The following is a 121,896-nucleotide window of genomic DNA, read 5'->3' as shown; positions in this document are numbered from 1 at the left end:
GTATGACGCTACAAGCTTGGTACACCTGTATTTCGGGAGTTTCTCCCATTCTTCTCTGCAGATCCTCTCAAGCTCTGTCAAGTTGGATGGGGAGCGTTACTGCACAGCTATTTTCAGGTCTCTCCAGAGATGTTCGATCAGGTTCAAGTCCGGGCTCTGGCTGGGCCACTCAAGGACATTAAGAGACTTGTCCCGAAGCCACTCCAGAGTTGTCTTGGCTGTGTGCTTAGGGTCGTTGTCCTGTTGGAAGGTGAACCTTCGCCCCAGTCTGAGGTCCTGAGCACTCTGGAGCAGGTTTTCATCAAGGATCTCTCTGTACTTTTCTCTGTTTATCTTTGCCTCGATCCCGACTAGTCTCCCAGTCCCTACCGCTGAAAAACATTCCCACAGCATGATGCTGCCACCATCACCATGCTTCACCGTAGGGATGGTGCCAGTTTTCCTCCAGATGTGATGCTTGGCATTCAGGCCAAAGAGTTCAATCTTGGTTTCATCAGATCAGAGAATCTTGTTTCTCATGGTCTGAGAGTCTTTAGGTGACTTTTGGCAAACTCCAAGCGGGCTGTCATGTTGCTTTACTGAGGAGTGGCTTCTGCCTGGCCACTCTACCATAAAGGCCTGATTGGTGGAGTGCTGCAGAGATGGTTGTCCTTCTGGAAGGTTCTCCAATCTACAGAGGAACTCTGAAGCTCTGTCAGAGTGACCATCGGGTTCTTGGTCACCTCCCTGACCAAGGCCCGTCTCCCCCGATTGCTCAGTTTGGCTGTGTGGCCAGCTCTAGGAAGAGTCTTGGTGGTTCCAAACTTCTTCCATTTAAGAATGATGGAGGCCACTGTGTTCTTGGGGACCTTCAATGCTGCATAATGTTTTTGGTACCCTTCCCCAGATCTGTGTCTTGACACATTCCTGTCTCGGGGCTCTGCGGACATTCCTACGACCTCATGGCCTGTTTTTTTCTCTGACATGCACTGTCACTGGTCCACTTACACGCACACCGGAGCGACAGTGCCTCTTCCCCCTCAGGAAGTTGAAAAGGTTTGGCATGGGCCATCAAATCCTCAAAATGTTCTACAGTTGCACCATTGAGAACATCTTGACTGGCTGCATCACAGCTTGGTATGGCAACAGCACCCCCTTGATCGCATAGCACTACAGAGGGTGTTGCGGACAGCCCAGTACATCACTGGGGCTGAGCTCCCTGTCATCCAGGACCTCTATATCAGGTGGTGTGATAGGAAAGCCAAGAAAATTGTTAGACTCCAGCCACCCAAGCCATGGACTATTCTCTCTGCTTCCGCACGGCAAGCAGTATCGGTGCATCAAGACAACAACAGACTCCTGAACAATTTGTATCTCCAAGCCTTAAGAATGCTAAATAGCTAACAGAATGGCTACACAGACTACATATATTTTTTTGCTCTGTCTCTATGCACACTCACAGGACTCTACACACTCACGCACACTGACACGCCAACACACACATAACATGCACACACATTTATACTGACTACAGACACGCACACATACTCACATAGAATCATCATTTACGCTGCTGCTACGCTGTTTATCACATGCGCCGAATACAAGTGTAGACTTTACTGTGAAATGCTTACTTACAAGCCCTTAACCAACAGTGCAGTTCAAGAAGATATTTATAAAAAAATATTTATAAAGTAGGCTAAAATAAAAAGTAATAATAAAAAGTAACACAATAAGAATAACAATAACGAGGCTATATACAGGGGGCATCGGTATCCTGATGTCTAGTCACCTACCCTATATATATACTGAACAGAAATATAAACGCAACATGTAAAGTGTTGGTCCCATGTTTCATGAGCTGTAATAAAAGTTAATACACACAAAAAGCTTATTTCTCTCAAATGTTGTGCACAAATTTGTTTACATCCCTGTCAGTTGCACTTCTCCTTTGCCAAGATAATCCATCCACCTGACAGTTGTGGCATATCAAGAAGCTGATTAAACAGCATGATCATTACACAGGTGCACCTTGTGCTGGGGACAATAAATGGCCACTCTAAAATGTACAGTTTTGTTGCACTGATGAAACTGAGGAGTATTTCTGTATGTAAAAGCCCTTTTTGGGAAAAAAAAACGAATTCTGATTGGCTGGGCCTGGCTCCCCAGTGGGTGGGCCTATGTCCTCCCAGACCCACCCATGGCTGCAACCCTTCCCAGTCATGTAAAATCCATAGATTAGGTTCCTCAGGAATTTATTTCAATTGACTGATTTCCTTATGTGAACTGTAACTCAGTAAAATCATTGAAATTGTTGCGTTTATATTTTTGTTCAGTATATACACACACACACACACACACACACACCTCTATCACTCCAGTATCCCTGCACATTGTAAATATGATATTGGAACTGACCCTGTTTATAGCTTCTTACTTTCTCATGTTCTTATTTTTATTTCTTGTGTGTTTTTTTTCTACCTTATGTTATTTTTAGTGCTACATTGATATTGATTACTGCATTGATGGGTTTGGAGCTTGCAAGGAAGGCATTTAATTGCATGTGACATTAAAACTTGAAACTAATGGATACATGGATTCTCTCTTTAGCCATGTTGTGATGGAACTTGTTTTTGAAGTAACCTGAAACATATCACAGTTAACTACTCAGCTTCTGAAACTCAGATTCTCATGTCAAGTAGTGAACACTGGTTCATACTACAGAGAGGATGCCTTTACAATGTACTGAACAGAGCCCGGTTTCCCGAAAGCATCTTAAGGCAAAGCTAATCATGAAGATGCTTTTGGGAAACAGGGCTAAGTCAACGCTAAGGCCATCAGTTTATATATATATATATATATATATATACACACACACACACACTAGATGATGTCAGGGCTGTCAGGGCTACATTGACGGGACAGTAGTGGAGAGGGTGGAGAGTTTTAAGTTCCTCGGCGTACACATCACAGACAAACTGAAATGGTCCACCCACACAGACAGCGTGGTGAAGAAGGCGCAGCAGCGCCTCTTCAACCTCAGGAGGCTGAAGAAATTCGGCTTGTCACCAAAAACACTCACAAATCTTTACAGATGCACAATCAAGAGCATCCTGTCGGGCTGTATCACCGCCTGGTACGGCAACTGCTCCGCCCACAACCGTAAGGCTCTCCAGAGGGTAGTGAGGTCTGCACAACGCATCACCGGGTGCAAACTACCTGCCCTTCGGGACACCTACACCACCCGATGTCACAGGAAGGCCAAAAAGATCATCAAGGACAGCAACCACGAGGCCAGTACAGGTGCATCAAAGCTGGAACCGAGAGACTGAAAAACAGCTTCTATCTCAAGGCCATCAGCTTGTTAAACAGCCATCACTAACATTGAGTGGCTGCTGCCAACATACTGACTCAACTCAAGCCACTTTAATAATGGGAAAATTGATGTAATCAATTTATCACTTGCCACTTTATATTATTTATATTAGATAATGTTTACATAACCTACATTATTCATCTCATATGTATATACTGTACGCCATACCATCTACTGCATCTTGCCATCTTGATTTAATTAGATGTATCACTAGCCACTTTAAACAATGCCACTTTATATGTTTTCATAACCTACATTACTCATCTCATATGTATATACTGTACTCTATACCATCTATTACATCTTGCCTATGCCGTTCGGCCATCACTCATTTATATATTTTTATGTACATATTCGTATTCATTCTTTTACACTTGTGTGTACAAGGTAGTTGTTGTGGAATTACTTGTTAGATTACATGTTAGATATTACTGCATGGTCGGAACTAGAAGCACAAGCATTTCGTTACGCTTGCATTAACACCTGCTAACCATGTGTATGTGAGAAATACATTTGATTTGGCTGTTTTGATGCCACCTTGCCTCCATCTTGGCACTCCCCCAATGGAGTAAAAATATTTTGGAAGCTATAGAAATGCATTTATTAAAAGTCTACATTTGTTTTTACCACGTTTATTATATTACAGACACCTTCATTCTCCTCTACTGATATAAGAAGGACACGTTGATGGTCATGCATATTCATGAAATTAGGCTAGTAGCGTAGTATCTCTCTCCATTGAATACAGGCGGTTGACGTCAACAAACCTCATCGAATATTCAAAACGGGATTACAATAATGCTATGTATCCACCAATCCAAAGAAAGGATAGGCGGAAGCTAGACAGCCCGCCGTTCCACAACAATCATGGCGGCGCTGTTTGTCTGCCTTCGGATTCAGAAAACGGAGAGAGCCGAACCATCTTCGTTCCTAGGAAAATCTTGTATGTAAACAAGGTCAGTCATACTGCAGCATACAGTCAACTTGTTCTCCAGTAGAATTACTCCTGTGTATAGAAGACACCAATCGGCTTACATTACAACATTGTGACAGGTATGTCTAACAAGTTTGTACGACTCAACTGCATGATTGTGTCAAATTTTCCATAAAATATAATACATTAATTTCGATTGCATGAAAGTCCACAGACGTCACATAACAGCATGGCATTGTTTAGTGTCGCAAAAATAAATGAACCATCATGCATAGTGCAAAATTCGACATGTTGCAATGTCAACCAAGGATATATAGGATCAAGCTCTCTGGCAGTGCCGCAAAGTCACACGACCCTGCTCATTACTTTGTGCGCAGACTGCGTGTGTCTTGACTGGTCTGTAACTGGGTCACTGTCAATCAAACAAAAGATGCAATACACATAGGCCTACTCTGAATACCTGAACAATGTTTCCTGTTTTTGTTTTCATGATTTAATTTGCCTACTCACATTTTTGTTGCATTGTATTCCATTTCCTTCCATTGTATTTATTTGTATTCTATTACTAAAGGTTGACATGAGTTTACCATGAATTTTATAACAAATGCCACCTTGTTTTGCTCTCCACAATGTGTGCTGATGAATATGCATTTCATTTAGCAATATCAGTCATTATTATTTGGTCTATATTGTGCTTGCCATTCTCTATCTATTTGTGCTTGGCTGTATCAGGACCTTAAACCCTGTTTGGAAGTCCTCCTAGGTAATCTGTTAAGGGCTTCAGTGGCACACTGACCTAACTCACGTGCCACATTTACCCTGCTGCTGACAGCAGACTTACTGGCTTAGCCCACAAGGTGTGTTTGTGTGTGTCTGTGTTATGGAAAAACAAAGGCCAAACACATTACTGCTGGCAGATGAGACAGCAGCAAAGAGCATGCAGGGCCAGTCACGTTACAGAGGGCCAAGTAACCTCTGCTCTGACTCATCACTGATCCTAACCAAGTTACTGATCAGTTGATGCCCCAGGCTCTATAAGTGGGTAGGACCCCCTGCTTACCTCACAATGATAATATGACTTGAATAACATCCACACAATAACTAGGTCAGAGTATCAATAAAAATTCCAAAGGGGAGGTATCCTTCATGTTATGATGACCACAGAGGTGTTGCTGTTATGATTTGGTCCAGTACGATTAGCCATATGTTGCCTGTCCTCTGCCCTATGATTAACGATTTAAAGCAATCTTAACAGTGGAGCTGCGTTATTCCTTTTAACTTGACTCGGGACAGAATATAGGGCAGTAGGGTGTAACAGCTGACACATTTCTAATGAAAGTAGGGCAGGGGTAGTTTTAGATTTCAAACCATTTGAGCCCCCTTAGAGAATGTAGGTGGTCCTGCTACCACGGAATCAGATCAGTGGTGTGGTTTTAGTTCAGCAGTAGCACCTGTCAATCTGAAATCCTTACACGGGTAGTGTATATTCTGTCAAGTAGAGGTTCCCTGTCTGTCAAGGTACTTTTATAATGCTATTTTATCTGTCTTTTTCTTTGTAGAGGCTCAGCACAGTTTCCAAGATGATGCAGTGTTTCCACTTTATAGTCGAGCCGGTCAAGAGCATCACAGTCAAGCTTAAGGTACAGTAGGTCACACTCCTGTAATGCATTAAAATCCTCCAAACAACAAAAACCCCATTTACATGTTTTTTTTGTTAAAATCTTTTTTGCTACGGTCAGAGATTTTATCATAAAGGAAAGTGACCTTGAAACGGCTGTGTAGGGGTTGTCATGGTAGCGTCACCAGTCACATGCTTACTCAAGTAGATAGGTTTTAATTGTTTCTGTAGTTTGATTTATATTTAAAACAAATCAAATCAAAGTTGACATGTGTGTGAGTGGTATGGAAAACCCCAGGGAAAACAGATTACTGCTGGCAGGTGAGACAGCAGCAGTGAAGGGCCAAGAACCTGCACGGACTGTTGATTTGATTTAGTTTAATTTGATTGTCTGAACAAGTAAATGAGGGTATTGTTGGGTAGATAATAGATGCTGTCAGGGGGGTTATGGGAGAGAGGAGATCTCTTTCTTTCCTGCTGACAGGAGAAGAGCATGGTGTGCATTTTGATAAGACCAAGAAGGTCCTTTTCTGGGTTGACCTTATTACTTTCTAAAGCACTAGTAAAACACAAATTTCTGTCCTAAATCCGTTTCCTTTCCTCATTTCCTAATATTTATATTTCATTGTTACTTTATGTGCTCTATGGCTAACTCTTTTCACTATTTTTTTTTGTCTGTCAGGAATCTCGCAAGAGGGCGAAGAATGAGAAGAGAGAGCCACTGGAAGAGAATCAGCTGTTTATAGTGGAGCTGGCTAGAGATCTCAATCGAGTGTGCCAGGTACACTGAAATATATACACACCTTTTGTAACATCCATTATTCAAGTATCCATTGTCAGGCCTAGTTTGGAGGATAAACAAGTCTACTAAATCCCCCACTTGTCTATGCCCTCTCTGCAGAGGTCTGAGGTGCTGGGGAACATTTGGAAACTAGAGGACATCTGGCCCACTCCTCTTTGCAGGGCCTTCATCCTGGAGTGGGCGTCTCTGCTGGAGAGCAAGGTATGGAGAGCAGGAGCCAATATACTGTAACAGCTATTAATATATACTGTATAGCTTGCAGGTGACTTTCTCCAAACACGTGTTGAATGAGTCTTCACCTGTTGTCAGCAGAAGAGGCCAATGCAGTCGGATGGCTGGCCAGAGGAGAGCGAGTGGAGGGAGCAGGACCTGTTCAGTGAGAATGAGATGGAGAACGCTAAGAGGACCATCATCAACTGGACCAAGGACCTGAGAGCCCAACCTGAGCAAAGTGTGTGGCCTGGGGAGGCTGTGGCTCAAGTTCTGGAGGACCTCCAGGCTGCATGGAGGAGTCGCCACATGCCCAACCTCCTGACAGCCATGGAACTGCTCATGTGGGTCTTACTGACACAGGGCCTGGACAAGGTGGGGGCCTCCTTAAATATCAATTGTCCCCCTTTAAAATAAATTAATGTATATTCATGTTAACAGCTCTGATATTTACCAAAGCCGCTTTTTTCCCTCTCCATCTTTGTGTTTGCAGGAAGCCATCCCTCAACAGTGGCTCATATGGAAGCAGAGGACTCAGAAGATAGGTGCTGCCCGCTACATTCCTCACTCAGGTATGTGATGCCTTGGACAGGCATTGACAGAGCCAGATGTGATGTTCACAGAACGTATTGTTTATTTGACTAATATTTGTTACTAATCTGTTATGTATATTCCAGTATGGGACTGGATCTCTAATGCAGCAGTGGAGATTTCCCTTGACCTGGACACGGCCAACCCTGACCTGCTGATCTCCAACGACGAGAAGAAGATGCGCTGCGGTTTCGAGAGAAAGGATGTGCCAAACTACCACCAGCGCTTCGATGGCTGGTGGTGCGCCACAGGGGTGGAGGGTTTCAACTCTGGCCGCCACTACTGGGAGGTGGAGGTGGGGGAGCGGGACTTTCGGCTGGGTGTGGCCAAGGAGTCAGCCCTGAGGAAGGGCTTCAAGTCCCTGAACACAGACACGGGCTACCTGACCCTGCGCCTGGAGAGGGGCACAGAGCTCAAGGCTCTGACTGTGCCCTTCACTGCCCTGCCGCCTGGTCTCATCCCCCGCAAGGTGGCCGTCTACCTGGACTACGACCAGGGCCAGCTGTCCTTCTACGACGTAGACAGCCGCTCCCACATCTACACCTACAATGAGAGCTTCAATGAGAAGCTGTTCCCTCTGTTCGGCACGACGGAGATCATTAAGGACCTGGTGATCAAGTCCCCTGGGAGCAAGGCCTTTTGCCTCTGTCCCTCCCTGTGCCTGTGGGGCTGAACTTTCCCTCTTAACACCATCCCTCCACCCTATGGTTACCCTTTCACCACTCCTGTAGAGTAATCAGAACCTTCGTTACTGTAAAGAACTAGACCATCATGATATTGGATAGCTATGTGACCACTGATGCTGCTGCTTCTATGTGATTCTTTCTGCCTCTTCCTTACTTGAGTTATGCTATGCGCTCACATGCTCTGTATTTTCATACATTTGAAAGAATACCGTAGTATTATTGTAATCTATTGTGAAATATTAATCCTGCAATAACAATGCACTTTCCGTGATGAATAAATATACGAAACTCAAAAGGTTCTACTTTTTGTGCTGTGTTTTATTGAAGTCCTTCAATTTTGATCATGTTATTGAAGACCACTGTGATCTGAAATAAAAACACAATAACTATTTCATACTGAACTGTACAATGTCATAAGGGATCAAAATAGGTAATCCTGTTATGAAGCTTAGAAGTTCTAGATTTGTTTACTTACCAAGTGGGGGTGTTGATGAGAAGACCTCCTCCTCCTCCTCCTCATAGACCACTATGACAGCACAAAAATACCAGGTATCATTTGAATTTAACTTAAAGCCAAATAAAGAACTGAGTCCCATTTTCCATCATTTTCTCTTAACTCAATTACTTACATGTCAAATGCTGTCCAGAAATGAAGAGGGGGCCCTGCCCAGAGCGAAGGTTGAAGATGACAGGTGGCATGAGCTCAAACCCACTGAAACTGACCATAGGTTGGCACATAGGGTGAAGAGTGGCAATGGGCACTGGCTTGCAGTATTCCCCAACTCTGTCCTGTACCTCCACTACATGCATCTCCTTACTGGCCCCTGCACTCAGACACATCTATACACAAGGGGAGCAGAGAATAGGGGTTGGGCTGTCATTGGACTATGTTTATTTTTGTGTCACTGACTAAGTCAAAGTGATCTCTGCTAATGGGGTGTGTGGAGAGGGCTGGAGGTGGACTAAAGACTTGAACAGACTGACCGTTCGGATAAAGAACTGATGCTCCAACAAATCCTCTGCTATTTCAAACACTGCGTTTCTCTGGGTGTCATTCAGCTCACAGCCTAGTCAGAGGAGAGAGGAGACCCTGGGTTTACAATACATTGTTGTGCATCTAGGTCACCAATTTCAAACCATGTCAAAGTGGCATTAACCTCAGTACATACCCCAGAGCACACAGACAGTGTCAGAAACAGAGGGTGAAAGGGAAAGATCCATGGAGATGAAGTGGAATTATCCTCCTTTTAATATTCTGCAATCCTATGCCTCTTCTCTCTCTGCTTTAGTGATAAATAAATCAAGGTTTTTGATTGTGTCAGTGTTTTTGGTTTGGGTGTTGATAAAGTGGTCTATGGAGGTCACCAAATTCAACCAGAACTCAAACGTAAACGGAGACTCACCTCACCGATCGAGACAACAACAAAATAATCTAGCATTAAAATCTGTCCTGGCCTGGGTTGTGCTAATCAAGTGCTAATCACAGCGCATTCGATTCTCATTGGCCAGGAAAACAAAGACGTGTACCCATCGATGATGAATCCAATCAGAGTTGTGTGTGTTTGATGTTTTTTGCACAAAACATAAACAGATCTGTTTCGGTCATTTGACATTAAATAAAATGTATATTTAAAAGAGAACCGTAGATAAAATATGTTTAAAGAGATTCACTGGTTAAAATATGGCTTTCTTTATTATGCGCAGACTGGCATGATGTCATCGATACGCGACGACGAGAGAATGAAGTTTGTTGTCAAGTTGGACGTTTTTCTGGATAAGAGATGACTTCCATTAAAAAGGCGTTAAAAACCCATTTTGGGTTCGATAAGTTCCGATCCCAGAAGCAGGAGGACGTTGTTAAAGCAGTTGTTAAAGGTGAGGACCACAATAGACATGTTGGACTTACAATAACTTACCTAGGAACGGCTCTTCTAGTTTTAGCTAATCTTAGCCAGCCGCGGGCTATCTAACTAGCTAAGTAGCTAATTAGCCAATTCTTCAAACAGTTCATTGACTGTTACCTACTACTAGCTAGCATGATCAGTTATTGTCATTAAACATATCTGAGTAATGCCGTTGCCCAAATCGGACTGTCGATGGAATATTGTAAATTACTGCCGCTTTTGTGTGCAGGTGACAGGGATGTTTTTGTGTGCATGCCCACCGGGGCAGGGAAGTCCCTCTGCTACCAGCTTCCTGCAGTGTTGGCTAAGGGTATTACCTTGGTCATATCCCCTCTTATCGCTCTCATCCAGGTCAGTCTCTCTTCTTTAGTATTTTATTCTGTTGTGTAATTTGTCCTGATTACGTGATTGATTCTGATATAGACTGAGGTATCCTTAACTGCATAGCTAGCTGTGTATTTAGGTTTCTTCAATGATGATCCCTTTCTCTGTATCCACCATAACAGGACCAAGTGGACCACCTAAGGGACCTGAACATTCCTGCATGCTCCATCAACTCCAAGCTCCCTGCAGGGGAGCGCCGTCTGATCCTGGCCGATCTGGAGAGTGAGAGCCCCAGGTTGAAGCTGCTTTACATCACCCCAGAGATGGTGGCCTCTCCTGCCTTCCAGCCCTGCCTTACAGGCCTGCTCTCCCGGAGCCTCCTGTCCTACCTGGCTGTGGACGAGGCTCACTGTGTCTCCCAGTGGGGGCATGACTTCAGACCAGACTACCTCAAACTGGGCAGTCTGCGTGCCCGTCTGCCCGGGGTACCCTGCGTGGCGCTGACGGCCACGGCAACCCAGAAGGTGCAGGAGGACATAGCAAAGTCCCTGAGGCTGCGATCACCGCTGTCCTTTGCCACACCTGTGTTTCGCAGTAACCTGCATTATGAGGTGGTGTACAGGGAGCTACTGGAGGACCCCTACAAGCACCTGCATGCCTTCATCAGAGAGGCCCTGACCCTGGGGGAAGGCCCCAAAGGACAGGTTGGTGGACTAGATTCCCCTCTGACTCTCTCTTATATGCAGTATCTCTTCCTACTGTACCCTATATCTAAGGGATGGTGTAATCAGGTAGGGCTGGGCGATATGTCCTAAAAATCACAAGTATTTTTTTATTATGGGTGATTCACGATATATATCTAGATTTAAAGGTCAAATACACCGCATTTCAAACAGTCAGCAATAATCTAATGAATTCAGGGCTTGTGAAATTATACCTAGGGTAAATATAAGCCTTCCACAACCATAAAACCCACTAATAATGTAATTATTTTATCAAAATAGTTTAACCTGCTTTTTTGCAATATTCACTGATCTGGCTGAAAATGCCGTTTTGCAACAAAACTGAACATAAATTTACCAGAATCAGTATTCATTGATTATCTGGTTTTAGTAGTCTGCTCTGCATGCAATTTGAGGAGTTGAAAGGCTAACTTCTTCTCCTCTATTACAGTAAAATCATGGATGGTGTAATCAGAGTAATGTCTTTCGGTGTCCCTATGACCGATTCTGTTGGAACAAACCTTAAATGCAAGTAGCGAGTTGAAACCACTTATCAGGGAGGAAGTGGTGTGTGTGTGTGTGTGTGGTGTGTGTGTGTGTGTGTGTGTGTGTGTGTGTGTGTGTGTGTGTGTGTGTGTGTGAGAGAGAGAATGGGAAGGTGCAAAGGAGACCAAAAATATATGAGAAAAAGCAGACATAAACGGTCATAAAATACAAAAAGTGATTGTTGCGATACAGGCATTTGGAATATTGCGCTAAAACATTAATTCAATATGTCATCCAGCCTTATAATCAGTGCATGGTACTTAGCTTGGGATATTTATCTGTATGTCTTTCTTCAGGGTTGTGGAATTGTGTATTGTCGGACCAGAGAAGGTTGTGAGACGGTGGCTTACCAACTGACTAAGCTGGGAGTCCTGGCCAAGCCTTACCATGCAGGTGAGACATTCCTCAAGGGCTTACAAACATTGTGGGGTAGGATAGTAAATGTTAAAGTTTAATAAAGACAAGAATCAAGCAGATTATTTTATTGATGGTGAGACGAGACATAAAGTGGGCGGCATTACTCTTGACCTTTAACTCCTGCTTGTGTAGGGTTGAAGGCAGGAGATCGCACAGAGGCTCAGACTGATTGGATGCAGGGTAAGGTGCTTGTCATTGTGGCCACTATCAGCTTTGGCATGGGGGTGGACAAATCTAATGTCAGGTTTGTGGCCCACTGGAACCTTGCCAAGTCACTAGCCAGTTACTACCAGGAATCTGGGCGTGCGGGGCGAGATGGGCTGCCCTCTTCCTGCAGGACATACTACTCCCCCAAGGACAGGGAGCAGTTGAACTTCCTCATTCGCAAGGAGGTGGCTCGCAAACAGGTTACGTCTAACTACACTGTCAACCTGCCTCACAGGCTTGTTAGTAGTATAGCAATATGATGGTGCTGTAAATGCATGGGGATTGCAATTGGTGTGTACAGTATTCAAATATTTGTATGTTTGTTTATTTAACTTTGAGCGAATGATTGTGTAACTTCTCTGCAGGCAAAGCGTGGCTCCGAGAAAGATCAGGACAAGGCTTCCATCACAGACTTCGAGGCCATGGTGTCATTCTGTGAGCAAGAGGGGTGAGTGTTATATAACACAGGGGTTCCCAAACTATTTCACTCAGGCCCCCCCTTCCAGCATTGGGGAACATCCCTGCGCTCGCATGTCTATTTCTGTGGGCACAAGCACTGTTCATGACACACCGCTCTTGTTGGAGCAGAGAAGATTTTGCAGGTTTAAAAGCTTATAATATTTCCTGCAAATCTACACATTTTGTCATGGTGTGCGGAGAAACTTTTGCAGTTTTAAAGGACATTTTCTTGCAATTCTATGTTTTGTCATGTGATATTTGAGTGACTCAAACATTACAAAAAAATCAACAGGCTAGTGGATCTGGACATTTCTGACAAGTTATAAATGGCTCTCTAAGGTCTCAATGACTGAGAAACTGATGATACACTACATCATTTTGAAATTGCAACTTGTGCATTCTATTATTTAAATGTTCAAGAGTGTGTGGGGGGGGGGGGGAGAGCACCGTTTGGGAACCACTGATATAACTCACCACAATCATCTGCATTTTTGTTTTATTTCATGCAAGAGAGATACAAAAGCGTATTGCACTATTTTAGGCAGGCTAAGAAAATGCTTTTTCAGAAGGAAGAGATGCCCTTTTTAACCTATGCAACAACTATACGGAAATGACAGCATTACTCTTTCTGTTTTTGTGTATAACTGTGAAGCATATTACAAGGCTTCCACACTACCTCAGTTCCATGTTTGTACAGCAGAGGGCAGGCATGGTCCTCTGAATCCCCTGAGGAATGAGATAATGGCTTGTTTTTGCTGAACTAATGCTGCGTTCATGTGCTACTCGGAACTAGGAAACAAACTTTTTTTGACTTGCTAACTGGTTGTAGTTATACACGTGCCGCGTTCAACCAGTTAGCAAGTCGGACATTTCTGAGTTTCCTAGTTCCATCTAGCACTTGAACAAGGCAATAAAGCAAAGGAAGTCCTTTAGATCGAAGACATATGGCAACACTCTCACAACGGGTTTGGCAAGATTCCTCCATTTAAATGAGTTGTTGATGGGATCTGCAGAGGGCTCTTTCTTAGTCTCTGAGCCAGTGGCAGAGGTTGAGTTGACACTCATACAGCCTAGAACTGACAGACATTCATCTCCCCAAGCAATCTCCTGTGATTCTGTTGGGATCTTTTTGTTACATGTATAGTTGTGTGTGTGTGTGTGTGTGTGTGTGTGTGTGATTCCATGCTCCTGTGTTCCTTGTGTCCTTGTGTTGTGTGGCTCCGTTGAAGCCGTCCTAGAGGTCTAGTCTTGTCCATCTGTCACGTCAAAGACTGCTTTATTAGCCAGCAGAGCCCAGGGATGCCCCATGGAATGTTGATACTCCTGAAAGCCTGGAAGCCAGGCCTGTTTGGCTGCTTCTCAGGGAGGCTCTGTATGTGTTTTCTATGGAGGTGTGTTGTTCAAGGGCCGGGCTCCTTTATAGATGGGCTCCACACCCTCCCCACGGAACCTCCTCATTCCTCCGGGGTTAAGAGGCCCATAGAGTGCCTCTCCAGAATGTCTCTCCTGGTGATACAGTAGTGACAGAGGGTTTTCAGTTCACACCACTCTGCATGGGTCCTCATTCTGCTGGGGTTTAGAGGGCCATAGAGTGCCTGTTTGTTATAATGTCTCTCCTCATTATTGGGGGAAGTGGGGATTGGCTCAGGTTAGCTGACTATGTGGCCCCTTGGTTCTGGTCCTGTGACAGCAGCAGCACGTCAAACAGGTCATCAGCAGCATGAGCAGGAAGACCACTAGGAAAGAACACACGATTGACAACACCTTTTTATAGTAGCAAGCCTACATATTTGAATTATGTCTAGGCTCTGTCCAGACAGTGTGAAATCAATCATCCTATCTAAAGTGATATTAAAGATGTTGGAGTTTCATCTTTTGCAAGACATGTTCTGAAGGACATGGTTAGGTGTATGGAGTATATCTCCACTGAGAGGTGTGTGTGTGTATATATATATATATGAGAGAGGTGTAGCTTACCGATAAAGATGACGAGGACAGCGAAGGCCCCCATCTCCAGAGGGCTGGCGGTGGGGAGATCCTGCAGTTTGGCCCAGAGCTTCTGTAGCAGGGTCAGCATCTCCTCCCTGGCATCCATCATGTCACTCACACTGAGGGTGGGTGCAACTCTGTAGTATCTGGGTGCAGGTTGGGTGATGTGACCACTTTGCTGAAATAAAAGGATGAAAGATGGATTATTAATTAATAATGGATTATTATTACAATATATTGTTAGAATTATTAGAATCTAGGCATTTGTTTCATTCCTTATTCTTCACCCATAATGGACTGTGAGTCTAGAAGTCAGAGATGCTGTATGTTACTGTCTAACTATGTAGATGACCTGCCACCAATGGAATGTTGACAAACCATTGTGTTCATCCTTGAATATATAGGCTAGCTGCTAGTGCATGTGTTTCTGATGAGTAGGTAGGACAGAGTGAAATCAACTGATTCCAGCTCCTCCTATAAGAAAGAGTGGGATCTAGAAAGTGTGTTATAATCTGGTAATATGTCGGTGTGTAAAGGACTTAGTTTTTCTGGGCCAGTGGGATTGTCTCTGTTCCAGGCTTACTAGAGTAATTCTAGGGCTCTCCCAGCAGCATGGCTGTGGACACACCAGTTATCACAACAGTCATGAGACCGAGAGGAGGGTCCCACTGGCTGACTGTATAAAGGGAGAACTTTTATCTATGTTATTTCAAGGGCAGACACCAATGTTTGCCTTGTTGTGTGTTAAAATATATTCTGTCTAAGTTTCTGTCTATTCTTTATGCACATATGAGTAGGTCATATGTTGCTGTTGCTATGGGAAAGTATGTTCCTATAAACTGTAAATAGCAGTTGGGTGTGACAATTGATGCCAAGACAGGATCCTGCTCATATGAATTATCTCATGATCATCACTCCACAGTTCTCCTCCTCATCACACTCTTTATCTTCTTCTCTGTAGCTGTGCAGCTACGCCACAGTGTTACTACTCCTCTCCCAACCCTCATCACACTGTAGGCTACTTGATTACATTACATGTCTGTTCTCTTCATCACAACACTAGATTGACTTGGATTAGGATAGATTTGAATGTATTGATTCTATTAAAGGGGAAGTCTTTAGAAAAATAGAATAGTGCTTCAATTCATTTGACAGTAAAATGCTTTATTGACTATAGGTGTGGCATGTAAAACAGATGCCAGACTGTTGGCTCAGTCTCTTTGTCCTGCTGTCTGTGTCCCTTTAAAGAGTTTCTGTTCCTGTTGTGTTGCTGGACCTGCCTGAGTCCATCGTGGTGGAATGTGTTCTGTCCAATGTATTTTGTATGAATTTCGCTGACAATAGTTTTTACTTTAGTTCCGTTTCCACAGCTGCTCTGTCTCTCTCCCAGGTAGACTCCCACCAGCTGGTGTAGTGATAGATCCCAGTCAGACTGGGCTTTCACCAGTCTCAGGTTTCATGGCTCGGCTGGGGGGTATGGGAGCAAGTCTTCCCACAGTAGTAAAGTGTAGCTAAATATTCAGCTGTTAGAAATGTCATTATGGTAATGACATACAGGAAGAGAGCTCTCCTTCTAGAGCTGTTCCAACTCTGGTCCACACTGTGTTCACATGTAAATAGCCTCCCTATTAATACACAGCTGGAATACACTGATCACAGCTAAATTACACTCTTCACATTCTTTTGGTTAGGCTATAAAGTATGCTAACACTGTTATTCTGGCCTGTATTTGTATGTATATAGGCCACATGTACACACTCACAACCAGCATACACTCACCTGAACTGTATGGGTAGTAAATAAAGGTGCTAAACTGTGCTTGTCTAACGAAGCGAATCAGTTAGTGATGTAACACAAGAACCAACACCTACCTGAGTGAGTGTGGAGAGCGATTTCCCTGTGTGATGCTGGGTGAGTTGGAGCCAGCAGTGAGACAGAGGTGGTGACCTCGCCTCTTCGACCCAGCGGTTTTGTCAGGATTAGGGTTAGCAGAGATAAGTCCTCAAGTAGCGATTAGCATCGAAGCCAAGAGATGACCGAAAGCCCATCCGCTGCACTGCTGTCCTCTGTACAGTCTGTTCTGGGTTTCAGAAAGGAATCAAATCGGGCTGGAAGTGAGCTTTCTCCAGCTGTCATTGGTTTGCTTTCCACTGTCTCTCGCTCCACTCTTACTCTCTCCTTTTATTCTTGCTTCTCTCCCAGTTAGTAGTAGCTGTTGTCGTCTCTTGGTGCCAGTGGAAAAGGCAGCGGTTGTGCAATAGCAACACTGTTTATCTCCACTTACAAAGGACTCGTGCTGTGTTTTTGTGCTCTCTGCCTGTTGTATTAATATAGGCTAGTTCATCTCCTCCTTCTGCTGTGGGTCATTATCTTTCCTTCACTCCTCCTCTGGAAAGACTCTGTTGCTTCATGAGCTCTGTCTCTTTCTCGCTCTCTGTCTCTCTCAATCCTCTCTCTGTCTGTCTGTCTCTCTCTCTCTCTCTCTTACTCTCCCCTCCTCCCTTGGTGAGACTGCCTCTTTCCCCCCTCTTTGAAAACTGTGGAGACTGGGTTTCCATCCGAGGTAGTCTTGCTTTGTGTGTTATGGAGGTGGCTTGACTAGTATTCCTCCGAGACACTAGCCTGTTTGTGTGTGTGTGTGTGTGTGTGTGTGTGTGTGTGTGTGTGTGTGTGTGTGTGTGTGTGTGTGTGTGTGTGTGTGTGTGTGTGTGTGTGTGTGTGTGGTGTGTGTGTGTGTGTGTGTGTGTGTGTACATGACATAATATTGTGTATTGAGTGAAAGAGCAAGCTGTTATACAAAGAAGCGGAACAGCCATACCTAAAGAGTGATTAGACATTCAGATGTTGAAATCTATTTAAAAGTCATTTAGAACAGTAATGGCCAATCTCACTCGCCTACAAGTCTCGTTAAAGTAGATCATTTTGGTTTGCTATTCAGACTAGACTCTAGGGAAGCAGTTATTTTATAGAACCTCGTGTCTGTTTCACATTATTCACACAGGAGTCATTCCACAGCCACAACCTCTTTTTCTCCTCATCATTCGAGTTTGTCAGAATAGAAGGGAGTGGTGTGTCTATGAGTGAGCAGAAACCGCATCCAGTTCACAGACGTATTGTTAAACTGGTGTTCTTTTACTGGAGAATACACTTCACACTCCTGCAGAGTCACTGCATTTGATTTCCATAACTGTTTGACCGCATCCCTTTTGATTTGAATGAAACTTCCATACATATTTGCCCATGGTAGAAGTGGTCAGAAAGTGTCTTTTTTCTTTGGACCTGAATGCCAAAACATTCTAGCTCAAAGTTGACCCATTGCTCAAAGTGGACCAGTTTTGCATACCCCACATTTCCATGAGACATCCATGTCTTCATCACTGGAAAAGATAAACAGTTCAGTTTTAAATCATTTAAAAGCTTACAAAAAGGGTTGTCAAAATATTTGATCAATTCTTTCGGTTGAGACACAACATGCTCTTGAATACAGGGTGGGTGTCATTTCAGTCATAGAAATATAATTCATAGAATGGACCTATCCCTTCAGACCCCTGCAATTAAGCTGATACACCATTGACATTTTAAATGTAATTAAAATGTTTACTTCCAATTACTACCATAAAGATGGCTGCTGGTCCACCCACAATTGAATGTCTATTCTATAATCTATATTTCTTTGATTTCAATAGGTTTCCTATGGAAGATTGACAGTGTTATTTAAAGAAACTGATATTCCCATTCAAGTCAACATTCTCTGATGTGTGGACCTCCAACCATCTCTGTGGTACCATTTAAAAGTTGACATTTTTATTTTAGTCACATTTTAGTAAATTTATCAGCCAAAACATGACAACTACCCTGTATTCAAGAGTATGCTGTGTCTCAACCGATGGCAGGCACAACACAAAAACCTCAGATGATGGAAATAGGGTCTACGCTACAACATACGGGAAAATTAGTTTTTGTTGTTGAGTTTGCACGTTTTTAGATGATTGACATCAAAGGTAAAAAATGTTTTGGGAAGAAATGATGAAATAGTTTGACAACCCTTTTTGTACGTTTTTAAATGATATCAAACTCAATTGTTTATCTTTTCCAGTGATTTAAGACATTGATGTCTCATGTTATGGTGGGGTATGCAAAATAAGTCAACTTGAGCACCTATATCGCCTAAATGTTTTGGCATTCAGGTTTCAAAAAGCAGTGGTGTAAAGTACTTAAGTAAAAATACTTTAAAGTACTACTTAAGTAGTTTTTTTTTCTTTGGTATCTGTACTTTACTTTACTATTTTATATTTTCGACAACTTTTACTTCACTACATTCCTAAAGAAAATTATGTACTTTTTAATCTTTACATTTTCTCTGACATCCGAAAGTACTCCTTACATTTTGAATGCTTAGCAAGACAGGAAAATTGTCCAATTCACGCATTAATCAAGAGAACATCCCTGGTCATCCCTACTGCCTCTTATCTGGTGGACTCACGAAACACAAATGCTTAGTTTGTAAATTTTGTCTGAGTGTTGGAGCATGTTCCTGGCTATCCGTAAATGTAAAAAAAAAATATAATTGTGCTGTCTGGTTTGCTTAATCTAAGGAATTTAAGATCATTTTGACTTTTGATACTTAAGTATATTTTAGCAATTGTATTTACTTTTGATACTTAAGTATATTTAAAACCAAATACTTTTACTCAAGTAGTATTTTACTGGGTGACTTTTACTTGAGTCATTTTCTATTAAGGTATCTTTTACTTTTACTCAAGTATGACAATTGGGTACTTTTTCCATCACTGCCAAAATGTCACTTTCTGACCACTTCTATCATGGGCAAATATGTATGGTAAGTTTTGTTCAAATCAAAAGGGGTGTGGTCAAAAACGCATTCAAATCAAATAGAACGACCCCTCTCTGCACAAGTGGGATTAACATCTGGTGATAGCGAGTCGGGTCAAAGCCTTATTTGGCCACATGATGGCCAGTTGAGTGTGACCTTGTTTGATCACACAGTATGCGCACACACACACACACACACACACACACACACACACACACACACACACACACACACACACACACACACACACACACACACACATCGATCATAGACAGAAATGGGGAATCTGTTACACAGTGGTAGCTATTGATCAATGACGATCCTCTTCGTCATTTCTCCATGACACAATCATTGTATAATTCCTCCAATCAGCAGCATTAGCTACCTTTCTGATATCATACTGTGTCATGTGCACTTTTCTGTATTGTGAGTCTTAATGAGGCATGCACAATATCTTGGCTCTGAGCATTTTGAGACACTGTGGGCTCCACTGAGCTACTCTGTGAATGCAAGGCCTCCTAGGGGTTTGACCTCTAGCATGTCTGTGCAATATGTTTGTTTGTCTCTCTCACACCCGTATTTCTGGGCTCTCTCAGGTGCCGCCATGCCACCATCTCCAAGTTCTTTGGGGACCAGAAGCCGGACTGTGCTGGGGCCTGTGACTACTGTCGTGACCCCAAGGCTGTGCGGGCCCAGCTGGAGAAGGGGGCCACTTTGTGCACCAAGACTGGAGCAGCTCGGAGCACACAGCCCAGGGGCCCGTTTGGGTTTGACCGTGACCTCTACGCCGGGGGGAGGAAGGGCTACGGCTTTGAGAGGTCAGAAATGCAACGGTCTAGTAGCCTGGAGGCCAGTCTAACTCTGTTGGTTAAAGCAGAAACAGACTGGCATCCAGGCTAACATTTGTTGTAGTTTTTAGATGCTAACAGGGCAAGATGGGGGGGTCTTTCCTTCTGACTTGCTAGTCATGTTTTGGTTGCAGTATTTGGTTGGATTAGGATTATTTTCAAATGTATTGTTGATTTTAAAATGTGTTTTCTAGCTGTCACTCATAGATAGTACAGTAGGAATGCTGAGGTCTGTGGTGATGTCATCTCCTCAGGCATGATGAGGAGGGCTGGGAGAGCGGTGGTGATGATGATGGCTCCGAGCATCGGAGGAAGGAGTTTGGAGATCTCTTCAAGAAACAAATGAACCTGCGCAAGGTGAAACCTCACATTCATGTACTGTGTACATGCTGTACATGGACAGCCCTACTGTTATACACAACATCTGACTCATAAGCATTCCATTGCTTCAGTAAACAAACCTTCATACACTGTAGCAGCTCCCTCTCTCTCCACATCTGTGTTCCAGCTGTGGCCAGCCAGTCAGCCAGGCAAGGAGGCTATGGGGCTAGGGGCCCCTGTAAGGCACCATGTGGTAAATCTCTCCCATATGTGGAGTCAAATCAGCACAACAGGGCTATTCAAATCCATACTATTAATCCTGACAAACAAAAGACGTGTTGAGTTGAGCCATTATTTTCAGACTGTTGGTTTGAGATGCTGCCAGCAACAGCACGGGGCTTGGAACACTGAAACACTAGCAACTAGGTGAGAGAGGCAGCGGTCTAGTGCTGGAGTGAGGGATTTGAGGGGCCCTCTGTAGGTTCTCTGCTCTAACTGACAATAAGTGTGAGGGGGTGTCTTATTTCCCTTTGTTTTCTTCTCTCTTTCCTCTGTAGGTGTCTGAGGGACACAAAGATTCATTTATCCCCCCAGGTGGGTTCTCTATTGTTGTAATATCAGTGTAGACAAGCAAAGTGACTGACTAATAATACTGTTATGTGACTGAATGGGTTTGGATATTGTGTGTCTCTACAGATGATAACTGCCCACTCAGGGAGGCCAGCAGCCAGAAAATCCCCAGGCTCACTGTCAAGGTACAGCTCTACTATGGAAACGTTTCACACACGCGCATGCTCACGTACGTGCAAAGCAATATGTACATTTGCATGTTTTTGATGTTTTTAATGCACATGTCCTTGTGTATTCAGCGTCTCCACCATCATGACCATCATGAGCTTGTTAGAAACTATTTATTTATCCATAATTAAATTCTGCTTTATATCCTTTACCCAACAAGATGCTGGCTTATCCAGGGTCCCAGTCTCAATATGTGATCAAATGCACAGAGCACTAGTGGTTAGAGCGTTGGGCTAGTAACCGAAAGGTTGCCAGTTCGAAAACCCCGAGCTGACAAGGTACAAATCTGTCGTTCTGCTCCTGAACAAGGCAGTTAACCCACTGTTCCTAGGCCGTCATAGTAAATAAGAATTTGTTCTTAACTGACTTGGTGATAAAATTAATAAAAAAATAAATAAACTGAACATCTATGTTTGCAGATTGAGGGAACAGAGGGGATTGTACTACCACTGTGTGGTTCATACATGTATTACAAGAATACCCATTTTCAAGGAAAATATTTAGCCCCATTTGTATTTTTAAAAGTTAAAATAAATGTATGTTAAATGTTGATTTTATTCTGGAGCTGCTACTGACACAGGTACCCATCAATGGCACATTCCTTTTGAATAGAGGATGAAATCAAATGAATACATCTTCACTTGCCTTTAAAACGACGAGAGTGTGCCAAATGTGTGCATCAATTCTAGGCTCGGGAGCACTGTGTGGCCCTGCTACAGGAGGCTCTGAACAACCACCAGGTGGCAGCAGCAGACACACACAGGTACCCGTCACTACTAACCACAGGCACCTAAAATGCCAAATCACTGATGCCACTGGGACAACTGAACTGACACTTGGATTTCTTTCTTTCCCTTTTTCCCCCCGCCCCTCACCCAGCTCTGACACACTCTCCTTGGCAGTGGATATTGAACATGAGGTCTTCAAGATCACCAAGTCTTCCAACCTGTACAAAGCAGCCGTCCTGAAGAGAGTAAGTAGCTCCTGACTACTGTCTGGTTTATTGTACAACTCTAAAGTCACTTTATGTATCGATTCCTATGGAAGATATTCTTTTTAAGTTATTCTTTCACTCATCTAACTTATCTCTTGTTCCTAAAGGTATCAGAGATGAAGAAGGGAGGGGCTGCCTCTGCAGGAGGAGGAAGAGGAGAAGGGACCAGCGGCTCTGGGGAATCCACAGAGATAAAGACCGAATTCAAAGACGAAGCAACCTCCTCCTCTTCCTCCTTAACTGAGGAGCAGCAGGGCTTCACCCCCGCCTCACAGATCTACTCAGTAAGGCCCAACACCACAGCACACAGAGGACTGCTTTTACTTCGCTTTAGAAAATACTGTAGTGCTCCTTTATAAGCAGCAGTAATGACTAAATATGTATCTACTGGCTAATGCATTGAGACTGTCTCAGCCCATTTAGTAACAGGATGCAGTCAGTGTTATTGTGAGTCAGCCTCATACTGGGTTCTATTAGTAACTAAGCATCCTTCCATCTGTGTCTCCTTCTCTCCACCAGCTAAAGCGGAAGAGAATAGGAGCAGGTCTGAGGGGCTCCTCCAACCCCTTCCAGACTGCTAGTGAGCTGCTGAGGGCCTCTAACTGTGAGGGCTCCACTACAGGTCCAGGGGCCAACAGGGGGACAGGGAGCGGGGGCCCTGACTGCCTGGCTGGGTCTGGAGAGTCAGCTGGTGAGAAGGAAAGGGGGAAGAGGAAGGAGACAAAGACTGGAGATACAGCACCAACCATCAGCTCCTCCATCAGAGCTAAAGCCAGTGCAGTCTCTGCCTTCCTGAACAGTCCCACCAAGACAGGAGGCAAGGTCCTGAGCAAGAAGCAGAAGCTAGCGGAGGCTGCTAAGAACTCCCGCAACATTACCCAGTACTTTGGGAAGAAACCGATTGAAAACAGTCAAGAGGTGGAGATAAGAACCAATGATGTGTCGTCTCAGGCCTTTTCAATACCACCCCAGTCACTCCCCACTCAGGAAATCACACCTGCTACTGTCTCCATGGATAGCATCCCTATGGACACTAGTCCCATGGAAATCATCCCCACGGAAACCATCCCCATTGAAACTATCCCTATGGACACCATCCCCACAGAAATCAACAACTTGGATAATGATGATGAGGAGGTTAAAGAGGAAGCTAAACTGGACTTGGACTCTATCATAGTGTAAGATGTCCCTCAGAAGTTGTAGATAAAGTCTTTGACTGGTTTATTCCGTTATGCGCTTCTCTCTCTAAACTCCTTTGTGTTCTTCACAGGCAAAATGCACATGAAAACAAGGCTAAATCGTTGCGAAAACAAAGGGTATGGAGATCAATATTATATTGCCACAACAGTATTATTGTGTCGTCCATGTTTTTTTTAGCAGTATGTAATGATGACATCATTGTTAACATCTACTAGCACATGTTCTCTGTGTGCTTGTCAGCTATGTGAGGACAGTGAAGAGAGGGAGGCCCTCCCCCCAGCCAAGCGCAGCTGCCCCCTACAGGACAGCAGGAAGAAGGTCACCTTTAACCCCAAAGTCCAGGAGACTGTACTGGAGCCAGGGAGCCCAAGCAAAGCCCCCAAGCCTGTGTCTCTGAAGGAGGTGGCTGACATTGTGGTGCGCTGTCTAGACCCCTTCTATACTCAGGGCAAGTTTGCCACCAAGGTGAGGGAGAGAGGGAAGGGGCATAAGCTGGGATGAAGATATTTGGTTCTTCATTTGTCACTTTTTCAAATCGTAGTATTCCAAATCTTCCTTGTTGTAGGAGCTGTTCAAGTCATTTGCCCGCTACTTGTCTCATCTACTAGCAGAGGGGAGGAGTAGGGGAAGAGGTCAAGGTGAGAAAGACAAACATTGTGTGTGCGCACTAGCGCAAGCTGCCTTTTCTAATAAGGAACTATATTTGTGTCCACAGTGAAAATGCAGGCCAAGAATCTGATAAAGAAGTTCTTCAGCGGTGTGAAGCGCTGTGAGAGTGAAGCAGATTGGAAGCACCTGACGGGACCACACAGCACTGAGACCTCTGAACACAGAGGGATGGGAGGAGGCGGGACTATGAACGGAAAGGTGGAGGAGGATAACAACCTGGGGTCTGATCCCTTCATCCACTCTCTTTCTCTCTCTCGCTCGCTCTCCAACTGATTCCCTCACATCTCTCCCAGGCCAAGATACTGAGCCGTTACAGAGATGATATGCTGCTATGCTGTGTGAACTCCAGGCTCATGCTGTCGTGGCGTGTAGAGCCGCTGTAATGGCGGCCATAAAACATGTACTGTATACAGTATGTCTGCTGGTGCTGCTGGGGAACAATTAGTCATCCCTGCTCAACACTGAACAGAGGTGCTTTTTGTTTGATGTTAGCACCATGTGACTAGGACATGGATGCTATGGTTATACCAGGCCAAACCCTGCTGCTACCTGGTCTGTCATTCTGCCTGACAAAAGAGGACAGCCAGCTGGATGTGTAACAACCACACTCTATCCTTGATTGATTTTTAGAGCTGTAATTTAATGTATTTTTCATTGTTAGTTTGTTAGTTAGTAGTTGTTTTCTTGAGATTCGCAATGAGAACTTTTGTTTATGCTTAGGAATCCCCAAAAAATATGAATTTGTTTTTTTCTCTTGTCCTTATGGTTATCTGGTACAAAGTTATCTTGTCTAAAATGATCAGAGCTGGTCAGTCTGCCTGGGATGGTTGGTGACTGCATGGGTGCCATTTCAAACATGATGGAATCCAAAGAGCACTTGATGCACCAATGGGGGAAAAACTCCCAGCCATCACAGAAATGTATCCAAAAAACCCAGCCATCACACACTGTTGCTCCATGTGAGACCTGTTTACAATAAAATCTCTAACACTGAATGTCTAGTGATTGGTACTAAATGGCTCATGGGCTCTATACAATTAGATCAAGTGGAAAGACTGTTTATGGAGCAGCATCTTCCCCTGTATAAGGGAAGGGGGTTGGGGATCGTTGCAGAATGGATCAGGAGAGATATCGGTGCAAAGCACGAGTGAGTGGGGGCTTGTAACAACAGCTGGAGGCCTACGTAAAGCACAATGGTGGGGGGAATTATGCGTGGCATTTGCCAGTGTCACACATTTGTTCAGTGAACGTACACGTCTCAATATTGTACAATTTATTTCGTACGTTATTCTCTATTTTTATTGTAGGCCGACAGTGCTGTCGTTGCGTATAGGGACTTGCTTACATTGTCCAGTTTGTGCGAGCATTTGTCGGCCTTGAGATATTAATTTAGTGTCAGGTGCGGTAAATTGATGCATCTGTCTCATTCGAATGGTTCATTGCATAATGTTGGGGGCAGGTGCGCCCGCGGCTTTCCTACTGAATGATAAAGGTTGCTGAAAGGGTTACGGTTTGGGAGGCTGCGCTGTGCGAGATTTCTTGATCATACGAGGCATGCTTTCGCTTCCGGGCGAGCGGTCAGAGATGTTACAGAGCGCACGGTGAACATCCACAACGATAGACCGAGCATCGATGCTTCGTGCAGGCAGGATGGAAGAGTTTGTTACGGAGGAAGATGAGCCATGGTACGACCAACGGGATTTGGAGCAGGGTGAGTAGACTGACACACCATTTGTTGTTACTTTGTGGTCGTTGTGGTTATGTTTGTTGCAGGTTTTGTTTAGCCTTGTATGCGAATCGTTCCGATACAATAAAAATTGTCCCAGCAGAAAACAGCTGATGCTGGCTACCGACCTCATCGCTGTCATTTAATGCAACAACCTGAAGATGTCTCAAAGGATGCTATTGACCCTTCAAGAAAATAAGACAATATTATTGACATTAATTTTAAGAATTCATGACATGTTCTGCAATTTTGGCTCGATATACAAGCGTGCGTGTCTGGAATGGACTACTGTCTTAATTGTCGATATTATCCTTGATATGATCAAACTGAGATTTTGTGATGGCCCTCATGCACTTTCAAGACAGACCCCCATCACCCAAAGTCCCGTACATTTGAGAACGAGGCGTGGGTTCTATCGAAATTCTGCTGCAGGTTTCACCTGTCAGTCCATGTTACACTCTGTTATTCTCTCCTCTGTGTGTGTTGCTCTCTCTGACACACACAGGCCTACTTCCATTTCTCTCATTTCCACCTCTGTGTATAGGCACTGCTCTAGACTTCCCCTTTATCCATTATTTGCCAATTATTCTGATCTTGTCAGTGACGTGCGTGTTCTCAGAATAACCCTGCTGTTTTGTCTGACTTCACCCTCCATCTCTCACATCATATATGATGAACGGTCACGTGCCAACCCTCTGCCCTCGGTTATTTTCCTCAAGTCACCAAAATGCTGAGTCGTGGTTCTCTCTTGCATGGGGATGTGCCGGTGAGGTATTCGGTGATGGAGCCTGACATCAGGCTGACAGACCGAGAGAGGATTTAAAACAAGTGGGATATTCAGGGAGACAACTGGTTGACATTTGCATTAATCTGTGGAATTTTGAACAAAGATTCTATGCAGTTGCAATCTCTGAGTGAGGGAAATGTCAGTTCTGTCTTTTATAATTTATTACTGGCTAGACTGAAGACACAGGACATTTACTAACCTCATGTCTGTGCTCTGATAAAACATGGGGCTCAACAATGGAGACGCTCCCAAAGAATCTATGTTTCGAGATGCTTGAAAAGGCACATAATACACGCAACCTTTTCCAGTCTGATAATATCCCCCCTATAGAGTGACACACCCCTTTTGTGTATCTTCCTCAATTGTTTGATTTAGTTAACTCAATTGGACCCCATCGTCTGTCTCTTCCTCCACTAATGGCTAGATAGATATAGATGAGGGCCTGTGTAGTCTCTGCTCTCACTCCCTGTGTATTGATCTGGCAGAGCAGTGTCTCCCACCTCTGGTCTTATCCCCATATTTTGAAACAGAACGGGAAAGAAGCAATTGTTTTAGCATTTTAAATGTCCCACAAATTATGATATAGGTCAAAGCTGTATTTTTCCTAGCAATCATTCATTTTAAAGGGTAAGGTTGGTATATTACGATAGTAGGCGGTGTGAGTTCCAGATGGCGTGATGAGGTACAGTTGGAATCGGAAGTTCACATACACTTAGGTTGGAGTCATTAAAACTTGTTTTTCAACCACTCCACAAATGTATTGTTAACAAACTATATAGTTTTGACAAGTCGGTTAGGACATCTACTTTGTGCATGACACAAATAATTTTTTACAACAATTGTTTAGACAGATTATTTCCCTTATAATTCACTGAATTACAATTCCAGTGGGTCAGAAGTTTACATACACTAAATTGACTGTGCCTTTAAACAGCTTGGAAAATTCCAGAAAATTATGTCATGGCTTTAGAAGCTTCTGATAGACTAATTGACATAATTTGAGTCAATTGGAGGTGTACCTGTGGATGTATTTCAAGGCCTACCTTAAAACTCAGTGCCTCTTTGCTTGACATCATGGGGAAATCAGCCAAGACCTAAGAAAACATTTTTTAGTCCTCCACAAGTCTGGTTAATCCTTGGGAACAATTTCCAAACGCCTGAAGGTACCACGTTCATCTGTACAAACAATAGTACGCAAGTATAAACACCATGGGACCACGCAGCCGTCATACCGCTCAGGAAGGAGACGTGTTCTGTCTCCTAGAGATGAACGTACTTTGGTGCGAAAAGTGCAAATCAATCCCAGAACAACAGCAAAGGACCTTGTGAAGATGCTGGAGGAAACAGGCACAAAATGTCTATATCCACAGTAAAACGAGTCCTATATCGACAACCTGAAAGACCGCTCAGCAAGAAAGAAGCCACTGTTCCAAAACCACCACAAAAAAGCCAGACTACGGTTTGCAATTACACATGGGGACAAAGATCGTACTTTTTGGAGAAATGTCCTCTGGTCTGATGAAACAAAAACAGAACTGTTTGGCCATAATGACCATCGTTATGTTTTGAGGAAAAAAGGGGAGGCTTGCAAGCCGAAGAACACCATCCCAACCATGAAGCACGGGGGTGGCAGCATCATGTTGTGGGCGGGCTTTGCTGCAAGACGGACAGGTGCACTTCACAAAATAGATGGCATCATGAGGTAGGAAAAGTATGTGGATATATTGAAGCTCAAGACATCAGTCAGGAAGTTAAAGCTTGGTCGCAAATGGGTCTTCCAAATGGACAATGACCCCAAGCATACTTCCAAAGTTATGGCTTAAGGACAACAAAGTCAAGGTATTGGAGTGGCCATCACAAAGCCCTGACCTCAATCCCATAGAAAATTTGATCCTAACTGACCTAAGACTGGGAATTTTTAGTCTGATTAAATGTCAGGAATTGTGAAACTGAGTTGAAATGTATTTGGCTAAGGTGTATGTAAACTTCCGACTTCAACTGTATGTACAGTGTATGTCCTTCCATAGCCCAGGCCTAGCCTTGTCCTCCACATCACCCCATCGACCGATGACACAGAGAATAAAACAGCTTTGCGTCTCATCAGTGTTTCCCTGGTCAGGGTTTGGGAACCAGGTGGGTCCTGCTGTTCTGCAGCCAGCAGCAGGCTCAATCTCATCTCACAAGCGTTATTGAAAATGGAGAGTTGAAGCATTAAGCCCAGCTGAATGATCTGATTAGGGGGGCCCCCAGACATGGCCTCTCAGGCTTGGATCAGAGATTTCAGCCTGGGGCTAGAGAGATTTGAGGCAGCCCTGCATGTAAAATTGTAATAGTACAGTTTTAGCATGCTGTTCCAACCAAGGTGTCATATTGTATTTGCTATGGTCTATTTCCACTCACTTTCACAGAGTGAATATGTGATTATTATGTAAGTGATCTGTATTCAGGGCTGCTCACCTATTGCCCTCAGTGGTCATAATCATCAGCTCAACATGTGTATCCTGTCTGTCCAGATGGTAGGGTATGATGTCGTAGTTGTAGCAGCTGGTGCAATGTGGTTGTGATGTGCTTCACTAGATGCTATATGAGTTATACACATCCGAGGGCATAAGGATGATGCATAGCCACACGTGCAGAAGGCTGCAGTGCACATGAGCTGTGTGTGCCAAGGTTGCCATGGGGAGATGTCAGTTTGACAGTGTCATTGCTTTGTCCTGTTACAATTCTTATGTTATTCACTTGTATTCAATGAAGTGGGTACATGATTTCTCCTATTTACCGGGATGTCTCTTGCCCTCTCTGCAAATGTAGATTCTCATCTGTTTGCCTGCGCAAACAATTGTTGTGCGGCAGCGTTTTGATAGAGGCACAACCATAAGATTACATAACTTTTAAGCTTCAGACAATGTGTACCAGGCACTTTTGTGTTGGTCACATAGCGTCTGTGTTGTAGTGATTTATTTGGAATGCTTGCTCTATTGTCTCACACACACAAGAGCTGGTACTGTTTATAATACAGACCCTTATCACTCTTCTAGTTCTCTCTGTTATCTGTCCATTGTGTTAAAACAGGAAGATATGGTAGCCTACAGATGAGCTAATTACATTTTTAGGTACAGTACCAGTCAAAGGTTTGGGCACACCTACTCATTCAGGGGTTTTTCTTTATTTTTACTATTTTCTACATTATAGAATAATAGTGAAGACATCAAAACTATGGAATCATATAGCCACTTTGTCTTGACAGCTTCGCACACTTGGCATTCCCTCAACCAGCTTCACCTGGAATGCTTTTCCAACAGTCTTGAAGGAGTTCCCACATCTGCTGAGCACTTGTTGGCTGCTTTTCCTTCACTCTGCGGTCCAACTCATCCCTAACCATCTCAATTGGGTTGAGGTTGGGTAATTGTGGAGGCCAGGTCATCTGATGCAGCACTCCATCACTCTCCTTCTTGGTCACATAGCCCTTACACAGCCTGGAGGTGTTTTGGATCATTGTCCTGTTGAAAAACAAATGATAGTCCCACTAACCGCAAACCAGATGGGATGGCGTATCGCTGTAGTCATGCTGGTTAAGTGTGCCTTGAATTCTAAATAAATCACTGACAGTGTCACCAGCAAAGCACACCCACACCACCTCCTCCTCCATGCTTCATGGTGGGAACCACACATGCGGAGATTATCCGTTCACCTACTCTGCGTCACACAAAGACACAGCGGTTGGAAACAAAAATCTCAAATTTGGACTCATCAGACCAAAGGACAGATTTCCACTGGTCTAATGCTCGTGTTTCTTGGCCCAAGCAAGTTCTCTTATTGGTGTCCTTTAGTAGTGATTTTCTTTGCAGCAATTTGACCATGAAGGCCTGATTTCACGCAGTCTACTCTGAATAGTTGATGTTGAGATGTGTTACTTGAACTCTGAAGCATTTATTTGGGCTGCAATCTGAGGTGCAGTTAACTCTAATGAGCTTATCCTTTGCAGCAGAGGTAACTCTGGGTCTTCCTTTCCTGTGGCAGTCCTCATGAGAGCTAGTTTCATCATATTGCTTGATGGTTTTTGTGACTGCACTTGAAACTTTCAAAGTCCTAGACATTTTCCGGATTGAATGACCTTCATGTCTTAAAGTAATGGACTGTCATTTCTCTTTTCTTATTTGAGCTGTTCTTTCCATAATTTGGACTTAGCCATATTTGGTAAAAGACCATCTTCTGTATACCACCCCTACCTTGTCATAACACAACTGATTGGCTCAAACGCATTAAGAAGGAAAAATTCCACAAATTAACTTTTAACAAGGCACACCTGTTAATTGAAATGCATTCCAGGTGTGTACCTCATGAAGTTGGTTGAGGGAATGCCAAGCGTGTGCAAAGCTGTCATCAAGGGTGGCTACAATAAAGAATATCAAATATAAAATATCTTTTGATTTCTTTAACACTTTTTTTTTTTTTTTTGGTTACTACATGATTCCAAATGTGTTACTTCATAGTATTTGATGTCTTCACTATTATTCTACAATGTAGAACATTGTACAAATAAAGAAAAACCCTTGAATGAGTAGGTGTGTCCAAACTTTTGACTGGTACTGTACGTGTTGAAGAAGGGCCTCTTGTCCTCTGCCTCTGTCCCTTTTTGAATTGTTAGCTCCTGTTGCCGTTCATTGCATTATCTCTGACACACACACACACACACACACACACACACACACAGCTACTGCTCAAGACAGCCATACTATAATTCAACTCATGTTCCTTAGATGTGTACTGTGCAGCAGCAGCATGGTTTTCCCCACTGTTGTGTTCCTGTTAGTGCTGACACCATGCACTTTGTTGATTTAAAATGCTGCATTCATGTTCCGTAATGGAGGTAAATTGTTCTCAGTTTAACACCCCCTCTCCTCCTCCCACTGTACTGTCATGGTCTCTGAGTAGTGGGGCAGGCATGTTGGAGCCAGCACAGCTCCCCTCCTCATCCTTACTCTCAGTCCAAGTAGGCCTCGTCACTGCAGCACCCGATGAATAATGGATCCATCAAGCTGCTGGTGGAAACCAAGTGGCTCCGTGCCCTTAGCCCTCCCAGGTCTAAAATGGGATCTTGTTTGTATGTGTGTTTTATTTGTGGAAATGTCTGTCAAAGCAGATTGAGAGCAAAGAGCATAGATGTGCTGGAGTTGATTGGTTTCTGGAGTTGATTGGTTTCTGGGGAAAATGTTAAACAATCTTGTTGTGACAATAAATATGTTTGTGTAGCAACCAGTGCAGCTAAAACCTTTACGCTTGTATGTACAGACTGTACAGCCGCTCTTCTTTTTTGATTGGGGTTATAAGAAGAGCGATATCTCTGTCATTCTGACCAGGAGTAATAGTAAATGTGTTCTGAGATGACCTGTGTAATCCAGACAGAGCCTGCGCTAACTCGGTTTTCTCCCTTATCCTCCTCCTTTCCCCTGCAGTCAGACTCCATTTTCTTGAGCTCATCTTGGCAGAGATCACAGAAGCTGGTCTTAATCAGAGAAGATGGAGGATTACATTTTTTTTTTTACTCCAGCAGGGGAATTGAATGAGGGGATTTTCTCTCTATTGCTCGTTCTTGTTGAATTTGAAATGAGGGGGCAAAGTCTTAAATTCATCCCTTTTTAAGGAAAGCCAGAAAGCATTGCATTAATGGAGTTAACAGTCTATAATGATCCAATGCAACACTTGAACTGAGCTGGGCTAATGCCGCAACTACCAATATTACTGGCGGATGAAATGTGAATGAAGAGTTAAAATAGTTGATTTATTTTAATTAATTTTTTTCCCCAGACCAGTACTCTCACCACTCTCTCTCGTCCTCCTCTCTGTCCCCTCTCACAGATCTGCACCTGGCAGCTGAGCTGGGGAAGACCCTTTTGGAGCGCAACAAGGAGCTGGAGGACTCCCTACAACAGATGTACATCAACAATGAGGAACAGGTGCAGGAGATCGAGGTATAGCATCATACCACTTTGGCACCACTTTCACTAACTATGTGTGAGCGTGTGTACATGTCATGATTGATGTTGATGTCATGAATGATCCTGCAAAGTGCCCTGGCCATCTTCTGAAAACATCTGAAACCCTACCTCTTCAAACAGTATCTTAAATAATCCTCATCACCTTGACCCCCCCCCGCCCCCCCACTTGACCCCTCCCTCCTTTCTAGCTCTGAGTCTACTGAGAGCTACTTTATTGAGGAAAAATGTACTTTCAATGCCTTTATGTGGTTGTCCCACCTAGCTATCTGAAGATGACTGCACTAACTGTAAGTTGCTCTGGATAAGAGCGTCTGCTAAATGACTAAAATGTAAAAATACAATTAAATGTTGAATTGCTGAGAGGCCATATTGTCAAGCATGGCATCGGACTGGTATGTTAGCTGGAGTGTGTGGGTTTTTAAACTACTGACTGTGCACTTCATGATCCTGCAAAGTGGCTCTTCTCTCTAGGCAAGCACAATTACATTCTCCTTGACGCGCCATCAAGCCAATTAAACCCTGCAGAGCTCTGATAGGAGAGGAGCAGAGTGCAGCTGCATGGGAGAGCGAGAGCGTGTGTGTTCACTTAGTGTGCAGCTGTGCGCTGTGTGGGAGAGGGGACTCCTCTGAGCCAGACCTGCCACCTCATTAGACAAAAGACTGGCTTCCTTATTAGGCAACAACAAAGCTGATGGCTGAATCAACCAATCACACACTTTAATCTTCTGGAGAAGAATAAAGTTGATCCACACTTGTTTGTGTAGACAGGAATTAGGAAACTGTGATGCTATTTTGCTTAACCATCATGGAATCCTGTCATGTCTATGTGACGGATTTAAATGCAAGACACTGTACAGCAGTGTCTGGCATTGGGTGTATCTCAATAGTCTAAAATGGCTTCCTCTCCATCTGCACTGATGTAACATATAGATGTCCAGTTATTTTATATCTGTTTTTAGACTCTTTAAATTGTCTCCCTGTAAGGTCCATGTCTTCATTCACATCTATTCCCCCTGCAGTACCTGTCCAAGCAGCTGGAGATGCTGAGGGAGATGAACGAGCAGCATGCTAAGGTCTACGAGCAGCTAGACGTGACGGCCAGAGAGCTGGAGATCACCAATGAGAAACTGGTTATAGAGAGCAAGGCCTCGCAGCAGAAGATAGACAGGTGAGGGTTGTTCTAGCTGCTATGATCTACAATATGAGTATTCACTCTATGTAAGACTGTACCATGACCTCTTTCTTCATGGTGTTTATACCAAGGATTTCTAAGAAATATTTGGGTTAAGAGTTAACAAGCTTAGTTCTTGAATGGTTCCTACTGTTCAGAGTAAATAAATGTCTCACCGTTTTTGTAACACAGGCTCAGTATAGTCACGGTACATTATGTTGTGATGTAAATAAGATTTAGTCCACTTTCCTGTGTGCGCGCGCTTTCAGGTTGACTGTTACCATGGAGACACTGCAGGCTCAGGTGGATACCATGACAGCTCGTGTGGAGGAACTACGTACACTAGAGGAGCTGAGGGTCCACAGAGAGAAGCGGGAGCGACGCAAGACTGTCCACTCCTTCCCCTGCCTTAAAGAACTCTGCACTGCACCAAAGTACAGTAAAGAGCAATGCTCTATGTAGTCTCACTCAAAAGTCCAAAGTACTGTATGTGAAGTATGCTAATATGCTTAGTACATTTGCCAAATGACCTGAATGTATGGTGTTCAGATTACATAAGAATGTAATCTCCCTGCTGTATCCTTGTGCTCCTCTGTGTGGTGTATCGCTCTTCAGGTATGAGGATGGCTTCCTGGTGGCCAACCCCGGCAGTGTGGACCTGGTGTCTGAGCGTGAGCGCCGGCCCCTGGACGAGGAGAACGAGCGTCTTAAGGGTGTGGTCTCCTCCCTGAGGTCCGCCATGGTGGCAGAACGGGGCCGGAGGGAGGGGGCAGAGAGGGAGTGCACAGCTGTGCTGGAGGAGTTTGAGCTTATGGAACAACGCCTCCTGGGGGCTGAGGGCTGCCAGCTGCGAGTGCAGGAGCTGGAGGCAGAGCTACAGGAGATGCAGCAGCTGAGGAGGTCCCGGGTCTGTCTGTTGGATGAGGGTCTGGAGCAGACCCTACTCAGCAATGCCCCTGAGACCGACACACCCGAGGAGGGACCGGGGCAAAAGGAGGGAGGGGAGGGGACGGGGGAGTCCGGGGGGACAGGAGGAGGAGGGCAGCAGGGAGGCCCCGTGAGGAAGAGCTGCAGCGACACGGCGCTCAACGCCATCTCGGCCTGCGACGCCTCTGGCAGGCGACAGGGCAGCTACGCAATCCACGCCAACGGTGTGCGCAAGCGGGGCATGTCCATCCTGAGGGAAGTGGATGAGCAGTACCACGCCCTGCTGGAGAAATACGAAGAGCTGCTGGGGAAGTGCCGGCGCCACGAGGAGAGCATGTGCCACGCGGGGGTGCAGACGTCACGCCCTGTCTCTAGAGACCCCTCCATGAAGGACTACGGCATGGCCACGCCCGGCCCCTCAGCCATGGCTGCTGCACCCACCACCCCGCCCCAGACCCCCTCCACCCCAGAGGCCCTGGAGGGCATCAGCCGGCAGGTAGACCAGGTGGACAAGAGGCTGGGCCAGAACACCCCAGAGTACAAGGCCCTGTTCAAAGAGATCTTCTCCCGCCTGCAGAAGACCAAGAGTGAAGTGAACTCCACCAAGGGAGTCCCCAAGGGTAGGAAGTCCCCAAGGGTAGGAAGTCCTAAGGGAAAAAAGTCCAAAGACAAATGAGCAGCCTTTGTGATACTACTGAACATGACCTCTCCTGGTACTACTGAACATGACCTCTCCTGGTACTACTGAACATGACCTCTCCTGGTACTACTGAACATGCACTGAAATGGGTACAAAAGCCACAGTTTTCTTTTTCTTAATTTGTTTCTCTTTGTTTGACCGTGTTTGTTCAAAGTGGTCACTTGATGTCTTAATGACAGGTTACCTGTACTTCTGCACTGGGGAACTGATAGTCTACGGTGGATGATCCCCTCCGCTGTTATATCCATCTCTCTGGATACTGCCACGTTTTATCCATCTCTCTGGATACTGCCACGTTTTATCCATATCTCTGGATACTGCCACATTTCACCCATCCCAATATGAATGAATTGTACATCTGACGACATTCATCATCTGGGTAGATGAAATGCCTTGATTCTTGACCTAACTTAAGATCATTTATGACAACCTAGTCGTGCACTAAAACCTGTTTGGCCCGTCTTTGGTCAAGACAATCCAGTACAATGTTTAAATGACTGAGCGTGTATACTGAGACTGCACTAATTCTATTTAAAATGTATAAATAATTGCCATGTAATGTTTTTGATGGCGGACAATGAATAACATGTGCAGAGCTATTCATAAAATGTGTTTTAAAAAAACAATCTAGTTAAATATTCCTGATGTTCTCAATGAATAACACTGTTGCCTTAACATCGTAGGCTTCACATATGCATCTATCCAACATATACATTGGTTTTGAAATCAGTAGACTTCAATTGAGGGAGACCATGGTACTCAAGGAAGTAGTAACTTGTTCTAAAATACTGTAAAACTATATCAGTGTATTGGTGAATTTACCTTTTGTAAAAGGATTCTCAAGATGGATATGATAATGTTGTCTAAGCTAGAGAACTGAGGACCTCCTGATGATGCACTGTGTAGAAATTGAACTCTCAACCACACTTGACTAAGCTACTGTAACTATGTGCTCTCTAAGCACTGACTCAGACCATGGGTACATCTCCATGACTGCTTATTTCAAGTACACAAGGGGCTCTAGCTGCCCTCTTATCAGTACTTTGGTTTTTCATTTTAATATTTTCCTTGTTCTTTTCTGCTCTTCATTGTGTACAAACTTCATGTGATCTGGTCTTCTATACATTGGTAGAAGACCATCTAAATGTCTAACATTGTGTCTGTTCAATGAGAAAGGTTGCTGGTGTGTTAGATGGAGCATGCATGATAGACGGGTAAAGATGCTTTACAGAACGTTGTACTTTAGAGCTGGATCAATAAGAGAACACTGTAAAAAGTAACATGACTTTATTGATTAAAGACCATGACCTCCAGTCTGAAGACTTTGACAGGTGAACAGTATTCTCCAGGTGGCACAGAGGGTTACAAAGAATCAAAACCATACTGAAACAATGATCCAGTGAAACCATACAAAGCCTGAGCCCAACATCCCAAGTTATGACGTTGAAAAATGGAGTGTAGAAAAATAACATGGTTTTGTAGTAGGTCTTGGCTGTTCTTGTTGAAACTCTGGGTCTGTGCACAAGTTAGACCTGACCTAAAACATCAGGGCCAACGTTCAAATAACTATTTGATGTTGAGCTCCCATTCTGAAAGTCAGACCTTAGCAGAGAGCAGCTGGTGGTTGTAAAGGCTAGAGGGACAGCCAGTTTTGGTAATCCTGGAGTTGATTCATCCTGGAGTTGATTCATACTCGAGGTGAGCGGATTAACAAGCCTTGTGTGACATTCCTCTCTGCTCACAAGGGCCACCAGCAAGGCCCCATATCTGAGACGCTACAGTAATGGAGTTAGTGACTGGAAGAAGGTCTGCTTAGAGGGCATTTGACATAGAGCTAATTTCTTAGTTGTCAACAAAACCAGGTTCTTTATATCAACGTAAACACATTCACATCAGGATCAGCACTAAAGGTGGTCCACGTTGAGACCACCTGATGTGGTGAGAAGGGAAGGGAGCAGCGATGGCTGCTGTTCACTTTCATGGTCTACTTCTACTGGCTAATCTGGAAAGGTAGTACAAGCATCTCAATGGTCTGTCTGAGCATCTGTTAGCACCTGCACTCAGCCTATAACTCAAACCCTGTAGGAGGCTCTCGTAACAATCTGACAGTTCTGTTCTGAAGGCAAATGGCTCTTTGTGATCATTTCTTTCATCGTTAGTTCTACAGGAATCCTCTTTAAGGCCACATGGCGGCTGAATGAACTAGGTAGGGAGGTGAAAACCCTGATCAGGAAGAGGCACACTTGCACCTTCAGCAGGTGGTCAGAGTGCCTCTGGTGGACTGCCGGTAAGTGCTGTTCATGCCACCTCTTAACGGTTAGGAATTCACACTAGTTCCAGAATAAACTAATTGTGTGGACTGGTACATATAATCTGCTCAAAGGCTTTCCACTGACAGAGGGCAACATCCCCAACAAAGAGTACAGAGTGTGGACCTACCACAGCCTTTAACACACAGCAACACCTTTACAAGGCAGATCATGGTTGTATAAAACAATCAGCAGGAAGGGGGGTAAAAAGGAGTGTAAGAGATGAAGGGGAAAGGATGGAATTCACACAGTTGATTATGACATCCATATCAAGAGCATTAACAAATCAATCTTTCATTTAAAAAAAACAAACATTTATATACAAACTAACCAAAACAAATTCATGATTGTGCACATGATTTGCTTTCTCCACATATTCAATACTCAGCATCACAAGGAGTGTGTGTGAGGGGGGGGTGAATGGCATGTCAATGTAATTGGAATGAAACTACTGCAGGGATTGGCGTGGACGAGAGAGCAATTTGCCTTATCACTTATCACATAATTATGAATTCAAAATAATGGAGGGGGAATAAGAAGAGGGGGATGGGGAAGAATTAAGTCGACAGGGACTCAGTCTTTCCACTCTTTCTTGATGTTAAGGTTCCACTCCCAGGAGAGGTGGTCGTGCTTATCGTCATCAGTGAACTTGGACTTGATGTTGTAGGTGCCGCGGGCCAGCATGCCTTTAGGGGCCTCCTCCAGAGGGGTCAGGAACTCGTACTCTGCCGGCCGCGGCCCGTAGCTCCCCACCATGTAGTCTGACTTGTCAACTACACAGAGAGACAGGAAAGAGAGAAGGGGCTTAGATTTATTTTCCAAAGTTGCCTCTTGACAAAAACAGGCCACTTCTCTGTGTCATCAAATACAAATACTATGGCCACTCCGGAACTATTAACAAGTCATTTAATGACCGTCTAGGAATGCCAATGTAAATACCTCATCTACTAACTTGACCTAATTACTGTGTGCACAGGCAAATAGTCACCGGAGTTGACCAAGCCACTCCCAACATCGGATACATCCCTAACCCCTGTCTCCAATGCACTTGTTGTGGATATCTGAGATAATTGGATAAGTATAAGCAATATGGTCATATCCCCATGTTGTCCTCTAGATGGAAGGTACACTATATTGCTTAACCTTATCTGGCCTTCTCAAATCCTCACAGTAGACAGAGCAAGAAAATGAAACAGCAGAACTTACCCTTGACTCCTTTCCTGTAGGTCTGCTGGGCATACTTCAGTCCTGACACAATCTCCTTGTTGACCTGCAGACAGAGACAACAGTCAGTGATGAGGTCACATCCTCTTTCCACATCCACCATTCGGATAAGACAGCAGCCCTTTCATGATAGGACATGGTGTGTATTCAGCTTACAATTGAATTTCAATGTCCAAAATAGCTTGATAGCGGCCAAGCTGACACTGGTCATGTTAGTTGGATTGGATAAACAGCCATAACACATTGTTGAAAAAGGCCAGGCTCATTCACCTTGAAGCTGATCTTTATCTTGTACTCCACGCCTTCCTTCAGGACAAAGGACTGTTTCTTAAAGGACTCCAGGTCTCCTGAGGCGGTCGAGCAGAGAGAAAGAGGCGGCCAGACCACAGAAAGAGAATGTCAGAGACCCTCAGGCAGAGTGAATGCAGGAGGAGTCTATAATTTTGTTCCAATATATGCAATGTGCAAAGTTCTCCCCTGGAAGTAATCTTGTTAGACTGGATAGGTGAAAGGTGTTAGATCAATCTTTAAAATGCAAGCACAAAAGCAGGATTTCCTAAGCATTCCAACAGGGTTGTAGCCTGCTATTATAGTGTCCACTAGATGGCGCTTCCCTGTATGTGAGCATCTCTATGTTCCTGGTTTCTTCCCTGTAGGTGGCAGAAGAGTCTCAAACCAGCAGAAGAAATGCCTCATTAACTCGAATAATAAAACCAATCCATTAGGAATGGCCCATGGAATTTGCCTGATATGTCTACTGGAAAACGTATGTTTGTAAACCATAGGTGGCCAGGTGTTGCAGCTGCTATGAGGCAATGTCTTTTGTCCCCCCAATGGTAAGCTTTAGTTCCACCCTCACACATTCATATGGAAAATATTACATGTGCTCACTACAAAGGCTTCTTTTCACACTAAAACACATTAGAAGTCTTTCAATATGGAGCCTTTTCTCAAAAAGTGCACCTCAGCGATTCATAAACACACCCTCCAAATACCAGTACAACCACTGTGCTGCTCTACTCACCCTGTAGGTCAAGGGTCAGGGGCAGCGGCGCCGTCTCACACATCAGGGTCAAGCGTGTCACCTGGACATTGGGAGCGTTGGGGTCTAGAAAAAATAAAACAAAGCAAAGTACAAAAATGTAAAAATAGTTAATGGTAAGCACAAAAAACATTGACTATTATAAGCAGTGCATGTTTAATTATTTAGAGTCTAAGACATTGGGGGGTTAAGATGCTCATACTATGGATCATTTAGCTATTTGATTTAGAATTTTAGGACCCCTAATTTTTTTAAATAAAATATTGATTTTGGCCTTTAATACTATAGCCCATAGAAACGCATTGAATAACACATTCATGAATGGAAAAAAAGGTCAGTCAAAAACAAAATCCTAAGAAATAAGGTTTTAAAGTCCTAGATCTAGGAGATATAAAAACTCTGGAAATATTTTTTTTTACATATTTAACCACTTTTTTGGGTAGGCACAAAACTACCATACTTCCATTTGTTTTTAAAACCAGTGACACAAAATGGAGAATCTCCCCTTTCAATGGCTCCCGAGTGGCGCAGCGGTCTAAGGCACTGCATCTCAGTGCTAGAGGCATCACTACAGACCTTGGTTTGATTCCAGGCTGTATCACAACCGGCCGTGATTGGGAGTCCCATAGGGCGGTGCACAATTGGCCCAGCGTCGTCTGGGTTTGGCCGGGGTAGGCCATCATTGTAAATAAGAATTTGTTCTTAACTGACTTGCCTAGTTAAAAAATAAACAAATAAATAGAGTGGTCATAATAGTTTCTAGGTCAAACCGTTCCGACACTACAGATATTTAACGTGAGAAGACCAATTTTCAGGATGTCTCATGGTCTGACAAACACTGTTCTAGCTGTGCCAACTTTCAGATGCGGAAGTACGACATCGGAGGATGTGGTGGATTGAGATGCATACAAATGCAAAAAAAATAACTTGTCTCTAGGTTAATTTGACTGATTTTGATGGGGATTTTTTTGTTATGCAACTTAGATTGGTGCACCGGTGCGTCAATAAACTCAAGGGGGTTAAGTCAATAGGCTGAAGTAGAGAACTACTGCAGTTCATAAAGAACAGTTCAACTGTGAATAATGACATTTGCAACAGATGGAAGTGAGTATCAGACATAAAACAATGTGAAACTATTTCTACCAGCGATCAGTGGTTCATCACAGTCTTTGATACCGCAGCTCTAACTAAAGCCCAGTTAGTTGGCCTCCTTTCCAGTCAGCAGCCTGTATCTTGCCAGCATGCATCTTGCCAACCTGTATCTTGCCAGCCTGTATCTAGCTCACAGACTGTTGCAGGTGTTACCCCCCCCATCTGAGGGGGGAGGGGTAATTGTCACTGCTGTACCCACTGAGCACCAAGACTGCCAGCCTGTTGCCCTCTCCCACCCTCTCTTATGGTATTTGCAAACTCATTCAATTAAATCCCTGAAAAGAAATCCTGCTGAAGGACTTGAAAGTAGGAGGGGATTATAAGAAAATAAACAGAGATGGTTGTACGAGATGTGCATTGTGGATGTGGGTTTGTTTGTTAATCAGGTCGAGAGGGAGAGAGAGAAACAGTCTGCAGGGCTGGTGTGTCCAAATTGCATGAGTGTGTCTGCAGTGTGTATGTGTCTCTACAATGTGTGTAGTTGGAGCAGCAACACAAACCTGCAGCCGCGGCGGCGTTCCCCAGCAGGGCCTCCTTGTACTTGCGCAGGCTCTCGTCGTCCTTGTCCAGCTCCTGGATCTCCTGCAGACTCTTCTGAGCGGGGGGCTTGTAGTTGACCCCACCCTCCGCTTGCTCGTTGGCCGCGGCGATGGCCGCCAGCTGTTCCGGGGTGGGATCCTGCTCTGCCATAGTCTACTGAGAGCGAGAGAGATATACACAGGTCAGGAGGTTTGGTCCAATACGTTGAAAATAGATCAATAAACTGCAAGGCAAAACACTGAAAAACACTGCTGTTGCGTAGTGAGCACAAAACACTTAAAAACCCTCCAAGGCAATGTCTTACCGAAAAATGTTAAATCCTTGATTTAGTTACATCGCAGGTGGACTAGATTAAAAACAGCACCCTTGAGCGTACTCCCTGAATACCTTGTCAGGGTGAAAAATGTGTCCTCCCTACAGTACCTCAACTTGAGGTAAACCACTGGTCTGAAATGACTGAATTGGTAAAATGTGTGTAGTAGAGACCTCACATGCTACCAACTGATGAATCTAATGATTGGTTACTTTTACAAGGGAGGGAGCAGGTAAGGATGTTGTATTTCCAAACTATTCAAGCAGGGCCAGAGTTTGAATGATGGTAGCAGCAAAGATGGTTTAGTATGAACCAATAGGAATCCCAGATCACGCTTGTAGGCGATGTCATGGCGACGTTGGCTAGCTGAGCTCATGTGCAGAAATACATCATCAGGTCTAGCGGTCGTCTCACGCCGAACTGCAGGCCGTCAAATCAAAGGCACTCCTTTCATTTAAAGTTGTTTTTGACAATAATGAAAACGTGTCACTTTGTTGAGTAATAACATGTTTCTCGAAAATAAACAACTAAGGAATCAATTTTGCACTTCTCAAACTCTGGTCTGGCCTCCAGTCTGCTTCGCATGGGTTCCCGGAAGTCTTGCGATATTGGGCATCTGGGTTTAGAAACTCTGTGGCAGTCAACACGCCACTTCCCAGATGCTCATTAGGATCCTTTAAATACATCTGATTTGCATGCAGTGTGAGGCAGGCACCAGGTTAATAGTGTCCTGGTAGATGATTATGGATTTACATCCTTCTCTCATTGCACTTTGACCTCAGCAGCCTCCTTGCTGCTCTGAAACAATACCCAATCACACACACAGAGCCAGGGCATGTGACTGAGCCTAACCAGAGCCTTCTATTGCGATAAAGATCTCTGGGGGTGACTCACACGTCCTGGCTTGGACTACATTGGACACAGTCCCAGTATGGAGGTAAGACCAGAGGGGCCAGCGCTGTACACGCGGGGGGGAACCACGGAGGGCTGGTTGGTCAAAAAGCAGAGCTTTATCTCAACTCAAACCCTCTCCCTCCCTCCTCTACCACGATGTAGTGAGCTACAGTCAAGCTTCTGTGGATCAAGCAGATAACAACATGCTAATGTGGGGAGCAGCACCCAGCTGCACTGCATTACCAGTCAACATCAATTAGGGTCTGGGGAGAGTGATGCTACGCAGGAATCAGGACAATGATATTAGGGGAAGGGTCCTCTTGCCAGAGAGGTGGGTGTCGTGAGGAGAGAGCTGCGAGTGTTGAAATCAACCTTTCCCCCCAGATAGGGAGGGGATACCTAGTCACTTGCAAAACAGAATGCATTCAACTGAAATGTGACTTCCGCATTTAACCCAACCCCTCTTAATCAGAGAGGTGCGGGGGGGCTGCCTTAATCAACATCCCTGTCATCGGCGTCCAGGAGCAGTTGTTGTTGGGGGTTAACTGCCTTGCTCAAGGGCAGAAAAGCAGATTTGTCCACCTTGCCAGCGACATTTCGGTTACTGGCCCAAAGCTCTTAACCTCTAGGCCAGGGGCTCACTTTTTTACTCAGGCCCCCTTCCAACATTGGGGGACATTCTACACATTTTGTCATGGGGTACATAAATGTTGTTGCAGTTTTAAAGCTAATGTTCTTGCAATTCTATACATTTTGCCATATCTAATGTTTATTCATGTGTTATTTGAGTGACTCAAACATTGCAACAAAATCTATGTGCTATAAAATCTTTAGCCGACATGGCCTAGTTGATCTTCGGACATTTCTGACAAGTTATAAATAGCTCTCTAAGGTCTACAATGACTGAGGAAAACTGATGATACACTAATCAATTTCAAAAATCGCACCTTGTGCATTCTACTATTACAGCTTTCAAAAAGCCGGACAGAGTTTTTCTTTGGGGGGGGGGGTGTGTGTCCTTGCCCCACAGTTTGGGAACCACCGCGCTAGAGGCCTACGTCTACCCTACATGTCTAAATGTATATGTCTAGCTGGTGTAATACCTCTGCTATACTGCTACACCAAGGTGATTTCATAACACTGATGCTCTATGCTTTCTGTCTTCCTTCATGAAGACTGTCCTCCTTGTTCCTTGTGGTATTGTGAGTGATTGGCACAGAACGCCTCTCTGTATCCGTGTGCACACCAAGGTGATTTCATAACACTGATGCTCTATGCTTTCTGTCTTCCTTCATGAAGACTGTCCTCCTTGTTCCTTGTGGTATTGTGAGTGATTGGCACAGAACGCCTCTCTGTATCCGTGTGCACACCACAGACAGTCAGCAGTGCAGTCTTCAGTGGTAGCAGTTCAGCGTGATGGCGCCAACGCCACGCTGCATTTTCTACCGATGCATTAGTGATTTACTGCAGTACTGCATCTAATACTTTAAAAGGTTCACTTTACCACAGACTAATATTTTTTCCCCCACAGCAATAAATGACAGGCCTATTCCTTCTCTGGGTAAAAATCTTAAACTCTCCACCGACAGGGCAGGTCAAGGCTACTTCTAGTGCTTTTATCAGCTTACTGTACTTTGTTAAGTGGAATTTCAACTGAGAGACTGTAAATCCATTGACTCTATGTGTTACTGGGGAACTGACACAAGCTGGCCCCAATTACATTGCAACAAAGCAAATCAACTCGGAGAAAAAGCTAATCAACTTGGCCTGTGCTGTAGCACTGTGTAATTACACCGTAATACACAATTGTGTATTAGTGTAATACAATCAATTAACTGAGCAACATTGAGTATCTCTGACGAATTGTAAAACAGAAAATGGCAAGAGCAAGAATACTACTTTGACAAAGGGCACTGGCAGACCTCCACTGACACCACAGAACAATGCCAGTATGTTTGTGGATGTCAGTCAGTTCACAGGAAACCACCTAACCAACAATGAGACAGGAAGCCTAGACTATGCTATATATCACACACTGTCATGCTCATGCAGCAGTCGAGTTTGAAACATACTTGTTCAAGGACCGTAGTAGCTCACACATTCCAATATAACGAGAGAAACCTTAGGCCCATAACAATAGTAGAACAACATTCCATAACAAAACAGGCTTGTGCTCTAAAAAGCCACGTGGAACACCTCGAGGGAAGAGCAATGTGTGAAATATGTTATTATTGGGCTACACACAAACATGCACTGCAAAGAGAGAAAAAAACAAGTTCAACATTGATGTTGTGCCATGAGCAAGGCTCCAGATGTTGAACACAGATGCCGGTATTACCTTGGTGACATAACACACCATAAAATCACAGCTCAACATGCAATCCCAGCAATAGTACATTAAAATCACACCACTGCAAACAAGGGCTCCTGCCTGGCTCTCAAACCTCTCACCACACTAACCAGTTCCACCCCCCTCCTCGCTCTGTAATCCTCTCCCTCCCTCTGCTTTGCATAGCGCCTGACATACACAGCTGGACCTGCACCAAGCAGGAAAAGGGAGCACATTGTACCCTTTTCCCCCCCAAACAGGGCCTCTCCACGTTCTCATTAAAGCAGAAATTCCTGTTCTGTTAGCAGAATGTGTATTTTGGTAGCTCAGCTGTGCAAATGTGTGCGAAGTTGGCGAAATAGTGAGAAGGACTTGTTGTTAGGAGTGGGAGGATGGGACCAGATTCAAGGATATTGTGCCATCTTTCTCACGTCATCTCTATTCATTTGGCAGTCGCTCCTCCTCATGTGCTAGCCTAGATCCAGACCTGAGCCTTGGTGGACTGCCGCTACATACCGAGCTGTCCCCCAGGATTGGTGTGGTGATAAATGAGAGGGACATACTTTAGGAGTGCTATATTTCTCTACTGCTAACGCACACCACAACACAGCCCCTCATGACTGGCCTACTGTTGGGTCAAGCGGCTACAGCTGGAGGAGATGTGTGCTTCAGAATAAGTGGATCGATAAAAAGAGGGGGTGAGGTGGGGGACATCAGGAAATAGTGACAAACAAGAGGGTGAAAAACAAAAAGCATACTGTTGAGAGTACTAGGATGGGAGTCAGGGTGGCTAGAGTTTTAAAAAAAATTATCATGACAACCTTAAAGAAATACATATTTTAGTAGAAAGTTACAACGGATGTGAGGCAGGCACCCTCCGAGCAGTGACCCACTTCAGTCTCACACGTTTATCAGTGTGGCCATTGCTTGGCATGACTGCCTAATGCCCATAGGTAAATAAGTAGACTATAAACCCTGTTCAGTAGTTGGCAGCCATCTCATTCTCAACACAGTTTGGCTTCCATAGAATAAGGTATTGGAGCACATTCAGTTTCTGGCTTGACCTACCACGTCAAGATAATGATTCATATGTGATCTTCACTAAGCACGAAATGGATGATTGGGTCAATTATAGGTCCATTGAGCTCAATGAAATAGATTAGGCCAAGTTTCAACAATAACATAAGTCCCAATACACATTTTTCCACCAGCTGACATGGCACAAATACTGACTGACTACAGAAATAAATAGGCCTTGTTCACTCGTCACTGCTAAGTGACATGTTTTGGTATAACTGAGGTATAAATTCAGGTAGTGATCGGCTTATGTGTCAACATTGAACCCCTCACACTGGTTCTTACCATTGGCAGCTAAATAAATACCACTAGCTTTAATTGGAGGATTATCCCCATTTGATCAGGTTCAGGAATAGTCATCCAAGCACTCTGGTTTCTAGAGTAGCTGACACCCAGATTAGGGCTGTTCCTTAGTAACAATTCGAGCAGTAAGATTATTGGGACAGAGATTACTGCTAATAAGGCATTGGGGAATAGCAAAGGGGAAGTGTTTGGTGGTGTCAGTGGTGACACATCAAGAGGATTCCACTGACAAACCTCTTTGGTGTCCTCTAGCGATTCAAGGGTCTTCATTACCAAATTGAACAAGGGCGAGACGCCTCCTGAGTTGATGAAAATTAGAGGTTGACCGATTATGATTTTTCAACGCTGATACCGATTATTTGAGGGCCAACAGCCGATGCCGATTAATCAGCCGATTTTTTTAAACATTTTATTATTTTACAATTACAACAATACTGAATGAACACTTATTTTAACTTAATATAATACATCAATAAAATCAATTTAGCCTCAAATAAATAATGAAACATGTTCAATTTGGTTTAAATAATGCAAAACAAAGTGTTGGAGAAGAAAGTAAAAGTGCAATATGTGCCATGTAAGAAAGCTAACGTTTAAGTGCCTTGCTCAGAACATGAGAACATATGAAAGCTGGTGGTTCCTTTTAACATGAGTCTTCAATATTCCCAGGTAAGAAGTTTTAGGTTGTAGTTATTATAGGACTATTTCTCTCTATACGATTTGTATTTCATATAGCTTTGACTATTGGATGTTCTTATAGGCACTTTAGTATTGCCAGTGTAACAGTATAGCTTCCGTCTCTCTCCTCGCTCCTACCTGGGCTCGAACCAGGAACACATCGACAACAGCCACCCTCGAAGCAGCGTTACCCATGTAGAGGAAGGGGAACAACTACGCCAAGTCTCAGAGCGAGTGACGTTTGAAACGCTATTAGCGCGCACCTGATAACTAGCTACCCATTTCACATCGGTTACACCAGCCTCCTCTTGGGAGTTGATAGGCTTGAATTCATAAACAGCGCAATGCTTGAAGCACAGCGAAGGGCTGCTGGCAAAACGCATGAAAGTGCTGTTTGAATGAATGCTTATGAGCCTGCTGGTGCCTACCACCGCTCAGTCAGACTGCTCTATCAAATCATAGACTTAATTATAATATAATTAACACACAGAAATACGAGCCTTAGGTCATTAATATGGTCGAATCCGGAAACTATCATCTCGAAAACAAAACGTTTTTTTTTTCTTTCAGTGAAATACGGAACCGTTCCGTATTTTATCTAACGGGTGGCATCCCTAAGTCTAAATATTCCTGTTACATTGCACAACCTTCAATGTTATGTCATAATTACGTAAAATTCTGCCAAATTAGTTCGCAATGAGCCAGGAGGCCCAAACTGTTGCATATACCCTGACTCTGCGTGCAATGAACGCTAGAGATGTGACACAATTTCATGTTAGCAGGCAATATTAACTAAATATGCAGATTTAAAAATATATACTTGTGTATTGATTTTTAAAAAAGGCATTGATGTTTATGGTTAGGTACATTGGTGCAACGACAGTGCTTTTTTCGCAAATGCGCTGGTTAAATCGTCACCCGTTTGTCGAAGTAGACTGTGATTCAATGAGAAATTAACAGGCACCGCATCGATTATATGCAACGCAGGACATGTTAGATAAACTAGTAATATCATCAACCATGTGTAGTTAACTAGTGATTATGTTAAGATTGATATCTTATAAAAAACTACGTTTAATGCTAGCTAGCAACTTACCTTGGCTTCTTGCTGCCCTCGCGTAACAGGTAGTCAGCCTGCCATGCAGGCTCCTCGTAGAGTGCAATGTAAGGTAGGTGGTTAGAGCGTTGGACTAGTAACCAAGGTTGCAAAAACGAATCCCCCCTGAACAAGGCAGTTAACCCCCGTTCCTAGGCCGTCATTGAAAATAAGAATGTGTTCTTAATCTGACTTGCCTAGTTAAATAAAGGTATAAAAAATAATTATAATAATAATAAATAAATAGGCTAATCGATTGTTATGAAAACTTGAAATCGGCCCTAATTAATTGGCCATTCCGATTAATCGGTCGACCTCTAATGAAAATGGCTAAAGACATTGTGGTTGATGGAGGAGGCTTTCTGTAAGCAGGACACAAACATAAAGAAGTTCAGCACAGGTCAGAGTTGGAGGGGAAAGTGATAGGAACTCAAAGAACTCAAAGGAACCTTAAGTTCCTCTTTTCCTTCAAAGTTAGTTCAGTTTAATTTTTAAATCCTTTTTACTCTGACTCCTAATGTCACACACAAAACATCTATGGCTAGTTTGATCCTCTCTGTTCTGTCTCCCTTCCTGTCATAGACCTAGCTGTGAGAGTGAACTTTAGCATTTCTCCCTTTCCTCCCCACAGGATGCCCTGTTTCATGTGTCCTTGTGATGTAGCTTTGTGACGCCCTTCTAGACTTATGTGCCATTCACCAGAGTGCTTGACTTCCTTATGCTCTGCAGCACTTTTGTCAACTATGATTGCACGTTTCCTTCGTGTTCTGCCGACAACATGACTCACATCCGCCAGTTAGAGAAGAGAACTGTGTTTAACCACATAATGTTGGACTGCACTTAAACACACATAGTAATGCAAAAGGCTTCTAAATGATCCCCTTGACTTCCCCTGTAAGCCTTTCTCCACCTGACGTAAACCCCATTGCAGTCTTGATTTGTTAACAGGTATTCAGGTAAGCAACGCTGGCTTGATGTTATGTCAACAGACACACGCTGGGCTGCTGCACAAAGCAGAGGATGCAGCACTAAATGCAGAACAGTGCCTTCAGGAAGGAGGATTGTGCCTGGCAGCGCTGATGCAATGCAGGAAGCACTCATTTCCACAGAGTGAGACATGAATAAACAGAGCAGAGAGGACTCAAAATTGAGGAAGTAGCAGACGAAAGAGAAAAATATATTCTACCTCAAGGGGGAAAACTAGAACAAATATGGTCTGAGCATTAAAAATAGCCGGTCTGAGAAATCACTCTGTATAGACACAGCAGGAAGCTGAGAGTGAATGGAAGTGCCAAGGTGCCAGCTGAAAGGTCAGGGCTCTCTCCCTGCACGGTGGGGGGGCTTAGCGAGTAGCGACACATGCCCAGATTATGTCTGCCTCCCTTGGTAACAACAAGGCAACAGCATCCACTATGGACAGTAATAAGCCCACTGTTGTATGGTGGCTCCATTCAGTTGGGATTTTTAATGTGGTGTCATTGACAGAGCAATGACCTGATGATGGGTGGTAAACTTGATGGCAGTAGTCATGTGGTCTGAGGAACATCTCAACATCCGCAACAAGAAACAGAAAAGTATGCACAGTGTAACGTTTGCCCTCTGGTAGATGATAGCAATGACTAAATAAGGACATATCCAGCATGAAGGGAAGCCATTTCCTTTTGAATGAGGTGTATGTGAAGGCTGATATCCCCTGGGGGACATTTGGGGGTTGTGTGCTCTGTTGTTCAGTCTAAGCCACAGTACAATGAGGAGGAACAGCAGAAGAGAAGAGCTAATCTTTAACACTGCTGTATGTGTAGAGATGCTGGACAGTGTCCTTGTTTCTAGTCCCTTGCGAGTTACAGCAAAAACAGAAGGGACTGATGTGCCACTTAAAGGCAGAAACAGGACAGATAGCCAACTGGCTCTGAGAGAAAAGGAGTCACCATCAGGCCTGGTTCTTGTCATGACAGGCTATAGGAGGGGGTGGAATGTGTGGGAGGCGTCATTAAATGCCTCCATACCTCCATTGTGGCGAGTTGTCTTTATGTACACTGTGTGCTACATATTGTAGGCCATCAGATGGTGCTGTGCTCAGCCCTGAATTTAATCTCCTTTGGTTTGCTACAATTTCCCCAGCCAGATCCCCTCCCTTAATGCAGAGTGACAGGGAAGTAGAGACAAGGAGAGAGAAGCGTAGTGATTACCCACAGCCATGTAGCTTATCCTGTAATGGAGGTTAGAAATCAGCTTGGAGAGAGATGGACGCTTGCTCACTTTTAAGAAGAAATATAGCTGTGCATCTTGATCAAAAATCAGGTTAAGATTAGTTCCTGGAATCATGTGGAGTAATGTCCAAGGCATGTGGTTGTCAAATGAGAAGTTAACAGTTACATATCAATCCAAAGGCAGGAAAATTCTCTAAAAAGTGCTATTAAATAACATAGCATAGAAAACATGAAGCCAATTATAGTTGAATGGGGTGTACTGAAAAACATCACATCAGAGATTTCAAATCTCTAGTCCTACTCAAAACAAAAAAAGCCTGTAGAAAAACAGCATTCCGGATGAGAAAGCTATGGTGGTTGCAGTGGTGAGCTACCATTGATTGGATAGTGGTAAAGGGGACAGATGCCCAAAGTATCCCTATGAATCAATACCCCCTCCCCTCTCTCCATTGCCACAAACTGACAGGGAAATACAAAATGTCACATGAACTGAATAACAGACTAGTGAAGCCCTAAGGCTGAAAATATGAAGACGCTATTTGGCTTGAAGTGTATACGAATTAAGTCAACATTACATGTCCCTGGTCCTCTGGAAAGATAAATATTAATATGTAGAGTTATTGTTTTATTCCTGTTGCATAGAACATTGTAAGCTTGTTGAGTTAACAATAACAAGGCTAGGGGACCTTTGAGCTGCTGAACATCCAGCAGATACTATAGTGTTCTTATGTAGGTCGATATGCGCAACAATTGGAGTAGTCTGGCTGTTGAACTTTTAGTATGTTTGCTTTACTTTACAGATACTAGAAATCGTTTTACTTACAGTGAGTGAACTGCCTGTAAATGGATAATACTAGGAGGAAAGAGTTAAGTTTGGTGAAGACCTAAGACTCGCCCTGGCCTACTCTCCAACAGAAGGAACTAGAACTCTACCGCGCCATTCGTCAGAAACAGGAAGGAAAGGGAGGCTTCACGTTCGGGAAAAAGCCAGCCCTCGTAGTTTTGCAAGCATGTCACCGCCAGTCTATCGGGTTACTGGGCCTAATGATTTTCAGAAAAGATGCACACGTTTGTATGCCACAAAAACACGTCGTAACAGATAGGCTGACTGGGTTTAAAAGTTGCATTATTTGAAGTGTGCCCTCCTGGATCCGTCTGTCAAATCCGAATTTCACTAGGCCTATTTTAAATACACATCTGTAAGAAACTCACTTTCAGAGAGGGTATATAAATAATATTTGTAGCAATTTACAGGATTCGCTCATTCCCTTCAATCAAGTTTAAGAAAAACATGTTCAATTATGAATCACCGCGGGAAATGAACTTGCATTCCAGGAAGTGTCAACTGCTGACAGAACGTGAGCAACTTTCATGAGATGAAAAGTTAGCCTATACATACCCATTCATTGGGTCTGATCAAACAAGTAACTTTTTTCCCCTTGAATAGTGTTGTTTTGAAATTCATTTAATGACTTGCTTTGAAATTCATTTAATGACTTGTTTAGTCAACAGGATCTAATCACAGATCAATTTAGTGGATATTCACAAGGATAGCCTACCCCAATGGAAAGAGAAATTATCACTGTATAATTAAACTGGCAGTAACCACAGAGCAAACATCAGTGATAACAGTTCCTGGTCTGCGTCACATTTAAAATGAGTAATCTACGCTAGTCGAATGAACCTAGACATCATGAAGTTGCTAGTTAACATGTAACAAGTTGCACGAATAACCAGAGCTTGCGACTTTGTACTACCAAAAATGAACATACAAATGAGCTATCCGCGTTTTAGCTTAAATGTATAGACAAATGTTTGAAAAGTTGATCAAATATTTTCTCGGACCTTACCGTTATGCTGCTGCTACGCTGGAGTACGCGCCACTGAATGGCGAGGAGGGAGCAGCTAAAATCAAACGCACAGCACGCTTCCGGGAATATTGACTCACTACAAAAGCTGTCCGAACGTAGGCGGGCGCTCAGCAACAAGCCTGGTGTAAAGTGCACTAGTCAGGTTAATGCTCGTTACTATAAACTCGCAAATGTATTTGTAGACTAGAATACACGTATAGTAAATTAGCGCAATTACCTTAATACAGTATGAATATTCGCAGTCAATCACGTCATTTGAGAGCCCAGACGGGACAGGAATGACCTTATCAAGTACACAGAGTACAGACCAACATGTTTTTAAACATCAGTAATGGACAGACCGCAAACTTCACAAAGTAGCCATAGCAAAGCAATGTTTACACTCAATGGACTACGCGGCCATCTAGTGGTTTAGCCTAGGTAATGCAGTCACTCATACAGCCTTTGGATCTGGGCGACATGCAGCAGCTTTCAAATCAAATGGGTCTCAGTTGCGTCAAAGTTTGCGTAATTCTAGTAAAACGACATGATATTTTACGTCACCAAATATGACAAATCTTTAGTTTCCCATGTCCTAGTGCACCGTTGGGTGCAGTGTATTTCAGCTAAGATGTGCATGACAACCACAGTACTGTGTTACACAATGTTTGGAACCAGGAAGATATTTGGCACTGCAAAACTATTTGGCAGAGCCCTCAAAGCCATAAGAACGCAGAATAGCTAAGATGACCGCACTGACCATCTTCCTTGCCCCTTTTATTTTTTGCTCCATGCACACTACTTGCTCACACTGACCCAAAACGCACTTCTGCTGCTGTTTATCATATACCCTGATGCCTAATCACCTTCACTCTACCCCTAATATCCCATTCCCTGCACATTGTAAATATGGTATTGGCACTAACCCTGTAGAAAGCTTGCCTTTGTTGCGTTTCTTGTACTTTATAGTACCAATATTGATCACTGCATTGTTGGGAATGAGAAATCAAATCACATTTTAATTGTCACTTGCTTTGTAAACAGGTGTAGACTGAAACCCTTACTTGTGCACTTGACAATAAAAACAAAGCAGTCAGAGTATGGTTAATATGTACTGTAGGGTTTATTACAATGATCTACCGGGAAAGGAATCAGAGCAACAGGGAAAGCCCCACCCACCCCCTTAAACCTACAGTCAAAACCAAGATTTTTTTCTTCCAAAAAACAAAAATTGGTAAAAAAAACACATCGGAGCATTTAAAAGGATTGATAAACAAATATAAATCACATCAGAAGACATCCAAGTGTAAAATGTCCTGCATCTTCAACGCTGTAACAACTGCGACTGTCCTCATGTTCAGCCTGGAGTGTAATGCAGCCTGGAGGATTCACCTAGGCTCTTAGCTTGTTTCCATCTGGGGTGGGTGGAGGAAAGGCATCAAATAAGACGCATGCTAACATAGGCCTGTCCCATCATTAATTTCCAACGTTACATACATGTAGGCAGACAAATGTTTTTTTCTTCCCTATAACACTACATAACCTTTTTCTCATATTCAAACCAAGACTCACCCTGGCATTGTAGGCATCTAGCTGGGCATCCAGCTCTTCAGCGGAAAGTGGCTTAGTGCTTCCCCCACGGCCACCTCGGCCCCTGCCTCCTCCACGACCTGCTCCACGTCCTCTCTGCATCCCTCTAAACCCACCACCACGAGCCCTGTTCATGCCACCGCCTCGGTTCATACTGTAGAACATCAGCACATTCCATTCATGATACTCATCATTGGCTCATGTTGTTTTGGTAAACAGGTCAATCTTAACACTTACCCCTGCATGGGTGGTCGTCTTTGTGTGTCGATCTGTGATGTGACGAGTTGTATGTTCATGGGACGCCCTGCAAGAGAAAGTATTCAGGTTATCACCAGCAAGAGTAGTGTGCTGAAGAAAGAAAAACATGCGTAAGGCGCTGTAGTTCTTTGCATCAGTGTCGACTCCAGAGGTGTGGTTATTTGTTTACATTTTTCTTTAAAAGCCACGAGTTGGCTTTGATGAGTTAAACGTCCATTTTCTGAAAGAGAACTAGCAAAACAGGCTAACTACCTGGCATGAACATGGATGGCAACCAACTGAGCACCCAACTTGAAGGTTGGATGAATATACAGTGTCAGCATGGTGAAAGACACCTCAGCAGCACAAAACAATTGTTTCAGCAAGGTACAAATGAGATGATTATATGTGCGGCAACTATCAAGCCACTTGAGAAACCTACCATCAAGTGGTACACCGTTGTACTGTTTCATAGCTTTTAGAGCATCTGCTTTCCTCTCAAAGTGGACGTCTGCAGTGCCTAAGCTCCTGCCCGACCGGTCATAGTGGACAGCTGCCTTCTTCAGTGTACCAAACTCCGCAAAGAGCTCCTGCAGTGAGAGAAACCATGTATTATGACTAAGTGATTTCAAGTGCCATTTTGGAAATGCTAAGCCAAGGTCAATACCCAATTTCTAAAGAGTCAACCAAGTCAAAAAGAAAATAAGATGTACCTGAATATCTGCGTCTGAAACACCAAAGTCGAGATTGGAGACAAGAAGCTTCCCTCCGGTTTCCACACCAGCGCCACCCCCAACACTGGCATTGAAGCCATGATTGCCGTACATGTCGTGTTGCCATTTATCAGGAAGCTGCTTGGGCTGCAACAGATGAAAGAGAACGAACCTGCTGACTTCAGGCTCCCCTGTCTCTGCCAATCACAGAGTCCAGTCCACACAGCTGGGTAGGTGCTGGGGAGACCAGGGACTACACAGCCAACAGGGCCAGGTGGTTGGCACACTGCTACCCCATTGAGATTCCCAGCATTCCGTGCCCACCCCATTACTACAAGCAAGTAAACCAGTGCAAAAACAGGACACATGGCAACATATCAATTCTAGACACTAGACCGAGTTAACAGGCCATAAAGCATTTAGCTAAAACTGATGGGCCCTACTTGTAAAAAATGAAACATTCCCATAATAGAATGAAGAAATGTATGCATTGACATCTGTTGAGGCTATTTTGATCAACATTTAGCAGTAAACAAGTTATTAATAACAGTACACCTTTACTTGCTACCATCTGCACTCCGCTCCCACCCCCTTGTTGGCTAACTAGGCTAGCAATGTTGCCCACTGTTCTCTTGCCATCTGCTCCTCCACCAAAGGCTCTCCAGGCGGCCATCCCCAGCGAGAGTAGTATGCTGAAGACATCCATCCGTATGGCGCTGTAGTACTTTGCATCAGTGTCGACTCCAGCTGTGGTTATTTGCTTAAATTGTTCTTTAAAAGCCATGAGTTGGCTTTGATGAGTTAAGTGTCCATTTTCTGAAAGAGACAACTAGCAAAATAAAGTAGGCCAACTACCTGGCCTTAACATGGATGGCAACCATCTGAGCGTCCATTTTGAAACCACGCCATTTTGATTGAGTTGTGACTAACATTACTAGAAATGTGGAGATAAAAATATGTATGTAATAAGAGGGGAAAGTCCACTGCCCCATCCATAAAGGACACCATTCTGTGTTGATATGGTGCTGCTCAAAGGGGATTGTGTTAACCCGCCAGCCACTCCCAAACAAAAGGATAGGAGTGCAGGATGAAACTCCCCAAAAGTTGCCTCTGCTACAAAAATCATCCAAATGCAACGATATTCTTCGATGCAGTGCCGTTCGGTGGTCCAACAAGTGACTTTCTGGGACGAAAGATACTGCGACAGACCATGAAATAAATATTTCATTGATTGAAGATGCTGAATTCAAAATGGCGCCGTCTGGGCCTTGTAGGTTAGCAGCTATTCCAGTGTTAGCAACTAGCTAACCTGCTCCAAAAGCTTATTCTCAAAAAGTGGTAACACATGGGTTTGGGTGGACAAGGACATATGTGCATTATATTTCCATATCAACCGCAATTTAAAGGGTTTCCCTTCGTTAATTCGAGAGAAATTCGATTTGCTAGCTAAGTGCCTCTCGACTAGCAAGTTAGCCATTGATTGCATTGGGAGCAGTTAACAAGCCTGAAGATTAGAGGACGTCGCGCAGGCATTTTCAGGTTACGAGGCGTTTTCCTTTTTCTCAGCCCATTCCTCTAAATTTCTCATACCCTGCTGTATGGCGTAGGTCTTGCTCTGCCACGGCTCAGGTTCGGTCGGTTCCTCATGGGGCCCGATCCTCCACCTCGGCCCCCAAAGCCTCCAGCTGCTCCACGGCCAACACCACCACCTCGGCCCCCGCCAGAGCCTCCCCGGCCACGTCCTCTTCCACCACCACGGCCTCCTGCGCCCCCTCTCTGCTGCCTGTTCTGCTTGATGATGTCGTCTAGAGACATATCCATCTTATCGGCCATTATGAAGTTTCAATAACGCTAAGAACTGTTAGCGAACTAAAAACTAGCCTGACTGATCCCTGCCTTAAATAAAAAACCTTGGTAATAACCCGGCGGTAGTACTCAGCTGCGTGAGAAAAAAAAACACTAAAATAGAGCGCAAGCTGTCTTTATAGTCACGAGCCCTCGTTACGTGATGACGGATGACGCTGTCAGTGTCCGCTTGCTGTGCACCGCCCCTTCCACAGTTTTACTCAGGTTATGCTGTCAAATCAAGATGGGACGATTTGAAGAACCCCCTCTGCAGTTTAGAAAATGCTGTCATAATGCTGTGCTGATAAACATTTACAATACATGCTGTCATAATGCTGTGCTGATAAACATTTACAATACATGTTTAACGTTCTTATTCCTTGAGTCATATCACTACAAAGACCTGTGCTACTATTATCAGTGCAGCAGCTTAATGGTCTCGAATTTACTGTAGTGCTGGTTATACAAAAATAGATAGATCTGACATATTCCTTGATAGTTGGTGCAATTCGGCTTGGCCCCTCAGCCATCCGAGACATGGCCTGGTCACCCCTCTACCATCTAGAAGGCCGAGACAGTACAGGTGCATCAAAGCCGGGACCGAGAGACTTTAAAACAGCTTCTATCTCCAAGCCATCAGACTGTTAAATAGTCACCACTAGCCAGCTTCCCCCAGTACACTGCCCTGAACTTAGGGCACTTTTACTAGCCAGCTACCTTAGGGACTGCTGCCCTATGTACATAGTCATTGAACACTGGTCACTTTAATAACGTTTACCCACTTCATATGGATATACTGTATTCTAGTCCAGAATCATCCTATAACTACCGCTGTACACACTGTTCCTGTTCATACAGTATACTAGCCATACTGTCTATGCACACCATTATATTACACAATAAGACACGGAGGGGGGGGGGGGGGGTGCCACAAACCCCTGAGGTACCTCATTGCTATTATAAACTGGTTACCAACTTATAGTAAAAGTAAATGTTTTGTCATACCTATGGGATATAAGGTCTGATATACCATGGCTGTCAGCCAATCGGCATTCAGGGCTCGAACCACCCAGTTTATAATTGCTATTATAAACTGGTTACCAACATAATTAGAGCAGTAAAAATACATGTTTTGTCATACCCGTGGTATATAAGGTCTGATATACCACGGCTGTCAGCCAATCAGTATTCAGGGATCGAACATCCCAGTTTATAAATATATATATATCCCAGACTCTGACATTGCTCGTTCTGATATTTCTGAATTTCATTATTTTTAGGATTTGTGTGTATCGTTAGGTATACTGCAATGTTGAAACTAGAAACATAAGCATTTAGCTGCACTTGCGATTTTATTTATTTAACCTTTATTTTACCAGCATGCGATAACATCTGCAAAATGTGTACGCGACCAATAACATTTTATTTAATATAAGATTCCTGAGACAAAGGTGTAAATAAATGTGTTGCGTTAATACCATGGCCTACACCAACTGTATCCACATGTGAACTTTGTCAACACAGATGCATCAACACCTACATTTGAGTGCAGATTCACATAGACCAAAATATCGTTAAAATATATCATGCCGCCATGATTGTATCTTCTTGTACTTGTTTGCACTACTAATAGGTTTACCATTATGGAGTAATTCTCTCTTTGCTAACTTTTGTGAATACTGGCTGAGCCCTGTTGTTATAACTACTTTCAGACCATAACCGAGCACTTCATGATTCCCTCTGTGATATGAAGGAACTAGATCAGAGAAAGAAATATGGCTGACTATACATACAATGAAAATAAACGCAACATGTAAAGTGTTGGTCCCATGTTTTCCATATGCACAAAAAGCTTATTTCTCTCAAATTTTGTGCACAAATTTGTTTACATCCCTGTTAGTGAGCATTTCTCTACATCCCTGTTAGTGAGCATTTCTCCTTTGCCAGGATAATCCATCCACCTGACAGGTGTGGCATATCAAGAAGCTTAAACAGCATGATCATTACACGTGCGCCTTGTGTTAGGGACAATAAAAGGCCACTAATTTGTCACACAACACAATGCCTCAAGTTTTGAGGGAGTGTGCAATAGTCATGCTGACTGCAGGAATGTCCACCAGAGCTGTTGCCTGATAATTTTATGTTAATTTATCTACCACAAGGTGCCTCGAACATTGTTTTAGAGAATGCGGCAGTACTTCCAACTGGCCTCACATCCGCAGACCACGTGTAACCACGCCAGCCCAGGACCTCAACATCCGGCTTCTTCACCTGCGGGATCGTACGAGGGGGGTGTGGAGGGGTTGCTGAGGAGTATTTCTGTCTGTAATAAAAGCCCTTTTGTGGGGAAAAACTCAGTGGGTGGGCCTATGCCCTCCAAGGCCCACCCATGGTTGCATTCCTGCCCAGTCATGTGAAATCCATAGATTAGGGGCTAATTAATGCATTTAAATTGACTGATTTCCTTATATGAACTGCATTCAGTAAAATCTTTGAATTGTTGCATATTGCAATTATATTTTTGTTCAGTAGCCTATTACACTGTTTTCAGTAACAATGCACAAACAAAACAAAGAGCATGAGACAACAATTTACCATCCTACTGTAGGTTCTGTGATGTTTGTACATACATCATTGGGGAGTATATAGGCAACACACCCAAAAAGAAAATTTAGGTCAGAACATCTATGACCAATGCATTGAGAGTTAAATATTGTAAAAGTATTTTATTTAATATTTTTTTTCAAGGCTGGGAAGTCAATGTGGAGTTGTCCATTTTAGGGGCATGAATTTATATGAAAAATGTTGGCATTTATCCTAAACAATTTTTGGTTTCCAAAACTCGCCCGTACAATCGGATTCCATTCCAATATATCTACAATTCAACTATCTTCCAAAAAAAGAATGTCAGCCCTTCAGCATTATCCTTTGTAGATTGAAAAGAAAACAGTTTATATTTAAGACTGCAGTCCTTTAAAGTGTCCCATTAAGAATTTGTACACAGTCTGTACTTCGGCATCAGGATGTCAGCATATTTCATTGAAACTCTGCATCAGACCCATTCACATAAAAAAAAGAGTGAAAATGAAAAATTCATGGCTGTAAAACCAAGAACCGGAAGAGAGAATCCCTGGAAATCAAATGCCAGCTTTCTTGCATTCCACGTCAACCAGATGGGAGGTAGGGTAAGAAAATATTGAGCCTGGACAGAGAAAGAGAGGGGGGGGGGACTCCAAAAATGTTGTGGTTGTTAGGACATCAGCCCACTGCTGTTGAATGGGCAGACTGTTAGTCCAGGTGGGCAGAAATAGGACCGGCATTCTGGGCAGGACTGGCCAAAAGGTTGACTTGCTGGCTGACAGAGGAAGAGAAAGTTCTCAAGGATAATTGGTGCAGAAAAAAAGCTGTTGACTATAAAGAGAAAGACTAGGACTTCTTGGAGTCCTGTGTGTTGCGTTTCTTGAGGTCACTCAGGTCAACTGGTGTGAAAGCTGCAAGAAAGAGTAGTAATGTTATTTTGATCCTGTCTTTTTGACAAATCTAGTAAATAGCCTGTTTAAATGACAAACATACTCAGATCCATCAAGTCACTTACAATTTAAGTTGGGATTTGGGTTCTTTTCCACATACTCCTGTGGTCCACGGTCTTTGCGTTCGCTGCTCTGTGGTGACCGGATGTCTCTGAGCACACACTGCCAGGCTGTAAAGAAGCATACACATGCCAGCTTTCAACCATCTCCTTACATACAACATTCCATCCAAATGGCTCATCTGAGCTCAGTGGTACAGGGGCTCTGTAAGGAGCTTCTTACAGTGGATCATGTTGATCGCCAACATATAAGCCTACTCAGGTGAGAGACGTTAAGGGCTAGTCTTAGTAAGATATCGGCCTTCTGAGGCAGACTCACTGTCGTGGATGAAGCGCACATTCTCCTCATGCGCTGGAGTGAAGAGCTCCCCACTGTTCGTAGGAGACCGAGGGCTGGAAGTACGCTTGTAGTTGTTCACCATCCTGGGAGCAGATGAGCTATAAAGCAGCAAAGATACAAATAAAAAACAAACAAAACAAACAGCAAAACAGCAAGAAAGAATGAAAACACAGGACACAGGCTGGAAAACAGAACATATGTTTTTCTGGCATGCATGCAGTATACCTGATTCTACAAGATACAGCTTGATATACAGTCAGCACACAACAACCATAACAGGTAAACAACTCTCTTCCAACCTCATTCTGTGTGCAGTCTGTCTCTTGCTCCTTTCTAATGAATAGTTGGGGGGTTGAGAGAATATGAACCTTCTTTAGCCTCTGTTGGATAGCTAGTGGAGGAAACAAGGCGTGACATGATGAATTCTAAATAAAGACACCAATCACAAACAATAGAGGAATGTTGACATTTGAAAGCTAGCTAGCTAAAACAGACTGCGAAATACAGTTACTTAACTATACAGCCAGAAAGCTACATTGGACGCCACACTATCGGCATTAGCTTGCTTATTGATGTTAGTTATGCTTCAATGTTTACATGTTTGTATCTGACACTTAACGTTACACAAGCGAGATAGCTAACGCAGCTAACAATAGCTAGCAAGAAATTATACTAGCCAACTCATATTGACCAGCGACTCGTAAAATATAAAACACCTAGCTTGCTAACTAACGTTACCCAATAACGTATATTTTAAATTGACATTTTTGTTGGTTAGAAATTAGCTTGCGGTTGAAGTAGTGGCTGACAGATAAAGGATAACGTTAACTAAGTAGCAAGCTAACGTTAGATTATTCGGTACCATAACGTTAGCTATCCAGCGAATGTTTGCTACATGTTATCAACATCTAATATTATTAACTAAGCCATTTAACTTTATCTAGCTGAATATATCCAGACAATAGTACAAATTAAATGTTTCCAACAGCAGTGGCATATTAATTAATAACGCTATACCTAGCTTGAAATAATCCGAAAATTACCAAGATGTAAACTATGTTTACAAACCCGTATTTAGATCCGGCTTCCTTTCGCTTTCTTTACTCAGCCAACAAGATGTAACTAGCGTTAGCTAACTAGGCCTCCCGTCGGCTAAAACGGTTGCCAATGCCAACCAATCATTTCTGGGCAAGTAATTTAAAACGGAAGTCAACAAAACTTAATAGGTTTGTTGGTTCAAAATAATGTTAAAATCCCAAAGGAATGCTCGGGTCTTTTTGGTACCTGTCGAAGTTAGAAAAAGTATTGGCTAAAAATACCCTTACCTGAGTTTATAGGCCCTAACAAAATGCACCCTAGCAATTAAAAAACATCATCATAATGCACCATAGTTATTAAAAATATTACCAAGCCCTAGTCAGACCATTACTGTTCCAGCTGGCTTATAGGCGTTATTAGGTAGGTAATGTTAAGTGTTGCACAGATCATTTTCGACACACTTGACGATGTTCCCGACTTGGAAGAACGCATTTCTTCTAAATGTCCATGTCTAGTTGCAGTGGGGTTCGTTTGAATTTAGAAATTGCTCCAATATTAAATTAAATACTTTCTTGGGGCTTCATGAAGTAATCAAAAAAATGTGTACACCAGCATCTTGTCTGTTTAAAATATATTCTCATTGATTGAGAAAGGTGTGTTGCTTTCTTTTTCTTCTTCGTGTGGTTTTCCGGCAGACTAGACACTTTGTTGCGTATTGCTGCCTTTCACAGTTTGGAAAGTGCATTGCAAATTTGTTCACAATAAAAGGAAACTGAACCGCCATGTAACCCTATATTACCCCTGTAGTGGCCTACTACTCAAATCAAATATGATTTGTCACATGCTTCGTAGACTAACAGTGAAATGCTTAGTTATGGGTCCTTTTCCAACAATGAAGAGTTAACGATAACAAGTAAAAATAGCATGGCTATATAGAGCCCCACGGAGGCGCTGGAAGATGGCGGCGAGTGTAGACGAGATTTCAGCTTGCTCCGAGTAACCTTAACTTTTATCCCTCTCAAACTTACTTAAATGTAACGGAACTTGGCTTATAGTAAACACAATAGAGAACAACACTTAGTTGACCGATAATTTGATTCATAACTTTGAGAAATGGAAGGAAAAAATGTGCGAAAGAGCAAAGGGAGGAGAAGGCAGTTGCTAGCTGAGCACTCATACGTTGGAGAAAAACCGCCACCTGACTCATCAGGAGAAGAAATGGAGGATTCTGGACATTCGGTTGATTCTGAAAATGCAGTCAATAGTCCTGCACCCAAAAAGACACAGAAATAATTGTCTTTGCGCGAATTACAGGTCAACATAATCAATGCTGTCTCTGCAAAGATAAACGAAAGAGCCGACGGTCTGGAGAAAATGATACGCGAAAACACATCAAAAATAGTTGACCTCGAGACCTCTCTGAATCATGCATACAAGAGTATCGAAGAGCTTAAACTTGCAAACACTGCTACGTCTGAGAAATGCATTGCTCAGGAGAAGACCATCGCAGACATGCAAGAGCGCTTATCGGAAGCAGAGCGATACCGGAGAAGGTGGGGGCTACGGCTTTACGGTGTCCCCGAGAACCAGGATGAGAATGTGAAGCGCTTAGTAAGAGACATCTGTAACCGTGTGGCACCGGACTTTCCCGATGGATATATGGATATGGCTGTGGATGTCGCTCATCGTATTGGAAAGAAACAAGATGCCATCGTCAGCCGATCGATCATCATCCAGTTTGCTTTTCGCACAGCGAGAGATGCAGTTTGGAAGAAAGCAAAGGAAAGCGCCTTTCTGAAAGAAAGAAAACTTAGATTCGGTGAGGACTTGACTGCAGCAGACAAGGCAGCAAAGGCAAAATTGTGGCCTCTCGTACAACAGGCCCGAAATCAAGGAAACGGTGGATACTACAGGGGAATCAGAGCTTTTTTCGCCAACGGTAAAGAAATACGACCGGGGTGATTTGATTTGTTCTGTCGGTAGGTTTACAAGGTAGTTCCTTCCCCAGTGCAAACTGAACGTTCTACTTTTGAAACATGGTGTTACTATTTTACAAGTTAAGAATTCTGTTAATGCATATATGAAGCAACTTTTTATAGGTAAAGTTGAGATTGCATAGGATTTTTCTTTCTATTCTATAGATATGGACTTGAAGTTTATGTCAATCAATGCCAGGGGGATACGTAACATGTTGAAGAGAAAAGCTTTTTTTTTGTTTTGTAAGGACTGCAACGCAGATCTTGTATTCGTTCAAGAAACACATTCATGCAAAGAGGACTATAATTATTGGAAAAATCAGTGGGGCAGTGAAATTTTTTTGGCCCACGGGACAAATTATTCAGCTGGGGTTGCAATTGTAGCACACAATTTCAAAGGGAAATTTTTGTTTACTCAAATGGACTCCAATGGACATTGGCTAGTAGCGGTCATCAACCACATGGACAGATTATTTGTGTTGTGTAATGTATATGGATACTGTTCTAGTCCTCCAAATAACTTACTTCTAGAGGAAATTGAAGAAATTCTTAAAAATCTTCTGAGAAAATATCCATCCAGTCAGATAATAGTTGGTGGAGATTTTAATATGGTTTATTCTAATGAGACTGATAGATTGCCTCATAGGCCTAACATTGGTGTGAACAAGTTGGTGAATTTCTGCCAAAGCCTGGACTTAATTGACATATGGAGAGTAAAAAACCCTGGAGAGATACAATACACATGGAGTAATAGAGATCGTTCCTTACAATCAAGAATTGATTTGTGGGTGATAACCTCTAGTCTTGTGCCCAACACTGTAGAGGTGAAAATACTGCCTGCAGTCCTGACAGATCATAAAGTCATATGGTTGACTGTAAGAATATGCAGTAATGATGGTAAGAAATACTCTGGTGGTTACTGGAAACTAAATAACTCATTGTTATTGCATGATGATTTAAAAAATGTGATAAAGAATCTAATTTCTGTTTACTGGAGTTTAGCTACATCTAATGCAGAATATGGGAAATATTGGGAACTGCTGAAATTTAAAATCCGCTCAGCCTGTATTACTTATGGAAAACGGCTTGCTTTAAGAAGGAGATGTGAGGTAGCTGAACTCTAAGACAATTGCCGATATCACAGATATTGAGCATCTTGATCTTAATGAGAAAGCTAAATTGAATGATTTACAGAATCAACTAGATACATTGTATGAGGAAAAGGCTAGAGGAGCTTTCATAAGATCTAGAAAACAATGGCTTGAAAAAGGAGAAAAGAACGGTAGATACTTTTTTAATTTGGAGAAGAGGAGAGGGGAACTCAACACACTTCGGAAACTTAAAATTAATGGGGTTACCACTGAGGATAGAGAGTTGATATCAGAATTTACCACTAAATTTTATGAGAATCTTTACTCCTTAGATAACAATTTGAGTGACTCTAAGGATCTCCTTGATTCTATAGAGAATGTTAATTCGATTAGTGAAGAACTCAATCAGTCTTGTTGCCAAGATTTATCCATTATGGACATCCAGTACGGGGTTGCTCAGTTAAAAAAGAACAAATCTCCAGGTTGTGATGGATTAACCTCTGAATTTTACAAAACCTTCTTTGAAGAAATAGCACCTTTTTTACTTGAAACCTTTAAGGAGGCTATAAAGAAGGGAGAACTACCTGCCTCTCTGAAGCAAGGGGTTATTACTCTTATACCTAAACCACACAAGGATCTCCTAAGTATTGATAATTGGCGTCCAATCACACTCCTAAATAACGACTACAAAATTATAGCCTTAATCTTTGCAAAAAGGTTAAAGTCTTGCTTAAATGATCTGATTGATGAATGTCAATCAGGGTTTATGAAAGGGCGCCATATATCTAATAATCTGAGGCTGATATTAGACTTGGTTGAGTATCGTGATCTATTAGATGACTTCCCTGTTATCCTATTTCTGGATTTTCAGAAAGCATTTGATACGGTAAGTCACAATTTTATCTTTGATTGTCTTAAGCATTTGAAATTTGGTCGTTTCTTTGTTGATGCTATTAGAACTCTGTATAATGGTGGCAATAGCTGTATCAAACTCTGTCATGGAACATCCTCAAGATTTAACATTTACAAAGGAATACGACAAGGTTGTCCAATTTCACCTTTTTTATTTTTGTTAGTTTCTCAAATGTTATGCTCATTAGTTCATAAAAGTCCATTTGAAGGCATTACATTCCAGTCCAGAGAGATCAAGATATCCCAACTGGCGGATGACACCTCACTTTTTTTGAAAAATGTATCTCAAGCTAGATTAGCATTGGATATCGTGAAGCAGTTCTCCAAAATCTCAGGCTTGACTTTAAATCTTTCCAAATGTGAGTTGTTTGTTGTGAAAGGAGCTGTCAACCCAGCAGATTGTAACATCTCTGAAAAAGATACTGTAACCTACCTCGGTGTAAAGATCACCAAAAATCTTAAGGCTATGAATGATCTTAATTTGAACCCTGTAACTGAATCTGTCAAAAAAAAATTATCCTCATGGTTAGGGAGGGATTTAAGTCTTCAAGGAAGGGTGCTTTTATCCAAAGCTGAGGGGCTATCTCGTGCATCCTATCTTTTTTCATCTATTGACATTCCCAAATCCACTTGCTGTACCTTAGATAGGCTTTTGTACAACTTCATATGGAAAAACAAGCCACATAAGATAAAAAGAGATGTTATCACCAACAGGGTTTGTGATGGCGGTCTAAATGTCTTAGATTTCACTCTCTTCAATCAGATATCAAAGGTCAACTGGATTAAAAGGTACATAAAAAATCCTCATAGCTTCTGGAATATTATACCTCATTTTGTTTTTCAGAAGTTCGGCGGGCTTAATTTTTTACTACAATGTCCATATATTGTGGGTAAAATTCCTGTGAAACTGGCGGTTTTTCACAAGCAGGCTTTAATGTGCTGGGCTTTGTTGTATAAACACAACTTTTCACCTCATAAATGTTTTATTTGGAACAATGGGTCAATATTACATAGAAATAAGATGTTATTTAACCATAAATGGTTCTCGAAAAACATTGTTCTTGTCAGCCAATTGGTTAATAACAGTGGGAATCTATTTACACAGAGAGAATTTATGGAAATATACAACTTTGAGGTTTCAAGCAAGGAATATGACACTGTTATTAAAGCTATACCTAGTGGGATAAAAACTTTACTTCAGAATAATGCATATTTTGGAATATCTCCGATTGTAAGCGATATTCAGGTGAATGGCATTGGTCTACTAGATACGAAATTCAACAATCGTTTAATAAGGGATATTTTCTACAGGAAGTCTATTCCCTCTGCGATATTTTGTTGGGCTTCATCGTTTGATGTAAACTGGCGCCGTGCTTGGCTCACTCCACACAGATTTATGGTGACCAATAAAGTAAAGGAGATCTCCTTTAAGATAATCCATAGATGCTATCCGTGTAATAGCTTGATTTCTAAATATATATTTGACGTTACCAGTGAATGCAGTTTTTGTGAACTAGAAACTGAATCTATTGAACACTTATTCTGTAATTGTTTATATAGTGAAGTGTTTTGGACTGATGTAAAACTATATCTTAGCCGCAAATTGCATACAACCATTGATATTACTAAGTTTGACATATTATTTTACTACACTGATTCCACAATTGAACGTGAGTATGTCATAAATCTCTTTATTTTATTAGGAAAATCTTTTATCCATAAATCAAAATTTATGAAGAAAAAGCCCCTTTTCTTAATTTTTTTATCTGATTTGGAACAGTACGTAGAATCTTTAAAACGTATACAAAACAATATGTCAAAAAAATGTATTCGATATATGTCTGTATTTGATTTGATATAATAGTTTTTTTTTTTTTCTCTAATTTCTTTGGATTCCCTCTGGCTGTTATGTTATGTTATGTTTATGTTTTGCATGTTACTGTTATTTACAGCAAGTTAAATAAAGATTTGTGCAAACTTAAAAAAATTAAAAAATTAAAAAATATATATAGAGCCCCACACCATTTCCCTGTTTGACCGCTAGGTTTTATGGGTATTATGACACCACTGTGGGGCTCTAAGCAGTGTTGCCAACTTAGCGACGTTGTCGCTATATTTAGCGAGTATTCAGACCCCTCTAGCGACACATTTTTTGGAGACTCTGACGTGAAAGCACGTATCGTTCTTACTCTTCTCAACGAGCAGCGGGTGCTGCCGTGGGCCCCACCCCGTCCCAAAGCACTCACAGGCGGCCCAGTCCTCGCGCAGCAGTCCCTCCCAGCTGCAGTCAGACCAGGAGATCTTCACCCCTCTGCGTCCAGACTTCAAATGAATAGTGCATGCGGGAAGCCGCCGCTGACTGATCCCGTCAAGGCTTACATTCAGGGCGGGATGTAAATGTAAAAAAATAAATAAATAAGTAACTCCGCCAGAGTGTCACTTTTGCCAGTCCCAAGCCCGGATAAAGAAGGAGGGTTGGAATTGTGACATTAAAAAAAACAAGAATCGAGAGAAGAAAGTTCATTTCTAGTTCTAAACATATTTAGGGTGTTTTTTACTCACTTTTTGACTCTCCCAAGACGTTATTCCTCTCTCCTACAGCATCCATCACAATTACATGCACACGGCCAATCATGCAAATTACGCGATGTCATTTAGCGACTTCTAGAGACTTTTAGGACAGCTAATAGCTACTTTCCTTACTGAGGAGTTAGCAACACTGAAAGGGAGTACCAGTACCTAGTAGATGTGTAAAGGTATGAGGTAGCTACAGTTGAAGTCGGATGTTTACATACACCTTACATGCTGACCAGACCTGACACCTCGCGAGCGTTGCAAAATAAATGTAGAAATCCATGTTATTCAATTATTGCACCCACACTGCTTGCGCGCACCAACGAGCATCTGCGTTGCCAAGGGCTAAAATTGAAGTCATTCCTATTTCTGACGCAGATCGCGCTGCAAGTCCTGCCTCTCCCATAGGACAAATTAGCTAGCAAGTATAGGCTAACTAGCTAAATTGCCATACATGTTTAATGCTTTTTGACCTGTCCCCAAATTAATGTCATTGGTTCAGAGTTTGTTTTGATATTTTAACCTGCGTGTCGTGATCACGTTTGGTGTAGTTGGACAAAATAAATGTATGCACGATGCGCCGGGCACACGCACAGCCGGTTTGGGTTCCGTGTTAGCCAAATACATTTAAACTCACTTTTTCACAATTCTTGACATTTAATCCTAGTAAACATTCCCTGTCTTGGGTCAGTTAAGATCACCACTTTATTTTAAGAATGTGAAATGTCAGAATAATAGTAGAGATAAGGATTTATTTCAGCTTTTATTTCTTTCATCACATTCCCAGAAGTTAACATACATCAATTAGTATTTGGATACCTGAAACAAACGTTTCAGGTAGCCTTCCACAAGCTTTCCACAATAAGTTGGCCGAATTTTGGCCTATTCCTCCTGACAGAGCTGGTGTAACTGAGTCAGGTTTGTAGGCCTCCTTGCTCATGCACGCTTTTTCAGTTCTGCCCACAAATGTTCTATAGGATTGAGGTCAGGGCTTTGTGATGGCCACTCCAATACCTTGACTTTGTTGTCCTTAAGCCATTTTGCCACAACTTTGGAAGTATGCTTAGGGTCATTGTCCATTTGGAAGGCCCATTTGCGACCAAGCTTTAACTTCCTGACGGATGTCTTGAGATGTTGCTTCAATATATATCCACATAATTTTCCTCCCTCATGATGCCATCTATTTTGTGAGGTGCACCAGGCCCTCCTGCAGCAAAGCACCCCCACAACATGATGCTCGTCGGATAGGCTCGTGTCAATGGACAGCTCACAGCTGGGTTTCCCTTTGTAATCCGTGATCGTTTGCAAGCCCTGCCACATCTGCCGAGCATCAGAGCTGCTGTAGTAGGATTCGATCTTAGTCCTTTATTGACACTTTGCCTGTTTGATGGTTTGTCGGAGAGCGTACGGGTTAGTGTGCCACTCCTTGAAAGTGCCAGCTCTGGCCTTTAGCTCAGTGCGGATGTTGTCTGTAATCCATGGCTTCTGGTTGGGATATGTACGTACAGTTACTGTGGGGACGCCGTCGTCGATGCACTTATTAATGAAGCCGTTTACTGATGTGGTAAAACTCCACAATGCCATGAATCCAATAACATATTCCATTTCAGGTGATGTCAATTATTTTGCCCTCTAGTTGCACAGGTGACATGCTGGTAGAAATTAAGTAAAACAGATTTCAGTTTTCCCGCATTAAAATCACGGCCAGTAGGAGCGGTGCCTCTGGATGAGCTATTTCTTGTTGGCTTATGGTCCTATATAGCTCGTTGAGTGCGTTCTTAGTGCCAGCATCGGTTTGTGGTAATAAATAAATAGGATCCTCTCAGGCTCCCTCACACTTTGCCCATCAACCTCTACTTTCCTTACTGTCTCAGCATATGACACTTTCTGCACTGCTCTCACCCTGGAAACTTCAATCTGTCTCACTTGCACAGGACATTTCTGATTCCCAGCAACATGGCCACCCCCACAATTGAAACACTCCCCCAGCCCACACCCACATGCACACTTCTCACATTTAGGAATCTCCCTCCTACATACTGCTGCAACATGACCATAAACTTGGCACCTGAAACACCATAGTGGGTTCGGAACAAACGCTCTCAACCAGAAAATGTATATACCCTAGCATGACTTTATCCGGCAAACACTCTAGTCTGCGCAGCACTAAACAACGTATGTCACAAACATCGGGGATCCCCAACTTCAGTTCATCCACTCAACCCCACCTCAGTTATCACTCCTGTCAGCGGCGGTCTGCTCCGGAGATCAAAGCAGGACATTGCTTTTGTCTGAGCAGCAGACACACAAAAAAATCAATACCAGTCCATCTCTGGTACTTTGACCGAATTGACAGAACCCCACTCCTTCACCCAGTTTGATACCACAAACGGATTGGCCAAAAGGCATGGATCCACTTTCTCCATGAATCGTACTCCCACTGGGCCAGAGTCATCTCATGCATTTTCCTGATCATTGGGGTGAGGCTTGGAAGTCTTCACTTCACCTGACGACGCAGGTTCTTTCTCCTCACTTTTGTCAGGATCAATTTCAAGTTCATCATCCGTCGACTGCTCAGGATCTTCAGGTGCGTAACATGCATTTTTCTCTCCTGTACTTGACCCAAAGGAGAAAGTACTCAGCTTGTATTTCACCGTCAGTTCAGGTTTGCACCTCGCACCCTTCTTTCTGCCTCGCTTCTTCTCGCCATCCATCCTCTTGCTCACCAAGTCCTCCGACAAAGGTGTGCTACCGTGTTCAAAACTTCTTCTTCTTCATGTGGTTTTCCAGCAGAGTAGACGCTGTGTTGTGTATTGCTGCCTTTCGCAGGTCGGAGTGCAGATTGCACATTTTGGTCACAAACAAAAAAGGGAAAAGTGAATGGGAAAATCTTAAATTGCACCACCATCTAAACCTGCACCTATACACTATCCCCAAAAACCCACCACCCCATCCGACTACTTTGACCCTAAGCGAAATAAATGTTTTCTCATTGGAAGAAACATGATGGAATTTTGTCATTAAAATTGTATGCTTGTATTATTATATACCTGTGTAATTGCATCATTCAAGTCACGAGTGTGTCCCGAAGTCGATGGGTTTATTTGGTCCCCTCGCCACTTTTGCAGTCACCCTCGGAATTTTATCAGTAACACGTAAAATTGAGGGCCCTACAAATGAGTTAGTTGGTAGGAGCGAGGGCCTGGTTTGGGATTCACTGTATGACTTGAGGGTCGTTCAAGTGAAACTTCCAAGTCAGAACTCCACACTTCAAATGATCTCTGACAGCATGTGAACGCCACACTAAGCCTAAACATAAACCTCAAGTTGATATGAAATTACTGTTTAAAAAACGTAAAAATGTTATTTTAATGAAATGATGTGAATTAGCAGCTCGTTACCCTTTTCCTCTAGGTGATCCTTATCATAACCTATAATAGGCTACATAGATTTTTCCATCATGGGTCAATCAGTGATATAGAAAAGAGTTGCGTCCCCACCAATTCATTTCATCATAATTTATAAAAAGCACCTTTATGTGTGAAAATATTTTGTAAAAAAATAAGTTTTTCATTGGTGAAATTCATTAGGTTATTTGAAATGGGCAGAATACCACTTACACTTTCAGCAACACTGTTAACTATTTCAGAAAAGAACAACTGCCAAGCATAATAGGAAAAATGCCAATACAGCAGCACCAGCGTATGTATGGTATAGCAGCTATTTTCCAATGATCTCTGGCCTACCAAATGAAATGTAATTTTTGATGTGAATTGTTATTGACGCCCTCTCTCTGCTCAGCAGAGAGGATACACACAACCTTTCCAAAGCCATAAACATACAGGCTAAATGCAGAGAACAATGTCAAATACAGTCTGTACTTTATCTGTATTTTGGAAGCAGTGAGTTGAAAATAGTCTCTGCCCATATGCAGGAACTCTCCTCAATGCTGCGTAGTTTTGTGGAAAATTCAAGCAATGGACAGTCAGATTTTTATAAGATTGACCACAGAATTGGGCTGGATGATCTCATGGGGTAATCAGAATGAAGACATACCCTATTGATTCATTACACAGATTAAATAACAACTGTTTACTGTGGTGTGTCACACTGTATTTTTTGGTATGTGGTGTTACATGATCTGGGAAACTGAAAGCTGCTGGTGCTATGAACAGCCTGAGATGCTGTTTGTGACAACTAAAGTGACAAGACTGGTTTGCATGTTTTTGTGGAAAAGCACCAAACAAAAAGTAGCCAACTTCTTTTAAGCGAAGAATGAAAAAGATACAAAAAATTATAACCTTTACAAAGCATTGTCCAACTTGATATACAAAACCTCTCCAAAAAGCATTGTCAGTCACAATTATGCATTTAGCAAAGAATAGGCTACAAGTGCTCTGTAGCAGGAAAAGTGGCCTGGTCCCTTGTCCCAGTCTTTCTCCTTCTCTCTGGCTGGGCTTTTCCATTCCAAGAAGCTAGTCTCAGGACCAGGGTACACTATCCATCTGTCCACATCAAGCTCCTTCAGGTCCTGTACTGTAGGTGGCCAGTGAGTTACACACAGCCTGCCTCAAATAGATTGACCAGCTCCTTACAATCTGGGTCAATGAGGTCCGCTGGCTTCTCCCCGTTCTCGTTCTCTGCAAATGCACTGGCACCAAGAGAGAGCAGGTAGCTAAGGAGGGACAAAATACAGTGTTGTTCAGCACAAGTCACATTCACACAAGGCATCGTCATTGTCTATATTCACACTGGCTATGAAATGCTGCATGTCTGGTTCAATCAGGTCACCGAGGTCAGTATGGTTAGCAAATCACTACCTGCCTTTTGTCAGAAGAGTTATTTCTCAAAGAGGCAGCAATGTTGCATGATAGATCAATTGAATGTTATGTTTTGTGGTCTCCGTACTGTAGGGAAATATTTCTGTGGACGTTTTGTGAGTTTGTGTTTCATTTGTACACCAACCTGGCGATTTCGGGGAAGCCATCACTGCAGGCCATGTGCAGCGGCGTCCAGCCATCCTCATCTCTCTGGTGGACATCAGCTCCATATCTCACCAGCAGCTTCACGCAATCCAGGTTCCCTGTGAGTACGGCCTCATGGAGTGCTGCCATACCTGTACACAGAGCACCATACATGGGCACAGTCAGAAGAGGGCTCAGCTGCACTGTACATACCCTTACACTGCTTTTCTGTCATTTCAACCCCTGCTTTTAACTTCAGAACTTTTCAGAACTTTCACTATGCATTTGTCAAACAATTATTTCGAGCCTTTATTCTTTTACTGGTTTAGAATAGAAATAAATATTTGAGACCCTTTAACTTCTCAGTAGTTTTCTATTTGTCAACACAATATCACTCCGAAAAATATGCTGTTGTAGTTAGTGACTATATTTTCATGCAGACAGCTGTAGGTGCCATTGCCTGCTGTGGTAATTCCTGTCAATCTCTCAACACTTCCTCTGTCTTTATGTATTTGTAGATTCACTCACCAGATGGGAAGAGGGTATGCAGACGTACTTTCTTCGCTCTCATAAAGCGTCCAATCTGCTCCATCTCACCATGTCGGACAAGGTCCTGGAAGATAATATCATTGGAGAAGTGCACAGCCCGGACTGGCTTGAGTGGTAGAGGTGCAGGAGTCTGCTGTGCAGGTATGTGTGCTGTGCGACGTGTAGCAGCACTGTAGCGTGTTCCTTTGCTGTACGAAGGGGTGTAACTGGAACTGGTTTTGTGTGTAGGTGTGTAAAGTGATGGGGTGTAGCTTGTGGGGGTGTAGTGAGTTGAGCTGTACCTTGTTGGGGTATATGAAGTGGGTGTGTATTTGGTGGGGGTGTAGTGTGTAGGTGTGTAATTGCTGGGGGTGTAGTGCGTAGGTGTGTAATTGGTGGGGGTGTAGTGTGTTGGTGTGTACGTCATTGGTGTGTACTGACTATATCGCGTGGTGTACGATGACACTGGTAGCTGGTAGCTATACTTCATCCCTGCGGTCAACACGGTTCTTCCTCCCCCTATGCGCTCAGCCCAGGAGGAGGGGTGGGAGAAATCCAAGAAAACTTTGCAATCCAGTCAGGGGAAACAAATTCCTTTGTCCTTTTCACGCTTATCGTCCTTGACTTTTCTCACTTCCTTCTGATCCTTGAGTTTCCAACCAGAGTAGCACGGCTACTCTCTCTGCAGAGTACCAAAACTTTCCCAAAGTCAATTCTCACTGGCCAAACTTCCTCTTTTTATTTATTTATTTCCTTCTGTTTCTCTGGATATCTCCCTCGTGCCTCTTGTCTTGTTTCTCCAGTCCTTTTGTATGTCACTACAGTATCCTCTGGCTTTGTACAGGCTGGTGGTCTGATGGAGCAGGTGGGAGAGGGTCCCTATATACACTCTGGAGGGCTATTTTGGGGCCCGTCATCCCTCATATCGAGTGACTTTAGCTTGGAACGGAGTGGTCTCTGCCAGGCCAGGCTCCTCCCACTATGCGGTCACATGACCCCTGACACTGCCTCCACCCCTAACCCCATAGCACAAACATTTATGGAGCTTTATGGAGCTTTCCCAACATGTCTAATACCACATCACATCAAAATGTCCATGATCAACATCAGCAGAGGAACAAACTGTCATTAACAGTTGAGGGAAATGAAATGTTTACAGTTCAGTGTAGACGTGTTTTTATGGCCCCTGGGTACAGGTCAGGCAGCCTTTTTTGGAATTTCACAAGCGACAGCACTGACACATGGTCATGGTAGTCAACAGTGTGAGAGTCACATGTCGAGTCAAATGGCTTATATGTGATTTTCAGAATTAGTTTGACATTTTGTTTTTGTTACCTTGGAAGGGTTCAAGAACTCTCGCCTCAAAACAAGAAAAACCTGAATACTTCAACTATTTCAACAGAGGTAATGTACGAGAATTTAGGACACGTTATTTGACATTAAGAAAATAGCAGACAAACAAGGTCTTCAAAAGTTATTTTATTTGCCATGAAAGGATAACATACTTTTTGGTTGCTTGAACAACTACGGTATCTATTCTTATTGTGACAGGTCTTGAAACTTTGGAAGGATCAATATTTTGACCGTAGCATCTCTGCTATTAGAACAAACAGTAACCCCATCACATGGTTGACATCTGATCTACACTCACTTGCCTGGACCCATTGGACCAATAGTATCCTGCCATACAGGACGTTCAGGAACCACTGGGCCAATAGTATCCAGCCATTCAGGGAGTTCAGTGCAGGAGCGCAGTCTTGGCCAACAGTTGTGTCATAGGGACATAAATCTATGCTGCGAAAGGTAACCCATTTCTCTAGATGGCATTAAAAGATCAGATGGTTTTGGTTTAAAAAAGAAGGCCCTTTACAGTGCAGTGATCTTTCAATCTGTGTGACCTTCAATCATATTGGAACATCTGATTAGCTCAAATCCCAAAGCAATGTTTTGAAATGTAGTAAAGCTGGTACTGTGGTTACTCCATTTTCATGTCGTATGATTTTGTGAGTTGGAAGTTGTGCATGTGAACCGTGACAGCCGGGACATTGTGCCAGTGCCAGCTGTTCTCAGCAGGCAGGCAGGAACTTCTAAGAGTGGCAGAGCTGGTTCAATCTGGATTTCAAAGGCTTTGGACTTGGACATTTCACAGGAGCTGCTCCATGCTAGCCAATGAAAATAGCATGGCTACCATCCCACTGGTTTTCTCTTACCAAGGTCTCGCAGGGTAGACTTTACTGTGCCCTAAGGGGCAACCTTTATGGTTGACTAGAATCCACAACATAGGCTTCATCTTACTATAAGGCTTGGCTTGAGAAGCAGTACATTCTACTATAATGTATATCCTGTTATGTGTGTCCTGTATTTGTCATTAGGTACAATTCCACTATAAGGATCCACTGGCTCACTTACTGTCAAAATGTCAAGGCTTATGTTATATCACATCATGGCAAATTGTATTACAATGAGGGAGGAGATAACAGCTTGTTGCAAAACCATCCTTCTTCTAGAACAGTTGATTGTAATTAGGGGTATAATAGGCTTGTGTATTCAGTTACAAAGAAATGAAGTTACATACATCCATTAACTCTATCCATGACCTAACTGGAGGGTCCCTTTAAACTCATTATGATTATCCACGTTGGGATTGGAACTGTATGGGTGACTTTACCTTCGGATTAGAACTGACCCCGGCCCTGAACATAAACCTTTTTTAGCCCTGCACTGTCTCCACCCAGCACAGCTGGCCATTCTGCACAGAGGAGCTGGTGGAAAAGTCTTAGAGCTCATGTCTAGACAAATTGAGGTGAGAGTAATTTATAACCGCAGCTCGGGGAAGAGACTTTATGCACTGATTATAGAGTTCACCAGTCCCTCATAAAGAAGTGTGGTGAGAGGGTGGTGGTTCCATGAACTATGGTGCTACCCCTTCCCAAAGCCCCTACCCACCCAAGACTGAGAAGGGCCTCGTTTGGTGGGAGTTGTTTGTTTGTTGTCCTCTTGCATCACACTTGGATACATGCCAAAAGGAGTGCTCACGTGATCTGTTGGGGTTGAATCACCCTCCATTCAGTGTGCTATACATAGATACAGGCCCACCTCCTGCATGCCTTATAGGGCATATACAGTATTACATACTGTCAATTACCACCAAGCAGTTCCATGTTAAAAGCTTCCTGGTGTGTGAATCGCTGTAATGTTTCAAGTTAGTAATCACTATAATCACTATAGCAGTAGCATATGTGGTGAGTGGGTCTGTGCATGGTGATGAGTGTAAGTGTGTGGTGTCATTTGTGAGTGTGGGTGCGCGTGTGTGTGTGTGTGTGTGTGTGTGTGTGTGTGTGTGTGTGTGTGTGTGTGTGTGTGTGTGTGTGTGTGTGTGTGGAGTGAGAGAAGAGTGTTAGTGTGTGCCTGTAGGTGTGTGTGCCTTAATGGGTAGACACAAACAGAAGCACACACACACACGATAACAGCAGCTAATGGGGATTCATAATAAAAACCTATGGATGAGCATAGAGTCCGTGCAGGTCGTGCAGTGGTAGCTGTCTATTGAACAGTCTTATGGCTTGGGGAAAGAAGCTGTCTCTGAGCCTTTTGGTCCGAGATCCGATGCTCCGGTACCGCCTGCCGGACAGGTGCAGAGAGAACAGTCCATGAGAAAAGAGAGAACAGTCCATGAGAAAAGAGAGAACAGTCCATGTTTTCCAATTGCAGCTGTGTCATGACTTTGGCAAAGCCTTTATGTATACAGTGCATTCGGAAAGTATTCAGACCCCTTGACTTTTTCCACATTTTGTTACGTTACTTCCTTATTCTATAATGGATAAAACAAAATGTCCCTCATCAATCTACGCACAATACCCCATAATGACAATTTATTTATTTTTGCCAAAAAAATGTATAATAAAAAACGATATTTACATAAGTATTTAGACCCTTTACTCAGTACTTTGTTGAAGCACTTTTGGCAGCGATTACAGCCTCAAGTCTTCTTGGTTATTTTACATTTTACATTTTAGTCATTTAGCAGACGTTCTTATCCAGAGCGACTTACAGTAGTGAATGCATACATTTCATACATTTTTTCTCCGTACTGGTCCCCCGTGGGAATCGAACCCACAACCCTGGCGTTGCAAACACCATGCTCTACCAACTGAGCCACACGGGACAAGCTTCACACACCAGTATTTAGGGAGTTTCTCCCATTCATCTCTGCTGATCCTCTCAAGCTCTGTCAGCGTCGCTGCACAACTATTTTCAGGCCTCTCCAGAGATGTTCAATCGGGTTCAATTCCGGGCTCTGGCTGGGCCACTCAAGAACATTCAGAGACTTGTCCCGACGCCACTCCTGAGTTGTCTTGGCTGTGTGCTTAGAGTCGCTGTCCTGTTGGAAGGTGAACCTTCACCGAAGTCTGAGGTCCTGAGTGCTCTGGAGCAGGTTTTCATCAAGGATCTCTCTGTACTTTGCTCTGTTCATCCCTCCCTCGATCCTTACTAATCTCCCAGTCCTTGCTACTGAAAAACACCCCCACAGCATGATGCTGCCACCACCATGCTTCACCGTAGGGATGGTGCCAGGTTTCCTCCAGAAGTGATGCTCGATATTCAGGCCAAAGAGTTCAACCTTGGTTTCATAAGGCCAGAAAATCTTGTTTCTCATGGTGTGAGAGTCTTTAGGTGCCTCTTGGCAAACCAAGCAGTCATGCAGCCTTATGTGCCTTTTACTGAGGAGTGGCTTCAGAGATGGTTGTACTTCTGGAAGGTTCTCCCATCTCCATAGAGGAACTCTGGAGCTCTGTCAGAGTGAACATCGGGTTCTTGGTCACCCCCCTGACCAAGGCCCTTCTCCCCAGCTCCAGGAAGAGGCCAGCTCTAGGAAGACTCTTGGTGGTTCCAAATTTCTGGTCAGAGGAAGAAAAAAAACAATTCAATCAATTTTAGAATAAGGCTGTAATGTAACAAAATGTGGAAAAAGTCAACCGGTCTGAATACTTTCCAAATGCACTGTATAGTTTAAGATCTATGTTATAAATTACCTGGCAATGCACATTTTCCTTCTATAAATAAGCGGTTGAACCAGTCAGGTATCTGTACCCACTGCAAAGTATTAGGATCCTTATAACGACCGACCTTCAATAACAGACCAAAGGTTTAGGACACAGCCGAGGACAGACAGAGGCATCGTGATGTTAACAACCTGTCAAATAGGTTTATCATGTTGACCGGACAGCTATGGATTCCAAAACACTTTGATGTTGACGTTCATCAAGCTGGTGGCTGGACAGTTGGTGACTCACTCTCTAAATATGTTCAAGGTGAGATGAAACCATAGAAACCAGAACAGTGAAACATCCAATGTCAGCAAAGATTTCACAAGAATTCATAGAATATTGGCTATTCCTGGATCAACACTGGAGTCCCCTGCTGCACTCCATTGTATGATTGACATACACATTATTTTCAGGATCATCCTTAGATATGAGCATACATACAGAGTGGACAAAACATTAGGAACACCTTCTCTTTCCATGACATAGACTTACCAGGTGAGTCTAGGTGAAAGCTATGATTCCTTATTGATTTCACCTGTTAAATCCACTTCAATCAGTGTAGATGAAGGGGAGGAGACAGGTTAAATAAGGATTTTTAAACCTTGAGACAATTGAGACATTGTGTATGTATGTCATTCAAATAGTGAATGGGCAAGACAAAAGATTTAAGTGCCTTTGAATGGGTATGGTTGTAGCGGCCAAGCACACCAGTTTGAGTGTGTCAAGAACTTCAACGCTTCTGGGTTTTTCACACGCAACAGTTTCCTGTGTGTCAAGAATGGCCCACCACCCAAAGGACATCCAGTCAACTTGACACAACTGTGGGAAGCATTGGAGTTAACATGGGCCATCTTCCCTGTGGAACGCTTTCGACACCTTGTAGAGTCCATGCCCCAACGAATTGAGGCTGTTCTGAGGGAAAAAGGGTGTTCTAATGTTTTGTACACTCAGTGCATATTCTGAGCTTTGATTTATCTCCTAACAGATTTTGAGCAGGACTAGGGCATGGGGCTGTCTGCAAAACGCACACCTTTTGCCAAGTTGGCAGACAGCATCCTTGTACTGATGATGGGGTGCCAGGTATCGCGTGCCTCCTGTGCATGGCGTGATGAGCCTCTTCTCAGAACAGCCTGGCCTGCCCCGGTCACAGTGAGCCCCATTGGTGGCAGCACTATGCTCTCATCAGGGGGGCAGAGACAGGGAGCAGACTAACACACCTGGATTACTGGACAGTGAACACTGTGGGGCTGGATCTCAGTCTGGATCCTCCAGGCCCAGTGGGAGATACACGCTCGGGCCGGCTGGATCCAGTTACGGCACGTGTGGCTAGGCCAGAATAGGAAGCCTACATCTAAATCAGGAGCCAGTAATCCTCAGTCCTTGCACAGGGAGCCTCCACCATGCCAGCTGCAATCACCAGTAACAGTGGCAGAAGTGTGAGACTGAATTGACAGCAGACATGATGTCATTTATAGCAGGGAAGTTTCCATGTTAGAAAAAGTGATGAGGAAGCGTATCCATGGCTTCTCGATTTTCCCCCAACAACTGGTTGAGCCACACATTTAGGGCCCTAAATATATCCCCCTAGAGTCGGTTGTAGCATCGGTGCATCAATCTAAGTAACATTTAAACTAAATCCCCATAAAAATCAGTCAGTTTAAGCTAGAGATATCAGTTTTGCATTGCATGCGTCTCAATCTACCGCATCCGCTGATGTCGCACTTCCACGTCTGCAGTGAAAGGTGGCAGAGCTAGATTGGTCTTCTCACAAAAACGTCTGTAGCGTCCGAACGGATACTACAAACTAGTATGACCACTCTATGGAAATATGAGACTCTCACGAACACTATGGTGATCTCAGTTTTGTTCTACGACACCGACAAGTGTCAGGGGACTCGTCTCAAGTTTTTTATTTTTTTATGTCACCTTATTTAACCAGGTAGGCAGTTGAGAACAAGTTCTCATTTGCAACTGCGACCTGGCCAAGATAAAGCAAAGCAGTTCGACACATACAACAACACAGAGTTACACATGGAATAAACAAACATACAATCAATAATACAGTAGAAAAAAATCTATATACAGCATGTGCAAATGAGGTAGGATAAGAGAGGTAAGGCAATAAATAGGCCATGGTGGTGAAGTAATTACAAAATAGCAATTAAACACTGGAATGGTAGAATGTGCAGAAGATGAATGTGCAAGTAGAGATACTGGGGTGCAAAGGAGCAAGATAAATAAATAAATACAGTATGGGGATGAGGTAGATTGGATGGGCTATTTACAGATGAGCTATGTACAGGTGCAGTGATCTGTGAGCTGCTCTGACAGCTGGTGCTTAAAGCTAGTGAGGGAGGTAAGAGTCTCCAGCTTTAGTGATTTTTACAGTTCGTTCCAGTCATTGGCAGCAGAGAACTAGAAGGAGAGGCGGCCAAAGGAAGAATTGGTTTTGGGGGTGACCAGTGAGATATACCTGCTGGAGCGCGTGCTACGGGTGGGTGCTGCTATGGTGACCAGTGAGCTGAGATAAGGCGGGGATTTACCTAGCAGAGACTTGTAGATGACCTGGAGCCAGTGGGTTTGGCGACGAGTATGAAGCGAGGGCCAGCCAACGAGAGCGTACAGGTCGCAGTGGTGGCTAGTATATGGGGCTTTGGTGACAAAACGGATGGCACTGTGATAGACTGCATCCAATTTGTTGAGTAGAGTGTTGAAGGCTATTTTGTAAATGACATCGCTGAAGTCGAGGATCGGTAGGATGGTCAGTTTTACAAGGGTATGTTTGGCAGCATGAGTGAAGGATACTTGGCTTTCGAAGACCTTAGAAAGGCAGGGTAGAATAGATATAGGTCTGTAACAGTTTGGGTCTAGAGTGTCACCCCCTTTGAAGAGGGGGATGACCGCGGCAACTTTCCAATCTATGGGAATCTCAGACAATACGAAAGAGAGGTTGAACAGTCTAGTAATAGGGGTTGCAACAATTTTCGGCAGATAATTTTAGAAAGAGAGGGTCCAGATTGTCTAGCCCGGCTGATTTGTAGGGGTCCAGATTGTGCAGCTCTTTCAGAACATCAGTTATCTGGATTTGGGTGAAGGAGAAGTGGGGGAGGTTTGGGCGAGTTGCTGTGGGGAGCGCAGGGCTGTTGACCGGGGTAGAGGTAGCCAGGTGAAAAGCATGGCCAGCCGTAGAAAAATGCTTATTGAAATTCTCAATGATTGTGGATTTATCGGTGGTAACGGTGTTTCCTAGCCTCAGTGCAGTAGGCAGCTGGGAGGAGATGCTCTTATTCTCCATGGACTTTACAGTGTCCCAGAACTTTGTGCTACAGGATGCAAATTTCTGCTTGAAAAAGTTAGCCTTAGCTTTCCTAACTGCCTGTGTATATTTGTTCCTAACTCCCCTGAAAAGCTGCATATCACGGGATCTGTTCGATGCTAATACAGAACGCCACAGGATGTTTTGGTGCTGGTCAAGGGCAGTCAGGTCTGGAGAGAACCAAGGGCTATATCTGTTCCTGGTTCAATTTTTTTTTAATGGGCATGCTTATTTAAGATGGTGAGGAAGGCACTTTTAAAGAATAACCAGGCACCCTCTACTGACGGGATGAGGTCAATATCCTTCCAGGATACCCGGGCCAGGTCGATCACAAAGGCCTGCTCGCTGAAGTGTTTTAGGGAGCGTTTGACAGTGATGAGGGGTGGTCGTTTGACCGCAGACCCATTACGGATGCAGGCAATGAGGCAGTGATTGCTGAGATCTCGGTTGAAAACAGCAGAGGTGTATTTGGAATGCAAGTTGGTTAGGATGATATCTATGAGGGTGCCCGTCTTTACGGATTTGGGGTTGTACCTGGTGGATTCATTGATAATTTGTGTGAGATTGAGGGCATCAAGCTTAGATTGTAGGATGGCCGGGGTGTTAAGCATGTCACAGTTTAGGTCACCTAGCAGCACGAGCTCTGAAGATAGATGGGGGACAATCAATTCACATATGGTGTCCAGGGCACAGCTGGAGGCAGAGGGTGGTCTATAGCAAGCGGCAACAGTGAGAGACTTGTTTCTGGAAAGATGGATATTTAAAAGTAGAAGTTCGAATTGTTTGGGTACAGACCTGGATAGTAAGACAGAACTCTGCAGGCTATCTCTGCAGTAGATTGCAACACCGCCCCCTTTGGCAGTTCTATCTTGTCGGAAAATGTTATAGTTAGGGATGGAAATTTCAGGGTTTTTGGTGGACTTCCTAAGCCAGGATTCAGACATGGCTAGGACATCCGGGTTGGCAGAGTGTGCTAAAGCAGTAAATAAAATAAGCTTAGGGAGGAGGCTTCTAATGTTAACATGCATGAAACCAAGGCTTTTATGGTTACAGAAGTCAACAAATGAGAGCACCTGGAGAGTAGGAGTGGAGCTAGGCACTGCAGGGCCTGGATTAACCTCTACATCACCAGAGGAACAAAGGAGGAGTAGGATGAGGGTACGGATAAAGGCTATCAGGACTGGTTGTTTAGTGCATTCAGAGCAGAGAGTAAAAGGAGCAGGTTTCTGGGCGTGAGAGAATAGATTCAAGGTATAATGTACAGACAGAGGTATGGTAGAATGTGATTACATTGGAGGTAAACCTAGGCATTGAGTAATGATAAGAGAGATATTGTCTTTAGAGACGTTTAAACCGGGTGATGTCACTGCATATGTGGGAAGTGGAACTAAATGGTATGTTAAGGAATATTGAGCAGGGCTAGAGGCTCTACAGTGAAATGAGACAATAATCACTAACCAGGACAGTAATGGACAAGGTATATTGACATTAGGGAGAGGCATGCGTCGCCGGGTGATCAATAGGGGTCCAGTGAGTGGTTGGGCTGGCTGGAGACACGGCGATTCAGACAGCTAGCAGGCCGGGGCTAGCAAGCTAGCAGTACCATCGATGTGCCAACTTCAGTTTTTAGCGCCTGAACCGTTTGGGCTACAAAGTGTCACGGGACTCATCTGAAGGTAACCGGTACCGGTTTAAAACATTAATGGAAGTATGGAGGTAGTTTTGTGCCTACTCAAAACATGGGGTTAAATATGTGTAAAAAATATATACAGTACCAGTCAAAAGTTTTTACAAATATTTTCTACATTGTAGAACAATAGTGAAGACATCAAATCTATGAAATAACACATATGGCATCATGTATTAAGCAAAAAGTGTTAAACAAATCAAAATATATTTTATATTCTTCAAAGTAGCCACCCTTTGCCTTGATGACAGCTTTGCACACTCTTGGCGTTCTCTCAATCAGCTTCACCTGGAATGCTTTTCCAACCGTCTTGAAGGAGTTCCCACATATGCTGAGCATATGTGGGATTGTGGAGGCCAGGTCATCTGATGCAGCACTCCATTACTGTCCTTCTTGGTCAAATAGCCTTTACACAGCCTGGAGGTGTGTTGGGTCATTGTCCTGTTGAAAAGTAAATGATAGTCCCACTAAGCGCAAACCAGATGGGATGGCGTATCACTGCAGAATGCTGTTTTAGCCGTGCTGGTTAACTCTGCCTCACAGACAGTGTCACCAGCAAAGCACCCCCACACCATCACACCTCCTCATCCATGCTTCACAGTGGGAACTACACATGCAGAGATCATCCGTTAACCTACTCTGCGTCTCACAAATACACGGCGGTTGTAACCAAAAATCTCAAATTTGGACTCATCGGACCAAAGGACAGATTTCCACCAGTCTAATGTCCATTGGCGTGTTTCTTGGCCCAAGCAAGTCTCTTCTTATTATTGGTGTCCTTTAATAGTGGTTTCTGTGCAGCAATTCGACCATGAAAGCCGGATTCACGCAGTCTCCTCTGAATAGTTGTTGTTGAGATGTGTCTGTTACTTGAACTCTGTGAAGCATTTATTTGGCCCGCAATCTGAGGTGCAGTTAACTCTAAGGAACTTATCCTCTGCAGCAGAGGTAACTCTGGGTCTTCCTTTCCTGTGGCAGTCCTCATTAGAGCCAGTTTCATCATAGCTCTCGTTTTTTTTTTGCTACTGAACTTGAAGAAACTTTCAACGTTTTTGACATTTTCCGCATTGACTGACCTTCATGTCATAAAGTAATGATGGACTGTTGTTTCTCTTTGCTTATTTGAGCTGTTCTTGCCATAATATGGACTTGGTCTTTTACCAAATAGGGCTATCTTATGTATACCACACTTACCTTCTCACAACACAACTGATTGGCTCAAACGCATTGAGAAGGAAAGACATTCCACAAGTCAACTTTTAACAAGGCACACCTGTTCATTGAAATGCATTCCAAATGACTACCTCATGAAGCTGGTTGAGAGAATGTCAATAGTGTGCAAAGCTGTCATCAAGGCAAAGGGTGGCTACTTTGAAGAATCTGAAATATAAAATATATTTTGATTTGTTTAAAAATGTTTTGGTTACTACATGATTCCAAATGTGTTATTTCATAGTTTTGATGTCTTCACTATTATTCTACAATGTAGAAAATAGTACAAATAAAGAAAAACCCTTGAATGAGTAGGTGTGTCCAAACTTTTGACTGGTACTGTATATACATATTTCCTGAGCTTTCTTATATCTCCTAGATATAGGACAGACACCTTAAAACCTTATTCCTTATGAATTATTTTTTATTGTCTTTTTTGCCATTTATGAATGTGTTACTCAATGCGTTTCTGTTGGTGGTAGTAAAGGCCAAATCATTTGTTTATATTTCTCTTTCATACATAAAGGAGTCCTAAAACTCAAAATCAAATACCTAAATGATCCTTGGTGTGACCATCTTAAAACAATTCCATATGTCATCTTAAATTAAACAGCATGATCATTACACAGGTGCACCTTGTGCTGGGGGCTATAAAAGGCCACTCTAAAACATGCAGTTTTGTGACATAACACAATGCCACAGATGTCTCAAGTTTTGAGGGAGCGTGCAAATTGCATGCTGACTTTACGAATGTCCACCAGAGCTGTTGCCAGAGAATTGAATGTTCATTTCTCTACCATAAACTGCCTCCAACCGCAGACCACGTGTAACCACGCCAGCCCAGGACCTCCACATCTGGATTCTTCACCTGCGTGATCGTCTGAGACCAGCCACCCGGACTGCCATTCATGCCATTCAGTCGTGCCATTCATCCGCCGCCATCACCTCAAGGTTTCATAATGATAATGCACGGCCCCATGTCGCAAAGATCTGCACACAATTCCTGGAAGCTGAAAATGTCCCAGTTCTTCCATGGCCTGCATACTCACCAGATATGTCACCCATTGAGCATGTTTGGGATGCTCTGGATTGACGTGTAAGATTGTGTCTTCCAGTTCCCGCCAATATCCAGCCATTGAAGAGATGTGGGACCATTCCACAGGCCACAATCAACAGCCTGATCAACTCTATGCCACTATTGCAAAACATGGAGGCTACAAAGTTTGCTGTGCATCACATAATGTGGCACATTTCCATTGACTGCTTATCAGCGCTGCTCTCTATGCGTGTCTTTGAACATGCTGTGGCAGGCATCCACAAACGGATGATCTGACAGCTTTCAGAGCCTCTAATCTGAGCCTTGCTCCTAGCACGGACGGCAGACCACCCCAAACTAAATCGGGCTATTTGCTCTGCAAATGGGAGCGTCCGGCATCCACCACCTGGCCCGAGATGTATGGCATGGCCATCATGGTTCCCATGCCTCTGGACTCTAGAGTTGCTGAGCCCTCAAGGCACAAGGACATAGTTTCCATGGGAATTGGTCAATATTTTCTTACAGAGAGAAGACCAAAATAGTGTTGCCCAGAAAAGTATCAATGATAAATTAATTTGTTTGACTTTCAGTGTTGCCTTTGCTTATTTTAAGTTGACATAAAAGAAACAGGAAAGTTACAACATGTTTAACAGCACATAGAAAAATGAATTGTGTACTTTGGCTTGGATGCACTTCGATTGTGGACATTTTGCCTGAAAACTATTATAGGTAGGCTTATCATATGATGTGCTCAGACCCAGAGAAACTAAGACACACGTCTTCAAGAACACAAACAGTAGGCCTGCTGCTGCACCCATCACAAAAGGAGGGCACCATGGGAATTTCAAGGCTGTATTTAGTTGGGGCTCAGTTTTAAATAGCACCCTTTCTGTGTAAACGCACCAATCAATGTAAAAGTCAAGGCTCCAAAGATTGTTGGAGAGTATTCCTTGAGGTAATTTAAGCTGAAAGAAAGAGAGTTAGAATTGTGACTATTTGTGGTCACAATTCAGGGCTGAAATATATCACCTTGACTTTCAAGGAGGTTCACTGGTACTCTGAAGTGTATGCCTATACCATGGTCTGAACAATGGTTTAGAGCAGGCTATTAGACATGAGCCTATGCTTAATTCAGGGATATATAGTTCATGCTAATTATGATCACATAGATTAATGCAGATGTGTAAATCCACTAGATAAGCAGCTCCTACCACACAGATGGAACCCACCTAAAGATAGATGTAATTGAAAGTTGTTCACAAACTCACTCAAATCTCTCCTCAAAAGGATACAAATAGATAGCCTGTAAATCCCTTGGCTTCTTGAACTGGTTCACACACTGTCCTCAATGTCTCAGGCTGTCTTCAGACCAAATCGTACAGTCAAAGCCAAGAGCTTTATATGTCATCAAAAGGTGGAAAGGAGATTGCATTCCTTAATAATATAATGGTTATATGTAGATAATAAATGTTTAGAAAGACCAATGTTTGTTAGTGATCTCTTTCACTGAGGCTCATTATTTTGAGTGTGTAAAGTGTGAAGTTGGCCAAACACTTGACTAGTCATACCTTTCCTTTATTACCATATAGCAGATATTAGAGAGTGAGAGTGTGTTATTTGTTCTGAGGAAAAGATATTGAGGCCCTCTCCAAGCTAAGGTATACAGTGGCTTGCAAAAGTATTCACCCCCCTTGGCATTTTTCTTATTTTGTTGCCTTACAACCTGGAATTAAAATGCATTTTTTGGGGGTTTGTATCATTTGATTTACACAACATGCCTACCACTTCGAAGATGCAAAATCTTTTTTTATTGTGAAACAAAGAAGAAATAAGTAAAAAAAGAAAGAAAACTTGAGCATGCATAACTATTCACCCCCCCCCCCCCCCCCAAAAGTCAATACTATGTAGAGCCACCTTTTGCAGCAATTACAACTGCAAGTCTCTTGGGGTATGTCTCTATAAGCTTGGCACATCTAGCCACTAGGATTTTTGCCCATTCTTCAAGGCAAAACTGCTCCAGCTCCTTCAAGTTGGATGGGTTCCGCTGGTGTACAACAATCTTTATTAAGTCATACCACAGATTCTCAATTGGATTGAGGTCTGGGCTTTGACTAGGCCATTCCAAGACATTTAAATGTTTCCCCTTAAACCACTCGAGTGTTGCTTTAGCAGTATGCTTAGGGTCATTGTCCTGCTGGAAGGTGAACCTCCATCCCAGTCTCAAATCTCTGGGAGACAAACAGGTTTCCCTCAAGAATTCCCCTGTATTTAGCGCCATCATTCCTTCAATTCTGACCAGTTTCCCAGTCCCTGCCGATGAAATACATATCCACAGCATGATGCTTCCACCACCATGCTTCACTCTGGGGATGGTATTTTCGGGGTAATGAGAGTTGTTGGGTTTGTGCCTGACACAGCATTTTCCTTGATGGCCAAAAAGCTAAATTTTAATCTCATCTGACCAGAGTACATTTTAGTCATTTAGCAGACGCTCTTATCCAGAGCGACTTACAGTAGTGAATACATACATTTCATTTCATGCATTTTTTACTTTTTTGTACTGGCCCCCCGTGGGAATCAAACCCACAACCCTGGCGTTGCACAAACCATGCTGGCGTTGCAAACACCATGCTCTACCAACTGAGCCACAGGGAAGACTGTACCGTCTTCCATATTTTTTGGGGAGTCTTGGCGAACACCAAACGTGTTTGCTTATTTTTTTTCTTTAAGCAATTTCTTTTTTCTGGCCACTCTTCCATAAAGCCCAGCTCTGTGGAGTGTACGGCCTAAAGTGGTCTTATGGACAGATACTCCAATCTCAGCTGTGGAGCTTTGCAGCTCTTTCAGGGTAATCTTTGGTCTCTTTGTTGCCTCTCTGATTAATGCCCTCCTTGCCTGGTCCATGAGTTTTGGTGGGCGGCCCTCTCTTGGCAAGTTTGTTGTGGTGCCATAGTCTTTCAATTTTTTAATAATGGATTTAACGGTGCTCCGTGGGATGTTCAAAGTTTCGAATATTTTTTTTATAACCCAACCCTGATCTGTACTTCTCCACAACTTTGTCCCTGACCTGTTTGGAGAGCTCCTTGGTCTTCATGGTGCCGCTTGCTTAGTGGTGTTGCAGACGCTGGGGCCTATCAGAACAGGTGTATATATACTCAGATCATGTGACACTTAGATTGCACACAGGTGGACTTTATTTAACTAATTATGTGACTTCTGAAGGTAATTGGTTGCACCAGATCTTATTTAGGGGCTTCATAGCAAAGGGGGTGAATACATATGCACGCACCACTTTTCAGGTATTTTGTTTTAGAATTTTTTGAAACAAGTAATTTTTTACATTTCATTTCACCAATTTGGACTATTTTGTGTAGGTCCATTATATGAAACTTAATGACCGTACATATCACCCCATTAACACCGCTCCCCCAATAGTTTCTTATGACTGAAAGCAAACCAATGTTAAAAGGCTTCCCGCTTTACAGAGCCAAAGCTGTTCCAAAGGGGGATTACTAGTTTTATGTGTTTAGAATGTTTAGAATAGTGCTTTGTGTGCTCCCGTTGGAGACACAGGCCACAGTATAGGGCTGTAGCTGCTGACAGTGACCAGGTATGAAGAATGCTACCCCGTGAAGGGCCGCAGCAGTAAACAGAGCCAGCAGCTGTCCAGTCCACAGCCAGAGCAGGAGTGTCCGGACTTCACATGGAGGGGAGAGAGCCAGGATGCAGCCCTGCTTGTCTGGGGATAGGGTTACCCGAGCCGGGCCTGCATCCATGGAAAATGAGGGTGGGGTGAAAGGCCAGCCGTGTGGACATTTAATTTGTTGATGTTTGATTACACAATGGGGGTATGTGACTGAGTTTTGCCCTGGGAATGGTTGGCATTCAGCAGCCAGTGGATAGGAGGACGGATAGTGATTAAAACAAGTAACATGCAGTAACTAACCTTTACAAACTTGTACCCTCCACATCAAAGAACAATGGCATTCTGGACAATCTTCAGATGGCATCCTCTATAGCAAAGTGCTGACAAGACCATTTACCAGTCATCATTCCTACCTATGAAATTTGCATTAAGGAGAGGACACTGACATTAATGCTAAATATAAGATCCCGTGTCATGGTGGACACACAGGTCCATAATAACTGTGACAACTAATGGATTTATTTAAACTTACCTCAAGACTAATCCCTCCTTAATCTCTGACACAATATCCATGTAGTGTGTGCCCTTACCAACACTGCTCCCACCATGGAGGATCAGCCTGTAGGAGCTCTCGCCCCTGTGACCTCCTCATATTGTCACACCATTGGGGCATATCTCTGGCATATCGTTCCTCATTAGTAGCTGTGGAGGTTGCATGACAGGAATTAATTCAACTGAGGAGCCAGCGGGCAAAAGATTGGATGGTAAAAAAAAGGGGGAAGCAAGCTGTGTGACCTAATTATGTAACACAAATAGAATCTCCAGCTGGAGTTTGACCTATTGCAGGCCAGCAGGTTGGGGCTGCGCTGTCTTCAGTCATGCACCTGCCAAGAGAGCTTTTCAAGGAAACACAGAGGTTGTGTAAAATATACACACCTATCTATAGCCAAGCTGACAGGACTTATTAGTCCTATTAAAGATGACAACCACACACAGTCAATCTCTGCACCTGCAGCCATCCATGCTTACCAAACCTCCTCCTCAGCTCTGCTCTTCAATCATCACATCTGTTTACCAGAGGACAGAGAGACCAACCTATGAAAGGTTATATGAAGAGTTGATTTGAGAACGTAAAGTTCCTACAACCAGTTTAGAATTAGTTGCCATTAGGGATGAAATAATGCTTGATATTATGAAGAGACAGATATTATTAGGCCAAATAGTTAGTTATTAAATGAGTTATAATCATTACTCTAAATACAATTTCATAGTATTGACTACTTTAGATACAAATCATATAAGAATTGATCATTGATTGGTTATTATTGTTTATACAATGGGTGGTTTGGAATTCCCATTGTTAGAGTCTATCCTGACCATGATATACTAGACAATATACACATGGCCACTAGAGTCTGGACTAGACAGACAGGCAGAAATCCCTTATAAAAGTCAGGGTAGGAGTCGAGAAACCTGCCTAAAGCTATACGATATTACAGAGAACAAGTTAATTATCTTAAATCCTGGAAAAGATTTGTAATGTTGAGCTTCTTGTTCATGCAATTCTTGCTCGTGTTGGGTTTTTGTGCTAGCGCCATAAGTGACTCCTTGAAGGAGAGTTCTCCTTGTCGGAGTTTACCCAGAATGCACCGCACGGCCCATTGACAACGTATGGGCAACGTACACAGTGGGTGCTAATAGGATTCCAATGACATGTTATGTCAGTGGTTGTCTACCCCACAGGACTCCTGAGTGGCGCAGCGGTCTAAGGCACTGCATCATGCACAAGTGGCGTCACTGTAGCCCCTGGTTTGAATCCAGGCTGCAACACATCTAACTGTGATTGGAAGTCCCATAGGGCGGCGCACAATTGGCCCAGCATCTTCCAGGTTTGGCCAGGCTGTCATTGTAAATAAGAATTTGTTCTTAAGTAACTTGCCTAGTTAAAGATTGCTTAAGTAATTACCATTTTACTATGTAAATAACTGTGCTACAAAAAAAGTACTACACAAGTATGATATATTCAATATCTGAACATGCGAATTATCTAAATCAAAGCTTTACCCTCTGTAGTTATACTGAACAAAAATATAAACACAACATGTAAAGTGTTGGTTTCATGAGCTGAAGTAAAAGATCTCAGAAATGTTCCATACTCACAAAAAATATTATTTCTCTCATATTCTGTGCACAAATTTGTTTACATCCCGTTAGTGAGCATTTCTCCTTTGCCAAGATAATCCATCCATATGACAGGTGTAGTATATCAAGAAGCGGATTAAAAAAAAGCTGAATTTAAAATCAAATACCTAAATTATCCATGGTATGACCATCTTAAAAGAATTCCATCTTAATGTAACGGTTGTCGTCTGGAATGGAGGACCAAAAAGCAGCAGGAATGTGGATGCTCATCTTCATATTTATTTGAAAATAAAGTGAACACCAAAATAACAAAACAACGAAGAACTCACGAACAACCAAACAGTCTTGTCATGCTCACACACGCAAAACAAGAAACAATCTCCCACAAACACTAAACCAAACAATTACCCATATATAGGACTCTCAATCAGAGGCAACGAGAAAGCACCTGCCTCCAATTGAGAGTCCAACCCCCCCATTAACCTACACATAGAAATACACCAAACCAGAAAGAACATAGAACATAAACCAAAACCCGGAAATAATAAATCAAACGCCCTACCAAATAAACCACCACCCCGAACCACATAAAACAAATACCCTCAACCACATCCTGACCAAACTACAATAACAAATAACCCTTATACTGGTCAGGACGTGACAGTACCACCCCCAAAGGTGCAGACCCCGGATGCACCTCATATAAAAATAAATAAAAAATAAAAATAAAATAAAAATCCCCCTAAACTAAAGGGAGGGAAGGGAGGGTGGCTGCCGTCACCGACGGCACTTGTGCTACACCCCCCCTCCCCAACCCACCTATACAGGTGGTGGTTCAGGCTCCGGCCTACTGTCCTCCAGAATGCAGACAGACTTGATCAGTTTCGGGCCGTAGGCAGACTCCCCTCGTTCCGGATCGTAGGCAGACCTCTTCCATTCCACACTGTAGGCAGACTCATTTGAAACACAGTTACTTATATTTAGTTCCGGATCGTCAATAGACTCCCTTGGTTCCGGGTCACAGGCAGTCTCCCTCGGTCCCGGGTCGCAGGCAGACCCCCTCGGTCCCGGGTCGCAGGCAGACCCCCTCGGTCCCGGGTCGCAGGCAGACCCCCTCGGTCCCGGGTCGCAGGCAGTCTCCCTCGGTTCCGGGTCGCAGGCAGTCTCCCTCGGTTCCGGACTAGACACTGTTGCCGGATACTCTGGACTGCACACTGTTGCCGGATACTCTGGACTGCACACTGTTGCCGGATACTCTGGACTGCACACTGTTGCCGGATACTCTGGATTGCACACTGTTGCCGGATACTCTGGACTGCACACTGTTGCCGGATACTCTGGACTGCACACTGTTGCCGGATACTCTGGACTGCACACTGTTGCCGGATACTCTGGACTGCACACTGTTGCCGGATACTCTGGACTGCACACTGTTGCCGAACTCTCGAGGCTGGGCTGACGCACTGGAAGCCTGATGCGTGGTACTGGAACTGGATGTGCCAGTCTGGGGACACGCACCTCAGGGCTAGTGCGGGGAGCGGGAACAGGCCGAGTCGGACTGGGTTGACGCACTGGAAGCCTGATGCGTGGTGCTGGTACTGGAGGTATCAGCCTGGGAACACGCACCTCCGGGCTAGTGCGGGGAGTGGGAACAGGACGAGTCGGACTGGGCTGACGCACTGGAAGCCTGGTGCGTGGTGCTGGTACTGGACGTGCCAGACTGGGGTTTCGCACTTCCAGGTCCGCACGAGAGACAGGAACTGGAAACACCGGGCCATGGCGGCGCACAGGTGGTCTTGATCTCACCTCCTGCACAACCCGTCCTGGCTGGATGGAACTAGTAGCCCTGTACGAGTGGGTGCTAGTACAGGGCGAACTGGGCTGTGCAGGGGCCTGATGGTTGCCGTGCGTAGAGTGGGCGTAGGGTAGCCTGGTCCTAGGAGGTGCGCTGGTGACCAGACGCGCTGCGCAGGCATCCTCCTACCAGGCTGGATGCCCACTCTAGCACGGCATCTGCGAGGGGCTGGAATAACTCGCACTGGACTGTGCGTGCGTATGGGCGAGATTGTGCGCACTTCAGCAAAACACGGCGCCCTCCACTCCATACGGTCCTCCATATAAAACACGGGTAGCTGGCTTATGGCTCATCCTTGGCCCAGCCAAACTACCTGTGTGCCTCTCATGCTTCTCCCTCAGTGCGTACAAGGCCTCGTACCTCCGCCTCTCTGCCTTGGCTGCCTCGATTTCCTCCCGTGGGCGACGGTATTCCTCAGCCTGGTGCCAAGGTCCAGCCCCGTCCAGAATTTCCTCCCAGGTCTATTTCTCCCGCCAGTCCATATCGAATTCCCCTTGCTCCTTACTCCGCTGCTTGGTCCATTTGTGGTGGGAGATTCTGTAACGGTTGTCGTCTGGAATGGAGGACCAAAACGCAGCAGGAATGTGGATGCTCATCTTCATATTTATTTGAAAATAAAGTGAACACCAAAATAACAAAACAACGACGAACTCACAAACAACCAAACAGTTTTGTCAGGCTCACACACGCAAAACAAGAAACAATCTCCCACAAACACTAAACCAAACAATTACCCATATATAGGACTCTCAATCAGAGGCAACGAGAAAGCACCTGCCTCCAATTGAGAGTCCAACCCCCCATTAACCTACACATAGAAATACACCAACCCAGAAAGAACATAGAAGAACAAAACATAGAACATAAACCAAAACCCGGAAATAATAAATCAAACGCCCTACTAAATAAACCACCACCCCGAACCACATAAAACAATACCCTTTGTCACGTCCTGACCAAACTACAATAACAAATAACCCTTATACTGGTCAGGACGTGACACTTAAATTAAACAGCATGATCATTAAACAGGTGCACCTTGTGCTGGGTACAATAAAAGGCCACTCTAAAATGTGCAGTTTTGTCACATAACACAGTGCCACAGATGTCTCAAGTTTTGAGGGAGTTGGCGTGCTGACTGCAGGAATGTCCACCAAAGCTGTTGCCAGAAAATTGAATGTTCATTTCATTACAATAAGCCGCCTCCAACGTCATTTTAGAGAATTTGCAGTACGTCCAACCGGCTTCACCACGTGTAACCACGCCAGCACAGGACCTCCACATCCGGCTTCTTCACCTGCGGGATCGTCTGAGACCAGCCACCTGGACAGCTGATCAAACTGTTTGTTTGCACAACCAAAGAATTTCTGCACAAAGCTCATCTGCATGCTCGTCGTCCTCACCAAGGTCTTGATCTGACTGCAGTTTGGCGTCGTAACCGACTTCAGTGGGAAAATGCTTACCTTCGATGGCCACTGGCACGCTGGAGAAGAGTGCTCTTCACGGATGAATTCCGGTTTCAACTGTCCGGACAGATGGCTGAAGGTGTCATGTGGGTGAGCTTGTGAACAGAGCACCCTATGTGGCTCTGGGGTTATGCTATGGACAGGCATAAGCTACGAACAATGAACACAATTGCATTTTAACAATGGCAATTTGAATGCACAGAGAGACCGTGAAGAGATCCTGAGGCCCATTGTCGTGCCATTCATCCGCCGCCATCACCTCATGTTTCAGCATGAAAATGCACGGCCCCATGTCGCAAAGATCTGCACACAATTCCTGGAAGCTGAAAATGTCCCAGTTCTTCCATGGCCTGCATACTTACCAGACATGTCACCCATTGAGCATGTTTGGGATGCACTGGATTGACGTGTAAGACAGCGTGTTCCAGTTCCCGCCAAAATCCAGCAACTTCACACCGCCATTGAAAAGGAGTGGAACAACATTCCACAGGTCACAATCAACAGCCTGATCAACTCTATGCGAAGGAGATGTCACGCTGCGTAAGGTAAGTGGTGGTCACACCAGATACTGACTGGTTTCTGATCCACACCCCTACCTTTTTTGTTTTGGAATCTATGGCCAATAGCTGCATATCTGTATTCCCAGTCATGTGAAATCCATAGATTAGGGCCTAATTCCTTTATATAAATTGACTGATTTCATTATATGAACTGTACCTCAGAAAAATCTTTGAAATTGTTGCATGTTGCATTTTATATTTTTGTTCAGTGAACATGGGGGAATAGATAGTAGCCACCTGTTTAACATTGCATGAGTTATATTATCACTGTTCTGGTATGAGACAAGAAGTCAATGTTAGAATAAAGATGTGTAAATTACAAATGTAGGACTATGGGAGCTGGGCTTGTTTGTGTAAACCTGCTCCATTCTTCGTATGTAGTGTTATACAGTATGACATACCTTGTTGCTTGTTTACATGACTTAAATTACTGTCTGAGATTTGAATCAGATGAGCTCATCCATTACTCATGAAAGGGGGAAAATGGACATAAAGTTTACATCCAAAATGTATGCATGGAAACACGAATACCAGGGAATATTGAGAGCAGGGTAGAAATTGAAGGAACAGTTGTACTGAGAAGAGTTAGAAAAGAGATGATTGAATCTCTGCGTTTCCTGGTGACGTGTGTCTAATGATAGGCAAGTCAGGTAACTAGCCGTACCATGAGGAGGAAGCAAAAAAGGCAGAAGTGTAAGTTTGCTTCACCTGATCAAGTCTGACCACAAGTCAGAGACCACTATGATGACACAACACATGTGTTTGATGGATCCTTTCTGTATCCTCCTCTAGTCTACAGACTGGGTCAGACTGGGTCAGACTGGGTCAGTGTATCATGTTGACAATCTGCCACGCCCTCAGGTCTTTGATTATAATCTTTTTTTTATTTTCTTTTACTTAAAACAGGTATTGCAGAGGCAGTGCTTAGTGTGCTGCTGTGGATTATCAAGTACATTATTAATAGGGGCTTTAGCTGTAACTATGGTGTCTGCTAATAGCAGTATTTTGCGACATCTGTAAAACACAGTAAACTTGAACACTGTGTACAACTGGAAAGCACAAACTCATAAGTACCTGGAAACGTCTTAATTTGTGATAGTGGCAAATCTAAGAACAATGAACCTGCTGCCGCGATGACCTCACCACTGAGTCTCAGCAGTGCACAACACTGGCCCCATAAGGCCAAGTGAAAAACATAATATTCATAGGGGTCAACGTGCCAATTTTAGCAGCGTAGCCAATGGCGTAGCTGGAATCCTGCTTCAGATACAGGAGGTGCCGGATCAGGTTTCCTTGCTGAGACACGAACACACAGGCAGTAAAAATAAAGGGACACAGCGTCCCACACTTCTAAATGTGAAAAGTTCCAAAGACACATTTATCACTCTCTCCTACTGTATCAACATTATAAAGACATTAAGAAAACCTGTCCTATCTAGTTACCACGCCATTGGTCTTGTGACTATGGAGGATATACCGTCTGGTCTTCTCCTGTGCAGATGGGCAGATGACATATAACAGGAATCCACAGCGTCTATGACAGCACATGACCTCACATGATGGATGCAGGAACATGGTAAATGCAGCAGCGTGTATTTGACAGGGTAGACAGGCTCTTCAAACATCAGACCAGGCCCTCTGAAGAGGACAGCACCATCCATGGACAGGACATGTCAGGGTTTGGAGGGGATGGTGGCTGGGTTGACACCGTGAGGTATGCAGGAGATGGCCTCAGCAGATTCACCAAACTTGGGGTTATTTCTGTATGTAGTGTCCTTGCGGAGGAAAATAGCATAGGACACAGGGTGTAAACATATAGCACTTTGGCTTTATTATTATGCAGTTGAAAATTAAAAAAGCCAATCTGAGCTATAATAAATGTCGTACAAAAATAGCTTGAACAGGTTAATACCCGCTCATTAATACCCAGCCACCATATTCTTATTTAATCTACTTCTGCTACAGTCATTTTAATTCCATAGTGGCACATGACCTCCAGCTGCCAGTTCTCAAAATATGCTGCTGACCTCTGTCAGGGCAGACCTGTTAAGTAATATGATTAATTCACCCACACTCTAAAAGCTGAAACTGCAGCGTGTGATGTAACGATACAGTAATAACAACCTGCAGAGATCCAGACTGCTGAGACATGGAGATGGATTCGGTTTTCATTTTGGAACGCATTTTGGAAAACTATCCATTCATAGACGACTCTTTGGACCCAAGGCCTCCTCTTAAAGGGGCCGTCTTTATCGATAGTTTTGTCTTCCCCTTGGGGGATTACCTAAAATAGGAGTACTTATTTTCTTTCTTACCGTATCATAATACAAAATAGATTTGCATGGACATTAAATATTATAGTGTTTTGTTACATTTTGAACTTCCCAGTACGAGAACCAATAGTGAATAGTTTGACTACACTAAAGGTGGCTGGACTTGTCACTCTGAACTTTTCCTTACGTTTTTGCTTGCTAGGATGGTGATTCAAACTCAACATGACCTGAGGTGGGGAAGGAGGAGCCCTAGCTTAGACATACTGTCACTAGAGCTCTCTCTTTCTCTCTCTCTCCCTCTTGGGTTCACCCTTACTTCCCCCTCTGTACTGCTCCCTCTCTGTCACACACAGGTGCGCACACAAACACACACACAGCTGAAACATGCACACACAAATAACTGAAACATAATCCAAACAAGGGACTGGGCTATCTCTAATGAAGATAAATGCTTCATCCTAAGGGCTGTGATATACAGTATACGTTAGACTGAACTGGGAATGTAGTTGAGAGCATTTAAGTGGGTGGCAGGCTATGGGTGTTTAGCTGTGTTGTCGGGGTTTTATGGCTTTTCACACAGGGTTGGTCAGTCTTTCAACGTCCCTAAGAGCTTCCTGTCAAAAAGCAAATCCACATGAGCTGGACTGTCAACAACATGTGCCATGACATTAATGAACGAATCAACCGCTTGTGGGCTATAGGCCTTTGTCTCATTAAGCTTTTTTGAATAAACAAATACAATATAGCTAATATAGATATTTAGATTTTGTGATCAAGGATATGTGATGGCACAGACCTTACTAATGTTATGTTGTTGTGTTCCCTTGGCATGATGACTCCACTAGCCTTCCGGACTGAAGAGAGGTTCTGAAATTACTGCAGTTTGGTGTACAAAGACAATATAGCCTACACTTTAAAGTTTGTTTGTCTGTTTTTAATCTCCTCTGGTAGCCAACTACTGAGAAAAGGAATTGACTCCTGTATGACCTCATAACTAATTGAGTCACTACTCGTCTGAGTCAATCAAAGCCATGAAAGGATGGAAACTGATATGCCTTGATGCTAAAACACAGTGGAAACCTCTCACATGATTTCAGCAGCGTGGCACCAAGTTTCCCTACTGAATCGTAAGCAAGGTGCTGCCCTCCTCTGGTCAGGGAGAGTGGATTGCATGGTCACCCACCAGGGGGTACAGACTTTCTTTTGTCATATTGTCACGCTTCTCTACGGGGGTGTCACAGCGCTTGACTGTCACTACACCCCGCAGGCTTCAAAGGTTTCCTTCCTGTCCATGGAGCTCAGCTCACAATGGAAGAAAATGTATTTGTGTGTATTTTCCTCTGGGTCACAACACACATCCTATGTGCACGTTCTCAGGAGAGATGACGGAAACAGTCAATAACTATTTTGTTGTCATTGAGACACAGGACAAGGTCTCCCATTCTGCTGCATTGTTTTATTCTCAATTCACAAAGGCATAATTACAGGCATTTAAAGACTGTACGAAAGGTTAAGAAGAAGAGGTGTAAAAAATATAGAAAATATATGTCACGTCCTGACCAGCAGGGGGAGCTGTTGTAGTAGTTTTGGGGTCAGGACGTGGCAGTCTTGTGTGTGTGAATGTTCTGTGTTGGTCTTGTGACTCCTGATCAGGAACAGCTGGGGATCGTTGTTCCTGATTGGGAGTCATATATGTAGGAGTATGTTTGTCACTTGGTTTTGTGGGTAGTTGTTTTTGCACAGTGTTTGTGAGCCTGCAAAACTGTTCGTGTCGTGAGTACTGTCTATTATTTTGTTTTTCCTGTGGATGCCCTTTCGTTTTACCATTAAAAGCATGAGTATCCACAAACCTGCTGCGCCTTGGTCCTATTCTCTCCCATACGACATTTTCTGTGAGGAGTACGACATTTTTTGTGACAATATACAAATGGATTCAAATCAATAACAGCTCCAGTTGTTCAATGGGCTGAATAAATTAGAGAATAAATATTGATGGTGGTCATTCAAGTTGTCCGTCTTGCTCTGATCCTTGTTCTGGTTCTGGCTCTGGTTCAGGCCGGGGTTCTTGGTCTGGTTCGTACTCTGGTTCTTCTGACTCATGGTCATTGTGGTTTAACTGGGCATACTCAACTGAGCCTTGCTGAAATAGAGAAAATAAAATAAAAATTACAAGAAGAAGCCAGTGTCTGTTTCTACAGTATCTGTCTATTCCAGCAGTTTCCTCCTCCTGTGTTGAATCTTATTTTCTCCATAAGGGCTCCCTCTAAGACAAAACAGTCATAAGGTCTATGTACTGTATGTAAAACTGTCACGTCCTGACCAGTAAAGGGGTTATTTGGTATTATTGTTTGGTCAGGACTTGGCAGGGGGTATTTATTTTATATGGTTTTGAGTGTGTGTTTATGTAGAGGGGCGTTTGATTTATGTATTCCGGGGTTTTTGGTTTAGTTCTATGTATATTTCTATGTCTATTCTAGGGTGTTTAGATCTTTGTTTAGGTATTGGGATTGGGCCTTCAATTGGAGGCAGCTGTTTATCGTTGCCTTTGATTGAAGGTCCTATAATTAGGAGTATGTTTGTTTTGGGAATTGTGGGAGGTTGTTCTTAGCACGGCTGTATTAAGCATGCAAGACTGTTAGTTCGGTCATTTCTTGTTTTGTTTATTTAAGTGTTCACTAATAAAGTTAAGATGAGCACTTGACCCGCTGCGCCTTGGTCCATTTACTACGACGACCGTGGCAGAACCTCCCACCTCCAACGGACCAAGCAGCGGAGAAAGGAGCAGCAGGTGGACTATCGGGAGTTTTGGACATGGGAGGAAATTCTGGATGGGGCTGGACCATGGCACCAGGCTGGGGAATACCGTCGCCCACCGGAGGAGATAGAGGCAGCCAAGGCAGAGCGGCGCCGGTATGAGGCTATATATGCGCCGATAAGGAAGCAGGAGAGGCGGGGGGGCACACAGGTAGTTTGGCTAGGGCAGGCAGTAGACCTGAGCCAACTATCCATGATTATTATGGGGAACAGAGGATCAGAGGAGCACCGTACTATGCGGAAATGCGCACGATCTCGCCTATGCGCACGAACAGTCCGGTGAAAATGATTCCAGCCCCTCGCAAGTGCCATGCTCGAGTGAGCACTCAGGCCGTAGGGGTTGTATGCTCCGGACCGCCAGTAATGCTTCACGGCCCAGTGTATCCTGTTCCCGCTCCTCGCACTAGCCCTGAGGTGCGTGTCTCCAATCTGATACCTCTAGTACCAGCACCACGCACCAGGCTTCCAGTGCGTCAGCCCAGTCCAGTACGTCCTGTTCCCGCTCCTCGCACTAGCCTTGAGGTGCGTGTCTCCAGTCTGATACCTCCAGTACCAGCCCCACGCATCAGGCTTCCAGTGCGTCTGCCCAGTCCTGAGCTTCCGACGACAGTACCTCGTCCAGAACTTCCAGCAACAGTGCCTCGTCCAGAGTGTCCGGCAACAGTGCCTCGTCCAGAACTTCCGGCGACAGTGGCCCGTAGAGAGACGGCCCACTGTCCGGAACCGAGTGAGACGGCCCACTGTCCGGAACCGAGTGAGACGGCCCACTGTCCGGAACCGAGTGAGACGGCCCACTGTCCGGAACCGAGTGAGACGGCCCACTGTCCGGAACCGAGTGAGACGCCCTACTGTCCGGAACCGAGTGAGACGCCCTACTGTCCGGAGCTCCCAGAGTCGCCCTACTGTCCGGAGCTCCCAGAGTCGCCCTACTGTCCGGAGCTCCCAGAGTCGCCCTACTGTCCGGAGCTCCCAGAGTCGCCCTACTGTCCGGAGCTCCCAGAGTCGCCCTATAGTCCGGAGCTCCCAGAGTACAGTCCAGGGTCTACAGTGACGTCCTTCAGGCCGAGGTATTCAGTAGGGGTGGACTGGTCAGGTGGGGGACTAAGGCCTGAGCCTGAGCCACCTCCACTGTAGGAGAATTGGGGAGGGGGGGTGTAGCACGGGAGCCGTCGGTGATGGCAGCCACCCTCCCTTCCCTCCCTTTAGTTTAGGGGTTTATTTTGTAGAGATTTTTTTTTGTTAGGTGCATCCGGGGTCTGCATCTTTGGGGGGGGTGTACTGTCACGTCCTGACCAGTAAAGGGGTTATTTGGTATTATTGTTTGGTCAGGACGTGGCAGGGGGTATTTGTTTTATATGGTTTTGAGTGTGTGTTTATGTAGAGGGGCGTTTGATTTATGTATTCCAGGGTTTTTGGTTTAGTTCTATGTTTGTATATTTCTATGTCTATTCTAGGGTGTTTAGATCTTTGTATTGGGATTGGGGCCTTCAATTGGAGGCAGCTGTTTATTGTTGCCTTTGATTGAAGGTCCTAGAATTAGGAGTATGTTTGTTTTTGGAATTGTGGGAGGTTGTTCTTAGCACTGCTGTATTAAGCCTGCAAGACTGTTAGTTCGGTCGTTTCTTGTTTTGTTTATTTAAGTGTTCACTAATAAAGTTTAGATGAGCACTCGACACGCTGCGCCTTGGTCCATTTACTACGACGACCGTGACAAAAACAGTACTGTTACGTACATGTGTGTATTTGTTAGTACATTGCTCTACTTACGCCGTCAGCTTGTTCGGACTCTGACTCACCTGCAAAAACAAGAGCAGGAGACAAGCTCAGGAAAACATCACCCTCCACCCAGAGCCTCCCCCTTCCCCAAAACAACACCCTCCACCCAGAGCCTCCCCCTCCCCCTTCCCCAAAACAACACCCTCCACCCAGAGCCTCCCCCTTCTCCAAAACAACACCCTCCACCCAGAGCCTCCCCCTTTTCCAAAACAACACCCTCCACCCAGAGCCTCCTCCTTCCCCAAAACAACACCCTCCACCCAGAGCCTCCCCCTTTTCCAAAACAACACCCTCCACCCAGAGCCTCCTCCTTCCCCAAAACAACACCCTCCACCCAGAGCCTCCCCCTTTCCCAAAACAACACCCTCCACCCAGAGCCTCCCCCTTTCCCAAAACAACACCCTCTACCCAGAGCCTCCCCCTTCCCCAAAACAACACCCTCTACCCAGAACCTCCACCTCTCCTCAAGACTGACGCCTTGGGCTTATCGCATTACAACTAATGTGTGCGTTACTAGTCAGTTTCCCTGCCGACAAGCCCATTGACAATATAGAGGCAGGCCAAAGCCCATGATTGTTTTCTCTTCCCCTGCGCTGCAACATTGTTTGATAAAAATACCATTGATATTTACAAGGAGTAGGTCAATTACTCAACAATGGACAATATGGTTGGCGTGTGGGTTCTTATTTCAGGGGTTAACAAGGGAGCAGTCTGTCCTCTGACTCCGCTTGACAGATTCACCCTGTGTTTGGTTTGGATTGTAATAACAGGAAGTTCCCTTTGACGAGAGCAAGAAGTGGACAGCTGGCTAAGCGGCTGGCTTAACGGCACCCTCTCTCACTGACAATGCAGATGTTTAGAGTTAGGCCTGGCCTGGTTTCCTGCATGGCACATTTCTCATACCCCAGAGAAGAAGCCCATCTAATTTGCTGTTTCTTAGTATATAGAGGGCCTCAGTGAACATTCAACAGGATGTTACTCTTACCTTGATTCGAATTCAGCACTTTGCTGTACACAGTGTCTGTGCCTTTCTTCACGGGGGCTAGAAATGCATAAACAAATGCTTCATAGGGACATAATCAAAAAATGCAAGTGGACAGCTCATGATTATTTGACATTAAGCAATAGATCAATAATAATGTTGACATGCGTATTTGAAGCCTAGCATCCCAGCTAAGAGGATGGGTCAGTCTCTTACCTCTGGTGAGGTCTACCTCCTGGGGATGGACCTCAGTGTATTGTGGCACAGGTACCTCAGTAGTTTCCTCGCTGGTCTGGTCGTCAGACTCTACAATAGTCACACTTAATGTTAGACATGAATAGTTACATATTTAATGCTCCTACTGTTGAAATATAGGAGTTGACCTCATGAACTCTGGTACACTCACCTGAGACGTGATCACTCCAGACACTCCTTCCCATTACCCCAGGAGTGACTGCAAAACACAGAAACCAGGGGTCAGTCATACAGGACACCGGTCACATCCAATTGGATGAAACATTCATTGCTTTGCCATATTAGGTATGCATCCCCTCACCTGCTCTTTACCCTGAGCCAAGCTAGGTGGAAGGAACACACAGAGAGGAAGAGAGATGACATCCTGAGAGGGTGAAGGGTTGGAGCAAGGTTAGGGCTGCAAGACTCCATCAACTTTCTATCATGGGCCAAAGGTTTAGTAGTGTGAAGTCCTGACAGCAGGTATAGGTTATACTGTACAGTAAATCAGTAGACAGATCTTACCATTGGCAGCCTCATTGACTTTTCCATGGGTCAGTCTCAGAGTCTCGTCTGTTTTAGTGCTTGCTGGTTTCCTGAGAGAGGGGAACAAGAAAACACAATGATCAATTAAACAGGAAAATCCTATATTACCTTTGTCGTGTCTTTGGGGGTACCATTAAACTGAAGACATGTTTATCAATTAGCTCCCTGTAATTATTATCACGCGATTAAACTGATTAATCGTTTAATTGCAATTAACTAGGAGATCGGGGCACCAAGGAGAATATTCAGATTACAAAGCTATAATTTTCCTAATATAACTTTCCTGTACTATAATATTCTATTCTATTATAGTATAGGCCGATTATCTTCTGGTTTAAATGGTGTATTTTACCTCGAGTCCAGTCTCATTCCAAACGTCGTAAATTGTTGTATCTGCACGAACCCAGTCTTTACTAAAATCATCCATACATCAATTGTCTTAAAATCATTTATTTACTACACTAAGTAATTAACAGAAAACATACAAACAGTAATTATCGTCACAAAGGATTGGTATAGTAATGTGCGCTAATGGCTAACAGGCATGGCTGGTCTGTTAGACAATGGGTCATAAACGGTCAGCTGAGAATGCACACCTACAGAGTTCATTAATATTAACAATTGACAATTGAAGGCTCACTCATTCGGGAACAATTGCAATCAATATATATTTACGCTCAGTGTGTCGTTCTGATTCTTGTTGGAGAGTTCGGTTCTGTTGGGGAGTTTTTGTCCGCGTTCTCTCTCTCTCTCTCTCTCTCTCTCTCTCTCGGTTAGAATGGATCTTTCAGAGCGACATTCATTAATGGCGTCATAGAATGGATGTTTCGTTGGTCTTCGCGTTCGATGATATAATTTACTTAGCTGCAGACTAATAATTCATATCAAAGACTTGTTCTTATTCTGTTGGTATCAATAGTCAAAAAGTTAACCACGTGGTATTTTTCACTTTCAGTATCGGAATTGGATGGTAAAACCTATTGGCCATGGAGTGGATGCCTGGTCTGGGGAAATGTAAATCAGGGGGTGTTTTATAGTGCCCATAGAACAGGCTTATCAAATGACGCCTGGTCCTGTCTGTGTCCCTGGGGGGCGGGCCGATGACTGAGTTAAACTTGGTACAGAAATACAATTCTATCACATTAACATCAGTACATAGCATCTCTATGTTTTACAAATAGCTTTATCCTTATTAATACATTTTATACAACCATTATGATGCAAGTCTCAAGCTGAGGCTATTATATAAACAGTTTTATGGTAATATGGCTATATTGTCTCTTCTGAGTATCACAAAATTGTACCAAGCGGACCGGTTCGTAGCTGGATTCTTCACCAATCTTCCATACCTTCTCCAGAACACAAATGTCGCTTGGCTCCCCAATTCTGTGAGTTGGAAGAATTTCCTGTGTCTCTCTATGGGCCATGTGGCCAGAGACTCTCCTGGAATTTTAGAGTTTTTACAACCCTTTCACACAGGGCCTGGGTTGGGGGGAAGGTAGGTTGGGTGGTGGTGCAAAAGGGAGGGGGTCAACTGTCCTCCCTGTACCAAAAGAGGCCAATGTCATGACACCTTTATCGCTTTAATATTCACATCTTCCCAAACAAAGAATTGTGCAACACCTGTACATTCAATGGTTTGTGAATAGACAATGGTAGTATGATGAAATCAAAGCCACGCCTACTCACACTGACAGTTCCACTGTTCTCTCTCTTCTAAATGGAAGAAGGCATTTCTTAACCAGGATGATGATGATGAGAGACACTGTGCAGGATGCAGAATGCTGCGATCAGCCCCTTCTTCCAGCCAGCCAACTTCACTGAAGACAGCAAGGTTACAGAGGTTACCTCAGGTCAAGTTCAGCCACAGTGGATTTACCTAAGGACTTCTAGTCACACACCAGTGTGTTTATGTGATAATACTTTCATTTGCAAGATCCCTTCCCCTCTCACCTCCAACAGTGACCATGGCACTCCTCTGGCTGTCATTGGATGGGTTGTTAGTGACGCAGTAGTATCCGCCTCCATGCTCTCTACTGACACCTTGAACCAAGTGGGATAATCGCATGTCATTGGTGGTCTTGGACAGCAGGGGCAGGGCACTCTTTGTGTGATACCATGTGTAGGTGATGGGCGGCGTGCCCCGCTGGACAGTGCAGGTTAGGGTCAGGTCCTCCCCCTCAGCCACGTCCCCCATTTTGGGTGTCACGGTCAGTACTGGCCTGGACACTGGCTCTGTGGGGAATTAATGTTGTTGAGTCATTACAGTAAATCTACTATGTCATCAGTTAGACTGACTGTACCAGCATCTCCCTTTTATAAACCAGAGCCATATGTATGTATGTATGTATGTATGTATGTATGTATGTATGTATGTATGTATGTATGTATGTATGTATGTATGTATGTATACATTTGTTTCTGTTATAAACAGGTGGTGTGGCCAACTCACCTATGATGGTGGCAGTGCGTCGGAGGTGCTCTCCTGAGCTCTCCATGTGGGGCTGACTGGGGTTGTTCTCGGCCTTGCAGGAGAAGCTGTGGATGTCAGTGCTCCTGTGGATGGAGGTGATGTTGAAGAGGGCTAGATCCCAGGGACTGCGAACCACCCTGAACTCAGCTTGTCTGTAAGGGCTCAGCAGGGTGTAGGTGATGGGCAGACTACCGTTGTCACTCTGACACTGGAAGGGCTTGCCCAGGATCAACCTGCCCCCTACCACGCTCAGAAGAGGGACTGACACAGGCACTGACAGAGGGAGAGGGGGAACAAAAAAGAGAATGAATAAGACCGAATGAGACCAGAGAAGAAAAAAACTGTTAGAAAATCAAGCACATGCAATGTTTGAGAATGTTGAATGAGAGTGTTTTTAATATGACCCCATCCACTGTCAGAACAGAAATTACAAGATTGTTATAATGCTGTTATTGCATCAAATGGTTGTTTTATGCAACATAATAAGGGGTTGTTAGAACACTCATCTGTCTGTGTGTGTTCTACTGAAAGTGGGCCTCTAGGAGATTTAAAACTGACAAAAGATCTGCAATGTCTTCTGAGTGATAAACCTAACAAGACCGCATTCCATAGCATGATTAGTGTCTGTGTGCCTGACTGGAAGCTACCAGGGAGAGATGGCTCAGGGCCAGACCCTGGTTTCTACACAATGAGAAGTTTTTACAGCAGATACTTATAATTCACAGCAGACAGTATCTTTCATACAAATCTTGAACTTGTAACCCATTCCATACATCTGTTGTTTGTCATGTAGACTGAAGGGGGTGTATCTTGGCTATAAAGACCTTTGTACCTTTGTCTCGAGGCTCTTAACGAATCATCTGAGGGTGATTCGTCGACCAGCCATCATTATCTTAGGGCATTCAATCGATTCACTTTATATGTGTGTGTTGTATTGACCTGCTCCCTTATTAATAAGTGAATAAAGATTCAGTTTAAGTATATCTCTGACTTGTGTGATAAGTTTGTCTCTTCTCATTTGAAAGTAAAGAAATTAACCACCACACCACACAGAGAGACTCACCTTTTGCCTTGAGGACAATCTGTGTGCTGTTTTTGAAGATATTTTTGGTTTGGCCTCTTCCTTGGGCTTGGGCCAGGCAGGAGTCATTTCCATTAAGGGAGGGGTGTGCTGTGGCACTGTAGTTCCCTCCTGATGTCAGTAGGACCTGGTTCCTGTACTTCACGTCCCCAATGTTGATTCTCTCATGGGAATAGCGGTCAGTATCACAGTTCAGTGTAAAGCGCTCTGTCTCAAACACCTCTCTGGGCTTCATCACCAGGACTGGCTTGGAAAACAACTCTGTGGGGATCAGACAGAAAAAGCAAAGTGTCAAACATTAAATTCAAAGATACTTTGGCATGGCGATACATTAAATTCAAAGATACTTTGGCATGGCGAAACATTAAATTCAAAGATACTTTGGCATGGCGAAACATAAATTAAGTTAGAAAACGCTCACTATTACATGTCATGTGGCCCAACCTTTTACAACCCAGTCAGACATCCAATACTTGCCTTTGACTTTGATGCTCTCATAGGCTTCTTTCTGCACATTGCCTCTGTCCGCCTTGCACACATACTCCCCAGAGTCCTCTGCCAGCACTCTGAGCGTATGACTGAAACTAATGTAGGCTGTCTTAAGCACCCTCTTGTCCTTGGTCAGGAAGACCACCACATTGGGTGGGGGGTTCACCACTCGACAGACAAACTTGACAATGTCACCCTCAATCACTTCTTTACCAGGAAGAATGTTCATGACGGGTGTGGTGAAAAGTTCTAATGATACAACAGAAGAACAGGGAAACTCTTTAACCCAACATTTATTTTCTTACAGGTGATCAAATACTGAAGCACACAGAAGCATAATGCCCATAGCTACTATAAATCTGAACCGGTACCTTCCAATGACAAATGCAACAGTTATAGTCAGCATTCAACCCCACACTTACCTTCGACCATGACCTTGACAGTGTTACTGTTGTTGGACCTCCCAGCGTCGGGCAGCATGGTAGAAGTGGAAGAGCAGGGAGCCAGACTCATCTGGGGCGCTGCAGGTAGCTGCCACCTCATCCCCCTCAAACAGGATCTGGGAGGTCACCTGCAGCACAGGCGTCTGTAAGCCTGTAGTCGAACAATCAATGTCAGTCACTAGGATTTCACATACCATGCATCATCAGGAGGAATATACTTGATACTGTATGTACCTACATATAATGGATTACGAATGAAGATATTTTATTTTATTGAACCTTTATTTAAAAAGGCAAGTCAGTTAAGAACAAATTCTTATTTACAATGACGGCCTACCCCGGCCAAACCCTAACCCGGACGGCGCTGGGCCAATTGTGCACCGCCCTACGGGATCTAGAGATCTAGAGAGTTTTACCAGAAAGTCAATATAATCATGGATCCATTTCAGCAGTACCTGTGACGGTGAGTCTGTGGGTGCTGCTGCCTTTGCTCTTGTCTTGAACTATGACCTGGCACTTGTAAGTGCCAGAGTTGGCAGCCCTGGCCGGGGTGAGCTGGTGAAGGACCGCAGGTTCGGTGGTGTTTTTAGAGTAGACCAGGACATCGTCTCTCAGGAAGTTGAAGCTGTGTGTCAGGGGGTGGGACTGGTCATGGCTCACGCTGACCTCACAGTTCAGGTCCATCAAGGTCCCACTGGTTACCTCGAAAATAAGGGAAAGCCGCACACTCTAAGAGCTCAGATGCAAAAATGTAATAACCAACGTTTCGACAGCAAAGCTGTCTTCATCAGGGTATCATCACAAACACTGCGAGATGAGTCATTTATATAGTGTCAAGAGACACACAGGTGTTTGTAATCAAATCAAATCAAATCAAATCAAATTTATTTTTATATAGCCCTTCATACATCAGCTGATATTCTCAAAGTGCTGTACAGAAACCCAGCCTAAAACCCCAAACAGCAAGCAAAGCATGTGAAAGAAGCACGGTGGCTAGGAAAAACTCCCTAGGAAAAACTCCCTAGAAAGGCCAAAAACCTAGGAAGAAACCTAGAGAGGAACCAGGCTATGAGGGGTGGCCAGTCCTCTTCTGGCTGTGCAGGGTGGATATTATAACAGAACATGGTCAAAATGTTAAAATGTTAAAATGTTCATAAATGACCAGCATGGTCAAATAATAATAATCATAGTAGTTGTCGAGGGTGCAACAAGCACGTCCGGTGAACAGGTCAGGGTTCCATAGCCGCAGGCAGAACAGTTGAAACTGGAGCAGCAGCACGGCCAGGTGGACTGGGGACAGCAAGGAGTCATCATACCAGGTAGTCCTGAGGCATGGTCCTAGGGCTCAGGTCCTCCGAGAGAAAGACAGAAAGAGAGAAAGAGAGAATTAGAGAGAGCATATTTAAATACACACAGGACACCGGATAAGACAAGAGAAATACTCCAGATGTAACAGACTGACCCTAGCCCCCCGACACATAAACTACTGCAGCATAAATACTGGAGGCTGAGACAGGAGGGATCAGAAGACACTGTGGCCCCATCCGATGATACCCCCGGACAGGGCCAAACAGGCAGGATATAACCCCACCCACTTTGCCAAAGCACAGCCCCCACACCACTAGAGGGATGTCTCCAACCACCAACTTACCGTCCTAAGACAAGGCCGAGTATAGCCCACAACGATCTCCGCCATGGCACAACCCAAGGGGGGGGGGGGGGCGCCAACCCAGACAGGAAGACCACGTCAGTGACTCAACCCACTCAAGTGACGCACCCCTCCCATGGACGGCATGGAAAAACACCAGTAGGCCAGTGACTCAGCCTCTGTAAAAGGGTTAGAGGCAGAGAATCCCAGTGGAAAGAGGGGAACCGGCAAGGCAGAGACAGCAAGGGCGGTTCGTTGCTCCAGCCTTTCCGTTCACCTTCACACTCCTGGGCCAGACTATACTTAATCATAGGACCTACTGAAGAGATAAGTCTTCAGTAAAGACTTAAAGGTTGAGACTGAGTCTGCGTCTCTCACATTGGTAGGCAGACCATTCCATAAAAATGGAGCTCTATAGGAGAAAGCCCTACCTCCAGCCGTTTGCTTAGAAATTCTAGGCACAATTAGGAGGCCTGCGTCTTGTGACCGTAGCGTACGTGTAGGTATGTACGGCAGGACCAAATCGGAAAGATAGGTAGGAGCAAGCCCATGTAATGCTTTGTAGGTTAGCAGTAAAACCTTGAAATCAGCCCTTGCCTTAACAGGAAGCCAGTGTAGGGAGGCTAACACTGGAGTAATATGATCAAATTTTTTGGTTCTAGTCAGGATTCTAGCAGCCGTATTTAGCACTAACTGAAGTTTATTTAGTGCTTTATCCGGGTAGCCGGAAAGTAGAGCATTGCAGTAGTCCAGCCTAGAAGTAACAAAAGCATGGATTAATTTTTCTGCGTCATTTTTGGACAGAAAATTTCTGATTTTTGCAATGTTACGTAGATGGAAAAAAGCTGTCCTTGAAACAGTCTTGATATGTTCTTCAAAAGAGAGATCAGGGTCCAGAGTAACGCCGAGGTCCTTCACAGTTTTATTTGAGACGACTGTACAACCATCCAGATTAATTGTCAGATTCAACAGAAGATCTCTTTGTTTCTTGGGACCTAGAACAAGCATCTCTGTTTTGTCCGAGTTTAAAAGTAGAAAGTTTGCAGCCATCCACTTCTTTATGTCTGAAACACAGGCTTCTAGCGAGGGCAATTTTGGGGATATTAGGCCAAGTGTGGCCTAATATCATTGGTTAACTCAAATATTTAAAAAAAAATGGCATACAAAGAACATACAAAAAGACAAACAAATGGATAGCATACGATCATAGCATTTGTAGTCTAAAATGTATCTAACAAACAATTACAATGGCAAAATCACAATAATCACAAGAATGGCTTCAGATCAAAGTCTATGTTGAGACCGAAGGGAGCAAGGGTCTTTAAATTAAAGATCCAGGCAGCCTCTCGTTTTAACAATAAATGATCAAGGTCACCCCCTCTCCTCGGGAGGGTGACATGTTCGATGCCAATATAACGCAGAGACGAAATCGAATGGTTTGCTTCCAAAAAGTGGGCCGCAACTGGGTAAGTCAAGTTTTTGCACCTAATGGTGCTACGATGCTCTGAGATACGTACTTTTAATTCACACACATCTACATTTATAAGTGCCATTGCATTGAGCACAGCCATTACACTTGTAATTTCCATCCAGTAGGGGCGCAAATAGACGTTGTTCAGGAATATCTTGGGGTGGTAAATCAGAGTGTACCAATTGGTCTCTGAGATTTCTGCCCCGCGAGAATACGACCAGGGGAAGGTCAGAAAACACATTACCGAGACTATGATCATATTTCAGAATGTGCCAATGTTTGTGAACGATTCCTTTAATTTGTTCAGAGCACTTTGAATAGCGGGTAGTGAGAACGCAGGAATGCGTCTTTTTGCGAGACTGACCTTGAAAAAGGTCATGTCTCGTTTTGTTTTGAATTTTCTCAATGGCAATATTAATCTGATCCTTGTTGTACCCCCTCTCCTTGAATTTATCCTGCGTCTCAGCCCATACTGGATGGAAATTACAAGTGTAATGGCTGTGCTCAATACAATGGCACTTATAAATGTAGATCCTTCAAACACCCCCAAACAGGGAAATCTATCCCAATTAAAGGTGTTATTACGTGTTCCACTAAGGCAGTTATTTATCTTATAACTTGTCCTTGTGGTAAAAATTATGTGGGTAAAACAAAGTGTGAATTAAAAGTACGTATCTCAGAGCATCGTAGCACCATTAGGTGCAAAAACTTGACTTACCCAGTTGCGGCCCACTTTTTGGAAGCAAACCATTCGATTTTGTCTCTGCGTTATATTGGCATCGAACATGTCACCCTCCCGAGGAGAGGGGGTGACCTTGATCATTTATTGTTAAAACGAGAGGCTGCCTGGATCTTTAATTTAAAGACCCTTGCTCCCTTCGGTCTCAACATAGACTTTGATCTGAAGCCATTCTTGTGATTATTGTGATTTTGCCATTGTAATTGTTTGTTAGATACATTTTAGACTACAAATGCTATGATCGTATGCTATCCATTTGTTTGTCTTTTTGTATGTTCTTTGTATGCCATTTTTTTTTTAAATATTTGAGTTAACCAATGATATTAGGCCACACTTGGCCATGATTACAAACACCTGTGTGTCTCTTGACACTATATAAATGACTCATCTCGCAGTGTTTGTGATGATACCCTGATGAAGACAGCTTTGCTGTCGAAATGTTGGTTATAAAATTTTTGCATCTGAGCTCTTAGAGTGTGCGGCTTTCCCTTATTTTCTAGTTTTCTACTCCGCTAGCCAGCACCTCGCCTTTATAGGTGTGCGTTTCTTTTTTCTAGATCCCACTGGTTACCTCGCCACTGGGGTCCAGTTTGAGTGTCACACTATCTATGGTGAATACTGGACAACCACACACACAGACACACAAAGACACCATGACATCCAAGGCTAATGCAAACTACTATTTGGGGTACAAAATATCCAAGGCTAAATTGACTATTCTTCAAGACTAGCCTGGGAGTTCCCTCTGTGCTTTCTCCTTTACAGTGCAGGTAGAGTCCTCCAGACAGAGGAAGGCCCTTCCCTGGTGCCTGGCGGCCCTCCACAGTAAGCAGGAGATGTGCCTGGTGACCCTCCACTCCACTGCACAGTAAGCAGGAGGTGTGCCTGGCGGCCCTCCACTCCACTGCACAGTAAGCAGGAGGTGTGCCTGGCGGCCCTCCACTCCACTACACAGTAAGCAGGAGGTGTGCCTGGCGGCCCTCCACTCCACTGCACAGTAAGCAGGAGGTGTGCCTGGCGGCCCTCCACTCCACTGCACAGTAAGCAGGAGGTGTGCCTGGCGACCCTCCACTCCACTGCACAGTAAGCAGGAGGTGTGCCTGGCGGCCCTCCACTCCACTGCACAGTAAGCAGGAGGTGTGCCTGGCGACCCTCCACTCCACTGCACAGTAAGCAGGAGGTGGAGGAGGAAGGAAAGGAGGAAAACACTTTAACAAACACAGACCAACCTTCCCCTCCCCTGGGAGGGCTGTGGCTTTACCTTGGCTCCTGTTCGCACTCAATACCAACAACACTATTGGGCCTGAGCTGCCACAACAAAGCGGGCATTTTGTTCCACATCCTCCCTGGTAATACTTTTAGAATAGGTACACATACAGCTCAGCCATGCAGGAGAAATGGTTGAGACCTGAGCCAAAAGTACTTTGGAGCCAAATTTGTGACTCAGCCTTCGGGGAATAGATACGATCTGTTATTACAGTTATATACCACCAGCTCCCTCTCAATACCCCAACGAGAGCACAGAATGAACTAAGTTGCTGAGAAAAAATAAAACCATTACAGTATCTGAGAATGTAGGTGGATCAAAGAGGTTTAACATCTCAGAAGCTCGTTCACATGCTGACACAAAACAATGAAACCAGCTGCGTATTCCGCTTAAAATACCTTCAATAAATCGAATGAAAAACATGAAAATATCAAGGAAGCCAGACGCTCACAATACCCATTTCCTACAAAAATAACTATTTTGTGTGAGGCATAAAAATAGCCGCTTATCAACCGTAGAGAGGACCAACTGCCCTCAAACTGTCTCTATGCTGGGACTCTTCCAGCTCTCTGGTGCATTTATTAAAGTGGCATCAAATACAGAAAGTAATTGTGTCTCATACTTACATGACTGAGCTCCTGCCCCTTGCCCTGTGAGTGGAGATAGGTGGAGAGAGACAGAGGAGGAATAAGAATAGAAAACAAGTGATGTGAGAGACAGACATACATATGAATAGAAGGTGAACTAAAGGTAACCTATCTGAGCTCAGAAAGTAGAGTAGAGTGCTGGGTCCTTACAGGGTGAGCAGACTGGTCAGCAGCAGCAGAGGCAGGTAGAGTGGTGGGGAGTCCATCCTGAGTGATGACACTGATACAGCACCACAGCCAGGAGCAAGAGTGGCAGGCGCTCACATAGGGACAGGGGAAGAAGGGAAAGACGGGCCGGGCCACAGGGAATGAGAGGTGGAGTACGCAAGGAGCAGGAAGGTGGAGAGGGCGGGGCATAACTGTCTAAGTGTGTGTGTTACGCCTTCGTCTTATCATTGGCCTTCTTTTTGTTTCATTGACCAGGAAATGACTGTTGCTTCCTCAGGATATGCAAGTTCCCAAATGTAAAATGTCTTGACTTACCCCAAATTTTGTTGTGTTACAGCTTGAATTCAAAGTTGATTAAATTGTTTTTTTCCCCTCACCCATCTACACACAATACCCTATAATGGCAAAATGAAATATTTGCAAATTTATTGAAAATTAAATACAGAAATATTTAATTTACATAAGTATTCACACCACTGAGTCAATACATGTTAGAATCACCATTGGCAGTGATTACATCTGTGAGTCTTTCTGGGTAAGTCTCTCAGAGCTTTGTACACCTGGATTGTACAATATCTGCCCATTATTAATTTCAAAATTCTTCAAGCTCTGTCAAATTAGTTGTGGATCATTGCTGGACAACCATTCAAGTCTGGCCATAGATTTTCAAGCAGATTTAAGTAAAAACTGTAACTCGGCCACTCAGGAACATTCACTGTCTTCTTGGTAAGCAACTCCAATGTAGATTTGGCCTTGTGTTTTAGGTTATTGTCCTGCTGAAATGTGAATTCATTTCCCAGTATCTGGTGGAAAGCAGACTGAACCAGGTTAGCATTTTGTCTGTGCTTCATTCAGTTTATTTTTTATCCTGAAAACTCTCATCTTAACGATTACAAGCATACACATAACATGAGCAGCCACCACTATGCTTCAAAATATGGAGAGTGGTACTCAGTAACGTGCTGTATTAGATTTGCCCTAAACAAAAAGTGAATTGCTTTGCCACATTTCTTGCAGTATTACTTTAGTGCGTTGTTGCAAACAGGATGAATGTTTTGGAATATATGTATTCTGTACAGGCTTCCTTCTTTTCACTCTGTCAGTTAGGTTAGTATTGTGGATTAACTACAATGTTGTTGGTCCATCCTCAGTTTTCTTCTATCACAGCCATTAAGCTCTGTAACTATTTTAAAGTCACCTTTGTCCTCATGGTAAAATCCTCTCCGGTAACTGAGTTATGATGCCTGTATCTTTGTAGTGACTGGGTGTGTTGATACACCATCCATAGTGTAATTAATAACTTCACCATGCTCAAAGGGTTATTCAATGCCTGCTTTATTTATGTTTACCGATCCACCAATAGGTGTCCTTCTTTGCAAGGCTTTTGAAAACCTCCCTGGTCTTTGTGGTGGAATCTGTGTTTGATATTCACTGCTCACTGCTCTTACAAATAGTTAGTTGTATGTGTTGGGTACAGAGGTAAGGTAGTCAGTCAAAAATCATGTTAAACACTATTATTGCACAGAGTGAGTCCATGCAACTTATTATGTGATTTGTTAAGCAAATTTTGACTCCTGAGCTTATTTAAGCTTGCCACAACAGAGGGGTTGAATACTTATTGACTCAAACATTTCAGCTTTTCATTTATTTATTATTATTTGTATATTAAAAAAAAAATCACACTTTGACATTATGGGGTATTGTGTGTAGGCCAGTGACCAAAACATCTCAATTTAATCCATTTTAAATTCAGGCTGTAACACAACAAAATGTGGAAAAAGTCCAGGGGTATGAATACTTTCTGAAGGCACTGTATTTGTTATTGTCAGTAGTTAAGTATTAATTAAGCCTTGCCTGACTTTGTTAGTGTACATAGAGGGATGAAGTCATGACTTCAACAAGTGTGGATTCTAGCCTATAGATAGGACCCTGGTTGATTGGCAGACATGATATGATGTTATGATGAGTCTGAGTGTTGACATTGAAGCCAAACCCATGCAGGAGTGTGATGAGTGTATCTAGGCGTTCATCCCGCCTGGCCCTCCCTGCTCATTACTCAATGTAGTCTTTGATACCACCTGCTGTTAAACTTCCAGCAACACAGCAGGGGTTCATACAGTATGACCTGAATCTTATTCTAACCTCTCATTACAATGCTGTTCAAAATAATGAAAGATGACAAGAATCCTTAGATTAACTCCTTCAAGATATTCTTAGCAATATCATCTTCGTCATTAACGTCAACTCTCCATCATTCATGTCCGCTAATGGAAATTGAGTTTTAAATTAGACACACCAAATACAGACCAAAATGTACTTTGTCCCTGCACTTATTGTTTATGAATGATTGGAAAGTCCAACAAAACCCTCACTAGGTTTTAAGTCAGTATGACCATACAACACATAAAGGGTTAACCAAAAAGGTTATGTCTTCTAGCCAGGAAATTCAATATTATTGTTAGTGGGAGAAAGTCAAACCGAAAGACTGTGCTTCATTACTGCTTACCTTGTTATGACAACTTCTTTGCTGCCCCTCAGACAAAAGCTTTGGGCTAGTGTGGTTCTGATGAGATCTACATAGGATCTACATAGTACACTAATAGGGGCTTGACAAACAGAGAATGTCTGAAATAACTACTCTGTCCAAAGAGCATATAGGGGTATTTTACATACACTGTCTGTCTGTCCATGTTATGGTGTGAATTCCTGCTCAGTCCTGATTGCAATTCTCATATCTCACCACTAAGAGGTGCTAAAGGCTCACAGGGAAAAGGGCTACAGCAGCCAACATCACCTACTCTATGTTCTTCTCACCGCATCCACATCTGCATAAGGCCCGTAGCCTGTAATGTTTATGTAGCATTGAAATATTAAGTGAAATTTGCTGTAGGTATTACTACAGGAGTCATGTAATGAAACCCAAAGCCAGTACAGAGCCTGAGGTATTGCCCTAATTGCTGCTGTCCTTGTGATGTGTTGTGTTTTGCTGTGCTGTGTTGTGTTGTGTTTTGTCCTGTTTTGCTGTGCTGTGTTGTTGTGTTGTGTTGTGTTCTGTTGTGTTCTGTTTTGCTGTGCTGTGTTGTTGTGTTGTGTTGTGCTGTGTTCTGTTCTGTTTTGCTGTGCTGTGTTGTTGTGTTGTGTTCTGTTCTGTTTTGCTGTGCTGTGTTGTTGTGTTGTGTTGTGTTCTGTTCTGTTCTGTTTTGCTGTGCTGTGTTGTTGTGTTGTGTTGTGCTGTGTTCTGTTCTGTTTTGCTGTGCTGTGTTGTGTTGTGGTGGGTTGTGTTCTGTTATGTTTTGCTGTGTTGTGTTGTGTTCTGTTATGTTTTTCTGTGTTGTGTTGTGTTCTGTTATGTTTTGCTGTGTTGTGTTGTGTTCTGTTATGTTTTTCTGTGTTGTGTTGTGTTCTGTTTTGCTGTGGTGTGTTGTGTTCTGTTCTGTTTTGCTGTGCTGTGCTGTGTTGTGTTCTGTTAGGTTTTGCTGTGTTGTGGTGTGGTGTGTTGTTGTGTGGTGTGTTGTGTTCTGTTATGTTATGTTTTGCTGTGTTGTGTTGTGTTTTGCTGTGCTGTGTAGTGTTCTGTTCTGTTTTACTTTGCTGTATTGTGGTGTGTTGTGTTGTGGTGTGTTGTGTTCTGTTATGTTTTACTCTGCTGTGTTGTGGTGTGGTGTGTTGTGGTGTGGTGTGTTGTGTTCTGTTATGTTTTACTCTGCTGTGTTGTGGTGTGGTGTGTTGTGGTGTGGTGTGTTGTGTTCTGTTATGTTTTGCTGTGTTGTGTTGTGTTTTGCTGTGCTGTGTAGTGTTCTGTTTTACTTTGCTGTGTTGTGTTCTGTTATGTTTTGCTGTGTTGTGTTTTGCTGTGCTGTGTAGTGTTCTGTTTTACTTTGCTGTGTTGTGTTCTGTTATGTTTTGCTGTGTTGTGTTTTGCTGTGCTGTGTAGTGTTCTGTTTTACTTTGCTGTGTTGTGTTCTGTTCTGTTTTGTTGTATTGTGTTTTGCTGTGCTGTGCTGTGTAGTGTTCTGTTATGTTTTACTCTGCTGTGTTGTGGTGTGGTGTGTGTCTTTGCGTCTCCATATGACCCAGGACCTGAGTGACGACCTGTATTCGTTAAACATTCATGGGACAGGTTAGTGCTTAATTGCACCGCTGGCTCATGGGTTAGTGTGAAAAAGCTTTGTTTTCTCACAAAGTCACTGAGGGGTCCAGCACACACCCACATACTGTACCCTAAGTCTTTCAGACTCAATGTTGCAATATAGCTGGAAGCTAGCATGCATATATAGATGTAACATCCCCTGTGCAGTCATTTGCTTACATTGCTTACATAAAATGCCTTATTTCATGTTTTGTACTCATACTTTTAAGTTTTCACACATTGGACAAACGGACTTTTCAAAGTCACCTGCCTTACACATACTGTATATTAACTCCTTGTGCACCTAATTTAAGCTAAAACATACTGTTTCGCTGCCCTAGATTGTCATTAACAGTGTAGTTGGCAAACATTCTTCTACCCAGGATGCTGCTGTGTGTAATTGGCGCCCATGGCCAGTCTGTCTGTCTGTCTGTCTGTCTGTCTGTCTGTCTGTCTGTCTGTCTGTCTGTCTGTCTGTCTGTCTGTCTGTCTGTCTGTCTGTCTGTCTGTCTGTCTGTCTGTCTGTCTGTCTGTCTGTCTGTCTGTCTGTCTGTCTGTCTGTCTGTCTGTCTGTCTGTCTGTCTGTCTGTCTGTCCACACAAGGGTGCACAGCTGACTGTGACTGATGTACAGTAGAGATGGAGCTGACTGTCTGAATGGATCTGGCTGAGCTCCTCATCATGCCATGATGCCCAGTCACTTGGAAATCATCCTACAGGTCCCACAGGGAGGGGAAGAGTCACCCGCCTGCTGCGGCAGAGGCAGGGCTGGGTGCAACAGGGAGGTGGTGGGGGGTGTTATTTGAGCAGAATGTCTGTCTACTTGACATTTTCTCATTGTTTCTCTTATCAGGCATACATTACGTTCAGTGAATGACCTCCAAAACCGACGATAGTGTTGTTGAGAGAATAGAGTGGCAGGCAGCATGTGTTTGTATTCACCATTATAGAGCATTCACATATGAGAGTGATTGATGGTGCCCTGTAGCGCTGCTGTTGAGGCGGTTAGTTCTCTGTGGGTCGTGGGTACAGAGATCTGATTGATGTCATAGCCCCGGGCGGCACCGCCAAAGCTCCCCTCCTCTCTTCTGACTGGCTCAGGCTCTGCACACCGCACTGCTATGCTTCTGCCTATAAAACCTCTCACTGTGCTAATAATGCATGTCATCAATACCAGAGAGGGAGAGAGAGGGAGGCAGGGAGGGAGCGAGCGAGAGAGAGAGAGAGAGGAAGAGAGAGTGGTAAAGGGCTAGAGAGAGAGGCATGGAGGGAGAGAGCGAATCATGTAAACTGCACATTAGCAGCCTAATAAATGAGAGCACCATTGTCTTATAACTCAATCAGACCAGCAGCGTCAGTGTCCTCTTACTAATTCGTTAGCATTTCTCTTTGTGATGTTACCCTGGAATTTATCTCTCACTTTGAATTAGTCTCAGCTAATTTAGCTTGTATTAGATACAACCTTCAAAAACTGTACTGTACTAGCCTCATTTCAAGCTTCTAATACACATCACCTAGTAAAGTAGCATGACACATGACGACAACTTTTGGGTCTTGAAGCAGTAGAGCACATATCTAGCTCAATGCAAAAATGTCCTACTGTCCAATAGGACTGGTATGAGAGTGAATTGTTATTGACATTGTCATTATTGAATTGGTGTAACACAGTAAAATAACACAGATACTATATACATAAATCATTGCAATGATCAATGTAGCCACCGCTAGCTACAGCCTTTTATCAATACGTGGCACTATACTTCACATAGGCAGTTATAGGAAAGCAGTGATATTCTATTAGACCGTACTCCATGGTTTGACAGTTCCCACTAACAGGTGATCCTTTACTGAGTCAACAACTTCACAGACATTAATGATTTTTCTAAAGCAAATTAAGTTGTCAAATTTCTCTTGCTTCTGACACACTGAAGTAGAGACAATGATGCCAATCAGTCATTCTTACAGTAAGTTAGTCTGGCACATTTTGAATAATTCGTTTCCCTAGTTCGTGCTCTCATGTTCTCTCATATTTTAATTGTGTTTGTGGTGCCCTATAGACCAATAGCCCTTTAAAAGATGTGGAAAAACTGTACTGGAATCTAAGGTTATGTATCAAGTCAGAAATCAAATAATTCAAATAGAAACACTACAGAGGTATTTCTCTACAGGAAGAACAGGTAGTGACAAGGACTTAACATAAAAAAATAAATATCATAAACAACATTTTCCTCATCACCTCAACAGTGTAGTCAAGCGAGGCTGAGAGCCACGGTTCTCATGTCGAGAGCTTGGGACTATTTGGGTTCTATCTGCATTTTTGTCAAACTTTAGTTATTGACATAGCTTTCTACCTATACCAATGTTCTCTACCCATTTAGTACTCTAAATAAATCAAATCAAAATCAATGTTATTTGTCATATGTGCTGAATACAATAGGTGTAGACCTTACAGTGAAATGCTTACTTACAAGCCCTTAATCAACAATGCAGTTTTAAAAAATACCTACAAAATAATGGGGGTAGAAGCTGTTTAGAAGTCTCTTGGACCTAGACTTTGCGCTCCGGTACCACTTGCCGTGCGATAGCAGAGAAAACAG

At 43.6% G+C, this 121,896-nt stretch overlaps 8 protein-coding genes, 2 long non-coding RNA genes and 1 pseudogene across 21 annotated transcripts; 4 read left to right on the top strand and 7 right to left on the bottom strand.

Annotated features, from left to right (window-relative positions):
- Positions 1 to 4,270: 4,270 nt before the first annotated feature.
- Positions 4,271 to 8,495, top strand: LOC106601418 (E3 ubiquitin-protein ligase TRIM69). Of its 2 annotated transcripts, none has more exons than XM_014193624.3 (7): positions 4,271 to 4,408; positions 5,849 to 5,929; positions 6,590 to 6,688; positions 6,809 to 6,910; positions 7,019 to 7,294; positions 7,413 to 7,491; positions 7,597 to 8,495. In XM_014193624.3, the coding sequence occupies exons 2-7, from the start codon at positions 5,870 to 5,872 to the stop codon at positions 8,181 to 8,183; spliced, it is 1,203 nt and encodes a 400-aa protein (XP_014049099.1). In that variant the 5' UTR covers positions 4,271 to 4,408; positions 5,849 to 5,869; the 3' UTR covers positions 8,184 to 8,495. The 2 variants fall into 2 exon arrangements, with proteins under 2 accessions (XP_014049099.1, XP_014049100.1); XM_014193625.3 differs by having other exon boundaries at positions 4,272 to 4,408; positions 7,022 to 7,294.
- Positions 8,494 to 10,360, bottom strand: nupl (Nucleoplasmin). 3 transcript variants are annotated; one of them, XM_014193613.3, is made up of 6 exons: positions 10,113 to 10,360; positions 9,366 to 9,479; positions 9,181 to 9,263; positions 8,826 to 9,036; positions 8,672 to 8,722; positions 8,494 to 8,562 (listed from the first exon to the last, which is right to left on the bottom strand). In XM_014193613.3, exons 2-6 carry the CDS (start codon positions 9,415 to 9,417, stop codon positions 8,543 to 8,545), a joined length of 417 nt encoding a protein of 138 aa, XP_014049088.2. In that variant the 5' UTR covers positions 9,418 to 9,479; positions 10,113 to 10,360; the 3' UTR covers positions 8,494 to 8,542.
- On the top strand, positions 9,933 to 25,423 carry LOC106601412 (ATP-dependent DNA helicase Q5). 4 transcript variants are annotated; one of them, XM_014193617.3, is made up of 18 exons: positions 9,933 to 10,071; positions 10,330 to 10,451; positions 10,607 to 11,128; positions 11,989 to 12,085; positions 12,242 to 12,516; positions 12,682 to 12,764; positions 20,195 to 20,416; positions 20,701 to 20,803; positions 21,325 to 21,361; positions 21,464 to 21,522; positions 22,255 to 22,328; positions 22,445 to 22,538; positions 22,667 to 22,843; positions 23,079 to 23,737; positions 23,830 to 23,875; positions 24,000 to 24,224; positions 24,325 to 24,397; positions 24,475 to 25,423. In XM_014193617.3, the coding sequence occupies exons 1-18, from the start codon at positions 9,978 to 9,980 to the stop codon at positions 24,699 to 24,701; spliced, it is 3,189 nt and encodes a 1,062-aa protein (XP_014049092.3). In that variant the 5' UTR covers positions 9,933 to 9,977; the 3' UTR covers positions 24,702 to 25,423. The 4 variants fall into 4 exon arrangements, 2 of the variants coding, with proteins under 2 accessions (XP_014049092.3, XP_045571166.2); XM_045715210.2 differs by lacking the exon at positions 24,475 to 25,423 and having other exon boundaries at positions 24,301 to 24,397; XR_006769215.2 differs by lacking the exons at positions 21,325 to 21,361; positions 23,079 to 23,737; positions 23,830 to 23,875; ... (1 more) ...; positions 24,325 to 24,397; positions 24,475 to 25,423 and having other exon boundaries at positions 22,667 to 22,832.
- On the bottom strand, positions 13,255 to 17,317 carry LOC106601430 (uncharacterized). The gene is made up of 3 exons (XR_001328009.3): positions 16,636 to 17,317; positions 14,753 to 14,942; positions 13,255 to 14,511 (listed from the first exon to the last, which is right to left on the bottom strand). It is a non-coding gene; the product is annotated as an uncharacterized LOC106601430 (long non-coding RNA).
- Positions 25,424 to 25,576: 153 nt separating the features above from the next.
- On the top strand, positions 25,577 to 37,058 carry LOC106601417 (cerebellar degeneration-related protein 2-like). The gene is made up of 5 exons (XM_014193623.3): positions 25,577 to 26,139; positions 32,801 to 32,913; positions 33,960 to 34,108; positions 34,381 to 34,545; positions 34,727 to 37,058. Exons 1-5 carry the CDS (start codon positions 26,061 to 26,063, stop codon positions 35,712 to 35,714), a joined length of 1,494 nt encoding a protein of 497 aa, XP_014049098.1. The 5' UTR covers positions 25,577 to 26,060; the 3' UTR covers positions 35,715 to 37,058.
- Positions 37,009 to 53,052, bottom strand: LOC106601413 (rho GDP-dissociation inhibitor 1). 2 transcript variants are annotated; one of them, XM_045715214.2, is made up of 6 exons: positions 52,756 to 53,052; positions 41,966 to 42,161; positions 40,296 to 40,379; positions 39,542 to 39,618; positions 39,254 to 39,317; positions 37,009 to 38,820 (listed from the first exon to the last, which is right to left on the bottom strand). In XM_045715214.2, the coding sequence occupies exons 2-6, from the start codon at positions 42,153 to 42,155 to the stop codon at positions 38,621 to 38,623; spliced, it is 615 nt and encodes a 204-aa protein (XP_045571170.1). In that variant the 5' UTR covers positions 42,156 to 42,161; positions 52,756 to 53,052; the 3' UTR covers positions 37,009 to 38,620. The 2 variants fall into 2 exon arrangements, with proteins under 2 accessions (XP_045571170.1, XP_045571171.1); XM_045715215.2 differs by having other exon boundaries at positions 41,966 to 42,158; positions 52,756 to 52,923.
- Positions 53,053 to 53,854: 802 nt separating this feature from the next.
- Positions 53,855 to 57,263, bottom strand: LOC106601423 (THO complex subunit 4). 2 transcript variants are annotated; one of them, XM_014193632.1, is made up of 6 exons: positions 56,886 to 57,263; positions 55,296 to 55,442; positions 55,025 to 55,172; positions 54,583 to 54,649; positions 54,328 to 54,499; positions 53,855 to 54,170 (listed from the first exon to the last, which is right to left on the bottom strand). In XM_014193632.1, exons 1-6 carry the CDS (start codon positions 57,126 to 57,128, stop codon positions 54,156 to 54,158), a joined length of 792 nt encoding a protein of 263 aa, XP_014049107.1. In that variant the 5' UTR covers positions 57,129 to 57,263; the 3' UTR covers positions 53,855 to 54,155. The 2 variants fall into 2 exon arrangements, with proteins under 2 accessions (XP_014049107.1, XP_014049108.1); XM_014193633.3 differs by lacking the exon at positions 56,886 to 57,263 and adding an exon at positions 55,932 to 56,394.
- A 2,588-nt stretch (positions 57,264 to 59,851) lies between these two features.
- On the bottom strand, positions 59,852 to 62,761 carry LOC106601427 (mapk-regulated corepressor-interacting protein 1). Of its 3 annotated transcripts, none has more exons than XM_014193641.3 (5): positions 62,477 to 62,761; positions 61,369 to 61,460; positions 61,049 to 61,167; positions 60,736 to 60,840; positions 59,852 to 60,631 (listed from the first exon to the last, which is right to left on the bottom strand). In XM_014193641.3, the coding sequence occupies exons 2-5, from the start codon at positions 61,371 to 61,373 to the stop codon at positions 60,567 to 60,569; spliced, it is 294 nt and encodes a 97-aa protein (XP_014049116.1). In that variant the 5' UTR covers positions 61,374 to 61,460; positions 62,477 to 62,761; the 3' UTR covers positions 59,852 to 60,566. The 3 variants fall into 3 exon arrangements, with proteins under 3 accessions (XP_014049116.1, XP_045571164.1, XP_045571165.1); XM_045715208.2 differs by lacking the exon at positions 62,477 to 62,761 and adding an exon at positions 62,138 to 62,281; XM_045715209.2 differs by lacking the exon at positions 62,477 to 62,761 and adding an exon at positions 62,087 to 62,244.
- Positions 62,762 to 72,911: 10,150 nt separating this feature from the next.
- Positions 72,912 to 75,026, bottom strand: LOC106601424 (uncharacterized). The gene is made up of 3 exons (XM_014193634.3): positions 74,153 to 75,026; positions 73,626 to 73,776; positions 72,912 to 73,335 (listed from the first exon to the last, which is right to left on the bottom strand). The coding sequence occupies exons 1-3, from the start codon at positions 74,640 to 74,642 to the stop codon at positions 73,215 to 73,217; spliced, it is 762 nt and encodes a 253-aa protein (XP_014049109.1). The 5' UTR covers positions 74,643 to 75,026; the 3' UTR covers positions 72,912 to 73,214.
- On the top strand, positions 73,614 to 108,201 carry LOC123741694 (uncharacterized). Its single transcript, XR_006769212.2, has 3 exons — positions 73,614 to 73,745; positions 74,143 to 74,314; positions 107,278 to 108,201. It is a non-coding gene; the product is annotated as an uncharacterized LOC123741694 (long non-coding RNA).
- On the bottom strand, positions 99,830 to 115,291 carry LOC106601429 (platelet endothelial cell adhesion molecule-like; annotated as a pseudogene). The gene is made up of 16 exons (XR_014389984.1): positions 115,152 to 115,291; positions 114,983 to 115,006; positions 113,661 to 113,707; positions 109,687 to 109,933; positions 109,211 to 109,382; positions 108,777 to 109,037; positions 108,282 to 108,560; positions 107,198 to 107,491; positions 106,699 to 106,980; positions 106,435 to 106,565; positions 104,725 to 104,795; positions 104,372 to 104,419; positions 104,182 to 104,271; positions 103,969 to 104,025; positions 102,975 to 103,003; positions 99,830 to 100,533 (listed from the first exon to the last, which is right to left on the bottom strand). The product of XR_014389984.1 is annotated as a platelet endothelial cell adhesion molecule-like (transcript).
- Positions 115,292 to 121,896: the final 6,605 nt, after the last annotated feature.

The sequence above is a fragment of the Salmo salar genome, chromosome 03 (genome assembly GCF_965601325.2).
Source record: "Salmo salar chromosome 03, fSalSal1, whole genome shotgun sequence".
NCBI lineage: Eukaryota > Metazoa > Chordata > Actinopteri > Salmoniformes > Salmonidae > Salmo > Salmo salar.
The sequence above is the reverse complement of the archived record's forward strand: the minus strand, read 5'-3'. Positions and strand labels throughout refer to the sequence as shown.

Coding starts and splice junctions, on each gene's coding strand:
- nupl (XM_014193613.3), bottom strand. CDS start 9,417: ATGGATCTTTCCCTTTCACCCTCTGTTTCTGACACTGTCTGTGTGCTC. Junction 9,264..9,365: donor CACTGTCTGTGTGCTCTGGG/GTATGTACTGAG, acceptor TCCTCTGACTAG/GCTGTGAGCTGAATGACACC. Junction 8,723..8,825: donor TTCTGGACAGCATTTGACAT/GTAAGTAATTGA, acceptor GTGCTGTCATAG/TGGTCTATGAGGAGGAGGAG.
- LOC106601417 (XM_014193623.3), top strand. CDS start 26,061: ATGCTTCGTGCAGGCAGGATGGAAGAGTTTGTTACGGAGGAAGATGAG. Junction 32,914..33,959: donor AACAGGTGCAGGAGATCGAG/GTATAGCATCAT, acceptor TTCCCCCTGCAG/TACCTGTCCAAGCAGCTGGA. Junction 34,546..34,726: donor GAACTCTGCACTGCACCAAA/GTACAGTAAAGA, acceptor ATCGCTCTTCAG/GTATGAGGATGGCTTCCTGG.
- LOC106601427 (XM_014193641.3), bottom strand. Junction 60,841..61,048: donor TGTGCGCTTCATCCACGACA/GTGAGTCTGCCT, acceptor GCTTCTTTACAG/CCTGGCAGTGTGTGCTCAGA. Junction 60,632..60,735: donor CCCAAATCCCAACTTAAATT/GTAAGTGACTTG, acceptor TCTTTCTTGCAG/CTTTCACACCAGTTGACCTG.
- LOC106601424 (XM_014193634.3), bottom strand. CDS start 74,642: ATGAAGTATAGCTACCAGCTACCAGTGTCATCGTACACCACGCGATAT. Junction 73,777..74,152: donor GCATACCCTCTTCCCATCTG/GTGAGTGAATCT, acceptor CTCTGTGTACAG/GTATGGCAGCACTCCATGAG. Junction 73,336..73,625: donor GGCTTCCCCGAAATCGCCAG/GTTGGTGTACAA, acceptor GTCCCTCCTTAG/CTACCTGCTCTCTCTTGGTG.
- LOC106601423 (XM_014193632.1), bottom strand. CDS start 57,128: ATGGCCGATAAGATGGATATGTCTCTAGACGACATCATCAAGCAGAAC. Junction 55,443..56,885: donor GACCTACGCCATACAGCAGG/GTATGAGAAATT, acceptor CATCTGTTGCAG/CCCAAGCAGCTTCCTGATAA. Junction 54,650..55,024: donor CAACGGTGTACCACTTGATG/GTAGGTTTCTCA, acceptor TTTCTCTTGCAG/GGCGTCCCATGAACATACAA.
- LOC106601418 (XM_014193624.3), top strand. CDS start 5,870: ATGATGCAGTGTTTCCACTTTATAGTCGAGCCGGTCAAGAGCATCACA. Junction 5,930..6,589: donor GCATCACAGTCAAGCTTAAG/GTACAGTAGGTC, acceptor TTTGTCTGTCAG/GAATCTCGCAAGAGGGCGAA. Junction 7,295..7,412: donor TGACACAGGGCCTGGACAAG/GTGGGGGCCTCC, acceptor TTGTGTTTGCAG/GAAGCCATCCCTCAACAGTG.
- LOC106601413 (XM_045715214.2), bottom strand. CDS start 42,155: ATGGCAGAGCAGGATCCCACCCCGGAACAGCTGGCGGCCATCGCCGCG. Junction 39,318..39,541: donor AGATAAAGATCAGCTTCAAG/GTGAATGAGCCT, acceptor CTCTGTCTGCAG/GTCAACAAGGAGATTGTGTC. Junction 38,821..39,253: donor CTACAGGAAAGGAGTCAAGG/GTAAGTTCTGCT, acceptor CTCTCTGTGTAG/TTGACAAGTCAGACTACATG.
- LOC106601412 (XM_014193617.3), top strand. CDS start 9,978: ATGACTTCCATTAAAAAGGCGTTAAAAACCCATTTTGGGTTCGATAAG. Junction 10,452..10,606: donor CTCTTATCGCTCTCATCCAG/GTCAGTCTCTCT, acceptor CCACCATAACAG/GACCAAGTGGACCACCTAAG. Junction 22,844..23,078: donor CCGCCTCACAGATCTACTCA/GTAAGGCCCAAC, acceptor TCTCTCCACCAG/CTAAAGCGGAAGAGAATAGG.